General features: G+C 40.7%; 1 protein-coding gene across 1 annotated transcript; it reads left to right on the forward strand.

Moving 5' to 3' along the window:
• The first annotated feature begins 20,374 nt into the window (after nucleotides 1-20,374).
• Nucleotides 20,375-75,143, forward strand: ATP10B (ATPase phospholipid transporting 10B (putative)). The gene is made up of 22 exons (XM_062587701.1): nucleotides 20,375-20,652; nucleotides 21,739-21,933; nucleotides 33,619-33,823; nucleotides 38,625-38,710; nucleotides 41,739-41,845; nucleotides 45,717-45,848; nucleotides 48,410-48,537; nucleotides 49,401-49,653; nucleotides 50,544-50,779; nucleotides 56,902-57,081; nucleotides 57,613-58,180; nucleotides 58,721-58,827; nucleotides 59,588-59,714; nucleotides 61,272-61,456; nucleotides 65,209-65,521; nucleotides 66,722-66,798; nucleotides 67,331-67,456; nucleotides 68,771-68,971; nucleotides 70,761-70,841; nucleotides 70,956-71,060; nucleotides 71,514-71,701; nucleotides 74,636-75,143. Exons 1-22 carry the CDS (start codon nucleotides 20,378-20,380, stop codon nucleotides 75,141-75,143), a joined length of 4,383 nt encoding a protein of 1,460 aa, XP_062443685.1. The 5' UTR covers nucleotides 20,375-20,377.
• The last annotated feature ends 69,036 nt before the right edge of the window (nucleotides 75,144-144,179 follow it).

Below are 144,179 nucleotides of genomic sequence, written 5' to 3' on the forward strand. Positions count from 1 at the left end.
ATAGTTTTGTGGCTATTAGATTCTGATTGACTGAATCCTTTAATTCAAAAAACTGTGCTGAATAATTCTACTATAAGTTATGCTACTTTGTATTAGAAATAATTTGAGTGTCCTATTTCTGATGTGCTAGCTAATTAAAGACATTCTGTCAAGGTTGACAGGCCTAAAATGTGTGTTGCGCTGATAATTAAAAATAAGGGCAACCTTCCCATAATAAGCCATAGTCATGTCACAGTCTGACTGTGAAAAAAATTGTCCTATAATCTATGCCTATCTGGAGCAGGGATTCTACAAAGCAGAGACAGAAAAGTGCTATTTTTTTTTCCTATCCTTTTCCTATTGCCTGTCCAATTTTAAGTGGCTCTAGTAGCAGAGCTTTTAAGAATGGAGCTTTTATGTATGTCCCCCCACCCCACCCCGATCAGCTGTATTTCACATGGGGGGTATTGTGTGTGACGGGCTTGCTTCTTGGAAGTAGAGGGATCAAGATGAAACTGAGGAAATTTATAAATGTGTTCATCAGTGTCATGTCTGGGCATTTGTAGTGCTACAGCAATAGTGGATGGTGCTGTTTCCTTGTGCTTTCCTAATCTTGGTGGATATTTACAGTTCCTGAATGTAAGTATTTAATTTAAAATGTTGAGTTAGTAGGCTCGTTTCCCTAGACAGCTTACAGAACTGGAGGAGATAGGCTCCTTGTATTATCTTAGATTCATTTTCTCAAATCAACCTTTGAATCTGATTTGAGTCTGAGGACTCTCACCTCTCCTCTTAGCTAAAGGAAGGTCAGCATCTGAATTCAGGTATTTTTGCTGTATCTCTCTAGATCTATTACAGTCATAGACAAAAATTGCTATCCTGTCAGATTTGCATGTCTCTGAATTTCTTGAAGTAAGAACTTCAATTCGGAACTGGTTCATCCCCTGAACCACGAAAATGAAGAAGGAGAATCCATGAATCTTGTATATTATAAATGAATTCAATTTTATCCTCATCTTGATTGAGATCTCTAGGATCTTGCAAGACAAATCCCTCCAACGTTTCATATGTTTCTCCTTGTGAATCTCAGTATTTTACTACTACTCTTCAACTTCTTAACATTGCTAAAAGATAAGGTGCTGAGAAACCAGCAGCAATCTCTTACGTTCAGTCTAATATGTCAGTAAGAAAAAGAGATCAGGACCCTGAGGAGGGTTTTATTTGCTGCAGTCTGCTATGTCATTCTTTTCAAAATGGTTTTTGAACAAACTGGATGAAAAGAGCATCCTAAAGTATAGAAAGTTTAGCACTAACTAGGTGAAGTGATCTGGATGGACTCTAAGGGCTTCTTTCCAATCAGAGTTGCTAACTTGGATAATATGCTTGTCTCCTGAAATGAATAGCAGAATGTGGAAAATCTGGTAGTAGCAGGAAAACAGAATGTGAATGTGTGCCCAGAGGATTTTAGATGGCTTGTTAAATGCAGAGATTGTAGCTTTGAGAGTGTCTTGTTGAGAAGATCTGATTCAGTTGGCACTTGTTTCCAGCTTCAGCAGCATGTCTGGAAACAGAAAGCTACTGTGAGCCAAAGCACAGATACAGGCTGATAAGAACAGAGAGGGGAAAGTACCCTGCCAGTCTGCTGGAGCTGTCAGAAATGCGTGAGGTTCCCCAGGGGCTGTATAAATAAAGGAGCTGTCTGGGTGGGAAGTTTGAAAGGAAGCCAGATGTCTGCAGCTGCTTCCAAGGGGTTGATATGCCAAATAACTTTTTAGATCTCTAATGTGTGAAAAAGGTTTTGCCCTTGACTTCAAAGTAACAGAGAGAGTTCATCATGCTGCCTGTTACTTTTTTGGCTTTATTTTCTGTCTTTTTTTCTTCACAGACAGCAGGGTTTGCTATAACCATCCAGCAAATAGCTCATCAGGTAGCTACTGCTTTTAATCTGTGATCTGCCTAGCAGTACTGCCATCGCAAGTCATGGGGATGCAGTGTTATTTAGATTGACGTCAAAGGTGGAGTGTAGAGAGTTGTATCTGGCTATGTTCCAAATGGGTAATTACATTCTGCCTACCTAAAATTCCCCTTATGGCTTCCTGAAATCCCTTGCTCAAAGCTGTTGCTATAATACCGCTGTCTGCTGTTAATTGGTAACTACCTCCCGCTCTACAGGCAATTGTGTTTCAGTGACAAATGAGGTGACCTGGTAATGTATGGTTGGTGTCCCAATCATAAATTGCAAATCCATATTTTTGGGGCATCTCTCACCCTGCTACTCTTTCCTCGATGATATATTTCTGCTAAGAGTACTTATAAAATATGCACCTCCAATTTATCTAGAAATACCCATTTTATCAAACTTCTTTTGTCGTATGCTTACTTTTTTTTTATTTTGGCAATAATTGTTTTTTCTATTTTCTTTTTTTTTAATCATTTTCTTCCTATGTGAAATGTGCAGGGCTCCATTTGTCTATGGTTAAACTGACTTGAAACAGTAAGAGCAGATTATTCAAGAGCTGAAGACCCCCTGCAGAAGGTTGCCTACTTCCAAAATCTGAACATAATGTTGAGCCATAGCATCTGATCAGAAATGAGAAAGTAGTACAGAAGTTAGGATCAGTCATCTGTGTGAGGAGGCTTGGTAGATCGGTATCAGTGCCTTCAGTATTGTAGGTGATTTTTTCAGCCTGGTGGCTGCATATCCACATAAGGTGTGAATCCCATTTCCAGGGCGATTAGAAAGCTGCCCCAATGAGCGATGCTCCCAACACTTAGCAGACAAAGCTCTGAAGTGGCCAGTACAGGTGCATGTGATGAAGGATGAAATTATATATGTTCTCCTATACATAGCTGTAATTAACGAGATACTTGAGTATGTTTGCGAGTTTCGCACTTTTTTAGGCTTGTTACCTTTTAGTAAATAAATTACTTTATTATTCCTCACGTAAGACGTATAAATGGAAGTGATTAAAAATGCTAAGCTGTGCATTAAAGAGCCTAGTTATGCTAGCATTGTTCTTGCCTAAAATTAAATTTAAACTCTGTGTGTTTAGATGCTGTTTTCTTCCTCTCTCTTGCAGCCTCCTCTAAAAGGAGAAAGAAAGTCTCTCAGTTTAGGAGAATGCATTACACAGTGACAAGGAAAAGAAAGAAGAGCAAAGGCTAGAGTTGTAAACTTGCTCTTTGGCTTTTGAAAACAACACCATAATGAGTCTCCTACTTAAAGATCTGTAGTAAGAAATGAATCTGTAATGTTCCTGTGAATAACGCCACGTTTCAGTAACCTGGATAATACCTTCATAGCCTCTATACTTTGCAGACTTGTGCAAAAACAAACAAGTAGCTTGAGCAAACAAGTGCTTGAGCACTGAAGCATCAAAAGCCTTATCTGGAGGAGGAGTCGCTCTCCGGGCTTGCTAGCCGTGCTGGCTGCTGGTGGTGATGTGGCAGTGCTTGCACAGCCGTCCTGCATCCAGAGGGGATGCTGCTGCAGGAGTCTGGCTGCTTGTTTTCATGCAAGTTATAGGGTTTCAGCATCTCTCAATTTGAAATTAGATGATTCAAATGTTTTTGTTGGGAAATGGGAGTGACAAAGAGACTGGCACACCTTCTGAATGGCACGTGCCTCATTTTGCATGCAGGGTGCATGGAAATGTGTTGCTTACAGCACAATCTCACAAAGCCGAGCTGTGTTGCTGTCTTCATTCACTCCTATGCTTGCTAAGAGGAGTCCTACCTCTGCTGGCCGTTTCTGGCCCCTTTGCGAAGCAGTTTGGCCCAACGGCGCTACTGACATCGCTTTGACGATGGCAAATAATGGGAGCCCTGGAAGGCACCAGGTTGGGAGAGGTGTGGAATCGCTGCTGCATCTTACACCTATTTTTGAAAAGCCACTTTGTCGTATTCAGCATAATCTGAAATCTGTTCTCAAATCATGAGCACTTGTCTCATGAAGTGGTTCAACTCTGTCGTACTGTGGTACACCCTCTTTCTCCTGAGACCAGCTGCAAAAGACAGTGCCTTCAGGTCTCTCAGTGGTTACCGACACACAGAGCAATTTGTGCCAGTCGTTTCGTGTCTGCAAAACACGCACGCAGCAGCCACCTGCAGCCTCCCATAGGCCTGAGGTCCAGCCTGCTGAGTGGTTTTCAGTGACTCTTCCAGCTCTGCAGTTAGGATTGTGGTGGAGCTCCTAAGTGATTTATTTCTTTTTAAATGACTGAAAGTGATGAAACAGTTGCCCTGAAGTCGGTTGGACTGTGTGTGAATAACTGCCAGTCTGGTCTTCTGCGGTTTGTGCAATAATTAGAGCACGTCGTTGCTTTTGTGTTGCTAGGCTCAAAGTACTTTTAAGAGATCGTAAATAGTATCATCATGCTATTGATCAGGGAAGTGATCCATCCAGGGAAGGGTTCACCTTACGCCGCCCAGTCAGTCGATAGCACAGTATTGAGGTCCGAGGCCTGGTCCGGTGCTCCAACACTCTTGTGGAGAACCTACACTCTAGTGCAGGTTTCACTGAGGTTTCATGTTATGTCTAGATGGTTTCTTTTTTTTCTTTTCTTTTTCTTTTTTCTTTTTTTTTTTTTTCCACTGCTTGTGCTACCTACCGCCTTCCTCCGGCCTGCTGGAGGTGTACTGGAGGTGTACTGGGGCAAGGAGGGAAGTGCTGGCGCTAAGCTTCCCGCAGCAATAGTCTGCCCTTGGAGAGGGTGTTTCTGCCAGCAAGCACCAACCCAGGGTACAGGGTTTCATATTTTGCAAAAACTAGAATAATGAGGCTAGCAGAACTGGCCAAAATGGTGCATCTTCCATTTTGACCAGCAGGTGAAGCTAAAGAGATTTATTGGGTGGAAACACTGCTGTCCTGTCATCGATAAAACTAGAGGTTTGGGGCAGTGCCGTGCAGTTATTTCTCCGTGTGAATTTACGAGGGCGTTCAGTGAGAGTCGTTTTTCTTCCCTTGGTTCCCTTTTCCTCCGAGTGAAGGATTGCTCGGCCGCTGGCAGCAGCAGCAGCAAACAGATCATAAACGCAACTGCCTCCAGGAGAACTATCCGTGGGTGCACGGAAGGGCTCTCACAGAGCAGGCTGGTGGGGAGGCTGTAAAATAAATACAGTGGTACTTACAGAGTTGTCTTCGCAGTGTGTACACCTAACTGCCTGGTCCAGGCAGAAGATTTTTGGTGGAGATATTTGTGAGCTTTTTCTTAGGTATTTCTTCTGCTGGTCTTCCATGCGCTGTGTCAGTCATCTGTACCCTTTATGCCTGTGCTTCTGTTGGCCTTTGCTGTGCCACATAGTGAATGAATTAAGTCTAGTCTGTGAGCAAGTAATAAATTTATAAAAGACTGCAATATTCCTAATTCTATCTCTACGCTTACATGCTGTAATAAAAGAAAAAGTGTTTTTTTTTCTGTTTCTTGACACCATATAGCTCAGAAAATGTTTTTCTTTTAGTTTATATAGTTCTGCAAGGGCCCCTTCTTGTTCCACTATGAAAAAAGGGAAGATTTTAATAATTTTGAGTTCAAAACCTAAGTCAGTAGAAAGTGATTTTTTTCCATTAAAATCCGTAGAATTTTTCCCTAAGGGGCAATAAAAGAAACATAAAAATCTATTTGCACTGAAACACTCTGATTTGTTTCTAATAAATGGCACTGATCTAATTAAACACTGTCACCTGCATAATTGGTGCAAAGTAATGTGTTAATCCTTAAAAAAAAAGGGGGGGGGGGGAGTGGCTTGCAAAGCTAAAACCTGTGAACACTGAAAGAAACAAATATATGAAATAAAGCCCTGAGACCATGTTCACTGCATGCTACTCACCTTTAAAATAACATACTTTTAGAAACACAGCCCTGAATTTGCCTAGCCCTATGATTTATGATAAATTAACCAGCTGATGTGGATTAATCCAGTAGAATTCTATATTAACACACATCAGTGCTTTGAATCTTTGTGTGGTAAAATGTTATTGGGGATGGAGTGAAGGCTGAGATGGTTGTTCCTGATTTTTTGTGCTTGCTCTGGTACCATGTAAGAGCCATTTTCCTGTTTGCAAAATAGGTGGTTTGTTTGCATCTCCAAATCTTTACAACAGCTACCCAGTTAATGATTGCAAAAAAGACAGAGGGCTTTAAAATAAGCGGTAATGTATTTCTTATCCTGCTGTTATACTGATCAGAGCCAGAATCCATTGTGTATGGCACTAGTTAACATTTGAAGCCTCTACCTGTTTGGTTAAAGCTGCCACTGGTTAACTGCACAGTTGTAAACTCATAGTTGTAATCCAGTAACAGGGTCCCAGAGGCGTCGTTCGAACAGGAATATCCAAAAGCACTTCCCAGTTGCTAGGTCGGGGCAAGTAGACTTGGATGTACATTGTGGTTTCCATTAGAAGTAAATCTAGTCAATGAGGTCTAAATGGAGCCAAGGCGTACTGACCCCCAAGGTCCAGAGAATTAAGGAACCAGATCTGCAGAGTCCTGTGACAAAGACCAGAGTGATTAAATGGGGTTGTGTGAGAACCTTGTGATATTTCTCCACTGAGAAATCACTAAAACGCATCTTGTTTTGTTAGGTTAGTGTCTGTGCTTTAATTCTTTGGGTAACCAGTATTGTACAGCACAAGCCGTGAGAGTTTTAAGAGAATTGTATCATGTTGCACCGCTGATATCAAGAGCTGCCATCACCACGTGGCAATGCTCTTCAGTTGTTGGCAGCAAGAGGAGAAGCCTTCTATTCAATGGCCTTCAAACTGGTTTTGTTCTTTTTGGATTATTGCAGAAATCTATAAAGTGGTGTGTCTCATAGATGATATACAAATGTATTTTACAAAATTAAGAAAAATACATATTAGTAGAAACCTCCACTTTATTTGGCTCAATATAAGGATAACTAGATAAGTGTTGATCAGTGTTAGTAGGAGATAAGGCTATGTAATCTCATGGTCCAAACAACTTTGAAATTTCAAACTCTGATACTTACTTTTAAAAACAGCATACTTTTCTCTTTCTAATGGAAAGGTGCTATAGGGTAGTATAGCACAGGTACATTGTAGACCATGCAGACTATTGCGTGATAGCAAGATTGAATAACTTCACCTATGCTTTTTGGCCAAGAGGAGCTGACTCCTGAAAATAATTTCTTTTATGGATTTCATGTGCTATTGTCACATGCCATCTCTTAAGGCACCACAATGCACTGATGAATGAAAAGACAGTATACTAACTTAACAAATAGATGTTTTACCAGAAAGGTTTGTCTTGTAACTGCCAAGGAAAACGATAAAATTGCTCTGCAGCAGCTTTTGTTTTATGCCAGTATTAAAGTATCTATAGACTGCAATGATGGTGGTGCCTTACAACCTTCACCCACTAAAGTGATGGTGCCAGTTAAGGTTATCACAAACAGCCATGTGAATGTTGTACCTTTATTCCAGGAAGTGTGACTCCTAGCAGTCTATGACCTTTATAACCTTTCTATATCTTGATATAATAAGAAGGGACAGGAGGATCAGCAGCTGTGATGCTGAAGTTGGAGAGGATATTTTTTAAATAGAAAAGAAGGAACACAATTTAAGGGTTTGAATCTGCCTCTGAATTTAGAGAAAAAGTATGCTCTTGGCTTCAGCAGAAGGTCATCTGGGACCTACATAAGATAACCCATAAATTAGCAAAATTCCGAGAATTTAGACCTGCTGCTTATGTGGGCTGATAGTATTGCCTGTTCAAAACAGAGCTGTTAAACAACTACAGTTTCTGTGATCCACTTCAGGATTACAGCTTAAAGTAACTTATCAAATAACTGAATAACTTGACTAAGTCAAGCACCATGTGTAACAGCAGGTTGTAATCACCTTCTTCATGAAGATACACATTTTAGGTGTTTTTAAAAGCGATGAAGTCAGCTTGAAATCATTGTAGTGAAACACAAGTTGACTGATGAAAACACAATCTTTGGGTTCAGTGGTAGAGAAGCTTTTGTCACACACTCCATGGAACCAATTGTAACCCTTCAAACTTTAATAGGAAGAGTTTATTGCAAGTCTCTCTGTGCCAGGGGTATGACCAAGAAGAGGGTGATAAGAGCTTTTTAACCTTTGATTCTAAAACAGATTCACAATCTCATGCAAATTCAGTGGGAACCGTTGCATGTAAAAAGTCATCCTAGCGCTGAAGTCATTTATCGAGCAGACTTGAACAGCACTTATACTTACTAACACCTTACATTATGCTTGATTTTCAATGCTGTCTGCTTTGGCTTGTAATGAAATGAATAGAGTACATTGAATAAGCAGCCTCAATTTGCATCAGAAATTGGCAACAGTCATGCTTTAAAGGCAAGGAGAAACATATTTGCTACTTTTTGTTTGAAAAAAAACCAACATGGATACCAGTTGTCGGAGTGGCTGTATGTTTCATATTCTGCTTTAAAAATTGTATGAATTTGTCAGTCTGAATTTTGCTCCAGTGTTTGTGATAGTATAAACTATCATTTATGCTAGTCATTATGCACCACTAACAAATAGCTCTCAGGATAGGTGAACAAAACAATTTTCCATGTGTTAGAATTTAGGTTCTAGAGCATGTCTTTGCCTATTTTAAAAACAAAACAATGAAAATGTATTTTTTGTAACTGAAGGTGTTTCTTCAGGCGGTTTTCACAGCCTGGTGCCTTTTATTCTGCTTTAAAGATGCAGAAATGGTTAATGTTACTTCTTGCCCACCACGACCATCACTTCATTCTGAAAAAAAAAAAAAAAAAAAAGAAAAAAAAAGAAAGAAAAAAGAAAAAAAAGAAAAGAAAAAGAGGAGCAGATGAGGGGACTTTCTTTTTTCATTAGTTAATTTTGTTCACTAGTTCATTTTGAGCAGTTCAGAATCAACCAATGTCCAACAGAGTTAAAATTTCCTCATCTTTATTGGTCAGGTAAACCACACAGACTATGGTAGCATGGTCTCAGATGTTGCAACCAGTAGCAAGGAGGATTTTTTAGGAGTAAAGCTCAGCTTTTGAATTCAATTTCTTAAATTCCTTTCAGTTACACTCTTTACACTGGCTGTTCTTACATCATGTATAGCCGGTTCTGCTTCTCATTTTTTTGGAATCAGTCAACTGGTTGCTCATTACCAGAATGATTTTGCATTTGTGCAATGTGCAAAGTGGTAAAAAAAAAAAAAAAAAAAAAAAAAAAATCAAGCCAATGTGTATGCATTTTTTTTAAAAAAAAGAAAAAAAGAAAAAGAAAAGAAAAGGTTCCCTACAAGTTTTCAGAACAGAAATAAGAATTTGAAGAAGAAGTTTACTGCTTATTCCTCTAGAACAGGTCTGATGTCAAATCTTGCTGGAAATGTAGAACCTGAACTCAGACCAGGAGAGAGAGTTTGTCACCTATGTCTATGCTCCAGAGAGATTTTGTAGGTGCTTTCAAATCTCCGCTTGTGCTACCTCACCACAGTACGTTTGATGCTCTGTAAATAGATTCTGTCTCTGAAGCGACTGTGTTCACTTTCTTTTTTTGTCTTGCATACATATTTTGCTGAGGGAATAAGATGTCAAACTTCCCAAGATTAATGCTTAATCACCGTTCCCTTGCAAAAGGTCTGGCTTGAGTCACAGTGGAAAGATACCCTCCCTTCACCACTGTGTAATGCCCTGGGAGCCATTGCTTCTGGATTTCTTACCTTAAAGAAGAGCCAGAAGAGCATAACTAATTTGAGGCACCCGCAAAAATGCACAAACAATGTGAGTGCAGCAGTGTTCACTCCTTTCCTCTTTCCTCCCTCATTTTCTTCCCAGCACTGCCATCCAAGCTGGCTGCCTGTCAGAAGTGACTCATTTTCTTTGGGACAAGGTGGCATTTCCCAAGAGTGATGTTTATCGTAGTGACCAGGCAGGAGGAGCAAAGAGAAAGATCACAGAGGAAATGAAATGTAGATGGAATATGATGATTAGACAGCTTTTTAGCAAAACCAGCCTTGACTTGACATATTGTAAATTTTGGTCTTTTTTATTATCACAGGGCTGAAGGGAAATACCCCATAAATACATTAACTTTTGTAAAATACTTTCTGAGGGTCTTATAAAATGTATTCAGCTGTATTATCCTATTCTATCTATTTTTAATTAAATGCAAAAATGTTCATTTCAGTTACCTTAGTCTCGGGGACAATGAAAGAGGATAGGAGGAAAAATGAAATTAGAGTTGAAGGGAATCTTACCGCTGTATTAAAAAAAAAAAAAAAAAAAAAAAAAAAAAAAAAAAGGAGGAGGAGGAAGAATTAAGGATTCCAAACAGCATCTCAGAAGTACTGAGTTATGCCTGTTGTGCTCAGTTTCTTATAGGGAAAATTCCTAGTCTTGTTCAAGGTGAATCAGGAAACTGTGGCTGAGCAGGAAGGTTAGTTTCCTGTATTTGCTCTCGGTTGATGTGGTCCTCTCTCATTTCTCCAGACTCCCCCAAGTGATTATGTGGCGCACTACTGCCAGGATTACCTCTCCAGACTACGTGCATTTTCATGTCACTGTTGCAGAGAGGCCTGAAGAGCATCGCTCTTGACTGAACCAGAACAACCTGTGTGCACACTGGGTTCCCCAGCCCAGGTGTTTCCTGGACTTTATTTCAACAATACAGTGTGATGAGATCCTGATTAAGCTTTCCCTTGATCTTTGAGTGACATGGAGCTGTGCCCTACTGAATTGGCAGTTGTTTTAGCCTCTCTGTTTTTTCTTCCTGTTTTATATAAATAAGTAACTATTCTCTTCAGGGCACTTTGATATTCAGATTTGGAGAACTGAAATTAGAATCAGCACATTTCAACAAAAACATAGTTGTATAAAAGGTTTTTACATATAAAAGATCTTCTGGTCAATTTCCAATTTATTTTCAATTTTTTCGGCTTTCTTTTGGACTTTTACAGCATTGCTGAGTTCCCACATGAACATCTGCAACATAATTTTGATCATAAGTGCTTTATAATCATACATACTATAAATATGAGATTGTCTTTTAAAGGCCACTTCACTTTGATTTTGAATATTAACAGGAACAAACAAAAAAATTATTATTCAGACAATTGCTCTAATTTCAGTGCCCTCATTTCTGGGCTAAAATGTAACTAAATTCTGCCATTGCCAGAGTTTGAGATACCATAGTCTTCTAATTAATTAGTATGCAGGCCCACTCAAGCAGCTAGAGAGAGAGACTTATATTTAAAGGAAACACATATTAGTCTTTTTTGTAACAGTAAACTCGGAAGATTTCTGAATAGCCGGATAAAAATCCGGGAGAGAATTCACCAAATCAGTGGCAACATGGATGCTGCTCAGTTGGTGCATTCAGAAAAACAAGCAGCAGCTGCTTGAAAAGCCCCTGTGCAGGCGCAGGGATGCTAGGCTGGATGTGTAAATTTGCAGCTTACCAAGTAAGCAGTTTCCAGTTAAATGGGCTTCCAGTACAGGGGGTCTGTAACATGCCTTGCCTTGCCTCCCTGAGCTGAGGTATGGATGTCTGTGGTGACTCATTCACATTTTTAAGGGCACATTTGTCCTTTGCACAAGGAATGTCTTGTCCTAAGTCATGAAAACCGTAGCTCTGGCTACCCTTTCAATTTGATACCTCCAAGTGAGACATTATGTTTAAGGACTTTGTAAAAGCTCTGTCCACTATCTCTTCCTAGCATCTCCTCAGTTGAAGGTGGGAGGAGACCAAACATAGTTTCAGCGCTGGAATGTGATTATGGTGCAGAAGCTATCAGGGCCAACACTCATGAAAAGTGCATGAGTCCACGGGTAGCAGGAGTAGATCACTATAGTATCTGGGCATGCTTGCAGCAATGATCCTCATTGCAAAGTTAGACAGATAATTTCCATCTAAATCCTCATTTAGATGAGCGTGTGATACGGGAGACCAGAGCAAACTCCTTATTCACAGAATGAAGCTAAACAGAACATTCAGCATTACTGTTTTCAAGTTAGCAACTTCCTTCTCAAATAACAACCACCTGATAATCATCCCTGTCTTCATGACCTGTATGTCAGCTCATGATGAGAGCACATCTGTTTTGAAACCGGTCTTAATAACACAGCCGCAGCCCTATAGAAGATTGTGCTGTCTTAACGTGCCTCCACACAGCTCAAGCTAAAGGGAAGTTCTGCACCATGCAATAAAATCTCGTCTGTCCTAAGGAAAAAGTCTTATAATTAACCTATTATTGCAAGATTTTTGATTTTCTTCCCCAAGGAAAGAGAAACTAGTTGAGACATGAAAAATGTGTCAGTCTAATAGAATAGTTAGGCCCTACAGTCTAATGACGCATTAGGTTTATGAAAAGCTCTTTTCTGTTTATCCTAAACTCAGACTCAAAAACATTATATAATTGTTAATCCATATCTCTTGTTAGTTGAATGACAGCCGTCTGCAGCGGCTAGCATTTTTTTCGAATGAAGCACTTCTTTAGGACTCTTTTTTCATTTTTAGTGACTTTGTTTGTACCGCAAGCATCATTTCAGTAATATAAAATGTAACAGCATAATTTTAGGCTGCGTTCTGTATCTATCTAATCAATGTAATTGCTTTTCTCATTCTTCCCAATTCTCTTTCCATTTTTCATTAGCCTTAAACATAAAATATTTTTTCTAAATTGATGTAACTGAGCAGAAATTTCTATACAAAATTGCAAAAAATTGAAGAACTCCCTAGCAGGTAATTGCAAGACAGATAAAGAACTTTGTGGCTGAGATTTCTGTAATACTCAGCTCATTTCAAGATGTTTACCTCCCCAACTAAACCTTCCTCACAATGACTCTTTTAAATGGATGCCACATCTTCCCTATAGATGATATAGGAAAAAATCTGCTGCTTTCAATTAGGAAATGCAATGAAAGGTTTTAAAATAATGGCATTTAAAATTTGAGAAGACTTGTGCTAGTGTGCCTCCTTGCCTTACAGGCAATGTAAAAGTGAAAATATCAGGTGAAAACTTGGAGGGACGTTTTCTTAGCTATAGTTCTTAATAAGACCCACGTCTTTGTGTAAGTGTCGCACCTGCATTTTTTCACAGTACTGTCTTTTTAGGTATAAACTCCACCCTGTCTGAAATGTTGCCTGGAAGTCAATTTTCCAGAAGTGCCCAAACAATTTTTGAAAATGAGGGACAGACTTTGTCTTGCTGTGACAGCTCTGAAAGTTGCTTCTTTGTATTGCCTATGAGGAGGAGCTGTGTGTGTGTTTGTTTGTTTTTAATGTGAACCTATCATCTCCGTTAATGAGGAGCACATGATGTGTGCTTCTGCAGAAGCTTCCTGCACAGGTACAGCAAAGGCAGGACTCCTCTCTGCAGCCCCAGGAGACCTGTCACTGAGCCTGCTGCTTGAGAGGGGCGAGGCACCCTTGGAGGAGAACCTGTGCAGAAAAAGTTGTTTTCTTACTGCTGGCTTTCTGATGAGTTTTCTCTTAAAGACAGTGATACCTTTTTAAATACATGGACTCTTCAGGCAAGAGATGGCTTTTTAGAGAAGGATGTAAAGTAGGTGTCACAACTAATCTCTGTTCCTAGGTAAGAACATTGGCACTGATCTCTAATGCACTCTGTTTCTGTCATATAAAAGGAAGTTTTTTCCACAGTGGTTGGAGGAGGTTGAGCAATTACCAGCCAGCTGCTAGTTATATTGGCTGTCTATGAAGAATCAAGAGGGGCTCTTTCCATTTTCAGCAAAAGGGTGCGGGAGGAAAACATTTACCCATCAGTAGGCTGGAGCATCCCTTTTCCACTAAAGGGAAATACTTCCCACATATTTTTGTTGGTTTGCAGTTGCAGTATTTACAAATAGAAGATAGACCTGAAACATCTGGGGATGCATTTGCCAAATTCTACCAACTACATGCTGGATTTTTAAGTGCCATCTCCCTTTTGGTTCCTTCTTCGTATAGGAGATGTCTCTTAGTAGGAAAGCTCATGTTTTTGTAAAATAATGCCCATATGTTCCTGTTATAGTACGAGATATGTAAAATAATATAAAAATAAGCGTTGGTCTGCCTAAGAAGGCTTGACACAGATAAAAATATAATAAATAGTTCATCTCCGACAAACTGAACCATTACATATGTTGAGCACCACACTCAAACAGGGCTCAGCAGCATTTCTTCCACCTTTGCCTACTAATGCACCTTCCAGCTCTTCGTTCCTCCTGACAAGAGGAATAGATAATTATTTTGTTTCTCTCTAGCTTTGAAATATGTTCAATTCCCTTGAATGCTTTTATATTATAGATACAGTGAAAGCTTACTGCAGTGTAAGCCAAACCTGAGCACACATTGGCTTTGCAGATGTTCAGGGCAGACTCCTAGTGCTAATCTTAACCGTGGCGACAGTTCTCTTCACTGATGAAATACAATAAGAAAATAAATGAGCCTTCCAAAACAGTAGATTTAAGAATGGTAGCCTTAGGCTTTATGAGGTATAATTAACAGCTGCTTATTGCAGTAAGCACATTACTATTGTTTTTATACCATATGTAAAATCTCCTTTTTTTGTGACAGAATAGTCAATAGCATTTCACAGATAGTATCTTTTTTAGAGCAGCATTACAAAACCATTTGGCAAAAAAATTTTGTCTTTTCCAAGAATAGCATAGAGCACTCTTTTGAAAGTAATAAAGTTGGATATTTTAATCTGTGTGCAAATGACAAGGAAAAAATTGTTTAATGACATTGTCCCTTTGATTTGCCTGATGATAAATGTTAACAAATTGCACCCCCAATCTCCGTAGAAAGAGTACTATGTCAGTCCTCCTTTTGTTGCAAAGAAATTCTGATTTTCAACATCTTCCTGATGACAGTGTGAATGATACCATTTTAATTTATAGTCTATTGTTCGCTTCACTCTTTCATCAAATATCAGGGATCTTGAAAACTTTCTTGAACATATATTTTTCCATAATTTTAAGAATTTAAAAGATTTTCACAGCTTTGGTATTACTTTACATGTTTCAGGAATTTTGATGCAGGCTTGTGAAATAGTGTGACCACTGTGTCTACTCTCCTGTGCTAACACCAGCTACACAATTCTCAGCTCACATCCTAATGTAACTTGATGTCTGGTTGACACATTTCTGTGTAGTTAAGTTATCTTTGTTATAAATAGATCCTACCTGAATCACTTATATGATACTTTCTGTCTTGTTTTTTCCAAATGCAGAAGCTCAGGAAATGAGATGGCTAGACATGTTTCAGTTTTTTGCATATCTCTTGAGATCATAAGATCCCCAGTGGAAAGTCAGAGAAAAGTGACAAAACTTTGGACAGTAGGAAAGACTGCCATTCTTAAAGGGAAGAATAATATAGTTAATGATTCATTATAACTTGATGTAATGAGTATATGTCTATGGTTGTAGGAACCTCAAGGGGCATCTCCTGAAGGAGGGAGGGGGCTTGTCCTAGGTTAGATTGCTGGTATTCTCCTGCAACACCTTGTGGGAGATACTGGTGACAAATACGTGTCTGATCGGGTGAGAGCTACCCATAGGTACAGGCATAAATAGCAGAAGGGACAGAAAGAGGGAAAATAGTGTCTTGTAACTGAGGGTTTTTCCAACTGTTGAATTGGACTCCAAGGGAATGAGGGTAGTACTATTCGTTGACTACAACTTCAGAAAAGACTGGACAATGAGGCATTAAGAGCTTACCTGTCCACTTTACACCATTACCCCGAAGGTAAATCATAATGGCTATTCCTCGGTATGTGTTACTTGAATAATTTCTCCAGATTCCCTCCCACTTACTAGGGTTTGAGGACGTGGAGAGGTTCCTTTTGTGCCCTTCTCTCAAAGTCAGAGCTGAGCTGGAGCACAGCCACGTGCCTTTGCCTGCGATGCTCACGAGGGTGACGCCTTGGTTAGCCAGAGGGTAACTGCGCGTTAACGCAAAGTGCTGCAGCCATAGCGGGTGCTTCTCTGCCGATTCTGACCTCGCAGGCTGAAAGTCGCAAAATCCTGGCTGGAAATAAAGCCGGCCACTGGAACTCATTAATCCCTATTAAAGACAAGTGTTTCTGAAGTGGCCAACAAAGGAGAGCTTAGGTGAAACAGCAATCGCTCTCATGTGCCAGCACTGGAATTAATACTTGTAATCTTTATGCTGAAGTAGAATAGCTGGCAAATGTCAAACATAATAGCATCCAAAATGTCTGCATCACCCTGATCCTTCTCTTTCTGGATATGCATTATGGTACTGAGCTTCACTAGCCAGATGGAAGAAAAACAGTCAATTTAGTAAATATATGTTGGAAAAGTCCATGCTTCAATGGATTTTCGGTGATATCTCTCTGAATAGACATACATCACATGGGTGGGCCAGATACATATTCCAGAACTGCAGAGAAAGGATAAAACTCTTCAAGAAAGGGCTGGGACAGAGACCTTAGATGTATTACCAGAAGAATGCAGGGTTTTTTATGGATTTCCTACCACACAGAAAGTAACTGGCATAAAACAACAAAGTGCTTGTAACACACTTGGAAGATTCTTGTTATCAGTTGGCTGAAGTAAGAAAACTGTGGTTTTACAGAAGAACACATCTCTGAGTTCTTTCTTCTTTCCTGTTTGGTCATCTGCTAACATTGACAAGTTCAGGCTCCTTTTTATCCTTAGTGATCTGAAATAATAAGCATTATGTTTGGTTCTGTTAGTTTTTTCACTGCCCTCACTGTAATTCCTGTGTCAGGAAAGCCATTAGCTTGTTGCTTTCATTATGCATCCAGCTACATAATTTTTCCCAGTATAACCGTTGCTTGCTTTTGCACGGTTTACATTATGAAGTCTGTATGTTTCCTCTGACACATTTAATTGTATGTTGGCACCAGTCGACCTCTCTCTTCATGGATGCAGCACTAGTTTTGACCATTGCCTTGCAAAGAAACCACTGAAGAGAAGGTTGATTTCCAAACTGAATAGAACTAGGTCATTCTTTCATTGATTTATATACTAAGGAACAGTTAAAGATGAGGTGGGGACAAGACCCTATCTTGAATGTCAAGCAACTTCCCTAACTATGATTTGTGAAGCTGTAGAAAGAGTTTCTCATGGAAGTTGTGGAAGGCATGCTATTTTTTATGATAAAGCTGTTTTAATTAATCTTTTTTCTTTTATTTATAGAAAAATGCCTGAATTTATTGCTTCTTTTTTTATTTGTGATTTCAAAGCAATTTTATCCTGTTTTGGTGTATCACAGGTACAGAAATAATTTGGGGCTCTGACAGGCTATAAGGTTATATGTGACTCATACATCCAGCACTTAGTATATATATTTGTTGTTAGAGACACGAGTAGTGCCGTGAGTCTTTGAACCGCCAAAGACCACAACTCTTCCATCCACTGATCAGATATTAATTTATGATGTAGCTGAAATCAAGTGGACAGCTTATTACTCCGAACAGAGGGCAGATGTGTCTAGCCTTTAAATAGCAACCACAAGATGCATCGTTTCACTACAGCATTCCCACTGAGCGATCAGTATGCTTCGTAGTAACTACTAGGGATTTAATCATTGTATCTTCATTGTAAAATATTTCAAGACTACAGATTAAAATGTATAACGTAAGAAAGTCCTAGCTTTAAGGTAGCTAAGACTGGACATCACTTTGACTTCAGTCAAAGCACTCATTTATCTGGGCATGGGCAGAGTAGTCAGTATGGATTACATGAGGTCCTATCTACAGATTAAACAACAAGTTTCTTCATTTCTGAACAAAGACATTTACAGCTTTCGGCTGTATGCACATGTGTCTCTTAACGTATCGCCTTCAAATGATTCATCTTGCCTTTCTGTTGTAAACAAGCACCAAGTGCTCTAAAATCCAGACATGAGGAAGACTGTTACAAAGTTTGCTCTACTTTGTGTGCTCAGTCACGTTAATAGTTTAAATCTGGTGTCTTATGAACAAAAGGTTCCCAAGATCAAAGTCCTCTTTAAAAAAACAAAACAAACCCACTTTTATAAACACAGCTTATTCCCTGATATATTTTTGATCCTGGGTACTCAAGGATCAACCATAGTTCTGCCATTGTTCAGCACTAGGCCTGCTCGTTCCTCAACCCTCGGTCATCGTGTCCCCCAGCCTTAACGTATTTTTACAGCAGAACTTCAAGACAAAAAAAAAAAAAAAATGCTATTATCCCTCTCTTAAAAATGAAAAGAATGGAAAGATAAAGATGAATGAAATCTAAATATCAAAGGCATGTGGTCACCCAGGTAATTTTTGTCAGAGCACAGAACTAATGCATTTTTTTTTCAATTACCTGACCTGAAGCAATAGACCGTTGCCTCCCTCCCAATATTTGGCCTTTCCTGAAGTCCCAGCCAGCACTCCATGCTTTTCTTTGTTGCCTGTGCACCTTTTTCCTCCTAGCTCTTCACATGCATAGAGCAAAATTCACAAAATGCCATTACACGCTGTTAAGAGACAGCTGCTTATTGGTGTCTTGTCCTGGTACACTGGGGTTGTAGCCCAGGCTTTGTCTGGGACTGGGACAATCTTCCTCCTCCCACCGGTGCAAGATTCTCACGAGTGGCCAAGAGCAGCGCAGCAAAGGAGATCCAGGTGCTTGGGGTTTGAGTCGTCACACCTTCCTCCCACCGTTCTCCCTCAGCCTTTATGTCAGTGGCAGCTGCTTTACCTTGCGATAAAGCTAGTTTTTCCATAGCTATTGAAAACACAGTGAAGTTATCTGAAAGGAGGGAATAAACACAGAAATTCCAGTCTGTGGAGCACAATACAAGTAACTGCAGGTTCTGTTAAAAGCTCTTTTTGCTTGCTTGTTCTCATTTTTTCTCTTTCCTTTCATTTTTCTATCAGTTTGTAGCACTGAAGTCTCTATCAGGGTAGTAACCGCTCAGGGTAACATGGCAGTCTGGATTCCCTAGGCCTTGGGATTTTAGGTTTGTATTAACCTAGATAGCATCTCCAGGTTTTTGAGAGGTGTAAATTAGTCGCTCTTACCATCGTAGAGGGTCACCAGGCACTGCTTAGCAACCTGAACTCCAAACAGCAGTTTTTGAGCAGTTAGTAAGTGATAGTGCATAAACATGCTTTGCAGTTTGCTGATGAAACGACATACTTCAGATGTGTCATGAAATTCAGGACAGCATAATCTTCCCCTCCTATGACCTAATAACACCCATCTTCTTAATCTGATTATGATTTTTTTTCTAAAGAAAATCACAAATTGCATACATTAAAGGAAAGGCTGAAAAGCAGAGAGAAACAAAGGACCCACCTGTAATAAATGTATAAGCCAATTTAAAGTTTTAATGTGTTTCAGCTGTGTTTATTTAGACTTGTACAAATGTGTGGATATTTTAGTCTGCTTCAAACATGATTTTAAATGAAGCTTAAACCAGTTCTTAAGTGAGTTAATCTAAGTGACCATAGTCCAAGCTTAAATGAAATTTCTTTCTCCATATTTCCCACAGTCTAGGTAAGCTCGTTTGGTTCAGGTATTTGATTTAGTTGAACTTCGAAGTTACGCAAAGCCAGAGCCCTTGTTTGCTGTTTTGTTTTTCACTTTATACTGCCTCACCTGTATATGGGAGCTTCCAGACCCCATACCTGACCACCAGTCCTGCTGGGGAGCTGAGATTTTAGCACGTTTAGATTCAGCACAGCAGTATATACACCTGCACTTCGGAGCCTCAGCGTTGTGGATTTGGGATTGCAATTGCAGTTGCAAATGTGTGAACAACTCAGAAGACAAGTGTCCTATGATAATAGGATTAGTATTAGTAGATTGAATTCCTTTATCTCTCCAAGCAATAAAACAGCCATTGTTTTACTGCTAGCTGACATTTTTCATTTAAATCACATTTCTATGGAGACTTTGAAAAACTGTTATGTGAATGTAAATGAGATTAAGCTGATGTTGCAGTTCTTTATTATCTGAACCATTAAGATTCAACACCTGAGCCAGTCTCTTTGTAAATAATTGTGAATAGAAAAAGTATTGTAAGAAAGAGACATTTGAAGAAAAATGCCTGAATAGATTTGGTGGCAGTTTATGACTGAGAAAAATGATAAAAACCATTGTTCACATCTGTTATAAATTGGTTTTTATCTACATTAGTTTGCAGTTACAACACAGAGAACAGGGAGAATTTTTTTTCCCCCACAGAGACAGAAATAGATTTTTCCATATTGAAGATTTTGTTGTACCTCTTATTTTATGCTATTCTGTAGAAAGTGCTGAGCTTAAAGACTGAACCTGTAATGTACTGAACAGCAGTATTGTTTGCTGCTTTAAACCTAACCTGGCAAGGTACAAAGTGAATTTTCTACCAGCGTGGAATTGGTTTTCAGTTCTTGTCGTGCATTTTTCTTTCAGCCTGACATCCCTGCTGAAAATGGCTTTGTCTGTGGACTCGGCTTTGTATCGCTGGCAGCGTCTGGGAGCTCCACATCCCTCCCAGGCGCTCTCAGAATCGACACCACTACTGTTTTCTGTCAAAGACAGGCTGAAATTCATCTTAAACAAATGGAGGATTGTGTTTCCCAACAACGGGAGGCAGCAGAAAGACTGGGACCAAGCTGCTAGATTTTATTCTGGAAATAGGATACAGACGACAAAATACACCTGGCTCACTTTTTTGCCCCAAAATCTCTTTGAGCAGTTTCACAGGTAAAAACTCATTCAATGATACATGTTATTTAAGAACTCTCTCTGAAGAACGGTATTTGAGGGTGATGGAGAAGGGCTGCTTTTGTGGTTACTGTATTACTAAAACTTCGTTGGTTGTTTATCTATACTCAAATATTAGATGATTCACACTGAAATGGAGGGTTAAAGTAAATAAATAGTGTGCTAAGCACTGTTGTGTATAATTTGCTCTTTTGATCTTGAGGCCAACTTCTCTGAGTGCTGGAGCAGTCTTCTATGTAAAAATTTTGAATAATTTATTTAAGAATTCCTGTTTCTGAGTTGAATAAACTTCTAATATTTAAGAACGTGAGACATTTTCTTTATATGTGTTGAGACACCCATGCAATTTTGTAGATTTCAGAAGCTTACAGATAATTTTAGTATGTTTTTAGGGGGGGTAATTGACTTTGTTCACCATCTTATAAACAGTATACATACATATGTATACAGAATTGTATATAAAAGATGGATAGTGCTAGGTCGGGTCTCTTTCCAAGGCCTGTTGTGAGATGAGGTATCTGAGCATAATGAATCATGTCAATAAATGCCTAGGGAAACAGCATTAGGGTAAAGATAAATGAAAGCTGTCTATCCATCTCCAGCTTTGAAATTTGTTTAGTATATTAGATTTATACTTCTATAATTTCTTCATCCTTTTTTCTGTACACTTGGTAAACTCATGAAGGCCTTCATAGATTCCTGCTGGGGACAATTTTATAATTCTGAGCATGTGTTTTTTGTACCCATTCTGGTACACTGATGTGGTTTTTGAGAATTTTGCTTGATTTTGTGCTTATTTTAAGGACTGAGGGAGTGGGGGATCATTAAAGAAGCTGATAAATGTATTTGTAATGGATATTTGTATGGAGAACTTAAGGCAGCTATAAAATAATGAAAACGTATCTCTCAGGCTTACTGTAAAGTAACTAATCCCATCTGGGAAAGGAAGAGGAGGTAGAGATGTGGAAAGATCAATGTTCCTGTGAGACTAAATGGGGGATGTTCATCAAGAAAAAGACATGTTTTAAATTCTGACTACATTTAATTTCTTTTATGCCCTTTCAGACTGGCTAATCTTTATTTCCTCTTCTTGGTGGTTCTAAACTGGTTCCCACAAGTGGAAGTTTTCCACCGGGAGATTACTATGCTGCCTTTGATTGCGGTGCTGCTTGCCATCACAGTGAAAGATGCTATTGAAGACTACAGAAAATATCAATTTGATAAGACTATAAACTCCACCAAAACCAGGGTATATGACAAGTAAGTAGACTAAACTGATGATTTTTTTCTTGTGTTTGATATGGTGGAAATTGCTCATCTGATTTCACAATAATTCCCTTGCTGCTTCTCAGTAAGTTTAGGAAAACTCTTATAAAGAGGGGTAGTTTTTTGCCTTCAGAGTGTTTGTTTCATTTATGTCACTCACTTAGTCATCCTAATATCACTCAAGTTTTGTCTCAGGCTGTAGCAGCGTGTGCTTATATACAGCTTCTCATTCCAAGTTTCTAAACCGGTTTGCCAGCGCACAAAACATCTTGTCCAAGTAGCTGAAGGATCTGGAGGAAAAGTGACGCAGAGCACCTGAAATGTAGCCAAGTGTGGAACAGACGTCTGGGCTGTTAAGTTTGAACCATGTTTTACGAAATTTTTCCACTAAAACTATTAATACAAAAACTAATATTGAACTATATTCAAGGTGAAGCATAACCAGGAACTGAAAAAAATTCAGTAGGATTTCCAGTAAGTACAAGTGATCAATACATCACAGTTTCACTTTGAAGATGGTACAACACCCATGTGCTGGAAGCTGCGATGTTTGCTCAGTACTGACTCAGAAGGAAGAAATATTTCCATATGTAATTCTTGTTGCAACATTTAGATTTCATCAGAGTTTCTTGTCCAAGTAATAACTTGACCTAACACTAGTTAGCTTGTCACTACATAACATAATCGGGATTTTGCTTTGGAAGGAACTAAAATACTGGTGTCTGTTCTCTTTCTCATTCCTTTTTAAGCCCAGGTCTATAGAGGAAAAATTACTATGTTTCATATGCATTCGGGTAGTTCTCTTGGAAGTTAACTGTCCTACATGCTGCGTATTTACGTGCAGAAGCATGAGAGCCAATGAGGAAAAGGAAATGTGCAGTGGGAAGAAATTACTGGGTGAGAGAGGGATGCTTCGGATGTCCAGGGCTGGAGGACTATGCGTGTGTATAATCCTTGCTGCTACTAACCCATAGGCTTGCTTGGGTTGTATGAGGTTTTTTTTTTTTTTTTTTTTTTTTTTTTTTGGTCTGTTTGTTATTTTGAACACTCTGCGTGAAGGGCATGTGACAACCAGCAGTAGATAAAGGAGGTGAAGGGAGAAGTGCTGGCTCTGCGGAGGTTTATAGCAACCTGTTGTTGACTTCGGAGGCGCAGTGCTCTGCCCATTACCTTTGAACTTCCTGACAGCTCCCACGCCAAGCAAGGCAGAAAAGCTTCAAGTGAACGGTGAAACCTGCACGCGTTCTTCGGTTCGTCCCAGTTCTACATTAAAACCAAGACCTGGGCAGGTACGCCGAGCCAGGGAAACGCCAGGATGGGGCCTCCAGGCATATCCTAACAGGAATAACAACCCTTTCAGGATGCTTTTGTAGCTGTGACGTGCTTCCCAGCAGGCTCTAGGACGCGGCACGAGGCCAAACGGGATACTACCTGTCTTCAGGCAGGTGGAGGCTGTAGTCGAGCGAGGCGGTCCTGGACTCCGGACAGCCTGCCTCTTCTCCTCCCTGCTTTGAAGTTCATCTGGATTAGTGAACTGTTCTCACCTTGTTGTTATTAAATTTGAAGCAACATTCTGATAGGAGAGCAAGATGTCATGGAAGAGTGTTCGAGGCTGCTTCTCTGTGAAGATGTGGACAAAACTTTTTTTCAGAAGAACGTGCTGCCAATGTGCCTCTTCTGACACTGAAATCCAAAATGAAGAGATGGAGAGGAGAGGAAAAGTAAAGAAAAGAAAGAATAAAAATGAAAGCAAACGAGTGATCATTTCTAATTTGCCCTTTGGAAGAAAGAAGTGGAAGGAAAATCCAAACAGACACTATGATTGCAATGAAATTAAAACTACAAAATACACCCTCTTGACTTTCCTCCCTAAAAATATCTCTGAACAGTTTCACCGTTTTGCCAATATTTATTTTGTGGCCATTGCACTGCTGAATTTTGTGCCAGTGGTTAATGCTTTCCAACCAGAAGTTTCTGTGATCCCAATTTGTGTTATAATGGCCATTACAGCCATTAAAGATGCTTGGGAGGACTTTCGACGGTACAAATTGGACAAAGAAATCAATAATATGGGCTGTTATGTTTACAGCAGGTGAGTTTTGTACAACTTTTATTAAGAAAAAAATTTGGCTTGGGATCCTTCATCAGTGGTGATGCTTTTTCTTTAAAAACATTTAATATATTGTCCTAGTGGAAAATCATAGTGATTAGACAAGTCTGGGAAAATCATGATGGTTAGGTAAACCTAGTATTTGTTTTGACACAGGGAAGGATAGTCCTCTGTGGTTTAAGCCTCATGTTCCAACTGGGAGGGAAAGTTAAAGTTGCATGGTATTGCAGTGGCTGTCTCTTAGCTGTGGAGGACAGTGGAAGCCATGTGCTCAAATAACTACTGAGTATCTGGATTTTTAAGGAAATTGCAAGAGGTCTTAATTTTATCGATATAAGGTAACACAAAACAAGATCAGGAATGGGACCTATTTGTATCAATACAGCCCTTTACACTTCCTGAATTTTATATGGCTTCAGTTGTGTTTTCAATTATATGTAAAATAAAACTGAGTAAAAACATAGTTTAAAACCATAAGATAGTAATATATGCCTCTGATCATCTCTGAGTGAATCAACTATGAGTGGCTGTGCTGAGCTCTTCAAAATATTTCATGCCATCTTGCTTTTAGGATTTTAAGGAGTTTAAAAATTATATTTTATTAGTATGAGACCAGTCCTCTCAGCAGAAGATGACTTCTTCCTGTTAAAATACCACATTTGAGAGCTAGAAGAGCAGAATTCCATTTCCCTGAAAGTTGCTTCTCATCCCTTACGTTAATTGACAGTGTTTTATACAATGTACGTTGTCACACGTAAGATCTTGCAGAACTCCGGCTTTTCTCACACAGTGCTGCCATTGCTGTTTGTTTCTTTTGTGTGTGTTTCTGTTTTTATTTTATATCCTGCTGATTAAACAGGGAAACAGTGCATTTGCTTGGGCTACTTGATTTAAAAAGTAGGTGTTTTATAAGTTTCTAAACATTATTCAGCTAAGAGTTCTCTGTCGATAATTTCTAGCTCTTTGGGTTGGTTACAGAATTGCTTCTTTTGCCTATCTTTGAGGCTGCAGTTTAGCTGGATTTTTTATTCTTTTCAATGTTGCATTAATCCATGAGGCAATGAGACTTACGTATTTTTTATTGCCAGTCTGAAAGGGAATAGTAGGTGATGCAGTAGATACTAGTGAATAGATCTGCATGGGGAATCTTATTTATTTCCCCTTTAGATAAAACAATAATGGTAATTTATATATAAAAGACATTTACTATGAGAATGCAAGAAGTGGGAAAAATCAATAAAGCTTGTTTTTGTATGAGAGAAAAATGTTTGTCATGGAATTGCAATGTATATACAGATCTTATACAGATCTAGGTTAGAGACGTAGCCATGAATACTTTATCATGCCGAAACTTGACATGGGGCCATCTTAAAATTGGTTATCCCATAAATAGGACTTTGATGAACTGTGAATAAATCTTGTCTAGAATCTTGTCTTTCACCAAAGTTTTATGGCCCAAAAAGGTGATGTAAGGGCAAGGAAAATGAGGAGGGCTTCAGACTACAGCATTCATCCTGCCTGGAAAAATGGTGGGTAATTACAACTGCCATCAAATCTGTAGTTACAGCTTATTATATCATGAATAATTTTAATCAGGCTTCTATAGCACTTTCAGAAGCTGGTATTTCTTGTTCTTCTTGCTAGCTGCAAAGACATGGAAGAGTGTAGTGTCTTAATTTTCTTTCTTATGAATCATCTGCTGTAGGTAATCTTGTAACATAGGTGAAAGTCTTTTTCTAGACACTGTGAGTCTTATTAATTTTGTGGCAGCAGAGAATTCTTTTTAATGGAGCAACTGATCTATCATAAGATGAACAATTAATTAATTTTGAAGAGTGTATTTTCTTTTTTTCAATATTCATATTTCAATAACAAGAACTCTGGTTCCCTGTTCCACGAGAAACACAAAGGCGAAGTTCTCTTTTCCAAATGCTGAATATTTTCCAAAACATTCTTGAAGACTGGGGGAAATGCAGTAGCTTGCCCTCCTTGTTCAGAGCAAGGGACATAGAGTTTAAATTGGCTGTCCTGTAAACACATTTCTTCTAATTTTATTTTCACAGAGGTCAGCTGCAATTGTAATCTAGTCTGGTAGCCAAATGAAGAAAAAGACGCTTCAAGTAGCATGTTTAAAGAATGTTTAATTGAAAAAGGGGGAGACTATTAATTGTCATTAAACTGTTCTGGGGATGCTGTTATGTTATGTTATGTTATTATAAATGGTTATCGTAGAATCATAGAATCAGTAAGGCTGGAAGGGACCTCTGGAGATCATCTAGTCCGACCTCCCCACTCAGCATGAGTGTGTTAAACAGGGTTGCATCCAGGTGGGCCTTGAATATCTCCAAACAAATCATACAACAGGAAAAAAAGAGAACTAAAAATTCAAATGCATATGGGAATGTTTAATTGCCCCCTTTCTCCTGGTATTCTTTAAAATATACGTTGTCTAATTCTAAATTTTCCAGGCAATGGGGCTTCCACTACCTTCAAAATGTGATTGTGAAAGCACCTCGTATGATATTCTGCTTTCATTAGTGCTCCTTAATTACATTCAGATTCCTCAAGTTGTCTGGTTTCATATAAGCCTAATTTATTACTTTTCATACATATTATTTAATTATAGTATTTGAATATCTGTGACTGTTATCACATTCATTTTGCTACACCTAGCCCCTTTTAGTCAAGTTCTGTATCACTCTTCGTCTTCCTTATTGGTCCATCCCCCCAAACCTACTTTGGTTATTTTTCTCTGAACTCTCTCCAATTTATTGTTAACTTACTAACAACAGCTACCAGCGCTGAATATAGTATACAGGTCAGCTGTGGGACTGTAGGTGAATGTCAGCTCAACAGCAACTAAAAGCTCTTATTTAATTACCCTGAAGTTCTATAGTGGTTGAGAAAATGCTCAGTATATAATTAACCTATTGCTTGGATCTGGCAAATATCTCAAAAACATTCCAGAATCCAGCTTTAATGATCTACAAACACTCCACAGCATCCAGGCAAGATTTTATATTGATTTATTAGTTACATTGATTTCACACCTTTGGAAGATTTAACTTAAACTTTTCTGCGTGTTTCAGTATACACTTAGATGCGAATACAGGGACTACGCTGTTTAAGATGACACTTGACTGAATCTGCATATGTTAGGCAATCACACCCATAAAAACACTAAAGTGTCTGAGCTGTTCATGTTGCTTAATTTTAAGCACCTAAACCCAGATATCTGAGAGAGTGATTCAGAAAAGAAGTCTATTTTATGTGCTTTGAATCATCCTATGGAGTTACCTGTTAACTAGGTAAGCCACAGGCCTCCTAAATGAGGTGGCCTGACTACACTGTTGGTGAAGCTCTTCTGTGATGCTTTTAGACCCTGTGACTTTCATGTAGGTCCTACAAGCATCGATATACTCTTCCTCTGCAGGTCCACTGACAACATCAGTGGCACAAAAGGTCAGGATGGTCTTTGTTGTGATTATTTTCTCTGCTTAGTATAAGGTTTGAGTTAGTCTCCTGCTTAAAAAAAAGAATACAGTCTCAAGCCAGCTTGAAGTCTCATCTCATGCCCCAGGCAAAATGGCAGTTGATTTTCTTAGACATAGCAACATCTTCTGTATCTATATCTCTGAGTGATGTATGAACTTTTGTAACTGAGGCTCAGGATGTCCTGGTTTCCTACCCCAGCTCCATGTAGTATCCTACGTGGCTGCAGATGCATTTTTATTTAAGCCATAAAACATGAACTTTGATCATTTGAGCATGAATTACTTCATGTAAAAGTTAGTTATATAAGTAAGCTTTACAATGACTGCAGGATAATAATGTGCTGCAGTATTATTGAAACTCGCTATCCATCAGCAAAGATACCATGACACCTCTTTGCTTAATGTCAAATATGAGTATATCATTCTCTCTGTGGAACCATCACCGGCAGTTGGCATTCGCTGGTCTGTTGCCAGAATAGCTTTGATGTACACTTTAGGTACTCTGGAGTTTTTGTACCTAAAAAATCAATGGAAACCTCAGTAAATAATGGATGTTACTGAAGGCAGAAACAGTGCCTTCTGTTTGTGCTAACTGGAAGCATTCTTCAAACTTCTAGCAAGCTCAGAAATGGCCTCAACCAAGAGTACACCAAGGTTTGTTATATGTTGCCATGCAAATACTTGAAACCAGTGATGCCAGAATTGTGAAGAAATAATTAAAACATGAATTCATCTTATGGTGAGCATACTGACTGTGTGGTGAAGAAATATTCAACATGCTGAGCTGACTCAGTGCAGAAAACAAATGTCAAGTTCTTGGCACTCAGCTGGTCCAGGCTGCAGCACTGGAAGGTCAAGGAGGCAAGTTCGCAGTTCTCCTTGTCAGTCAGTGTTCCTCGCTACAGTGAAGATCCTTGCCCTCTTTAGAAGAAAACCTGCAATGACGTTATTAATGCTGCCACCTGTTTTTGTGTTGCCTTATCAACACCTTCCTCAAGATCTATTGCCTGCCAAGGCATTTAAAGCTGCTTCACAGAAGCAGCATGCAGTGGCTTAGCAAACAGCAGCAGAAGCTAATGACTAAGGACAAAAGGCAAATTAAGGAGAAGCTATGTTTCCAACTTAGAGAACTGCAGAGTAGTGACAATGTGGCATTGAGTCCCATACTAACTGGGACTCAAGTGACTGACTACATATATATATATGACAGTGGGACTAATTGAAATAGCATATTTAAATTCTGTAGAGAAGCAGGCTCTCAACATGGTACATGGTCATGTGAGGAGATGAGCATAGCAAAAAGCTGCTTTAAGCTGTGCCTCCCCAAAACTTGGTACATTAATAGGAGCCCTTGGAAACTAATGCTAAGGATCAGCAGTCACTAAATAAGTGATCTTGGCATTATCTGTTCAGTCCATCTAGTGCAAGGCAGAATCTTAGCAATAGCATTTTGCTCTAGGCAGTATTTGAAAGAAAATTCAGATTTTTCCTAAATAATTTGATGCATAACTTAAAAAATGAAGCTCTTAAAGTCTAAGCATGCATGTGCTCAAAATGTTCTTGACTTCTACTTCATTTTATTTCTTCATTTATTTCAGTTCATTATAAAATCAAGGGAGATGGGGATAAAAATGCAAGTTAAAAAAGTCCAGAACACATGGACATAATATATTTCTAAAGTTTTGGTACTTATTTTAAGTCTATACAAGCTTGGTTTTTTTGGTCTATACAAACTTGATTGAATGTAGAATCCTTTTATCATTGAGAGAATATCTTCTATGGTAGGATGCTACAGGCATTTTTAGCACACACAAATTTAGGATTCTTTGTTAGCATTAAGGAACTTGCAGTGCCAAAATCGTATGATTAAAGATGTATTTTGTTAGAGTTGAGAAAAATTTCACTCCAATTTCCTTTGAAAGATGCTTATTGCTGTTTCATTGTGTTATTCAGATCCTGAGAGGATGTTTGCAGCTATGGGAAATGGATATAGCTGCTAACTAATGAGAGCTTGTTATGAGACAGACCTCTGCTAAATAAAGTCATTCATTGATCCTGCTGGCCTCATGTCCATGTCAAAAATCAATCTTCCTGTCTACATAAAGTGACAATAGCCTGGCAGTGATGTGTGATCACTAGTGATGAGCTGACATGGAGAAGGCAGTATCTTCTCCCCTTCAGAAATATCTCCTGCTCAGCAATATTATGGGCCACCTTGTGCTGTGCTCTGATATGGATGCATTTCAGAGTCTGTTTCATCCCTATCCAGGCCCTTCCTCAAGTGCTAAATCCACTTGTTTCCAGTTTTTCCAGTTTTACAGAAGTAGCTCCTAACCTTGAGGTCATGGCCATAAAGTGGTCTTTTGGAAGCAGTTTTCCATATAAAAGCTGGAGTAATCATTAACAGTATGAAAATATCCAGTATTTCCATTTGCAAAATAGTGTGTAAATAGTAGTGAGATTCTACTTGTTGACTGCATAGTACGGAGAATCTCACAGCAATAATATTCTTGATAGGGTAAGTGATGCCTGAGGGAGCCATTTTCAAATATAATATTGTATTGAGCTTGCATCTAATAACAAAAATTTGAGTTTATCTATATATATATATGACAATTTTTTTTAAGTGGCTGATGTTCTAATAATCCAGTGGCAACTTAGAGAGCTAAAGGAGTAGCAAACAGCAGCTTTACTTAAACCAGCAAAGGATCTTGAGATGGAGACTTTAGTTATTCAAGGAAATAAGAGTCACTAAACTAATTGGTTGGTTTGATAGTTGTGAGTGGTAAAAGTTTTTGAAGATTGTCCTCAAAGACAGTCTAGGAGTCATAAGCATACGTGTGAAAGGTGGCTTTTTTTTCTTTCATTTTATCTCCTTGAGGGAGCGTAATTACAGATCTTTTTTCTCCCACTCACCATCTTTCTTGACCTGTATTTTTTTAACTCATTTTTATTGAATTCAAGAACATGCAATTACATTGTTGACACAACGTAAATAATTTATTTTTGTTCCTCCCCAATCTTCAACCACAGCTGGCGTTTTTTAATGATCCTTTCTTCCCAGAAATGTCTTCAGAAAGTCTCTTTACTTCAGACCATCTGATCCAATATTATTAGTCTAATATTCACCTCTGGCAGACTTTCTGAGTGCTCAAGGCTAACTGTCTCCATTTGTCTACCCTGTCTCTGATGAGCGGTATCTTGCTACCCATTATCCCAAGAGAGGAAACGAGTACTTTCTAGGCATGAATTAGGCACCAGATCAACGTGGGATAGAAGACGTGTCTGTGGCTCTGCTTGTGGCTAGTTGCTGTTAATAAATTGTCTGGTAAAGCAGAGAGGACACTGAGAAACTTTTACCTTGGGTCACATCCTTGCTGTACCACAGCCTTGACACTGCGTGCTGTAAGAATCAGATTTCCAGCTCCCTGCCTACTGAAATCACCACATCTTGTTCATTTTATGGCATAAAAGTGTTTGCCTTTTTTATATGTTTCTCGTCAGACCATCTTAGATTTATGAAGTGCTTCTGTTTGTTTAGCAACAGGCGGTTGCGCTATGAACTTTAATCAATGGATAGAAGATGGGCAGTGTTCCCAGTTACGGGAATTGCTAAAAGGAAACTGCTTCGTTGGAACGACCTTGGGAGGCAGCCGGGCCCGCGGTGCGGTGGGGAGCAGCAGGTTGCTTGTGAAGTGCTTTACTTCCTTTTATCCATGACTTGAGCACTAAAAAAAAGTTGTAGAAAGCCTTTGTACTGTAGGAGACTGTTAATCTCTGTTCTTTCAGGAAACAGAGCACTCCTCTACACAGAAATCGTGTTTCTCTCCCAGCTTTGGTGTTCTGCAGCAGAGTCGGCGTTACTCCATCAACCCCCGCGCGGGTCTGGGGCACTGGGCGTTCCTGAATGCTCATCCTAGTCCTCAGGAAGGCTTTTCCTGTGGTCTGAAAGAGGTCACTTGGCTCTTCTGACCCATCTTCTCCTCTGTAATTAGTAAATGGGCAGTGCCTGAAGCTGTGTGCGTAATGTACGTTTCACAGGAGATTATTGAAAAATCTATCACAAAGCTGAGAAAAGATTATTTCTGTGAACCTAGTTTCTCTAGGCTAGTCTGGAAGTTGGCCAGCTGGGCAAGGCCTTTCTACAGCATTTTGTGAGCAGATAAAATCAAAGGGGTGTTTAACGAACATGAGAATTGTGCAAGAGTTGACGCAGAGAGGTAGGACTGCACTGAAGAAGCCCTAGCAAACAGCAGACGCAAACTGTACATAGCATCCAAATGTCTGTGCAAGACAGCTCATCTGCTTGTTCTAAATTGCTTCTGTCCTCCTGTTTTTGTGTTTTAAACAGACAGATTCAGAAGTCCTACAAGGAAGCTATTTGATACAAAAGATTTCCCAATCACTTAGTGTTTTTGTTACATATTATAATCAGTATCCACTTTGCAGAGCAATTAATACTAAACGTATAGCTGAATAAATGCCTTTCAAATAGAAACTGGTCTGAAATATTTTTAAAAAATGAATGACAACATCAAATTAACTTATAACAGTCTTCTGTTCTTCAGTTGGGTCTTTTATGTCTGCTGTTGAGCAAAAGAAACAAGGGCAGGCGTATAAGTAGAGACAGACAAAAGGAGAAAGAAGAATGTAAGAATTAGAAAGTAATGTAAGAATGAAAAATTGTTTTCACAATACCATTATTTAGCACTATGTAAGCACTTTTAACATTGATTAAAGAAATTTATATAATTGGATTTTTTTTAAAAAATAAATAGTGGCTACTACTGGGAAATGCAGAGAATTTAAATAACCTTTAGAACCGTAACCTTTGCAGGAAACTTTTATTTCATGTTGGTTTGTAGATAAGGACGCTAGCCATCTGCAGAGGGTTGCCTGACAGCACTCAGGGCTGGTTCTCCTTTAGGGCAGATGGGGAAAGGAGGTTAGCAGGAAGCAGCCTTTGGCCTGGCTGTGAAGCAATGTGTGGACGTGTGCCTTTGAAGCATAGCAGAACACCTAATCTACTGTATTCCTGCACCACGTCTCATGATATAAACACCTAATTAATTGAAAGACAGTATTCTTCAGGCAGTAAATGAGGACAATTGAACTCTAAAGCAAAAATGAGACTCAGGATCATCACAAGAAGCCCTTTTGCTGTGAGTCTGTTAAAGTATTGTGAGCATTTTTTCCTGTTGCAGATCAAGCCAATTATTTATGTTAAAAGAATGATTTCTTCTCAAAGGTTTAGAAGAACTGGGCCACTGTTGCCTGTGTAGTTTTCCCTTTGACTAATTTTAAAATGTATTGTGCAGTTCTTCTGCTGGCTCGGGTGATTAAGAGTTATTAATGGATCAATTGCTGAAAAGATAATGTCAAAAAAATGTTACTGTAGCCTGAACCATGGAGCAACAGTTTATTGGTGAAGCCGTAGTTTCTTTTCTTTAAGCCCCAAACCTCCTTTCCTTTGTTTTTCGTTTTTTTATGTTTAGAAGCTATGTGGTTTTCATCTCAAGTTTTCCATTAAACTTAGGTTCTAGTTGTGTTATTGTTGTTTAATTTTACAGAGTAACTTCTTTGCTGTTCTTCCTGTTTAAGTCATTTGTATGGGCTAAGCTTGAGACTTGTAATTACCTTTCAAAGGTTACTATGGGAGAGCTGAAGCAAGTCTAGCTGAGATATCAGTTTGCCTCTTTTGGGATTTGTGTGTTGCTGTTGGCAAGTACCTGAGAAACAGGCACTCAGTCTAAAGCAACAAAGTACTTTTGGTGAAATATTTGAATTTCTGGAATAAGATACTTTAAAATGCTTCCCTCTGTGAGTCTGAGCACCTTTCTACTCTTGCTGTGGCCGCTGTTAGAATCAGATAACTTTTGACATAGTAACACGTAGAGATTTTATTCTGAATGTGAGATAGGGCGAAGTGATACTATGAAATGGTCCAAATCACTGATTTCTAGCTGTTGTGCTGTGTCCTTTAAGAAAGCACATCAATGTGCTACCATTCCCTGTTTTTGTTCTGTGAAGACTATTGTGCGACTGTTTACCCAAGCCATGTTTTTAATGCCACAGGGAAGATCATGCCTACGTTGAGAAGTGCTGGAAAGATGTTCAGGTAGGGGACTTTGTGCAGCTGCAGTGCAACGAGACCATCCCGGCCGACATCCTCTTGCTGTATTCCTCTGACCAGAATGGGATCTGCCACTTGGAAACTGCCAACCTCGACGGGGAGACCAACCTCAAGCAACGACGGGTTGTGACAGGCTTCTCTGGCCAGGTGGGTCTGCCGAGAGCCCGGCCCGTGCGCATAACACTTGGTCTGAGCCCCTTTCCATGCCGGCTCCTGGGTGAAATGCAACACGTGGGGCTTCTGATGGGCTACTTGCTCCGATGCAGTTACTGAAACACGTTTGGCTGCTGGTGCTAATACCCTGTACCCAAAGCAGCAGTTTGTCCCAGAAGACTTTTTGTTATGCTGCGACAGGCATGGAGGTAAAAATCTCAGACAGAACTAGTTTGCCTTCCTTTGGCGAAGAGTGCTTAAAGCGTAACACACCCTGTCTGAGACTGACCCAGCCCTTCCCTACGCACGGGCTGTCCGTCACAGTGCGCGGCGCAGCCGGACGCAAGGCCGTCAGAGAGGAGCCAATTACTTACCCTTGGAAATTGGAATACTGTTCATGGCACCCCTTTCGAAATGGGTGTCAGGCTGCTTTAGGGATTTTGCTTCCCTGTTGCACCTGATGCACAGTGGCACGTTTGGTAGGCAGGTACATACGTGACAGTTTGATACGGAGTTGTTCTAAGGCACAGTAACCTGAAACAGTGAAGACCTTTTCTAGGAGTGCAATGAGTAATTGAATAGGAAATTAGGATAAATTAGCATATGAAAAGTTAACTAAAAATTGAAGGTGCAATAGGTTTGATGTATGTTTGAATGTTGGCAGAGATTTGATTTAAGTGCTTAAAAGCAACATTTTTTTTCTGTACATCATATAATTTCTTTTCTACGAACAATTAACTGGAATATTCTCTTGAATCATCTTTGATAAATCTGAAGTTAACAAGAAAATATGACTTACGGTTGCATTCTCTACATTTTTGAAGATTTTTTTTCAACCACACTGGGACAGTTTTTCAGATAACACAGAAGTTTAAGCAGCTGTAACATGTGAAAATGAATATTTTGTTCCATCGGAATTGCTGCAGCAGACAGGAAATATAAAGACTTTGCAGATAATTCTAGGAATTACATGCATTTATTTAGCCATTACTGGCATTAGACCAATCTTTTGGTTTTGTTCAGGGTGGGGAGAAACAGGTGTTAGCAAGAAGCAACCAGATTCCTTAAACAAAAGTAGGCCATTTCCATGGTAAATTGTGGCCAGGTGCTATAATCCAGTTTTACTTAGTCTTTCTTCAAATGGAAATCACCTTGCAGGCATACTTTAATGGGCTTTCCCAGGTTGTGGATGCTGTACTATAAAGCACGCCTTCTTCAGTGCTTTCTTACTATGGTTAGGGAGGATCTTTTTCCTGAGAAAACCCCCCAAATTTATTATGCAGAGATTTAGCAAAAAACATTATACTGCCTACTTAAATAGAAAAAATAAAAAATGCTGCATTTATGTGATGTGGCCATACTTCACACATTAGGCTTTGTATTATACTTTTTATTTTTTAAAAAAAGTAAAGTGCCCTAGTATTACGCCAAATGCAGACTTTTGCTTTGCTTGTTTTATAATACAAGTCTTCCTTTAAGTCAGAAAACCACTGTATAGTGCTTATACTTATAAAATCTTGTGTTTCATAAACCCAGTGGAATGCAAGTCTGCCTGTGGTAATACCCAATATTCAGGAAGGTCAGAGCTTAAACAGTCAACTACATCACCCTGCTATTTCAAAGTAGTAGAGTAAACAAAATGTTGACTGAAATAAACAGTCACTGTATGCTCAATATCATGTACAAGTTTTAGTGTACATGTCTGCAACTTCTTCCTTATTCTTTGTTCTTTGTATAGTCCTGTGATTTATGTGCTGCATAAAACTTACTCTGATTTAATAGTATTTATAAAATTATGAAACTTTAAGGAGGGAGGAAATATATATGAATGAGTTTCATTCTTTATTTCATGATATACTTAGGAATATTGCAGTTCTAACTGTAAAAGACTGAGAGGAAGGAAACTTTCTTTCCTCCTTTTAAACCATTTTCTGACCTGAATTTTCAAATGTAAAATTCTTGTAATCAAAAGAAAAATATTTTTTGAGAGAAGAATCATCTTTCTCCACCTCCTTTCTAGCTTGGAATCTATTAGTTGTTGCATGAGTAATAAGCCACCCTCCAGGTTCCTTTGATATATTGCTGTTTTCCTATTGTATACATATTTCCAGCACACCAAATATGCACTCATTTTCCTATTGATTTTACTGAGCTGAACAAAATTCAACAGAGATTAACAATATTTCTTAAAAGTGATTCTTAAAATATTCAACCTCAGGGGTAGAAGGTAAATAAAGTGCCTTTATATACATCAAGCTTTTGTTTTTCCTCCAATATTTATTTTTATATCAGACTCTCTACTCTCTTGTACTTAGATCATTTTTATACATAAAATATATATGAATATATATCTTGCATAGAAAAAAAAACAGAACAGAAAAAGTAAATTAAGAATTAGAGCCTAGTAAAGAAAAAATTCATATTTTAAACTGGGAATGTGAGGAGTTCCTCTTGCAGTATGATAAAATTGTTATAAATTCTAATGAAGGATTCCTAAGATTTGCAGTTTCTGAAGGAGTCTAATCTCTGAAAGACTCTCTTGCTTTACAGTAAGATAGGGAGCCCCAGTAGCAGACCTAGTTTCCAGCTCTGAACTTTCCTAATGGGAGGAGTTCAGATTCAAGTGGGTTTCAGATCTTTAAGTGTTTTATTACAAAGCAATATTGATAATATTGATTATCTCTTTCATGTTTCTCACTTTTTTTTTTTTGCCATTTCTTAATCTAAATTTAAGATCTTACCTGTCCTTTCAATTAGAAAAAGAAAAAATGTTATTGCAGTCAAGTACCTTTGGTGCAATCCTGTTTCTGTATGAAGACTGTGCCAAGCCTATGTCCTTGAACACGTGAGGAATCAAATGAAAGTGTTTATTGTTGTTCAGCTCCAAGCACTTTCAACTGAACACTTTGCCTAAAAAGCTGTCCTGCTTTGACTCTTCCAGTGCTTTTAACTGTTTCCAGCTCCTTCCTATTTTTGATTCTGTTGTGTATTTTTTTGCTTTTAGTCTTGCTTTTAGTCGTATTTGAATGTGATGCACACATTCAAATTCCCAGGCTCTCATTTTTATGGTCATATTCTCCCAGACAGTAAAGCGCCTTTCCCCACACATTTCAAAATCCTGAATAATCTTGCATTTGAACTTGCTTTGGTTGAAGTCTGTTGTTATTTTATAAAGAAGCCTGTTTGCTATATCCACCTTAAATGAAAGCAGATGCTTTCATTAATTGGCATCAGTGATGTCTTGTCCAATACCCAGCATTTTCTTCAAATAATTTGACTAGTTGTTAAACTAGCAGAGGAAAATCTCAAATCTGGTACAGCATAATACTATCCTTCTTGGAATATGATTCATTGGATTTTAGTAGAAGGTGAGGAGAAAAATAATGCTCTAGGAATTTATATTTTCTCTAATCTGGTTCATGTCATATTGGCACATTTCAGAAAATGCCTTCTCTTGAAAATGTATTTCAGTGATAAAGGATTATATGCAATACCTCTTTTCCCTGACATGTCATAGGATCATATAATAATTCCAGTTGGAAGAGGCCTCAGTAGACTCTAGTCCAACCTCCTGCTCAAAGTAGGGTCAGCACTAAAGCAGATCAGGTTACTCAGGGCTTTAGCCAGTTGAATCTTGAAAACATCCATGGATGGGGACTACATGACCTCTCTGGGCAACCTGTTCCACTGCATGATGTATTCCAACATCAAGTAAAGACAGGTGAGAGAGGCTGAAGCTGAAGATCCTCCAGCATCAGAATATTGATTTTTCTGAGAATATGCTTGTGTTTGTTCCTCTTCATTAATAGGCTGTGGAGTAGTGCAGTTGGCATATAGCATGTTTGTCATTTTACTAATTGTAAATTACTACAGAGAACACCTCTTCAATTACAAGTTCATGCAGGTTCATCAACAGATTCCTAAATGACATCTCTTGGAAAGAGGAAGGTTCTAGTATTAAAAATACAGAAAGGTGACAAAGTGTCAGAAAGTGAACTTGCCTTAAGAAAAGAGGTCATGAAGAGATCCCTAAAGAGAACAAGGGGACTTTCTTAGTAGAAATGTGTTTTCATTTAAAGATCTCAAGATGTTTTATTCAGTTGATATAGAATGGAATACAAAGTATGCCCTACTGTGCAAAAATCAGTGTGTTGGTACCTGATTTCTGATTAATTACTAATGTCTTGGTCAGAGTCAGATGATAAGTTAATAGAAGCTGCAAATACAAGAATTCAGATTGCTCACCACATATCTCTAACTTAGGCAGGAGTGTAACTGTGTGACAGTTGTGGAAGACACTGTAATAATAAGCAAAAGACAGTACTCGTCTACACAGGCCACACTTGCACATTTCTGAGCAGCAGCTTAGCAGCTGTTAGTATCTGCACGTGGTGTCTGTTTTACTGGAAAGGGGTAGAAATAGACACTTAAAATTATTTATAATGAAATGAATTTTTGTTTACCACATAAGAAAAAGGCTAGAATTGTAAAACAGAGGAAGTAAATACTTTGCAGGAAAGCTGTGAAGCTGACCTCCACATCTATTTTCTGAGGAATATTTGGGTTTTGGTGGTGAGGTAGATTTGCTAAGCCCCACCCCCCCACCTTTTCTTTCCCTTTTCCCCCCCCCTTTTTTTTAAGAAACCTCTGATACTGTGTTAACGTTTACAGGAGTAAAGCTTATCTGTTGCTACTGTCATGGAATGTCTATAACTGTATTTAGGTGCTCTTAGTGGTATTCATTTCAAGTATTTGTTGGATTTGACATTCATTCTCAGTGTGTTTCCTCTCGTAGAATACTCCGTTTGAACCAGAACTTTTCGAAAACATCATCATCTGTGAAATGCCTAACAATGATCTCAACAAATTCAAAGGGTACATGTAAGTGCATTTTCTGTCTGAGCTTTAATATTTCACTTGGTGGGGGCTGGACGGAAGCAATTTATTTCATAGGAATTGGTGGATGTTGCTACTATTCTGGACTCAGAAGTCAGTATAAGCTGTAAACTTGAATCTGTGTTTCCAGCCAAAGCAGGACCAAGACTTGACTTTGAATTTGCAGTTGTTTCATATAAATTGTCCTTACAAGACTTCAGCTGTTTTCAGAATTCAGACATTCAGTCCATTTACATTTGACCTATGGGTTAGGCTAGGGTAGATTTTAGATATAAGTCTTCCTAATGCTTAAAGGTGTTCAGCTGCATGGCTCTGGTTTTTTCATATTTATGGCCAGAGGGAAAAGATATTCAGGATCTAGCTGAGAAACCTGATTTTCTTCATACAGCTGGGAAAAGCAAGCAAGTGAGCAAGAAAAATCTGACTTGATCAAAGCATTAAACTAGTATAAAAATGTAAGCCTCACTATGTATGCGAGGAAAAAACTACATCATGTATTACCTATGTTCTTTCTTTTGTTAAATAATTCTGAGATAGGCACAATGCTTAAGTCTATACTAGCAAATTCAGTAGATCTAAACCCATTTCCTGGCCATAGAGTCAAATTGTGTGGCAGAGCTCATGTACTAGCATTCTGTTTCCCTCGGCTGCTTTTGAGGGGCCTCCTCAGCATGGTCCATGCTGTTTGGTTCGTGCTGATGCTCACACCATTTCAGGGCATTGCTTGGAGTACTCGCTGCCCCAGAACAAAAGCATGCCCAGATTATACCAACAATTCAGTTCAACAGTTCTTGTGCTAGCATCCAGGTCCAAGCCCTGGTTCTGTTTAGTTTACTAATAGCTAAACTAGTAGTTAATGCCTCTGGAGGAATGGAATAAGAGCTTTGCACCTGGAATAGCTGGAAATAGCCAGATTCTCTAACATGAGGAAAACAGCAGGTTGTATGCTATTAGCACTGACTATTTCTAATCTCATCTTGAGAATTTATGCCATGCAAGGATGGTGCCTCTAATAGCAGTGCCATTTCCCCTCTAATGTAATATCTTAACAGGGAAAAACAGGTCAAGTTCATATTGATCACTGGCTGCGGTTTACTGTCTTGGAGGACCATTGGGTATAATCTAAATCGAAGCAATCCTTCAACTTATCCTGCTATAGTGACACAGAGCACTGAGATTGTGGATATGCAGGCTATATGTCACAAGCAAACACACAAATACCACATCCTTAGGATCCAGAATTGGCTTCAAAATCTTCAAATCTCTGCTAAAACTCTATAACAGAAATTTCTTCTGGATATACCTATTATCTCACCTGCTTGATGGAGTATAGAATTAATCGTCTATTATTCCTAGTTCAGGGATAGATAAAAGAATTTTCCAGTAAAAACTTTTCACAATTAGCTGAGGTTTTTGCCTTCAGTCTGCTGCTGTTCAAACCATTTTGTAAACTCAAATTACTCGATTCAAACAAAAAGTGAAATCTCAACAAAGAAAGGTGTAACCAGCTCACACTGGCTATTAAAAGAGGTACATACCTCTACAATGTCATCAGATTACTTTTTTCTCCAGGAATCTGTAATAAATCATTGAACCTCTAATGCCTTGATATAAGACTGTAGTAGTGCTGAAGAACTCTCTGCTAAAATGGCAACAAAGAACTTAGTTGTGTCCATCAGCACACCTGACCACAATGACTTCTGACCAAGCAGACACTGCAAGGCTTCTACTAAATTGTTTCCCCAAGGCTGAATCTAGAGTCCTACAAAAAGAGGTTTCTGGGATTATTTTTACATGTTAACAAGATATTTTCATTAATATTTTTTAAGTAGCACAACACATATAGGATACTTAAATCTCATTCACCAAAATCTGGGCTTTGCATACACAAAACACTTATAACCCACCTGGTGTTCAAATGCCAGTGAAGGCAACCGAGCTTCTGTAATTAGTAGCTGCTTTTAAAACCATACACCCTCCCTCTAACACATTGCAATGACCTGCTCCTGATTTAACACTGCAAGTCAGAGCTGCCTTGCAACATTTTTCTCTAGAGTCTTTGAGCAAAGCCATTATTCTATCAATGGTAGCTATTTGAGGCCTAAACCTATTAATTCAAGTTTGAGATTATATATTCAAATGTCACTGCACACAAACATAGGACATGGGACTGTAAATAGGCCTGAGCCAGCAGCTAATCATGCCCCACATTTGAGTAATGCTGCAGTTCACTAGTAAACATGAGGGGGAATAGCCGGTAGAAAGTAGCCAAAGTGAACCAAAGTGAAAAGTCTCAGCTTTGATAAAGATCTCAGTAGGAGTGTATAATAAAGACTATGAGTCTTTTTACGACTCATATGCTGTAAGTAGCTGTATGCTTTCATTTTCAGGGGCAAGTAACAAATTGCCTACCTGGTGGAGTGCTGACTGTATAATTTCCATTGAGTTTTCATTAGTCCATTTTGCTAGCAGAAGGATCTGTTGTATGACTGCACATCTTCAGCTGGGATAAAAAAAGTGTTCAGTGTAGTGTGGGAGTGAAGAAACTCTCAGCCTAGAGACTCATGAAGATTTCAGTTCACAAAGATAAGAACCCCTTTGGCGGCCAACAGAGATCCAGAGATCAGCTTGCACAGAAGGCTGGTATATTCATCTGACCTTTAACAACTGGTAAAGCTTGCTGAGCTTTCTAGAAGAATTTCAGCTTACTTAAGTCATACAATGTATATTGGCTTAATTTATTAGATACTAAACCAGATAAGGTACCAAGTCAAAGCCAAAACCTCTTCGTATTGACATCTCAATACATGCACCATGAAAGTGGGCTTTCAAAGAGATACCAATACTTCTATATGTCTTCTGAGTGGAATCTTTACTAACGATAAGTAGCACAAAATATAAGTGAAATAAGACACTCACAGTGCCTTGATTTCAACTTACATGCGCACACACATGTTTAATACTATATGAGAACAGAAAAGGACATTGCTTCATTTTACTTCATTTCTTCTAGGGAACAGCCGAATCATGAACAGATTGGTTTTAGCATTGAAAGCCTTTTGCTTCGTGGATGTACAATCAGAAACACTGAGGTTGCAATAGGAATTGTTGTATATGCAGGTAAGGTGTACTCTATATCTAGCTAAGCACATAATTTCTCTTTAAATAACCTTAAGTAAGTATGTGTAGTCTAAAACTGCACCATAATTCAATAGTTTGTTTTAAAAACTGGTAGTGCATAGAAAAAATTAATAGCTTGATAAAGTCAATGCATTAGTCATCTCTCTCCAAAGCCAAAATGGCAAGTGATGGTATCCTTGTGTATGTCAAATGTCTTGCTACACTTAGGCAAAGTATCCAGACATGTCAAAACCAATAAGACGAGTTTGTGCTCCCTCTCAGGTCAGAGACTGTGATTATAAAAGCTAATTTCACCTGCCATAAGACCTGCTGCCCTAATGGGGAGTACTGCCAGGTTCTCAGAGCAGAAACTGATCCAGCTTAATATCCAGCCAGCAAAAAAAATGGCTAATTTTTATCACAAAGCCAAAAAGTGCTAGTGCCAGCACAAGGGGAGCACTGAGAACAAGCAGCCGGAGGTGACAGAAGAGGCAGGACTGAATCTTTCAGCAGCAGCAACACAAGTTTGTGCTGATCTAGTGTGTCGATGAAACCACAGATTTCATGCAGCAAAAGAGATGAACCAAGCAAGACAGCCTCAGTGCCCAGATCAAGTGCAGCAGCACTAGATTGGCAGTTGGAAAGCTCACTGCGTTCTCAGGATGTTTGACCTTTGGAGTTACCAGTGCTTTTAATCTGTGACCACAGCTTATTGTTAGCTTTGACCCTCTTTATTTGTAGATGCCAGACTATTGTTGGCCCTATTTTTGCTCCAGAAAAGGTGGATCAGCTACCCTCTTTTTCCCTCTTTATCTGTAGATTTAATAAAATTCAATTTAAATAGGAAAAAATAATTCAATTCTTGGTTATTTTTGATCTTTTTGGTAGAGTCATGTCACCTATTGCAGGTTCTAACTATCAGCATGGGCATTCAAAGCTAGGCTACTTAAGAAAAATTAAAGTCGCCATGTTTGCAAGGGTCACTTTCTTTAGATTACTTTAATAATCCTCAGTCTGGATTATTTTACATGACAGTTGGTAAAATGGCCATTCTATCTACTCACTAAGTTGTCCCTAAATGGCTATAGCTCACATAGGTTTCCAGTGTGGCATTCATTCATGGGCCTTTCATTACCTGCTTTTCTGAACATTGCATGCCGTGATGGTGCTTACCAGACAGCGGCAACTGTTTCTGGGGGGGGGGAACTAGAGGTATTCCCAACCTACCGCCCCATCTTTGGAAGTAGCTACTGTATAAAAATCTGTGGGAACCATTCTCCGTAGAATTGGAGTAATTTGTCTTCCCTTCTCATTAGGATTCCAGTTTCAATTCTCTTTAGACAAGTCATTTCCCAGTATGTTCCTCTGACCACCAGCACAGATCCTAATTTGGATCCCTGCTAATGTTACTTAAGATGTTAGTCGTGAAGGCTGCAGTTTTAGAGTCATTCTGAAGCTGCATTGTCCGTGATCAGAGTATGTCTTCATTATGATTTTTCCACTGGCATCTAATTGTTAATGTCAACATAAAAGTTTATTCTTTTCTTCTTCTAAAATCAGATTCACCTGAGCCAGTGCTAACTTCATTTCTAGGGTTCCTTGACATTGATTTTTCTCTGGCTTTAATCATGATCTGTGACCTTTTCTGAACAGCCAAGATCAGTCACATTATGAAATGGCACATTTTCCATTTTTATAACTCTGTTACTCCTCAAACTTACTTTCTAACAGAATCCTTTGTGAAGCACAGAGACATCACTTACCGTGATTGTTTAGCCTGTGCAGTTCCCATTGACTCAAATATGGTTTTACCTTTTTCATGGCTACTCAAATGGTTCTACACAAACCAATAGTGCTAATGCACAGAAACCTTGTTATGGAGCAACAGCCTGTACTTTGCTCATATTGATGGGAGTAGTGGCAAGAAATATATGCCTTTCAGATAATAAAATACCAGAAGAAAAATGAGTTTTCAGTGAGCCTATCAGCATCCAGAAAGGGAGACAAGCTACCAGTGGAGTGGTAGGTGAGGTGCTGTGTTACACTGCATGTGAAGCTGCAAAGATCCAAGGAGAAAAGTTAGTTTATTTCTCTTATTTCTGATAGTCTATCTGTTGCAAGCTGATACATGTATCAGAGCAGTGTGGAAAACCCCACACTTTTTTGATGGTCAGCTGAAGTGGAAAAAGATGATAGAGCTGAAATTTGTGTGTGTGGGGGGGAATCCCATTCTCTTGCTGACATAAATCCACCAACATTTCCCTCGTCGAGAGAAGGGAGGAGAGGTTTTTTTGTTTGTTTATTTTCAACATAACACAGTCCATTCAGCCTGAAATAAAAGAAAAGTGTGGAACAAGACTCCCACAGCTGCTGGAAGAACAGAAGAGCGGGCAGCAGTACTCTTCTCTCCTCCACAGCTCAGTGGTTAGAGCATTTGTTCACCATAGGGAAGACAGTTTGTGTTCACAGCTCTGCTGTTACGGAAGTGAACCACACATCTCCTGCCTCACAAGTCGCACCCCGAATACCTGGCAGTGTGAAACAAGTGTGTACGTACCTGAGCTGGAAAGGGGCATTTGTGGTATAAGCTGGTCCTGCTGACATAACTCCAGGTTGTGCAAATAATTATATATTCATTGGAACAGGAAGCCAAGAGTCCCAGCTCTTGGGTGAGTGTCCTGAACATAAGGCTGGAGAGTAATTTTCTCTCTTGCTCTCTGCCTCAATTAATAACCTTTGATATAAAATTGGAATGAATCCAGTAAGACTGATTGTATTACAGCCTAGTAATAGAAGACTTTGGTTCCAATCCCTTCCCTAGAGAAAGCCAAAAGATAGATTGGAAAATAGTCTCTCTCCATACACATCATGCACCTACAAACAAAAAATAAATACAAATCTGCAGAGTTTATTTTCAGGGAAAGTCACTGTAGAAATAAACATAAAGGATACCATTTAATACAGCAATAGATGGTATTCAGATATCACAATTGTGGGGACACAGTTTTGCTAATGTTGATAGACTAGAAAGAGCACTTTTTGCTTGTAGGCTTCTTACAGCATTCCTCTTTTTCCATTTCAAATATACCAGCTCAATTCTAATTCAATGTGTTATAGATTTGAGTTATTTTATTTCTTGTCCTGTTTTGTTAGCACTTTATATCCACATAGTGAAAAACTAAATGTTATTAGTATCTTTCACTACTGGATCTGACATGTTGGGTTTTATTTAAGTTAATACATAAAATGTGCGTAGCAGTTTCTAACTAGCTGATGAAAATATTTAAATGTAAGTTTCAGGAATCAGTACAGAAGCTAATCAAGTTGTTTGCAAATGCATAAATATAATATTGTTGTTTTTCTTCCTTTTTATCTCAGGGAGATTTAGCTTTTATGTAGAAGCACATACGTGCTAATAACTCTCAAGAGATCTGAATGTTGATACAAGTCTTGCAATCCTGCTGAATCTGTTGTCTTTGGAGGAGTAAAATATGTGTGACAGCTAAAACCTGTAATGTGATTGGAGGTCTTTTGTAACCCTCTAGACTTGATCTCAAGTTTTACTCCCTTCTAATAAGGGAAGTGAGACTAATGTGATGTGTAATTTCACTAAAAGTGCATGTTAAACTTAGCTTAAACTTTGGAATATCTATGGATATTTGTACATAAACGTATACATTTTATTGATATATATGCACATATATACTTTCATGTGCTGCTACTCAATCCAACTGAGAAGATGGGCGATGAAATCGTTTAATGAAACTAATGTTAGTCATGTGCATCCTGCTCCCTTTTCATGAGAGAAATACTTTAAAGAAAACCTAGAAAATACTGCATAAGCATGACTACATCCCTTTGTGTTTTAAAGGTCATGAAACTAAGGCTATGCTAAATAACAATGGTCCTCGTTACAAGCGCAGCAAGATAGAGCGACGGATGAATATGGATATTTTTTTCTGTGTGGGACTTCTGTTTGCAATGTGTCTTGTCGGAGCAGTAGGTATGAACCCTCTTCTGTTTTGATGGTTTTTTGTTTTTTTTTTTAAAAAAAGGAAAAAAAAGAAACGGTCTTCTAATCAAATCTAGAGCTGACATGCCCCATGCTTTTGGGCTCTTTCCAATAGCCAAGTTAAAATGGTAAATCTGAGCAATCCACAGGGAAGGAAAGTCAGCTATGGCTATGAATATTTCAGGTAAGACCTATCTGAAGTATGGTAAAATATGTAAAATAGAGTGAGGGGAAGTAATTAGGTTAGTGCATTATAGGAATTAGTACTTATCAACAGAGATGTACTGCCTTAGTGGGTGTCCACTCCTCGTGTATAACAACGAAAGTAAAGTGATGAACCCGCATTTCAGTAAAGTGCTCCTCTAATGAGTTAGCCTGGCTGATGTTAGCCGGAGGTACCCAATCGACAACCCATGGGATATATGGATATGTGTCTGTAAAGGATAATTTGTCCTGTTCAGAGCCTCTCCACAGCTATCTTCTTTTCCAAAGGCCCATTTACAGCAGCCTGAGAGATGGATTAACTGTTTAGGTAGGAGCAGTCTGCACTTTTCTGGGTGGGTCTTGCAGTGCCTCCCTTGTCATGTGAGTATCCTTGAATTCAGTAACTGGGTGGGCTGGGACTATCCAAGGATACCTTACGCTATTGCTAATTTTAAATTGTCACCTTCATGCTTCTGATGTAAGCACACACTTGCTTTCCAGTACCAGCAGTGATCTCTTCCAGGCAGGTCAGAATTAATAGGTCCCCCTAACTCCAGGGAAAGGGCCGAAGTTTAAGCCCGGTGAGTTTTGAATGGATCGCTATAAAGAGATATCAGAGTGTTTTGTGTTCAGAGCTCCTTTTCTTCTCTTTAATTGACTTCATCTCAGCCATAACTTGCTTAGTGCTACTGCTCTGGTTTAGTTTTGTATATACAAAGTCTAATCTGTGTGGCCCTGTCAAGTTTTCCTGAACCTGCCTGGAGGCATGTGATGTGATACACAAACAAGTCATCAGTGTAATATCAGTAGAAGTAAAAGTAATCCAGAAAGATGAACAATAGAATCAACTTAATCACTTTTTTAATTTTGCTGCTTCGTGTTGCAGTGGGCTTTTTTGGCACAGAAACGGGATTTCAGTTTGACAACAGATCTGTGTGCTAGGGAGAGAAAGAGACTTTATTTTCATTGTTCATTGGCTGCTGTCACGTAGATTTAGAAAGTCGTCTTTGTCACACTGATATGCAAGGGCTCTTGAGTAATAAAGCCCTTTAAGGTTTGAAGCAGTTCCTGAAAAAAAAATCAGCATTTAAAAACAAATTTATCTGCTCAGGTAAACAAAAAAAAAAGGAAAAATATAAAATGTTCATATCCTAAGTGAAATATTTAAAGTAGTAGTAAGTCCATTAGCTTTCATCTGTTCAAAATGTCCCATAGCTCTAACATTTGTACTTCACAAACTTGTTTGAATGTAGGATTCTACAAATTTGTGAAGCTGTAGATTTTTAAATCTAGGAAGAAATATTACCAGTGAATCAATTATCAGTATTTTCCTTGTATACAGTGAAAAAGCGGGCTATGAAGTGAGCAGTGGAGAGTAGTTATCCTTGTTCAGACTTGACAGAGGTCCCTGGCAATGAGAAAGTATTCCTGAAATAATTTGAATTCATTTGGCAGCATTTAAGTAGGCAGATGCTGCAAAACAACTGCTTGTTTAATTGGTACTAATAGAAGTTTTATCAGGACTGGGTATGCAAAGTGGACTAATAGAGGTTTTTGGTGGGTAGAAGGCATCTGGAACGGTAATGTGGTGTGGGGAAACTGAATCATTTTTCCCTAGTTCTATGTGAAGTTTCTAGTGCTGCAAATTCAGTAACATCCTTGAGCAAAGTTTGTTTCAGTAAAAATCATATGAAAGATAGTAAAGTAATTGTGATGGGATATTGGTAAGTAAACCTCTGAACAAGAGATTTTGCTTTAGCAGTGCAGTGAAACATACATATTTTTAAAATACAGGGGAAGAAGCAACAGCAGTTTTGGGTCTGACTTAATTGAAGGGAAATAGAGGGACTGTAACAAGAGCTGCCAAGACTAATTATAGGGAATACGTCAACTGTAACAAAGGGAGGAAATCGAGAGTTGTCAGGAAGATGAGACTGGTTTAAGTTTGGCTTTATAAAGTCTAAAAGCCTACTCTCCCTTAGATAGAGGAATTTGAGCCTTTAGCATTGAGGACCCCTCCAGAGAGATGGGGTGCAGAGTGAAAAGAGATCTGTGCAAAGCGAAGAGCCCTGGGAGGACAGCTGCTGAAGGAGATGTGGATAAAGGGATTACTAAAAAACATTCATAAGTACTTATTTATTATTAGTACGCCTATCATGTATATGTGCTGCAGAGTTCTGCAGATATTTTACATTCCCCAACAGATATATAGCATTGTTTGGGGGCTATTGCTTTGGAAATCTTCTTGTCTTTTAAATATCATAGCAGTCTATATCTGCAAATTTCGGATACCTTGTCCAGTCACCTTCCTGCTCAGTTTGTTTTGATATTTTGTGTCATTCATATAGGGCATGGCATTTGGAGTGGAACCTTCTCGGAGCATCCACCTTATGATGTCCCAGATGTGAATGGCAATTATTTGTCTCCAGTTGTTGCTGGTTTCTACATGTTCTTGACTATGATAATCCTGTTGCAGGTAAGAGACAAAAAAATCTCTGTTAATTTTAAGGAAGACATTATTTAAAACTGCATATGTTTGCTAATAAGCAATTAATATCAACTAATAATTGTATGATACCTTCTTAATCTTATTTTAACATATTGTTAGGAGAGTTTCAAAACATCCAAGTATGAGGGTCCTTTTTTTTTTTTTTTTAACTGAAGATTTTTCTTTATTACTGTTGAGCACCACTAGGAAACAGATAGGAAAGATATGTATTATATCATCAAATAGCTCCAGAATTTCTAACATACACACTAAGGAGGATGTTTACAGTCAAATGTCAGCTTTTTATTCCTACCTGCATCTCTCATTCCAAAAATAGGACTGTCACTTAGTATCTCAGGAAAACAGTGAAACAAAAATTATTGTCATTTTTGCTAATGGGGAATAATAACTAGGTATGGTTGTGCTGATTTGGGAAGGAAGCTAAATTACGAGGAGGAGGAGGTTGCAGGAAGTTTTGCATGCACAGGAATTGGTTGTGCAGCTTTTTTACTTAAGAGTTGCAATGTGCGCTGGTCCATCCTTTTCAGGATGCATCTCAGGTTAGAAAATGTGCTTTGTAAGAGCATCCTCTGAAAGATCCAAGATTTTTGCATTTAGAGCTTCAGGCTTCTTGTCTTATATTTGTCATTTATTGAATCTGTTTATCCATTGCTGTTGTATCCGGACTTCTTTAATTTCTGAACTGCTGTTTTTCAGTCCTACAGTATGTCTCTAGAGAGAATTGTTTATCTGCTTTTTCTGGAAAGTGTTAGTACGTCTGTGACAGGACTTTGCTGAGAGAAAGCAGTAAGACTTGTCTTACCCCTCAATAAGAATTTAATCTTTTTCAGGTTTTAATCCCCATTTCTCTCTATGTGTCCATTGAGTTAGTCAAGCTGGGCCAAGTTTTTTTAATTCACAATGACATTGACCTGTATGACGAGGAAGCAGATTTGCCCATACAGTGTCGAGCCTTAAATATTACTGAAGATCTCGGACAAATCCAGTATATCTTCTCAGACAAAACTGGGACACTAACAGAAAACAAAATGGTATTCCGACGCTGTACTGTCAATGGAAATGAGTTTTCACATCAGGAAAATGGTGAGACACACATTTTTATGCTCACTTTTCTCTCTAAACAACTAAATATTATTAATTTAAATATTAATGTTTAAAACTACTGAGCCTTTTTCTGGTTGACAATATAGAGCTTTGATGTCTCCATTTTGTGAGGAACTCCTGTTACGGAGATTCACCAAAGTGAAGGAGTTTTCAGTGATTCTGAAGCCAGGTGTGAAGGTCTTCCTGTTCCCACTGCAGACATCTCAGGCCTTGTGCTGCACTGAAACCCATTTGAGACTGCAAAGGCAACATTCTGTCTTTCATTTCTGCAGGTAGTTACTGCCAGCCGACCTTTTACAGACTCACAAACTGAGATTAGTTAGTAATTAAACTCAATGGGTCCAAAAGTAATAACCATATCTGTGTGATATGAACGATTACAATTATACATTTTCTAGAGTAGACTCTAGCTGTAGTCCTTATTCGGGCCTCTTTGAATCTGTGGTTTTGACTCAGGCCCGGTGCTCCTTGTTACTTTCTCTACATAGCGCTAAGATTTTATTTAGCTGGCAAGCTGCTGCCAAATAGATGTTTGTGCTCTGTGACTGAAAACATTAACAACGTTGTGAATTAGCATATTTCACTCTCTTATTCCAGTCAACTGCAAAGTGCAGCTAAAGAGACTGAGCATTATGAGAAGTCCATAAAAGTGATTGATTGTTTTGAAAATGTATTTTTTTCTTACAATCATAAACATTTCAGAGTGAGAGTTGTCAGAAACTGAAATTGATAGTGAAGTTTTTCTGATGTTTTATGAATTGTTTTCACTTTACATTAGTTTCTTTTTTCTTTTCTTTTTTTTTTTTTAACTAACCAAGGAGTTCCTCACGAACAAAATGATAGGTAAGGTTTCATTTTCTCTTTTACAGCCAGACGTCTGGAAACCCACAAGGAGCTGGATTTAGATGATGAGGACTTTGCAAAACTTCAGCACTTCACTCTTCCTGTAATTAATATTGGGCAACCAGCTACTTATAAACAGAGAACCGTAAGACCTTTAAGGAGGTGCCAGAGTGCTAGGGCTCATTTTCAAGGCCATGTAAGGCAGAAGTCACTCGGTCGTCGTGACAGCAACCAATCTCAAGTGGCATTCAGCAGTACCCTCGTGAGTATGAGCAAACAGAGCCAATGCATTTTAAGCAGTTTTCCTGTGTATTGCATTTCATGACTGGGAGCCAGCAAGCATGTGGGAGAAGACAAGCCATGAAGCAGGCTTGAAGGAGAAGTAGCTGAGTTGGAAAGAAGAAGTTCTAGCCTCAGTGGAGCTAAGAGAGGGACGTGGGATATGGCATTGGGGTCCTCACATAGAGCCTTCAGGCTGCAGCTAACGAGAGGGGTGGTGAGGGTTTGGGAGTGGGGGTCCTTGTATCAAAGCAGAAACGTGGGGCACATGGGAGTTTTCTTGGAGGCTGCTTTGACAGGAGGAGGACACTGGAATTTGTGGTTCAAGGATTAAGGTTTGGATTCACAACAGCAAGAGGTGCTTGGCATGAAGGGGAATGAAGTTTTTGTAATGTTGTGATGCACTGGAACTGCTGGGCAATGAGTGGTTGGTCTGGGAACAAGAGAGAGGAGCTGGGGAGGGGAGCAGGATGTGAGACTGGGGCCTGGCTCTGCAGAAGTGGGATGTATGGGTCCTCCTAGGAGCTGATGGTGGGCGAGAGGGTGTGGGGTGGAGGTTACCAGAATTGCAACATATCATCTCAGCTAAGCAGAGTTTAGCCACCCCCATGCGCTGCATGGAAAATGCATGAGCTGCACTCTCCAGAGCAAGTCTGGGAGTTTGTTAGTGTGTCAAAAGCTATGTTGCATTTCATACAAGGCAAAACTGCAGCACTTTTTACATAGGTAATAGGAATGAAGCTAAAAGGGCATATCAGAATAAGTTCTCAAACCACAGGGTTTACAGGGGTGTAAAGTGCTAAATAACCTTGTCCCCGTTCTGTAATTCTGTAGCCTCTGCCTCATTTAAAGTACTGACTTTGAAGTAAATGCTGTCTTCATTGCACTTCTAATAAAATCTTAGGCTCAATGGAATTTTAGGCATAAATCTTCCCCAAATCTCGCACAACCTAATTAAATTTTCAAGTAGAAAAAAACAGATTGGCTTTTTAACAAACATTTCAGATAGGCTTTTTACTGACTCTAGAAGGTTGAATGTTTTCAAAATCAGAATTCCAATTAAAATTAAATGCCAATAAAAACCTTCCAAATATTTATTTTAACAAATTCTGGTAAATAAAGAGCTCTCATAACTTTTTCTGCAGTGAATGAATTCTTTGCCAGAGATATTTTCCCAACTATCTTTTTTTTTCTACCAGATCTTTAAGATTTCTAATACTTCTAGAAATCATCTGCTATGACATTTTTTTCCACAGTAAAAGCAGTATCTGGGGCGCTGATATCAAACACTTGCTTTGCAGTGGAAGATTAAGCTGCTGTCATGGAAATAACCTGTGCTAGCTGCAATAGGTGTCACTTTATCTAAATGAATCATTTAATGTCTTTGACAAATATGAAGATCCAGTAGAAATCTAAATGTCTAGATATTGCCCAAAGTCCATCCTGTATGGTGATATCTTTCAAAAGATGCATAGCAGTGACCTCCTTACACCAGCCAATCCAATTCCCTGGTAGTCAAATGCGGATAATGAGACTTTCTATGTCTCTATTTCTGTATATCTGCTCTGGATAAGAATTTCCTGCTCTTTGGAACTTGTACGTCTTGTCTGACGTGTTTGTACATTGCTAACAACATCTATAGCATCCTGAGTGCTCCAGTATTGTGGGCTTGAATGTATTTCCACAGTATTTTAGCAGTCACAGTTGCTTAAGAAAAAAACATCTTTGAACAATATGTAAATGAAAATACAAAGGTTTTTACTTAATTTGATTATTTTGAGCCTTGCAGAGTCTTTCTGGGTGAATGGCTCTGTTTAAAAAATATATATTCAGGTGTTCTCAGTGGCAGTGAACAGTTGTCAAGCACAATTCTCACCACGAAATTGTGAGACTGAGCTTCTTCAGATTGACACAATGTAAGAGGGGGAAAAAACCGTTTTGTGTAATAACAACATAATGTCTAAAGGCCAGTAGCTGGGACTGTATAGTTTCTTGTTGTTAGGGGTTTTTTTTCATAATAAATGTCAAGTTTCCAAGAGTTGATTTGCCAGCCACATGAAAACTGCTCATGAAAGCTGGTAGCCTCAGGTAATAGGAAAATTGAAGAGCTTTGCACTGCTGAGAAGACACAGTGATTTTGGGTAAGGGTTAGCACAGCATCTGCCATGAGCACCTGCAAGTCAGAACAGTTGCCAAGAAGAGCATTTTAAACCAAGTGAGCTGTTAACATAATAGTATCCTACAAAATACGAAGGGTTTAATTGGGAAGTAACTGTGCCAAACAAAAGAGAATCATTTACAAATGTCAAATTTATATGTGAACAATTCTTAAAGTAAAATTATCTATGCAGTTATCAAAAAAATTACTTATTCTAAATCAGCATTACATGAATGGGTGATAAGCAGGTTGCATATATTATTTTAAGTGCATTTGTACAGTGGTAATTGATTGTGCCTTCAAATCAGCATGTTTGAGGCTTCATCCCCGTATCCTGAGCAGTTCTGCAATTAGGAAGCTATGCAGCTCAAAAAGTATTTCAGCTTGCCTGTTTGTGAGCATGTGCTCTCTGCTTGACAAGTTTTGATGTTTTGCTGAAATCTGAGATGCTCTCATCAATTAATGTGTTCAACTCAGTGTGTCTCTGAGATAGACGTGAGAATGATGGGTATTTCATGGCATTTGATAAAGTTAATTAAACTGCAGCCTACAGATCCTAAAGGAATAAATAAATAGCATTGTTTGTCTTTTCTGGAGTAAAAACAACATAGGTGTGATGCAGAGCTTAACTCCAAGGACTCACTGTCTATTTTCGCTCTTTCTGATGCTTTTGTCCACAGTCCTCATGACTCATGTGGAACCACATTCCATGTAGTTCATGCAGCTCGTAAGACACGATGAATCCTGTGTCCAGCATTTTGGTTGCAAAATCTGTTCAAAAGTCTGTTCAGTGAGAGGGAGCTTGTCTAGGTCTTTGACAACAAAATAGTGAATTTCTGACTTACTGGCAAGAGTTGTATCTCTTGCTTTTTCTAGATCAGAAAGGTAGAGATCTATCTATTAGCAGTTACCCTTGGAAGATTAGAGATTGATATGGACAGACCTCAAATTCAAGCTATTCCCAAAACTTGAGTTTGGGAATTGCTGTCATGTCTACAGTGTTTATTACTGATACTGTGAAAATATGTAATGTCCGTGTATGGCTTATGCTTTATGGGGATAGGAAAAGGAAGAAGAAAGGTGTAGTCTTTATTTCAGAAATTTCCCAGTGAGTCTGAGAGTGAGAAATGCAGTGACTTATTTATTAACTTTATCATTTTATGAGAAGTCTGGCAGGAAAAGGTCAAGTTCATATCTCAAGTATCTAATGCAATTGGAAGAACAGACACAGCAGTTCCTACACACCTCCAGTGAAAACAGAAACTGTTTTTTGTTCTGTCTGTCTAGCCCTTTGGACAGACAGCCTTCAGCCCAACAGGACACTGTTTCATTTAAAGCCTAGAAGGTAGAACTGGCCACCTTACTGGTTTCTTTGGGTATCTCAAAGGAGAGATTGCCAGGTTTTTCTTAATTTGGTTTCCTGTGGCTACTGTAGATTCTCAGAGGGAAAAATACAATAATATACTATTAAACCAACAGTGCTAGGTTTGACAGAAAGATTTGACTGAACTTTGGAAAAGTATCATAGAATCAGTAAGGTTGGAAGGAACCTCTGGAGATCATTTGGTGCAACACCCTTGCTCAAGTAGAAGTAATATAAAACAATAAGAAAATTTGGAACAAGAAAGAACATTTTCACTTATTCCATCTATGCTTAGATGCTATTATAAATTAAGATCTTGAGAGCACATTTCCTTCTAGATTTAATAATTCCAGTAAACAGCAGCCTACATTAGAAATATTTCATGAAGATTTCAATTCTGTTATAGCATTAGGCTTGAGTGCCATTAAGTAGAAGAAAAGCTATCAAATGAATTAATTACTCTTAAAAACTGAATGTCACTAGCTGTTTTTAAAGCATGTTAGAATTTTTGCTAGCATACTAACATTGGTAGGGCAATAAATTTAATTGAGAATAATTGTTAATGGTGTTTTGTTTTGTTTTCTTTTCCTTGTTCTTTATATTTGCTCAGCCTGTTCAATGAATAGATTTGCTCATCTGAACTGTTGTGTCTCCTGAAGCTCCTTAACACTGAAGCAAAATAGGGAAATTCTGGTCAGCTCTGTTTTCACTGGATGTAAAAAAGCAAAGGAGAAAGAAAAACTTCTCTGACAAGTTTCTTTTCGTGTGTTATCTTGTTTTTAAAATCTGTCTTGAGGCCATGGTTGACCTGTCAGTGTCTCTGTCTGACAGTTTTTCAAGAGGAAAATTTGGAGTTCAGAAAGTTTCAGCTGAAGCAGACTGCTCATTACTGAGTTGTCATTTTTAGTATGAACTTTTGGAGGCAGATATGAAGATATATAGATACAAAAAAAAAGGCAAAATGAGGTTGAATAGGAGGGGCTTAAATCCATGTGCAATAATTTGTGATTCCTGAGCTTTATGCTAATTGTGGCAATGCATGAGGAAATGGTATGGATAGCTGGGCAAACACAACAAGTTTCTAGTAATTACTGTTTCAATTGAATATGATTCCCAACATAACTGTTTTGAGTTGTGTCTGAGCATATATGTTGTTCATTGGAAGTGTTCAGTTAAGATATTTGCAATTGCTATATCTAGCAGGTTCAATGTAGGTGGCGGATACACAGTTACCCACTGTGTGATGAAGTGCTATTTTATGAAGTACTGTGAATATTATAGGTATTGTAAAGAATGACTGTTTAACTTTGAGGTTTTCAGCCTCTGATACCTTTTAAGGACCTCAGAAGATAACTAAAAACAAATCATAATTATCCTCAATATGTATCAGTTTGCTAGGAAGGGGACTGCTCCTATACTGAAAACTTTACACTAGATGCAACTCAAAAAAGCTAGCATCCATTGAGGCAGAGCAATCAGAACAGCAGAGAAGGTTGGTGCATAATCTTGTTCCATCTTTGGTTTTCAATTGAACTCTGAGCTGCAAAATGAGCAATAGATTTATTTTCAATTATTAGGATGATTTAAGAACCACTACTCATTTTAGCAAGCAGGAGTAACAATGCAGCAAATTCAGATTAGCACAACATAGCTGTGAAGATGGTTGATTGATTGCTGTTGCATATTGGAGGAGCTTTGGAAAACCATGCCAGATTGAAAGAGAATAGGGTAATAACTGAGATGAACTAGAAAGGAGCTAAATCACTTTGCCAGTTCCTTAAAGAAAGCATCCAAAAGTGCTGGATCACAAGAAGGTTTTATTTTAAATTTGGAAGCTCTTGTTAAATATGATCCTGAATTAAGTCCAAATCAGACTCTGCTAACATGTAATTTCCATTAAGAGTAGTACTCCCATAGCCCTACGTCAGATTAAATTGTAAATAAATGACATTGTTAAGTAGCTTGGCTTGCAAATTTAGGATTGATTAGAAAGAGTGTGGTAGTAGAATTACAGTATCATTTCAGGAACAAATGGAGTGTGTGTGTGTGTGTATATATACATATATATATATATGTGTATATATTGTAAAGCTGTAGAAGAACAATTTGAGATGGCTTCTTTTTGGGGGTCCAAAGCAAAATTATTTTAGAAGTGGAAAGTGATACTACTGTAACCAAAAGTCATGCGCAAAATATAATCTCACAATCTCATCTAACAATCAGCTCCCCCACTGAAATGGGGGATTCCAAATTCACCTCCATTTGGAATGCCCTTTAATGCAGTAGTCAGCAGTTCCAAAGTTTGAGGATATAGTGTAGATTATTCTGATTCTAGTAGCTCAAAAGAAATAAAAGTGTGAAACAGCCTTCCATTTTAAGATGCATTTGCTTTTAACAGTCTAGTTATGTAGCCATCAGAACTGCATCTTTGTCTTGTAGATGTTAGGTACAGAAGGCATTTACCTTACATAAAATAAAGGTATAAATTCAACGAGAGGCAACAGGAAACTGTGAAGGGGATTGATCTTCAGTGGGGGCAGTCATAAATGGGAGTAATCCACATTAAGTGTTTTTTTTCTTCCAGGAAAAGGATGTGGCTCCTGATAGCAGGCTGTTGAGGAGAGTGAGAGAAGCTGCACTCCAGACTGAAAATCTGTCTCCATTTACAGACACGAAGACTGCCACATCCCTTACTGACTTCTTCCTTGCCCTTGCTATCTGTAACACAGTTGTGGTCTCCACAGCTACAGAGCCAAGGCAAAGGGTAATCTAACTTTAAGCTTCTGAGGAAAATTAATTTTGCTTGATCTATTTAACAACATAGAAAGCAGTGTTCAGTGAAACCTGAGATGGTGAGAAATGCCTTGTTTCGGAGTTTTCCTCTAGTTCTTGTACCTTTTGCATAATGTCTGCTGTTTCACTGCCTGTATATATCCCTGCCTAACATGACTGTTTATGTTTGGTGAATAGTTATAGTCACCACAGTCTCTGCCGTTTTCCTTTTAAATCTCAGATTATATTTACTGTAAGAAATCCTTTGAGTACCAGGTTTTCTCTGACCTCTCAGGTCATTAACAGAATTATAGGGGTCTTCATTCTATCTCTACTTCTGTGGCAGAGACCCATATCACCATCAAATGTGGATGCCAACTCACCTGTGACTCCTCTACTGAAGTCCCCTACCCTGGTTAAATATATAAAGAAATTACATCATATTTCTTTTTATTATTGTCATTTAGATTCAAAGAAAGTTGAAGTTTTGGAAAGCATCCTGTGTGATTTCTCATATCTCTAGGTTACAGTCCCACCACAAATAAAACCTTCAGGAATCACCCTGGAGAGGATTCATCAGATATTCCAGCGGCTAAAATTAGCAAGCCTCAGTCAATCTTTTGCATCATCTCAGTCCAGTTCAGACCTTGGAGTTAGCTTTAGTGCGAAGAACACAGAAGAGCACCTGGCCACTCTGGATTGCTGCGACAACGATGACGACTGCTATGGAGATCATGGGAAGAGCAGCACGGATATTGGCAGTGCTTCCTTGGATGAGGTTTTTAAATCCGTTTCTCACAGCTCTTTGCCATCGGAATTTTGTTATGAGGCTGAGAGCCCAGATGAGGCGGCTCTTGTCTATGCTGCCCAGGCGTATAGTTTTACCTTGGTGTCCCGGACTCCAGAGCAGGTGACCGTGCGGTTGCCACAAGGCACCCTCCTGACTTTTGACATTCTCTGCACCTTGGGGTTTGACTCGGTGAGGAAAAGGATGTCGGTAGTGGTGAGACACCCTCTAACCAAGGAGATCATCGTCTACACAAAAGGAGCTGACTCTGTTATAATGGACTTACTGGAAGACCCTGACAAAGGTAACTAGTCAGTGAGCCATTCCTGTTATGCCCCCTATAAATAGGCACAAGGAGTTTACAGTATTCTTTTCCACATGAAATATTATATCTAGCTGTTAGAATTATAAAAAAGAATAAGCTATCTATAGTGGTATCCTTGCAGATCAAGAGCTGGTGTTTATTTAACCTGAGTAGTGCTTGGAATATGGAATGGGCTAATTAAGATTTACTGGCAGCCCTAACCCATGTGAATTGTATATTTTGCAATAATACTGTCATAAGGGCCTGACCATTGTATTTCAGTTTGTCAGCGAGGGTGCTATAACATTAAAACAAACAAACATATGAAAAACAAACAAAAACCCCAAGTAATGTCATATTAAAGGAAACAAGGAACTTTACTTCAGGCTTATGGATTACATGGGCCGATACTTACGGGCTGTGAAAGCAACTGCTATTACATTAGCATCCAGTCTTCTCTAATGCCCACTCCTTTTTAATCTTAGGTCATTAGGTCTGAAATGATCTGTGCTTAAAAGACTTTTTGCTTGTATTTCACAGCTGACTTTAATGCACAGAAAAGAATGAGAAGAATAAAAGATAAAACACAGAAGCACCTGGACTACTATGCCCGTGATGGCCTAAGAACGCTGTGCATAGCTAAGAAGGTAAGAGGACATTGCCTAATTTTGTCTACAGCTCTGCTGTGTATGTGCCAACAGGTTTATTACAAAAATATAATGGTTATGTGGTCTTACTGCTTCAGAGGGCAAGCCAGTTTGAGCCCATTTTTCTGTCTGTTTCCTCTCTTTGATTATTCTGTAGACTTTTTTAACATCATCTTCCTCAGTATCTTACCAGGATGAGTGTGTAATGGATTCTTGGTCAGCCTCAAAGCATTAATTTCTGCTTCTCTTATGATAACTCTAGCTGACCTTATGTAAAGTGATTCCAGGCAAGGAAAAAAACATCCATAGGGGAGAGAAACTTTTTTCTGTTTTGTTTGGCATTCAGCTTTCAAAAACATTACCCTCAGCCCAAGATAGTACATTTTAGCTTGATATTTTAATACAGAAGTTGTCTCTGTGCAACAAATATATCATATTCAAGCTCTGGAGAAATGTAGTGCAACCTTCAGAAACTGCGTGTTCCAGTTCAGAGTCCCAGCTAAGCACTGTGTGATTGATAGTTTCTCTTGGCCACATTTTTAAGTCTTAGCTATAGTCCACTCAGACAAAGAGGAAGGCAAGGTTATTTTTCTTGTTGCTTCTAGTTCTCACAGTCTTCTGTTAGAAAAGTCTGTGTTATTTTAAAGACAATACAGTACTTTACCAACCTGGATGGTTAGGTCTCTGCCATCCAAGCTTTTGGCATCTTTCTCTTCCTACTTGAATTTAAAGTGTGCTCTGCTTCAATTCCATTCTGCAGGTCTTGAATGAAGATGACTTTCAAAAATGGGCCAATTTTCGTCGTGAAGCAGAAGCTGCAATTGACAACCAAGATGAGCTGTTAATGGAGACAGCACAGCACCTGGAGACCAAACTCACCTTGCTAGGTAGCTAAAAATAAGAATTGTCATTGCGTGAAGTATCACTTGCTCTCCTGTGATATTCTTGGCAATCAGACAACAGCTTACACTAATTTATATCAGAAAGTCTTCCTCTGAGGTTTGGAAGTCTCAGGGCTAGGATACGCAACCCAATTAGAGTGTCTAAACAAGTTCATATGTGTTTTGAGCAGCAGTAACTTTGAAAAAGTGTACTGAAACTTTCCTGTGCCGTGAGTTAAGAACATGTATATTGGCTCTTACTGTGGCTCAGATAACATGTGGCAGATAACACAGTGTCCATAATTCAATCGCATCTGTGCCCCTAGATAAACCTATAAAACACTATATTTTGACTTCAATTTTGAGCACAATCTCCAAGGAAATTCCTATAATTGTAAAATTATATGAGAAAAACAATAACTAAAATTGCTGTCCACATGTATGCATTCTTGCTGCTGAATTTCTGCTGTCATTCATTCAATCATGTTTGCTTTCTTCATTTTGTAAAAGTGTGATATTTTGTGTTAAAAATTACCTCCTTGTGTATTTGTGCGCTACCCATGACCATAGTATCTACAAACATTATTCTGTTAAATTAGGGGGCCCTTCATTGCTTTCTTTTCTATTTTGTTTCCAAATGTTTTGTTATTTAAGATTTTGATTTTCAAGGTTGCCTAATTTTCATTTTTGTGTGTACAGTCTGTGCCCATAATTTGCTATCCTGAATTTCTGTGATTGCAGGCTATTAGCTTTATGGCATCTTATAATCTCTGCAGTGATTTAAAAAATTATAGTAATAACAGTAAATGCCATAAGCAGAATCACAGAAGAGGCAATGTAGCTCTTGTCAAAATCTGTCACCCATGCCACCTCTGAAGGCTGTGTATGCTTGCATACTGCATTTCACAAAAAGTGTTCTTTTAGCTTCAGTCAGTGCCTACCTTTAACATATCACAGTTACAGCATCTTCAAACTGACCTCTAGTGGAAGAGATAAGAAGAGGAATATTGTGACATTCAGATGGTGGTTTCCTTCAGGATGAGTGTAGGCATCTGCTTTTAAGTTTGCACATTTTTAAAACAGAAAACTTACTGTACCTTTTCTTCTCCCTTTGATGAATGAAGCATCTGACTTGGCAATAGGACGGCATTCCTTTAAATAGTCAAGGTTCATCTCTTCTGGTTGCTATGATGGGGCTTGATGCAGTACATTAAAAATGCATATGGTGTAATTCCTCTGCCAGTACGTTGTCATTTCGGATTATTAGGAAGAAATGAAATGCATCGTTCTAGTAAAATGAAGAGTCAGAAATCGTTGATAGCTGACGTGTTCAGATTTTAACCAAAATGTAGATTTCGTGCCTCTGTTTAGTTCCTGGAAAATACCTTGGCTTAGCTCTTGATAAGTGCAGGATCATGCTTTGAAAACAGAGATCTCTCTCTTTATTTTTTTTTTTTTTTTTTTTTGTTTGTTTTTTTAAAAAAAGAGAGAGATAAGGGGGGGGGGATCAATGTGATTACCAAATAGAAGAAACCTAGTTCACTTCTTCTACCATTTGCCTAGGAGCAACAGGGATTGAAGATCGGCTGCAAGATGGAGTGCCTGACACTATTGCAGCTCTTCGAGAAGCTGGGATACAAATCTGGGTGTTGACAGGAGACAAACAGGAAACAGCAGTTAACATTGCATATTCTTGTAAACTTCTGAACCAAGGGGACACGGTCTTTACCATTAACACTGAAAATAAGGTGAGTACAGAGAAATACATAGAATTCTGTATCTTTCATTTTTTCATGGCTTACAACTTGGCACTGTTTTGCTTTATGCTGAATTCAACACAAGAAAACACAACTAATCAAAAACCCACATGGCAGCTTTAGGAGAAGGCCATAAACTTTTGAGAGTGCAGGTAACAGGATGCATTGGAACCCATGACTGCTTTGCAGTGAATGAGATTTATTAGATTAAAATAGAATTAATTTTCTAAATAAAAATGATCTTTAAAATAATTACCTGAATAGTGTGATTTAGAAAGAAGGATAATATTCAGTTTAAGTGCCTGGTTCCTTAGTTATATTGATATTTGGCTCCTTGCAATGGAAATTTGAGTTACTGTGATGTGTTAGCTCTGGGTGATATCTGTAAGATGTTTGGAAAATAGTATATGTGTCAGTCTGGAAAAAATATGCAGTTGTACATTTTATTATATTCAGAAATGTATTGTTGCACCTTTCGTAATAGTGTTAGGCTTAATCAGAAATGTACTAGAGAACAATTTACTCCAGCATCATTTTGTGTAAGCAGTGTTTTGCCTTCTCAGAATCCTAAAAATAGTTCTTGTGGGCCTGTTAAAAATGCAATCATTTTCTTGACACTCCATACTGGTACCCACAGTGTTGATGCACACAGATACTCCCTGCGTTTCCATGGACAGTAAGGTGATCGGGCAGCGGATAAAGAAAGCATTCTCCAAAAGGAGGATAAGCACTTAAAGGGCATCTCTGTCAGCTCCTGTGACTCAGACAAATACAAAATAGAGCGAGCAATCTGTGGCTATTTCTGAAACCTGCAGAACAGAAGACAGAAAGAGAGCCCAAACTTCTGAAGCGAGTAAATGTCATTAAAGATGGTGGAGGTAAAAAGCTCTAGAAAAGGTACTATTGCTTTTGCAGACTGGGAGACAACAGGAAGAGGGTACCAGGAAACCATGCCTTCCTTTCTGAAAGCAGGATGACAACCACATGTGTCACCTTGCCTTGTGCTCCTCCCAGCACCCTGATGGGGACATTTTTCATTTGCTAAAGAGAAGTTAGGCCAGGCTGCATACATGGTCCAAAAGCAGGACAGAGGACGCCAGCTGCTCTGCCCTTGTTTTGTGCTTTGCTGCTAGTGCCCTTGTATTGCCCGCACAAGCACGTGTCCTCTGGGGCAAGATGTGTCCTCCTTCTGCGGTGCCTGGGAAACCCTGCTCCGCTGTGCCGTGCTCTGCTGGTCTTTCCCTTTTGTCCAAGATACGTTTGTTGGCCCTTACTCAGAGGGGATGGAAGTTACCATGAGAAGAGACTTTTGTTAGGTAGATGTGAAGGTGAGGGGGATGGTAGGCACCATGCTAAGTTCAAGTGGATTGGAGAAATGGGCAGCCTGGTCTGCACAGCCATTCCTTTTGGAAGGAGAAAGCTTTCTCTTTGCCTCCCACCCACCCCTGAAGGTGGGTTAGTGATACATTCTTGCCTTTCTCTATAAAGCTGCAGTGAGGATTGATTAAAAACATTAAATACTGAGTATTTTTATTTTGATAGGCAATTGTACAGAGCGGTTCGATGGCCTACTTTCTAGCTGCTTTTGTCTGCAGTTGGTAACTCTCCAAATAGGAATAAAATTCTATACAAACGTCTCTCTCTTTTAATGTCATGGAAATAGGGAAACATGCAAAGATGATATGGAATTTGGCACGGAATACTTTCTTTACTTCAATGTGTAATTTCATTTTATACGCATATCTGCTTTAAGGGGAGGCAGAATTAATATATTTAGGATAGAAATTAGAAGATGGTTTCTGTCAGAGGAGTGACGCTGCAGATAGGCCCACCCCAGCTCTGGGGAAGCACAGGCCCATGCACCAGTCCGTTTCACCCTATTGCAGTCAGTCTGGACTCGTATACAAAATGTGCATATGCACATGCACGTATGAAATGTGTGGTTCACTGAGCTTTGGGTTTACTCCACGTTAATGTTTACCTCCTGCCCTTTCAAATCAAAGTCTGAGACATTTTTGCTAGTAAAGCTATAGCAGTAATAACAAATCTGTAATTACTGAAGATATCCCAGTTGTCAGTATGGCTGCGTGCAGCTGCGTGGCTGCAACAGTGAGACGGCTCACATCGCATATATGTACATATATATATATGTGTGTGTGTGTGCGTGGATGTATATATTAATAATGTCACCTCTCAGCATTAACAGTCTTGACCTTTAGCTCCTTAAAGATAAATGTGCGTATTTGGGCAGTAAAGGGAATTATTTTAGGACCCCAGGATGCACTGTTTTCCACACCAACTCCACTTCTTGCATGTTCCTGCAAGAAATGAAATTAACTTCATTCTACTCTGATTTTGCTAAAACTCTGGTTTTCAAGCAGCTGAAATCTTTCACTATCTTTATCTATTTTTTTGCTGCCTAATTCCATTTTCAGCATTGTATCATCCCAATCTTTTTCCTCCATCCCAGAAATTTTTACTCAACTTCTTCCAATGCTGAGAAAGAAGTGCAAGCCAACAAGAGATGGTGACTGTCAAGGGCAACAGTTAATGAACTACAATAGCTGGCTTTAGTGGGAAGGAATTTTATTTCCTTCCCTGAACACAGCAGCTTATCAAAACAGTAGAAATCAGGTATCTTCCAGTAAAAAGCAACACAAGTAGGTAGTTTGGGGGCATTAATTTTGAAATGCAAATCAAGAAAAAATCTAGAATTTTTGGTCTGTTCATAAGAAGATAGTGCTCCTTGGATATTTTTTAGAATTTTAGTGTGCAAGCTAGATGCAGGTTTCTATTAGATGTCAGAGGTACATTTGATTCCAGAACCTCCCACTTAAGTGTAATTTAAATCTTGCAAACATCCTACACATGTACCTTATGCAACATAAAGTGAAAACAACATTTTAGAACTGAATCATCACTCAGCAAAGCTGACAGGAAAGGTGGAAAAGGGAGTGATTAGCTCCTCAGGTATTCAATGCCATGCCACAGAAAGAGGACTGTTAGTACAGCCAGGCAGCAAAATAACTTTTAGATGATTCTGGGTTGTGCCTCATAGTGGTGTGCACAATTAGGAGATCCATATGGGAGAGGTAGAAGTACCCCCCTTAAATCTATTTCTGTTTGGTACTAAGTCAGTCAGGATTGTGTGCCTCTGAAAAAAGACTTTGGTCCAAAATGAGGCAAATTTGCTGAGGAAGAAAGACTTAGTTGTGTCTGAGGAACAGCGCTGGGCAATATGATGCTTTTTTCTGTCCCTAACACAAGTGACTCAGACCTGATTTATGACGTAGAAAAGGCCAAACTGTCAAAGTCACTGGGTAGTTTTGAAAATCTGAACCTTTTTTTTCTCTATCATAGTTTATTTCTGTGGGGAAAAAAACACTGGAATCTCTCACATAATTCACAGTAGAATTAGCTTGGAAAATCTCCTTTAGAAGGACATAATCAGTATTTTTTCTCTCTGAATTCTCAGCCCCACCAATGCAAATATGTGCTTTGCTTTTAAAATAATTTCTTATTGTAGTTAAATAGCTGATAAGATGCACAGTGTTTTCAGCAAAGGATTTGATGATGTCATTGAAGTAATGTCCAATCTGAAAAATTAGTGTGTTTCTCAGTTGGTTTTCCCTGATAGACTTAAAGATACTGGCATGATTATACATACATACATTTGGTAAGGTACTCCGCTTTAAAGAGACATGCAGATAGCTATTTCTAGAACCTCTTCTGTTTTCTCACAGGAAACTTGTGAGTCACTCTTGAATTTAACCTTGGAAGAAGTGAGGAAGAGTTATGATGTTGAAAAACCACGGAGAAAGTTCTTGGGCATTATCCCAACGTCTTTATCAACCTCTGAGGCCCCGTCTCCTGAATTTGGACTGGTGATCGATGGAAGAACGCTGAACATCATCTTCCAGGGGGGCCTGGAAAAGACGTTTCTGGCCCTGACGAAGCACTGCCGCTCAGTCCTGTGCTGCCGCTCCACCCCTCTCCAAAAGAGCATGGTGGTGAAGCTAGTCCGGAGGCAGCTCAAAGTGATGACCCTGTCAATAGGTACCTCGCTCTTAAAGTCTCTTACAGGAGAAAGAAGGAAGCAGGTTCTTTCATTAAGAATTGTGAAAATGTGTGGAATATGTTGCGTATGCTATGATTTATGTCTCCTTTCAGCTAGATACAGTGGGAAAACAGCATTGAATATTCTTTCTCTATCAGTAACCACAGAAAAGTCCTCCTCCAGCTTTCAGTGAGCAAATCTGGCTCCATTTAAAAAAGATGAAGATGCTCCAAAGTCAAAATCTCCCAGAGTCCCTGTCATGCGCGCCCGTACAAATGCACGTGCATCTTCCCTTCAGAATGCCCTAGCGGTGGGGGAAGGAAAGCAGTCAATAGTAGTTATTGCTTCGTGTTTTTATGAAGCCCTTCTCCTATTAGACTTTCCCAACCAGTGAAAACACTGTTATCCCCAGAGTAGCATTAAGCACTGACTCCTTTGCTTTTTACTTGCAAATAATGTGAAGTGCTTTGAGTTCCCTGCTGCAGTGATCCCATGAAAATCCTTGCAGAATCGATATTTTACAACTTGAAACTAAAGAAATAGACCAAAAAAAAACCACATCAGAAAAGGAAGAGTCTTTATTTCAAAATTTCTTGCTTTGCTTCAAAGTTCGAAATATAAACCTTCGGTATTCCACTTTATTTATTCTGCTTTACAGTCTAACCTGATTCAGTTTGCACATTGCAGGATACCATGGCTGTTCTTTCAGCCATGAACGTTTGAAATTTGGTTATGTATTTTAACATACTGCTAAAAAAATCAAATGAGCAGAAAAACTCCTGAAAATGGATTGCTACATTGTCAATTCCATTATAATTTATGATATAATTTGGAGAATTCATGGAAGTGTGGTGCTGCAAAGTGGGGTGCTGAACACATGGAATTCACCAAGCAAAAGCCTATAATATGGAGCAATTACAGATGGTGTTGGGGTGTCTGTGCCACTACTGCACCAAGTTGGTCTTAGCAGAAGTGGAACCAAGTCACCTAAGAAGGAGGATCTTCCCACCAAGATCAGATCCTAGAGCTCTTGACTACTTGACTCCCAGTATCAGCTACCCTAATTAGGATGCATGATACTACAGAATAATCTATGTTTAACAGTACAGCTGGGATTTTTTAATTGTTTTACTATAGGCATGTAGCGTTAAGCATCTTTTCTCACTCCTTTATTGTTCCCTCCTGTATTCCCATTCTAGGTGATGGGGCAAATGATGTAAGTATGATTCAAGCAGCTGATGTTGGAATTGGAATATCTGGCCAAGAAGGCATGCAGGTATCCCTTTACTTATTTCCTTTCCTCTACTGTCAAATGGTTTCTTGACGCTTCATAAGTTTTATAGCAGCCCTATACTGAGTGTCATCTTAAAAATGCAAGTTGGCATCATTGCTGTCATAAATTAATATACAGTCCATAATTACAGGTGTAGCAAGAAAAGAGTGTTTTGAGCCAACAATTAGCATGCATGGGCAAATACGTGTTTGTTCATAAGCATGGAAAATTAACAGATGTCTGGCCAGTGATAGGTTAACATCTGGTTTCTAAATCATCTCTGCTATAGCATTTCCAGGTTCTGTTGATTCTTATTCAGTGTTTTCTGCCCCAGATTTTTTCACGCATATCCCCTTTCCTTATTTTCCTAAATTCTAGATTAGGGCTCTGGGGAGATAGAAATTTCCAATCATTTTCTCAAGTCTTTTTCCTACTACCTGCAATAGTAGGAAATAGTTTCAATGTCCATGTTCAGATATCATCACATTTAATGGAAAAATAGATTATGAAATAATCTCCATTCTTTTTACTGAAGGCTGTGATGGCTAGTGACTTTGCAATATCCCGATTTAAGCATCTCAAAAAACTACTTCTCGTCCATGGACATTGGTGTTATGCTCGACTGGCAAAGATGGTGATTTACTTTTTCTACAAGAATGTGGTAAGATAATAAAGTGTCTGGAAGTCTTCATTCTAGAAAGGGTTAAGTCCAGGATTGGGGTTTTTTTAGGCTGTGTCATCTTACTTTTTATTAAATTGCAATTCCTGTTTATTCACTTTGCAGGATTACAGTATGCGCCTCCATGCTTAGTAATGTGCTGCATAAAGCATTGAGTAAAATATGGGATCTAAATATCTTTTGAAATAGCGTTATTCCAGAGGGAAAAGGGACTCAAGGTTTAGTAACTTTTATATGGTAGTTCAAGAAACTTTTCTAGTAATACCCAAGAGCCTCAAAATAAAATTTACATAAGGAACAGCAGATTATTAGTGCTGGAATAAAGATGGTTCTGCACTGAGAAACAGTTGCCTATGAAACCTCTGAATTTTTGCATTTAATTTGATAGGAGCCACTTGCAAGCAATGATGCAGTCATATCTGGCATTTTTATTAAAAGTTTAATGTATATGCAAATGAGCTGTGCATTGAAGAATAATGTAAAGTGGATAAACCTGATAATAATACAGTTTCTGCAAGCCTGTGCAAACAAGTCGATTAGACATGAAATACTCTAAGCATGAAAAACTATTTACTTAAAATTCAAAGTGCCTATATTTTAATTTTTTAAATAATTTTGAATAAGGATTATGTCTTATCGGTGTTAAAATTTATAATGGAAATGGAAATGGAAACTTTTTTTTTTTTTTTCCTGACTGGGCATCCTTTCAAAGTTCAAAGGATATTTATTTGCAGTATGAAATAGCTCTCCAGATTGGAATTCTGCTGTTCTGTTATCTCCCTGGTACCATTAGAGAGCAGGAGGCCTTTGATTCCACTTTGACAACTGACTTGTAGAAGGATTTAAAAATCTGGTGCTTAGAGCTGTGAACAATTTGTTTAATTATTCTCTGATATTTTCTTAAAGAAACCTAACTAGTGTTAAAAAGCTGTATCACACTGAGTTGGTGTGAAATACTTTAGATGTACTGCTTTTAGAAATAAAGTGCAGAGGTATCTACTGAGAGTACCTGTAATTAAAATGATATCTTCTTGGGAGACAGCATTGAAAACCTGCACAGACCCCATAGAGGGAATGATGAGGGGCATAGATGATCCATGTGTTGCCAACCAAGAGGTCCACACCAGCTTTAAAAGTGGGGGAAATGTGACAGAGAGGACATACTGGAGAGGTGCAGCTTTGTGGAGCTCGCAGCCTGGAGGGAGGTGAAATCGTGTCAGCGGGAAGGATGCGTTTCTGCATGCACGAGGTTCAGCCTGTACCATGACACTGGGTTCGTATTTGCTTCTCCCACAGAGCTACGTCAACCTGCTCTTCTGGTACCAGTTCTTCTGTGGGTTCTCTGGTGCCACCATGATAGATTACTGGCAGATGATCTTTTTCAATCTCTTCTTCACCTCGATGCCCCCTATTCTCTTTGGAATCCTCGACAGAGACGTTTCTGCAGAAACACTCTTAGGTTTGCCTGAATTATACAAGAATGGGCAAAATTCAGAGGTATGTCTTGATTGCTGAATGAAATAACTGCTTGACGAGCCAAAGGACCACAACCTTTTTTTGGTTTTGTGGAGAGGGAAGGAAGAGAACAGCTTCAGATTCACCTAGAACCAAATTATCCATTTGTGGTTTCCCATTTGCTGATGTCCACTGAGAGAAGATATAATTGTAGCTATCAGAAGGATTAGTAGGGGATACATGAGTGGAGTTGCTTTGTGGGAGCAAGGCTGAGTGCTTGTTCGTGGCTGGAAGACGTAAATGGGAAGGTTTATTCTGCAGTCAAGCATATGGCACAATCCAGTTTGGTACCAGCAGGCTGAGTTATAGCAAATGAAGTGATGTACTAGTGAGTCAGTCCTGTGAACTGAAACCCTGGGGTCTGGAAAGTTTTCATTTTAAGGACATTCGGTGTTGCTAAAGAAGGATGGTGGAGCAGATAGATACATAGTTAAACGTACACCAAGTATATACATTAAAAAAAAATCTGAATGAGGGCATAAGGAGAAATAAATGAAAGAGGATGAGAAATATAGCACCTGAGGGTAAGAGAGTTTAGCTGGTCCCTCATTAAGCTCTGCTGAGATTTAATGTTTTGAACAGTCTCAGCCTACTGTGGAGTACTAGAGGAAAAGCTTTTTAAAAAGATTGCAGCAGAAAGGGACAAGGAAACTTAAACCATTAGATTAATGAACAACGGGCCATTTTTTTTTCTCTCATTCAAAAATAGACATTTTAATACACAAAGGATTTTGTCAGCTTGGTGTCTAGGCTGTTCTGGATATGAACTGTTTTGTTTATTTACTTTACTTTGAACATCAGAATTGCTAACTCTCAAGAAATATACATAAGAGATTATATAAAGAATTTTCCTCAATCTACCTGTTAAGTTTAGAGAACCAGTCTAATCTCTGTATGTGTGTGAGGATCACAGGTATATAGACATGTATATCTGGTTTCCGTATAATCACACTTTGGCAAACTTCTAAAGGCTTATTCCCAAATTACGTTAAGATTTTTAATAGGAAACGATGAAAATATTAGCAGGCAAATTTTGATCTGTCCTTTGTTTCAGACCACAGATTTCACAGTATTTAAGAATTCTTCTCTCTCACTCTCTTTTTCCACAATAGCTACTTTCCGAATCATGGACTGTGATTCTTTCCTGATGTTTTAAAAATCCAGTTGTAGGAACGCAGACTTTGAGCATTCTCTGCAGGGCTTTCCGTTCCCTTTCTTAGCAGCTGCTGGACCTCATGTATGTGTGAAATACATGTTCTTTATCATTTTGAAGAGATAGTTGTTGTTGCTTTGACATTTTGACTACATTGAAACCGCAGAGGCCCATCGTTTTGTCACTCCCATGATGCTTCGTACTCCATCGCAACTGTGTCTCCATAGGTCTCAAGATAAGTTTAAATATGACATGTGGCCATACTATAAAGGCACGAAGTAGACACTTTGATGGAAGAAGCTGTAGAATAAAATATTTAGTCCAATTCTGTAGCTCCGGGAAAGCGATGGAGCAGAGATTCATGACATCTGACTTTGCAACCCTTAGTTGACTGGCTAATCTTCCTAAGGTTTCTCTGTAGTCAACACAGAGAGCATACCTATTCAGGGATAAGCCTTTGCTTTGAATCAGCCTCTGAAGAGGCATTTGATTATGAACAGAGACCAGTTAGCTATAATCAGCAGTCTGAGTGGTAGAAATACAAAAAGCAAGTACCTCTGTAGTAGGAAGAGAAATGTGCATCCTATCATAATGACTGTTATCCACAAACTCCTACAGATATACAAGCTGTCAACTTTTATTGTTACAATGTTGGATGCCTTCTATCAAAGCCTTGTTTGCTTCTTTATCCCCTATTTGGTAAGTACATGAAGCATTTATAATTTTGTTCTCATTCTCTTTAAAAAATTGAAAAAACAAGGATTGACTTCTGAATCGTCAAGGTTTCTCTCCATCTCTCTTCCTATTTTCTAGACATACGAGGGTTCTGACATAGATGTGTTTACCTTTGGGACCCCCATCAATACCATCTCCCTCCTCACCATTCTCTTGCACCAGGCTCTAGAAATGAAAACATGGGTATGTGTTTGACTTATGCTATACATGTGATTCTCTTTTCTGAACACAGCACACTGTGCAGACATGGCATTGTCTTTTGGAGTCATTTAGTTTAATTCTGGGTCACAAAATTAAGTAGTGTATGCACCAAGATAATGCAATGTGGCAAAACTGATTATTAAACGCAGCATAATAGCTACTCTGGCAGGGCGGCAGCATTGCTCCTACTGGACATGACAATACATAATTTTTACATACTTTAGTATATGCATAGGAAACGGTTTGACATATTTTTTTTTAAGAACTATATCCACTCCCATTGTTCTGTCATTTAATTTCTAGGTGTTTCTCCTGCTGCAGTTTTTAGTAACATGGGTCTGTGTGATATGTTCTTTCTAATTATTCCTTATGTCCTTAAAACCAGAGTCAAGATCTAGCATATATTGCTGTTATGTTGTGTACTTCTGCTTACAGACGGTGTTTCACTGGGCCACGATGATGGGGAGCGTGCTGCTCTACTTCATCTTCTCAGTGGTCTACAACGCTGTCTGCGTGGTCTGCAACCCTCCTGCCACTCCCTACTGGATCATGGAGAAGCAGCTTGCAGACCCTACCTTCTATTTACTGTGCCTCATTACCCCAGTCATCGCGCTCTTACCGAGGTTTGAATAGTATACTGGTTTCCTCTCAATTTTCATTTTGTGGATTTGTAGGCATCTGAGTGAAATAACAGTAGTGATGTCTCTAGATGTGAAGTATGTCCAGCACACGGACAGTGATAGGTCTGAAAGTCAGAAATCTGGGTTCATGAACTACGAATTTATTCACTTATATAAACACGGACAGCTCACTATACACCTATTGCTTTTGTTTTCTCATCAGGAAAATCTTTCTTTCTGGGGTGCTGCAAAATTTATCGGTGGATTTACAAATCCACTGCATAAATTTTCACTAGGATGAGTGAAGCATTGCTGAGTAGATCAAGACTAGAGAGTAAAGCTTTAAGATATTCCTATGTGCACTGAGAGCTGCAAAATGAATTGTTTCTTTAGTACATTATTAAGCAAAATTTAAGAATATGTCTCTATATCAAATAATTTTCTACATTCAGAATCTTAGTTTTACTTAGTTTTACTCTGTGCCACAAATTGGGTATGATAAAGATAGCTTTGGAGAGTGAGTCTGAAAAATATTTTGCGAGGGATAGTAATTATTCTAATATATTTATGAGAAAATGTGGTTTGAAAAACTTGATTTTGTTCCAATGTATATGTTAACCTTACTGCCTTTAGTTTTTTATACTTTAATCATTCTTTAAGTAGATAGGCTTTTTGTAAGTTGTACCACTTATTTTTTTTCATTTCTGCTTGGACAATGAAAGAGATAGGCTTATTAAACTCTCTTGCTAGTCTGCTGCTCATAATAATTGTCAGCATAGTACTATTGCAAGAGCCAGGAAAATATTTTTTAATATCTGATTTTGTAAATACTTTAAAGCATTGAAGTTTTGGCCTTAACTTTGTCTAAAAAAAATGGACCTTTTGAGACTAGATGATATTTTTCTTTGAGTCATTATTTCCCTATCTGAGTTCAGATTCTCTTGTGATTTTATGTTGCAATATATGAACTTCAGGTCAGGATAAGCAACACATGGTTCATTGAGGTCTCATGCCTTTCAGGCATAGCATCCTTTTGCGGTGTGTTCTGTTCTTGTGTGATTTTCATCCTCCTATCTGCCCACATTTGCAGTGTTATGTTTGACCCTGAGCTTTCTACTGAGAGCTATATCAAACACGTGGTTAAGAATTCATATATCCATCCTGGGAATTTAGCCAGATTGAGCTCATTGCTGCCTCAGCAGTATACTGAACTCAAAGATTTCTATCTTGGTAATTTCAGGGTTGGAGAGTTGCTGTTCCTTCTTGTAGGTATCCCAGATTATTTCCTGTAGAACCCCTGATTCACAGAAAATCCAGCCCCCAGTTTCTGAATAGCTGTGTCAGCATATCTCAACAGTGCTGAAATCACCCTTTGTTAAATATATTCCTATACTTACGATTAAGTTTCCGTTGGTGGTTCTTACTGCATTGTTTGCTCCTTGTCTCCCTCAGAAACCTGTTGGAGTTTATAGCCTTGAGATTCTGAATTTTTCCCAAGAGATTTTGTTAAAATACTTGCTCAGATCTTCCTTTTAGAGCTGCTTTCTGTGCTAGCTGCCTTGCCTGAGATGCTGCACGTGCCCCGAGGGGGCTTGCCTGTGCCCTGCTGTGGGTGCAGACTTTTCCTAGAGCACTCCCTGGCAGCACTTTGCAGTGCATCCCCTGGGCATTTGTGTCTGAAAAGTGCCTCTGAACTGTTTTGGGAAACCCTGCACACCTTTAGTTATTAAAATCCTCAGGTCTGAGAAACAGGGAGTTGAATTTCATGTTCATTCATTGGCAAGGGGAAAGCACTGTGCCTCTTGGAGGATTTCAGTGTAATGGCCAGATGCATTCCCCTCTCTGTGGCCTGCCCAAAAGCCCTACAGCAGATGCCCATCAGGTAAATGACTTGCACATCCTGGAGGAAAGCAGCAAGGGCAGGAGCAAGCAGAGCAACAGACAGGGTAGAAGGCACAATTCTCCTTCCCCTTTCTGTTCTCCTGCCTGTTCCACCTGCAACACACCCAGAAGACACAGAGAGCAACTTGAGAGAAAAGACAGATCCACACCAGATCGTCAGAGATGGACCTGTGCTTTTGCTAGTTGTGTTCCAAGTTGCCCACCCAGGGCTAGTTGCTGGAGAGCTTTGGGACCTAAAATTTTGTGTGGTCGCCCAGCCTGAGCTTGGGCAGAGCGAGTGTGTACTTGTCCACACTCACTTGTACAAACAGGCCATAAAAGCCCTTTCTGCAGTTAGCCTAGCTTGTTGGAGTTCTCAATCTTGTTATATATATTTAAGTACGTCTTTATATAGCAGCAGAAGGTAGAGAGGGCACCTTTATTAATGCAGTTTCGAAAGATTTCCCATATTTGTTTTGAAATGTGTAGATAAAATCCTGTCAGAAATCATGCTTCAAATGAGGCTCTGGTTTTCAGACTGGAGCTGACATGACTTGGAGAGAGGGTGGGTGTTCTCTCACTACACACTCACAGGTGTATGTATTTATATAAATTCTCTGTCCTGAGAGGGCAGGTGAGATGCAAATTATTTTACTACTTCCTTAGCAAATCCACAAGCTGAGTTTTTTAATTTTCCAGTTTTATGTCATCTACCAAACTAATGTCCCTTCTTTAGCTTCTTTTAAGGGGGTAAGTAAGTATAAGCTTAACCTCCACAAATATTGCATTTCTGCAATATTTGAGCTTCTGTGTACTTTTCTTGCACTGTTTAGCAAACAGTGCCATTATCATAAATTATTTAGTATTTGTATACATGTAGTTGACTCTATATCGTTCAAGATAAGTGCATAGTTGCATGCTGTATTAAGAACCATGAATCAACTTACCAGATCTCTTCAGAGCAAAGGAAAATGAGCAATTGTGTTTGTGTTGTCTGATGCAGATTACAGGTGTAACCCACTGCTAAGACAATGTGCTCTCTTTCTCTTTCATCAGGTGCCTTATTTTTGCCCTGCGAGGAACCTTTGGAGCATCTCTGATTCTGAAAGCTCAGCAACTAGATAAGCTTCCTAAAGAGCAACAAGATCTTGAAATCCAAAAGTGGAGGTCACGAAAACAAACTACTTCTGATGCGCCTATAACATCACCAGCACCTAATGATGACCTTGACCGAACCATCAACCACTTATGTGTATCACCATTTTTACATCCAGCAGCAGCAGCTGTGTCTCATGGGGACACAGATAGCCAGGGACTTTCCAGTTCTGAAATGAATCCTCTCAGGAAATGGACACCTGAAGAAGGCAATTATTTCTTTAATAGATGGGCAGAGGAAGAATCTCCCACTACAGACTGCTCAGCAGGACCTTTCTCTGGCCGTTACCCCCTTGTTCCCAATAGGGTAGCATCTCCTGGGCATGACCCTAGCAAACTAACTAGAGATAATGCTAAAAAAATTAATCATGGAAGTCATCGGCGATCTGTGAGTGCAGTGACACTCTGAAGAGATACTCAGAAATGGGATTAATTTCATTCATGGGACCTGGTATCTCAGCTGTGCAAGCCGCGTGGAGAAACATACCTTAGGGAAAACAGAATTTCTGTTTATACTTAACCAAGATGCTCGATACAAAAGAACAGAGAGAAATTTGGATTTACAAACCTGCTGGAGTGTTGCAATATCATCTCCAATATGCAACTTCTCCTAAGCATATATATTGTTTGGGCTAGTCACTAGGTGACCTCTTGTTTCAGTAGTGTCATGTTACACAAGCATCACGGTTGCTTAGAAATGTACAGTTGTGCACTAAGTTATTTTATTTCATCAAGGAATATTTTTCTGTCACGGTAATAGTGAATAATTCCATTAGTGGTGTTTCAATGCTATTACATAAGTAATATAAAAATAATAGTAAGGGAACCCGTTCTACATTAAGCCAAGTCTTGGAGTAACACATCCTACTCTAACTTTTAATATCAAAGTCTTAAAGGACCTGGACAACTTTAAAATTACAGTTATATCAAAAAGTTGTTGCCTCCTGATGCTAAAAGTAGCTCCAGAATAACAGCAAATGAAAGAGACTAAAAAATATTCCTTCGTAATATATAGACTTTGCACCTGTACCTGTATCAAGCATAGAGTAGGTTTTTCCTCCATAGCAAGTTCTGTATTTTTATGTAGGTTTGACTGATACTGTTAAGAAAAGGAGAAAACAGTTTATGAAATAGAAGAACAGAAATACGAAACTACAAAAACTGGCAAGATAACTCAAGGATTAGTGGAGTCCACTTTTTCATGTCTACATAGATAATACAATTAGTCCAATTCCAATTCAAGTATCAATATTCTAGAATTCTGAATTCTCCCTGCTTTTCATTTGAAAATACAGTCTCTTCCTTCCCTTTCCCTATATTACTGTAGCATTTTGCTGCATTCAGTCAAGTGTAAATCATGCTCTTTCCCACACTTGGTTTCATTCAGTAGTTGATGGAGATCTCAAAGATGGAGATTTTCAAAAGTAATATATGAGGGTCACTGATCAGTGCACTAATCATTGCAGTAAGTATGTGGTGTAAAATGACCAAAACATGTTATGTGTATTACTTATTATTATGTGTAACAAGTTATGTGTATTACTTCTATTGATCCTTTTCAGTATCTCAGTGCAACAAGATGTAGGAAAAAGCATAGAATATCACTATCATGACTACCTATTGCAGTGCAATGAACGGTGAATGTTATATTTCTTATAGAAATGTTGACTAGTAAGACCTTTACCCAAATTTTTCTTCACAATGTAGGGTAAAGTGCTAACCATGCTTTAAACTTAAGCCATTTGGACTTTTGTGGATCTATCACTGCCTCTGATTTAAGTATGTTTTTAGCCTTTTATATATGTATTATAATAATTATTTTAGCTAACTATTTGCCACTTATCACGATGTATGAAATCTCTTAAGTACTCTATTTAGCAAATACTAATTTACCTTCCATGTGTTAGAATAATTACCATAACTAGAGTCTTAAAGATGTTACCTTAAATCAGCTCAGTCAAGACCAAGTAATATATCTACCATTCAGATTTCTCATAGCCAGAATGAGAGCACATATATAATTGTAATTGATAAAGTGTTCATTATCAGCTGTAAGGCAATTTAAAAAGAGATTTTTTGCATCATGTACAAATTAGGAAAGGGAATTAGGCAAAGCTGAGATAATTCTTAATGGGGTATGAGATTGCTCAAATGTTTGCTCATTGGCTGGGAATGAACCTTGGGTGCCAATACTTAAGATCAAGTCTTTATGACTCACAGACATGTTTTTACACGAAAGAGTTCATTTCCTTTGAACTTAAAGAAGATGCCAATTTCTTATATATTTTATGAGAAAATGTGCAATGTTTTCAAAGTAATAAAGTGTAATGCAGTTATGACTTGGTGTGTTGTTGAGGGTGAGATTTACCACAAAAACAGAGGCAGCGATGAGTCATTTTCCTATTGTCAGTCATGGAGTGGAAAACCCACATTTTCAGAATCCATTCTATATCTACTAGGCCATGCTATATGAGTGTCTATCATAAAAATTAGATGACAAATATATCTGAATGACAAAAATATCTGAATGTGAAAACAGATTGAGCAAATATGGAAAAGCACTATGGAGAGGAAGATTATATTTAAGCAAATCTAAAAGATCTACAGAGGTTCCTGAATTCGGAACCAAGAATTCATTTCATGTTTTCTTGCAACTTCTGCAAAACTATTCTACCATGCATTTTACTCAGCCAACTGAGTTTACGTTCTGAAATAGCGTATGGCTGAAGGGAGTTGCTCTGAAGAAGAAGCAGTGGTAGTAGAAGGAAGAAAGGAAAGCTTGCTTATGATCCACAGCAGCCCCTAGAAGCTCCAGAATCATTAGTTCAGTGCTATGTCAGGTGATAAACAAAGTGGAAGGTAGTGTGCCTCTAAGTAACTATTTTTGGTTATAGTCTAGAAGTTACTTCAGTCAAAACAATGAATGAAGTAAAATTTCCACGGCTGCCTTAAATACTTCTGCAATGGGACCTCCAATCTGTTAATCTTGTTGTGTGGTAAATGGTAACAAAAAGATCCAATAAATCCCTTCACCTGGGGAATCTGTTACACAGCCTTCAGTCCCAGAAAAGCCAAAAGAGGAAAACATCCCTGTTCCCTGAGGAAGGAAGAAAGCTGAAGCAACAGGCAAGCCCCGGCCTCAGCATCCCAGCTGGCGCCCCCAGGGGTATGAAGCTTTCTCCTGATACACCTCCTCCTGGGTGAGAACACTACCAGCCCTCTTCTGAAGTGGATACTGCCATAATTTAGGGCACACATTCATTGCTAAATGGTGTGATCTATTTTTATGTTCCTGGGTAAATAGTGATCATTAACTACCTTGAGTTAAAAAGATATTGAACAGGCACTTCACTTTGACCACGCGGGAAATTAGCTGAGGCTATCGATTCCTTTGGGAAGCAGAATGTAGAGATAAAAAACACAGCTTTTTGCAGTGAATGCATGCCTACAGTAAGAAATCAAGACCTCCAATGTATTTATTTGTGAAGGAGAAGGAGTATTTACTAAATAGGTTGTTTAGGTCTAACTAGATTTTCTAGATGACTTATTTTTATTCCAAGACACATTTAAAATAACACTCATGTCAAGATATATGTTCCATTCATTCTAACGTGAATGTTTCAGAACAGAATAGCGGTCTCTCTTTTTAATGTATGGTGATACTCAACATTTCTTAGACTATAAAACACTAAAATTAATGAATTTCTGTGAAATTACTTCATGCTTTTTCTTTTGGTGTTATCCTAATAGTAATACTGCAAAAGCAGTGGTGCTTTGAGATAGACAGAGCTGTACCTATGTGACAACCTGAAGGTGATGTCTCTTGGACATGTGAACAGGAGCTGATTTATCGTGTCTGTCTGCTAAGTACCAGATGTGATCCCAGGTAGTTTGCAGTGGTCAGTGAAAAGCCATCTGTTGTGCTCTCAGCAGAGGAAAGGTTGTGTGTTTTTGTTTTGGGGAATTTTTTGTTTGTTTGTTTGTTTTTAATGCAAGGAGCAGGAGATGCACACAAATCTCAAACACTGTGTATGTCTGTCTTAGCACAGCAAGTTGGAGATGTGACCTTTCATCTGTTTGATATCAGCTATAACTATTCAGTGTTAAGTCCAGAATGAATCAGATGGGATAAAGGGTGGGAGATCCACTTTTTTCTCATATATCTCAGAAATATAAAAATGACTTTTCAATTAGGTAGAGATGGGTGAGCACCATCCTGCTGCACAGAAGACATTTTGCCCAAGGACAGGTTGCATATATTTTGCCACTTCATTGGCTGGTGCTGCAGTGCTTAATTCATTTGTTTGATTACAATTTGAGGTAGTGCGCAAGCACCGAGCTATTTGTTTCAGGGGTAAGGTGACTGTGGGCAGGATATGGCATGATTAGGTACTTGTGAGCAGCACTGATGAATAAAAACATAAATGTAGAGACAAGAGGCTCTTCAAGATAATGATCACAGAGGGTGGGATTTAGAGAGCTGACCAAATAACACTGAAGATCTATAAAGTACTTTTGACATTGCTGGTGATTGGAACTTGCTGCAATTACCAAAGCATGAGACAACTGTGAATAGGACTTGCTGCCTGGCTCTTACAAAGTAGCACCTGATTATTTCCAGCTACGTCAACAAGACTGAGACTGCATACAGAGCCTGAATCATTATTCTTCCAAAAATATCAGAGGGGCAATAGCCTGTTGTCTCTAGGCATGGAAGGTAATGGTTATTTATCTTTATTTTATTTATCTTTCCCAGTGCAGCTACTGAGCTGTACTTCCACCTTCAGGCACACTTTGCAGCTTGCCATGTTAGTGTCCACGGAACCTGTGTGATTATTATTTTTTTGCACCACACAAGTTGGCAGAGCTCTATAAATGATCATTGCTATAACTAAAATGTCAAGGTGAAATTTCGGCTCCACAAAATTGAGCTTTGCCCTTAACTTCACAGAGACCAAGCTGTTAGCTCCTTTTCTGTTGCTGCCATCAGTTCAACCTCACAAAGCTGAATCATAATCTCTATTGGATTCAGGTGCAGCAGTTTAACGTGCCATTGCTCCTGGCCCTAGGTGTTGTTGCTCTGCCACCATTTATTGCCCCATGGTGAGGGCTGGAATAGGAACCACAGTCAATCCAACTGCTTCAGATAAATCTGGCAGGAAACTTGAACGAGAGCTCTTGGATGGATGTTTAGCTGGTCAGATCTTGTTCTCAATTTTGTCTGCAGTCCCTGCAGGAGTTTGAAGCTGGCCAGAAAGCAAAACTGGGCTCTTAAACCTTAATACATCAGCTTAATAACTAACATGCTTATAGTTTCAAGGGATTTTGCAAGGGATCAGCAAATATGTCAGTCTTCATGGAGCATAAATTTTTGCACTAGGTTGTGCATCTGAAGAAACTCAAATGGAAAGCACATATACCAGAACACACACACAAAAATATTTAAAGTGAGAAGCCAGTACATTAGAAGATAGGTAGAAAAACAGCTAGTGCCTTTGTTGGTGTGCTGGTATTCCTCCTTATTGTACTGGCATCACTGTTTAGCCTCAAACAAGTTAGCGGCTCCTGTACATATGTTGCTTTAATTCAAAAAAGCACAAATGTAAATCTGTAGGTTGCAGTCAGGTCACTAGAATTTGACTAAAATCAACAGGATTCAGCTGAAACCTCTTTAGAGCCCATCTTGTTCTGTTAATACTTTAAGAAATTTTACCAGGAGGGACAAACGTCTGTGTGTGCTCATTCTGTGTGGTTGCTCTTTCACAACGTTAGGTAACTTGCAGCAGTGATGTCATGATCTAAATCAACATTTGAAGAGGACAACAGATTCTTCATTCATTTCTTGTGTACCTGGGACAGAGCAGGAGGAGGTGGACAAATAAGTACCATGAACATGATTGCACCATAATGACTGTGGAGAAGCACCAACATGCCCAGAGCCTTCTAGAGATTTCCAAATGAAATCCTTAATCTACTCTCAGGCCTAGTTCAGAGGTCACTCACATCTTGAAATGTCCATCTATTGTGTTTTCTCAGTAAAATAATCATTAACAAAGAGTGCATCCATTTATGTTCTGGGTTAAGTGTGGAGGTCTCTGAAGAATGACCCCATACTTGTAGTAGGCTAAAATGGTTTTGGTTTTAATCTAATGTTGAAGGGAGGTATTGCTGGAAAAGTTCAAATATGACCTCTCAAAGATTTTGAACATACATGAATGATAGAAATCTGTTCTTCAGCCTAGCCTGTTCTCCTTTTCATAATCTGCAATTTTACAGTAAGCAGTGAATATAGTCCAAAGACATCAAAGAGCCAGAATTGTGCCTGAAGCTGTTAGTTCTAAGATGAAAAAGCCCAAAAGCTTAAATTTACAGCCCAAAGGAATCTAACTCTCCAGAACCTTTAAATAAAGGAGCTCAAGCACAAACTAAATAATGTTTAAAATCCTATTACTGATTTGGAAAGTAACTCATTTAAGAGGATTATTCTAGCACCATGTGTGCATCTGCCTTGCATTCATTTAAAATTTAGACTGATTTGCAGTTTCTTGAAATTATTCCACTTTAATGGTCACTTCTGACATTTTGTTACATTTCTGCGAAACCACAGGGGAAGGCATCTCAAGACAGAACCTGATCTATCTCTTTGCACAATAAATTATAGACAATCAGCCATTTTTCTATTCGAATGTTAAAAAAAAAACCTTGCAAGAAGTGAGATAAAAACTACAATGGGTCTTGCTTGCTTGAAGAGAACCTACTCACTGGACCTTTGAAGGTTCATCTGCCATTAGTCATCAAAATAGACCTACTCTTTACTTCTGCTATATAAAAATATATTACAGAGTAATGATAGCGAGCCAGAGTAACCTCATATGCCATGATAAATGACAAGACTTCCAAGGTATTCAAAGCATTATCAGAATCCATTTCATACCTCATCTGTTATTATAAGCATAAAATGTGCAAATGTTCCCCACTGCTGTAAATGTCAGTATGCTGGGGGCAAATGCTTTGATTTTCTATCAGCAAATAGTGTTAAATTATATAGTGTTTAATCATGTGTAGTGAAAACGATGAACTTTAAGAATTAATTTCTTTCAGATGACTCCATCTGCAGTTCTCCTGGAAATGGGCAACATCACTGATAAAATCCCAAAGACAACTTTCACAGCCTGGAGGTTTCATGCTGTTTCAAGGATAGAGCACTAAAATACAAAAACATTTGGACATCAGAATTATTTTGGTTGAAGGAATCAGCTGTTTTAGCATTGATTTTGAAAGTTAATTTTGAAAATAAGAACCTTTATATAAAATATTTCTGATGTCTTTAAGGGCACTGGAGTGATTTGCGTTTATAGAAGAAACCACATTGCCCAGACTGATACAGCCTCAGAACTGTAATTGCTAAATAAAGCTGTTACATTTACCAGGCCAGATTGTAAGTGGTTGTAAAGTAGGAGTAACTGTAGGTATGTGGCTTGACATCAGGCAAGAATCGCACCGTCAGTCTCCACCTGTTTTCTCCAAAAGAAAAAGTGCAGGTGAAGGTGTAGAGGTCACACATGGAGGAGCCTCCTCCAAGGAGTAAGAGAATGTGAATCTTCAAATACAAGACATAAGGAAGATACTATGGCTAGTATCTTAGCAACAGATGAAACTAAAAGACAAACTGTACAGAGAAATCAGTTAGCCAAGTCTCATCTTTCTTAAAGAGAGATGGTTTCCCTGGTTTGTATTTATTTCGTATTTCTGATGCTGGATTTTTTGTCATAGCATTTGAAATTACAGGATGTTTTGTTATTGTAGTCACCATTTTTGGTTTCTGCTGATGGTAGCTGCATTTTTAATTTTGGATCAGTAAACATTATTAGAGCTATTTTATTAACACACGCTAGACTTGAACCACAAGTTGGAAAAGACAGTAGAGTTGTCTTGTGAAATCAGGGTTTAGGCTACTCCTGGTAAAAGAGGACTGTGCTGGATGAAGTCTTCCGAAATGGAGAACAAAACTTCTGCAACATTCAGTGGCATGGAAATACAGTGCCCTGTATGCACCAAGTGGGAAAATTTCTGTTTTTCACATTCTTTCCTAATTAAATTGGCTTCATACTTTCACTACATTCTATCTAAATTTTCTAAATCTCTGTTTAATGTCTGGTATACAGAAAATGATATTTTTTATCTAAATCAATGAAAATGGAAAATTTATTTCATCATTTATTTCATTCCATTTATTCAGCCATTTCAGCCTTTTGCAATATTTATATCATGAAGCAAAATTAAAAGGCATTTGGTAAGTTTTCAAAATACCATGTCATGCTTTTGGTACAAACAGATGCAGACATTTTGAAGCAAAACTGGGTTTACTGAGTTAGTCGAATACTAAGATAATATATTAATGTATATGTCAGTACATCAAAGCTTCAGTCTTAATTTGCTGCTGTTTATAATACTTGCAGAGCCTATTGCTTGTTATTATTCCTGTCACCACTAACACTCGTGACAGTGACCACAAACACCAAAAGTTTGGAAAGCTGTTTTCTTGGAAGTATGTTCTTTGACACACACCATTTGTTACATATAATATTGTTTTATTCTCATACTGGAAAGCTACAGGCACCTACAGAAAAACAGGAACTAGGCTAATGTGCAATTAGTTAGATTTGATTAAAAAAAAAAAATCTTCCTCCCTCCTCCACTTATGCCATCCACGCCACGTATTCACTAATTACACCCCCCCAAACTTATTATGTCCTTTTAACTTATTATACCTCCCTCCCCACTTAATACGGCCTCTCATATGTTATTACCCCCCTCGGCACTTATCACACCCCCACAACTAATTAGTCCCCTGCCACATATCACGCCCTTCCCCCTCCACGTAATCTATTACTCACACTGGCGCTTACCATGCGCCCTCCATGCCTACCTTCTCCTCGGACTAGTTACTGCTCCTTCCAACCTATCACAGCATCACTGTGGTGATGGTTCCAACCTCAGCCAGGTTGGAAGGGACCTCTGGAGATCACCTAGTCCAACCATCCCGCTCCAGCAGGGTCACCTAAGAGCACATTGCACAGGATCGCATCCAGGCAGGTTTTCATTATCTCCAGAGAAGAAGACACACAACCGCTCTGGGCAACCTTTGCCAGTACTCTGTCATCCTCATGGTATAGAAGTTTTTCCTGATGTTCAGACAGAAGTTCCTGTGTTTCAGTTTGTGCCCGTTGTCTCTGTTTTGCCATTTCTTTCTTTTTTTTTCTTTTATCTATTTTCTTTGGTGAATAATGAAAATCTTTTCAAGGGTTCATAAGGGATAGCAAATTATTCAGAATCCCCTAATTGCTTTCATTCAAGAAATTCTATTTATTGAGCTCTAATCAATTGCCTGTCAGCATAGAAATGATTCTTCCAGCTCACAAAACACAAAACATAGAATTTATTATAAAAAATAGTAATATTAGCTTGTGTATAGCTTGTTCCCTGTGAGAAATGGTAATAGTCCAAATCTGCCAAACAAGTAAATATTGGGAAAGAGGAAAATGAACAATTCCCCTGCATTTCTGAACAACAAACCATACGTAAGTAGCTTTAAATAGATTCCAGTAAATCTGTGGCTTCAGATATTGAAGCTGTCTGCCTGTCGTCAACAGTAAGGTTTACAGGTCTTGTTATTTGCTGAACACCCTCTCCAGGCCTTTCAGGGCCTTTTATTTTGATACCTGACCTGGAGGTGACTCAAGGGCATTTTTTAATTAGTATCTTGAGGTTAAAAGACACCTGCTACTGAGTGGGGGCTTCCCGAACCAACCTCAAGGGATGCGCGGCCATTAGAGCAGAGTTCCCTACGTGAGGATGATGCAGGTGCCGATGGCAAAATGGATAATGGGCTCCTAAAATAGAAAGAAACCAGGCTTTGGGAGAAGTATCGTTTTCCTACAGCTGTCTAACTAGCCAACTACTAGTTTGTGTAACAGTTTCTCCCTGCCTGGAGGGGTAAGAGGTAGCAAGCGGTCCCATCCTGGGCCTCAGGAGGCCAGGTGGAAAGCAAAATGCCCCAGGCTTTCTCTCCACCAAGGAGGGCACACGTAATCCGAAGGTGTGCTGCCTGCTGTGCTCTGTGATGGTATTAAATAGCACTCTTAAATAAGAACAAAATATACAAATATCCTAAAACAAGAGGAGGTTGGCTTCTGCTGGGCTTGCCGGACGGGAGCGCGGTCCCCAAGGTCCGGCCTTGGGCAGCCTTCCCGGGCTCTCGCGTGTGCTTGGGTTTTGCCATCTTAGGAAAATAAACATGCTACTTTGGGGTGCCTCAGTTGTAGCTGCTGCTCAGCAATCCTAAAAAGCCAAAAATGCCTCTGAGGATGTGTGGAGCAGTCTCTCTACATTTCCATTCTCAGTCTTTTAAGTGGAAGTAGTAATTGTTTGCCCTACCTTGCACAAATATGAGAATAAGGATACTTACAGCTGTGAGTCGCTTGGATGCTAGCAGAAGTGGGAGAATCGTAAGAGGGCAGGACAGGCTGATGCCAAAAGTAGCGAGAGCCTAGATGGGCTTTATCAGTAGAAAGCCCCACTACTTTACAGTAGTTCATGAGAACTAACGTGATTATTTCTGAAAATCTGAAAATTTGTTCAGGAAATTTGTTCAGGAAATCTGAACAGATTCACAAAGTGCATGTTTTAAACAAACATTAATTTCAGCAGTTAACATCTCAAAAAAAAATTTTGGAATTAGCTTCCTGTGCAAGTACAAATATTTATCATGAATGTTTCACGTCCTGCCAGTGTAGCAGCTGACATCCATGACATTCAAATTCTTTCGAGTCTTGCCAGTCAGTATTAATGAGACATCAAATACTCAGATGGCACCTGTCCATTAAAGTAAATTGACTAGTTTATTGTCTGAAACGATGATGAGCCAAGCTTTGAACAACTTCTTGGAGAAGATCTCTTGATTATAGCCTTTGAGTTATTGGAGGGAGGTGGCTGACAGCTGTCCTTTCGGGTTTGGAAAGGATCAAATTAGACTGACTGCTAATGGATGATGCCACTCCAAGGAAAAGCTTGTGCTACAAGCTCGCAGATGATGCTTTGATCCATCTCTTGAACTGTAAGGCAAAGACAGGCAGGAGAAATCAGTAGGAGAGAGGAGTGTCCTGTTAATACCTGTAGACCTGTTAATAGTAGAGAGCTAGCTGCTCAGTATTATCTGGGATGTTTTTAATGGAGAAGACAAAAATCTGAATTTTAAATAATCCTCTGGAGTCTCCACTGGAGGTAGCAGGCAAGCCAAGGAGGGATCTATTCAAATTCGTGTGCCGAGTTGGCACTCTTGGAGATCCTTCCTTTCTCTGGGAAACTTTGAAGTGTCCCACTTTTCAGGTAAATAGCGAGCAATGTGGAGTGAGAACTCTCAGCCCTGTGGTACAAGGTAAAAAAAGGTCTTTTTTTTTTAGGATCAGTTATAAAGATTGATGCCCATTAATTGATGGTTTGACTTTTTAAAAAATGAGAAATATTACCCATATTCCCCATCCTTCCTAACAGTATCTGGGTTGTGCTTTTTCTTTTTTCTTTTTTCTTTTTTTTTTTCTTTTTCTTTTTCTTTTTTTTTTTTTTTTTTTGAAGAGTGACTCCTGCAGGTTTTTGCTGCACATATTGCACATTGCATACATTCACAAACACAAATTTACCAGCTTACCTACACCAGGAGCAAAGCCAAGCATTCCAGAAAAAGAATTTTCATCAGGGCAGCCAGATGGACAGGAGCAGCATTAAAAGCTTTCATCTTGGCCAGAAGCTAAGTACTAAAATGTATATAATGAATGGACAAGGGGAACAAAATAGCTACATTAGGAAGTCTGATATCTCAAAATAAATGTAGTTTAGGCTGTTCCAGGAAAACAAAATAGTTTCTCTGAACTTGCACTCAGCAGTGAATTTCTTGGTGTGCACTGGAAAGCCTGACTTCCCAAGTCAGTACATTGTAGAAGAGGGAGGAAGGAGGTAGAAAGTTTAAAGATAACTTTCCAGTGGTCATAAAAAAGGGATCCTTGTGGGCTAGTGTAGGTGTGACTCAGAGGCTACCAAGTTTCACACTTTGCTGTAAAATTTTACAGATGTCTCTTTCTGGGTCACCGTTTCTTGCACAGATGCAGCCCAACTTTATATAAGTTTTGTGAAATGAGGTCTCTCCTCATTAATTTTTCAGTTGCAATCCTCATCCGTTTCTTTTTCTTTGCCTTCCGATTCTTCTGCTTGGATGTTTTCCTTCTGCTGCTTATTTCTGAAGGAGGTATCTAGACAGGAAAAGCGAGAGCAGAACCAAGCCAGGCTAATTATCAGCTGCTTTAAGCTATTGTTTACCCTGCACAGGAACATATCTCGAATCGATGCCCGTTTGGATCATGAAAGCGTTGCTAGACCAAAGCCTTGACAGCCTGCCTAGGTCCCCTTTCACGGTCACCATTTCACTGCAAACAAGCCCCACTAAGAAGGGACGCTTCCCAGCGCCCGAGGTTTCTGCCCGCAGGGAGATCGTTAGAAACACATTTCTCACCGATTCCATGGAAGCAGAAACACCTTGTGAACGCTTTGAGGCAATGTAGCAGGTCTCAAACAGCAAGGGAAGAAATCAGGAAATACTCCTTCGTGCATCACATTTTATTTTTTTTAAGAAAAACAGAAAAATACAAATTATATGAAGAAATTAGAGGATGTTCACTGATCTCTTCCTCCTCCCTGTAATAAAACTACCTCTTACAGTAAGAGGTAAAATAGGTAATTACCTCCAGCTGCTGGGAAGGAACCAGGAAAAAAGGAAAAAAGGAAAAAAAACAAAAATCAAGGCCACATGCTGTCAAAGCTATCCTGTGCTCACGGGCACATACAGGCTCACTCATGTTTCTGTTCTGTCTGTAGGACCTTGGCTAAAGCCAAAACTAGTTAAAAAAAATCCTAGTTTACTTTTCCCTTTGTGAAGCACTTTGATCTGTTACAGTTTTTCTCTTATTGCCATTAAATGATATCAATAAATATTGCCCTGTATGTAAGGTGAGTTTAAAACCAGATAAAGAGCATTTTTTCCTACCTTTGTGATCCATAAAATGGGCATGGATTTCCATATAAATAACAATTTTTTTCAATCATCTCACTTCTTCCCTAATTTGCCAAACCACAAGCTCATAAATCAATACCCTCACTGACACTGCCGAGACTACTGCAACGGCTTGTACGTATACACAGGCACTCCTGAATATTCATGTCTAACATTCAAAAGTATTGTCATCCTAGAGAATGCTTTGATTTCATTAATATTGTTTTCTTACTGTGTCCAGAAAAGAGGAAAAATGTATACGGAAGTTTGCATGACCTTGTCTGTAAGGAAAGCGTAAAGGAATAGGCTTTGCTTAGACCAGACAGGGAAAGCTGCAGTCACAGTCTTCCCAAACGGGAAGGAGGGTTGCGAAGACAACTCACCCTTTAGAGTCAGGTGTATCCTGTGTCCAGTGCTGGCAGGAAGACAAGGAATTAGCTAAGTGTTCAGTAAATGCAATTCAGGTTAGATATTGGGGAAACAGTCTTTCTGGAACAGGCTATGAATATTGTTGCTTATGCAAACATTTGAATTTGCTCTGATTTCCATGACAGCAACATAGAAAGATTTGTACTGACTCTACCAACTATGAACTAAATCATAACTGCTGAAAGCTATAATTTGAGCTTATGTTTACAGTTAAAAACATACCTATATTGATTTGCCAAAAAAAAAAAAAAAAAAAAAAAAGGCACAATTACTTTGTAGCAACAGGAAAGCGGGATGTTTGATTAAACTCACTGCATCAACGTTACGGGCTCTCATTTGTTCGTCGCAGACTGAGGTATGACAGTGTCACCTAGCAACTTTTGATGGGCAATCAGACGTGCTGGTGCTGAACTGTATAGGGAAGACTATAAATAAATTAATTTACAAATTAATACTTTTTGTGAGTATCAAAAATGATGTGATCATTTGACATTAAGAGGAGTTTAACACTGTATAGGAGGAAAGGAACCAAAAAGTAATTCTCACCTTATATCAGTTATGTGCCAGGAGGATTTAAAATGAGCAATTGTGAAATATTGTAATGCCTTGGAGGCAGAAGTGTACATTTCCAATATCCCTGCTTTGGAATATATACATGTGTACATAAATATGCATTATGCATACATTTATGCATATACTTATTGTGCAATAATAAATATATATTGTTTTAGATTACCTCCATATTTTTCTAGGTACTTAAGTTATCAGGAAAGAACGGTTCGTCTGCTAAATTTTACATACCTACCAGTATATAAAATTCCTTATTCTTCAGTAAGTTCATACCTGCCATTGCTTTGCCAGCCCGTTTGTAGGATGAGATATGGAGTTACGCGCTGGTCTGTACCCCCGCTGGCCTGTGACGGTACCGTCTGCGCCTGAGACCTGTGTGATATGTTACCAGTCAGCCAGTGCAGAACAGCTAAAATATATATGTTTCTAGTCAGGTTGTTTCACCACTAAGTTTCTATCTAGATAGGCAGGAGCTGGATTCTGCTTTTCTTTCATTCTTTTCCATCCATCTTTCAACGCTGAAACTCCATCAATTCTTCTGCAAACGCTAACCACGGTCTGTCATTCCAGCTGTTGTTAAAGGCAGAGGGATTTATCTTCCCACAAACAGTTGTGTTTCTCTGGTAATGAAATCTAGTAACTTCCTGTTGAAATACTGCCACCAGGGGCACCTAGGTGTAGCAGATAATTCTCTGGATTTGGAATTATTTATTCAGCTGTTAACTGATACGATGTTCTGCAAAATTTACTCTGGTTTTTGGCTGACGGCTCAGCTGTGGTTATCATCATGTCAACTAGATAGTTGATCTATAACTTAAACTTCTGAAAGGTCAAAATTAGGAAAAGCTGAATTAGGCCTAATGGTTTACAAGGAGGAGGCTTGAGTATTCCAAGTCGCAGAGGCAGGATCTAGGCTCTCCACTGCATTGCTGAAAAGGTACAACATGATTTGCAGTGGATGGTCTATATTGAATTTGAACTATTAAAAGCTTCATGAAAGACAAAAATTTTAGTAACTAGACAGGGAACTTCCCTAAGAATTATCAGATGCACAATGCACCTGTGCATCTGCTAAAAGTAAGGGAAATAGAAGTTGTAGCAATTTTAAGAGAAGAGAAGAGTGGGTATATATTACATATCATTGCCCAGCTATATTTGTAATATTTTGTCTTCAGCAACCTGGCCTCTGCGAGCCTGAATGTGTGTTCCCAGCCAAGCGCCTGGTGTTGTCTCTGCTCGTTCCCATTCCCACCATTAATTACCCTGCGGGTCACAGGCAGAAGCTCCACAGAGCGGGGGAGACAAGCAGTGCTAATGGGATCTGCCTGCAGGCTTGTCTGAGTAGGCTAAGCCAGAACAGATCCAAGAAGCCAAACAACGCGGTAAATCAAATCTAAGCCTGGAAAAGAGGCATCAGTTTGAGTGTTAAAGAAAGAAAAGGACTTTAATAACAGTTGGAGTAGGGAAAAAATACATTTTGCAGAGATTCAATAATGGCTCTACCCTGAAACCTCCCTTCTTCCCTCTCGGCCCCTGTGATCCTCGGGCTTAACCTGCTTTACAACCAAGAATCACGGCACGGCTCCGCGGAGGTCTGTGGCACCAGTGAGGCGTGAGCAGCATGGGCGCAGAGGATGATACCTTTGCCACCTGTCTTTTCTACAAGCATATCTCCAGTCTGATGTAGGAGGCAAACAGCTCTTGCGTACTCATTTCCTGGGACGGTGCTGCATTGATCAGTGCAGAGAAAGTCAGCCAGGCTCGGTAGCTCAATGGAAGCGTAAAGATCAAAAGCCAGACAAGCATCAGAGCTTTATTTCTGTTAGATGTTGGTCATTGGTCCTTGTAGATATCTTACCTGTACATCTAAGGGAGGGAGGAGGTGTCTGCTGACGATTTTGGCACCAATCAGCTTCTTTTCTGTACTTTGTTAAAAAAAAATAGGTCCAAACTATGTACTTCTTTCAGTGATGAAAGAAACTGGGAACCTGCACAAAGTTGCCAGCTGAGACACCCAGAAAGTCTGGCCATGAAGCATACGGAGAGATGTTCAACAGATAATGCGGTCAGACTTTCTTCTGCTTCTGGGAGAACTCTGGTTTCTTCAAACTCTGAGGCTGAACGGCCGAAAGCCTGGCTGGGACTGGGATTCAACCTTCCCCAGTCCAGGGTGCACGGGCAGCTCGTGGGTTGTCTCTGGCACCTGCTGGCCCAGGAGGAACAACCGTTTTGGAGAACATCAGGAGACGAGAGGTCTGCAAGATCAAAGCTATAGCTCCACTCTCCTTTTGAAAGAGGCAGCAGATATAATTCTCAATTTCATTCAAAGGAACGTAATCAAGAATACTGGTTATTTTCATTTATGTCTTTTAGTCCAATTTTTCTATCATCATGAGTGGTGAGCAGAGCGAGGACACCCAGTTCAGGAGCAGATATGGGTTGGCATGCTGTGCAGGTGTATATTAACCACTAAATGTCAGACCTGCTCGAGCAGGGTAATTATGTCAGTGTCTAGCTGGGCTCTAGCGCAGGGTAAAAGCATTGTTACTGCCATAGTAGATAAATATGATTTTTTTCCCCTTAGGATCATATGTTTGTGGAGCAAGCCAAGAGGTCTGACAACAATGTGTATACACTAATTAATGCTGTAAAGCTCCCATTGCAGTAAAACAAGAATTTTACTGGGTAATTTTTCTTATACATTGGCTACATGACAAACCTATATTACAACTGACAGTAATTAAAAACTATCTAATTTTGGCATTGCTGCAGTCAATCAGAACATTTCATATTCCTCAGGCTAGGGTGAAATCAAACTAGAGCATAATGATGCTTTCTCTCTCCCCTCTGTCCTCAGCTCCCTCCCAGATACAAGGTATTTTTAATGAGCAAGAATGAGCAACTCACGTTGTCCCAAAGCCACAGAGCAATGCAGACTGCAGTGCACAGAACTGAATGGCAAAGTCTTGCTGCCACAAAACAGAGCATTATAAAAGGTGCCCCCAAAATGACAGTCTCCCCCCCTCCCCCCTCCATAGCTATAGCTGGTCCCCTTGCATGTCAAGCGGGTTTTTTGGGGGTTGTTTTGTTATCTTTCAGTACTCCCTGTAGGTGGAAGCAGCCCGGGACTGAAGCGAGGGCTGCAGAACAAAAAGTATTTTGAGATGGAAAGCGGCGGCGGCCTCCCCTTGGAATTGTCAAGTGCGTAACATGGGATCCAGCAAAAGAAACAGTAAAAAGCGCAGTTCATTTGATTTTTCTGAAAAACTAATTAATCACTGAGGGAATCTAGCTGCATGGCATTTGATCTGGCTTTTAAGAGATTTGAGTTCTGCCTTCCAACCGTAATAGAAACTATCTTTCTCCTTTTTTTTTTAATAAGCTTTCCTCTTCTTACTTCACATCTACTTCACTAACACAATATCAAATACAATTTTCTACTTTTTTTCTAATCATAACATTTTGCACAATCATTGGAGAAAAGCGATTTTGAAACAAAGCTGTAACCCAAATTGGAGTTTGGATTTCTTAATCAGGGTGGAGTTTCTGTGTGGGAAACAAATGGCTTCATTTTTGAGGAAGAGGATTTGATTTGCTTTATAAATACTTAGCAACCTCTAGCTTGATGAGGTGATGACCTTCAGTTTAACATTTTCTCTAGTGGTTGTGTCCTATTGCCAGATATTTGTACTTCATCTTATTTATAGAAGAAAAGTGGCAAGTGTAAAGAGAAAAAATAGCTTTATTTAAATGATTGCCAATAGATAGAAAACAAGTAGGAATACACTGAAATGTATTCAGATGATTGCATAGTAATCTACCTTTCCATGATGTAATGTACTTCACCAAAACACTAGACCTGCAAGGGGAGTGGAGAGATGTTTGGAAGGCAAATCAACACCCAGCATTACTTTGTCTCAAAATGGTGTGTGTGCGGCAGCAACAGCAAAATCAGTTTCCATTATACATGGATTAAAAACTCTTTGTATTAATCCAATCAATGCAAATTATGTAATTTAGATGACTGGCAGCTGTAATGTACAAAGATATTCTGCCAGCTTAAGTAGAGTTGGGAATGCAGTCAGTTCTCAAAGCTGAAGACGTAGCTCCCAGCTAAGGTTAAAAGCACAGAGCAGAGAGACAAATCCCTGCCGGGTGTCTCCAGGCGAACAGGGGTAGCAAGGTTAACAGTTCTTTATCAAAGAAAGAGACCTGCTCTTGATATGTCTCCACTTCTACTTTCCTAATTTCAGGACTGTTGTGTAGGCATCTCATGGCTCAGACAAATCAATTACAGTCCTTGATAAATTTGGCTGCAATGATGGAAAAGGCGGCTTCCTTGAACCTAGCTAAATCCATCCCCCCCAAGATTAAAATATACGTGATTGAAAGATCTTGCCCACAAGGTTTTCCACAGCATGCCTGCCAACACGCTGGTATCACATTTCCATCTGACGTTATTCACACTCGGCTAGAGCTGCTGTCAGGTACCACGTTGGCAGTGGACAGTCAGCAGTTAAACACGCAAAAGAGAAGGAAGTTCCACAACTTCTTCTCAGCTGCCCTTGTTCCTACAGGCTCACCATTTCTGGGCAAAGTCACATATGTTGATTTAAGTCAATGAAGCTGATCGAAGTCATCCTTTGGCTTTGCCCTGCAGAGAGCTGGGTGCTCCTTCAGGCTATTTACAACTCATACAGAGCTACTTTTCTGCTTGGTCTCCGGAGAGTGTGAGTCACGGTCAGAGCGTGTCTGCTCACATACACACCAGTGCCACTGCTGCTGGTGGTTGAGCACCGCTCCAGCCCTCCTATTTTTCTGCCCTGGCTGGCCAGAGTACATGCCTTGGGGCATGGGGTTAAGCTACTTCTGGGAGTGTTGTGCCTCCCAGGAGAATGCCACTACAACCAAGACCTAAAAAATAGGATGGATGAGGAGGCGGAGAACTCTCTGAAGGATTTGCTACAGTGGGAAATAAAGGGAGCGGAGAGGGCTGGAGAGACAGAGTGTAACATGAAAGATGACTAAGGTGGGCTGCAGCATGCCAGTGAGCCTTAGGTGCTTAGTTCTTGCCATAGGACTCCCACGGTGCTCCGCATTAAGTAACTTCTGGGGATGAAAAGCTGAGGGAAAATATCACTTCATGCCAAAAGCAGTATTACTGCTACCCTTGCCATGCCTCGTAAAGTGCAGGCATGATGTCCATCTGCTGCACGCCTGAGGGCCGTGACCCCTGGCATCGGCTTTGGATTCTGCAGACGTCAGTAGGACCTTCCTCTAACACAAGTGTCCCAACAGTGTGTCCAGGCGCAGTTTCAGCTCATATTTAACAGAGGTAGTGTATGGCCAGTGAAGCCATCCATTAATCCACAGCCAAACACAGTTCAGCTGGGGTTCTGGAATGGGATCAGAACAACCCAACATGAGAAATTATACGGAATTACCCTACCAAAATATAGTTTAGTGTTTGAGTGTTGTTCAGTTATTTGGTTACACGCTGGGTCTTTTTGTATATCTGTTTATAATGTTGGGAAAGTACAAAACAGATATTAAATTATGTGACACAGATGTTGTCACTAGTTGTAATTTTTTTAAGTGAAGAGGAAAACAATCTGCCTAGCTTTTAATTAGGTTTATTCCAAGCAGAAACAAAAATAGAAATTTAGTTGTCTTTTAAGTAAATACCATCTGCAAAGTACTTCTACCCTACAACCCAGTGCAAAGCCTGTATCTGCAGCATGCTTTGCTACTATATTATTTTGTTTATGGTGAAAAGCCTATTGTTAAAGTCAGCATAAATCAGCTGTGCTAATACTTACATCACGGCATAACTCTACCGTGTGCCATGCCCTCTGCCTACTTCGTTTGACCTCTGAGACATGTTTCATGCTGTCGGAGCCATTAGCCTGCTGGTAGGGAGTGCACCAGCAAAGATTTGTCTCTATCAATCATCATCTGTGGGTTACCTGGTACTCTGGGATAGGTAGTTGTGTTGACACACAGATGTCCAAACAGGGAACTACATGCTGTCTTGCTGAATCAAATGCACTCAAGCTTTATCATTATTGCAGCAATAAACATTGCAAGAAGCAAGTCAAAAGCACCCACTGCCTCTTAAAGGCTCGTGTCCCTCAATATGCTGCAAAACCAAAGAGGTTCTTCCTTAAAAAAATAAATAAATAAAATAAAAAGTCCCAAGTGGTGGCAAAATCTCTAATACTGGCTTATTTGTTTTCCCATTCCAGGTCTTTCCAAACACAGAAGATACCAATTGAAATGCCTAACACCAGAGGAATCAGGTCACATTTGTCACTGTTTATTGCTGCACAATTTGCATGTGTGAGTGAGTTACTTCCAGCAGCATAGTTACAATGCACGTACAATAAAAGAGGCTTAGTTTCACGCTAGACCATCGCAAGAGTTATTTATGCCCTGGGACCAGCGGCTGGCAGGCAGGCATTAGCATTCAGAGGAGCGGGAGCTGGATCTAAGGCCCTGGATGCATCAGGTCTTCTAATTAACAGTAGCCTCTGAGGTGAGCCTGAGGACGAGGATTGAAAAGCAAAGCACAGGGCTCACGTGGAAGCGGTAATGGGCGCGTCAGGCTAAGAGGGTAGGACCCTGCCCTGGTACCGTGACCATTTAAGCCTCTCAGAAAAATCTAGTCCAGCAGATGTTGTTGCAGTACAACCCACAGCAGCTTTGCAAGCTCGGTTCCTGCGCCAACAAAATTCCCCCTCGCCCACCAGCTAATCAGAAAGATACTGACGTCTTTTACTCTTTGGTTTAATACTCTTTGGTCTGATGTTTGTTATACTCACCAATGCAAATCTGCTGCAAAGAAAGCCTCCTTACAATCTTTTTTTTCCCCTATATGTACATTCCTCCTTTGCAGTGGAACCGGAGCTAAAAAAAAATAATAATAAAATCTCCCACTGCTGTTTCTATGGGAAATTTTGCACGTAAACCTTTGTATCCACTGTTCCTTCCAGGCTGTTGTTAAAAATATATCCAGAGATGAAATGCAAAAGCTGTGCCTGAAGCCTCCTTCCCTTGGTGACAGACCTGTGGTTTCCATGTTCTTGCATGTGAAATCCAGACATCTTGGGGAAAGGCGGTGTGTGGGTGTCGTCAGCTCCTCTCCTTGCAGTTACAGTAGTGGTTCATTTCTAAAACATGCAGAACTGAAATCTAAAGAAAAAAAAAAACGTTTACTCCGTGTTTTGCTTTCTTTGCTTCTTAGTTCTTGCTCTTAGGGAACCAGAGTGGGGAATGGGGAGAAAATTACAAACTGAAGTGCTCATTGCGCTCTCACGCTGATTAAATCATTTTAATCTGTTTTAATCATCAGCCTCAATCTGCCTTTGAAATCTTGGGCATCTATCAAAGTTTATTGCACCTCTTCTACTGTAGGAACAACACATAAACATTACAGCAATGGCACTAAGCCATCACCTCTCCTTCTAGGTACCTGAAATCATGGCCAAAATCATGCTCTGGCAAGAGTTGCTGAGGAGAAAAATTTTTTCTGTTATTATTGGTTTTTTTGGGTCAACTGCCAGCAGCGCTGGGGCCAGGGCCACCCCACCACAACCTCGGGCTCCATCTGGCCACTCCACTCAGCCCCCGGTGCTTCTTCTGGAGCTCAACCCTCATAAATTCCTGGGAAACTAAATAATTAGCTTAAAGACACTTTTTTTTTTTCTTTTCCCTCAAGTAATCCTCTAGCATTCCAGGTAGCCTTGCTTTTCTCCTCTTATTAATTTGGTTCTGGTTAAATGAAAGCTGAGAAAATAATGGAAACTGTTGTAAGACCTGGAGAAGATTGGGTTACGTAACCTCTTTTTTTATTTATTTAGCGTGATATCAAAGTTGTTTCTTATCACTCCTCAGGTACATTGTGTTCAGGAATAAATTAAACTGTCTATTCAACAAGAGGAGCTGCTTTTTCTATTGCTAATTTTCTCTCTTTCTCAATTCTCACTCTATTATTAGGAGAAAAAAAATAACAAGCTTAGCTGAAGCCAGAGGAGCCCTTGCAGCTCTGCATTACCCCGCCATGTGATTAGCTTGCATAATCCAAGTGGTCCATCTATCGGTCCCCGACCGGCACGACAAGCAGCAAAGTCAAAAGTACAATGATGTTTTTCTTTACATAATTACTTGCTGATGTTGACAAATGGAATGACAGCTGTGCCCTTTTCAGGGCAAGATTTGTGCAGAAATCAAAGTCACGTAAATAATTTTGCAGGATTTTTTTTCCCTTCCCCTCTTTCTTTCCGTTCTGCAGCCAGCAGCCCCGACCCTCTTGCTGAGCTGGCAAGCGGGCAGCGCAGCTGCTTCACGGCTGCACAGGACCCTCCTCTTCCCCAAGAGCCAAATCCTGCTCCCCGCAGTTTGCTGCCATGTATCAAGTGGCTTGCACTGCAAAGTGGGTGGGTTTCTTTTCTTTTCTTTTTCGTGTTTTTTTTTTTTTTTTTTTTTTTTTTTTTTGGTAAATTGAGATGGGAGAAGATGTCACAGACCTCCTCCAGAGCTGAGGGGCCATGCCATAACCCCACGGCGTGCCTCCTGCCTATGCCTCTTGCCTCGGCCCAGGGCACTCGGTCCCGATGATAGTGAGTTTCCGATGAGAATGTTTTTGTGCCTGTATCACAAAAGAAAAGCAAAAGCAGGAAGAAAAATAAGGAATGGAGATGGGGTTTCTTTAAACATTCATGAGCTGTGGAGTGGATTTTCCAGAAATCACAGTGGGTGCTGCTGGTTTTGGGGGGATGGCAGTGCAAGGGGAAGGTAACTTACCCAAGCTTCTGGTTACTAGCTGTACTATGAAACTGGTATGAGATCTGCCTCCTCTGTAACCATTTTATTCAGCCATTTTATCCAGAGGGAAGCAAGTTCAGCAGACTTCCAGAATCACCTAGGCAGGCAAGATGCCAGGAAAAACTAAAGGTGCAGTTTTCTGGGTCATCCTGTTTCCTGACCACACAAGGATATGAGACGTGTGATGCAGAAGTGCTAGAATAGGTCCAAATAAATCAGGTCAGAACCCGATCCCACAAATAGATGAACGATTCTGGAAAGACATCAAGGTTCAGCTCTTATGCTAATACTTTAACAGTCTATGTTAATCTCAGCTGGACAGAAAAGTCTGTATTTATTAAAATTGCCAGCTTCCTATTTCATGTGTGTAAGGCCAAGAAACAAGTCCAGCGGGTGCATGGGTAACTGCACTAAGGGAAACTGCAACCTACATAAGGGAAAAAAGCTTTGTTGTCTTTAAAAAAAGGAAAAAAAATGGTGTGACATTAGGACTCTTGACTATGTCAAGAACATCTCCGCCCACCCTGTCCATGATTATGTTACGTGATGCCCTTACAGCTGTAACAGAGAGCAGTGCCACAAAGTCCTCCCTGACCCATCATCTCCCAGGCTTCAGTTCCAGCATTAAAGTGGAGCAGCAATTGCAAAACTTGCCTGGTCTAAAAGTGAAGGCTGGATGGAGCTGGATCACCCACACTCCTCTGCTGAAACAGTGAGGGAAGTGTATGTTTGTATGTATGCAAAATAAGTGTGACAGTATCTCCATACTAATACATTTCTTTTTTTAGGACAGTGCAGTTTCTTTCATTAGTTCACAACATTTTATTTTATTGCATGATTTTGTGGGGATTATTTGATAAACAGCCTGCAGACAAGCCCCTGGAAGGCTTTGCTGTCAGAGGGTTTTCTTTGTTTTTTTTTACTTTCCTTTTCCGCTGCATGCCCTGTCCTGCAGCTCCCTCTCTCAGGCATGCACCCCCCCAAGCTGGTACTTTGGCTCCTCCAGGTGTGCAGTCTACCAGCCTTTCCTCTTCTGGCCTTTCGAATAGCAGATAAATTCTGATACTTTTCACATGGATCTTTTTGCTAAGCATATTGCTGTATTTTACAAGGTAGACATATTATTCCCATGTCATAGGGGAAAAAAAAGGAAAATAGCACCAGGTGAGCAGAGGCAGCGGTACCGGACTCGGTGCGGCCCAGCGTGTGGCTTTCCCCAGGCTCCCAAGTGGCTTTCCAGCCTGGTGAGAAGTAGCCACACGAGGGCTGCTGCTTGCCCAAAGCATTTCTCAGCCTCTCACGGGGGCTCCTCAGTCACTCCTCACACTAATTTTGACTTCTGGTTTGTTTGGTTTTTGTTTCTTCATGGACCAGCATCCCCTTGAGACTAGTGTAGAAGGGAGTTGGTGTCTAACGGTGAGATCCTGTTTAAGAAGAGGGTATTTCAGGATAGATGGGGCCTGAGGCACAAGGCAAGTAGCAATGTGAAAGGCAGCCAGGCTCTAGAAAATAAAAGCAAATTACTGGGGAACAAGAGGGGAAACAGGATGAGCTAGTCATTTCTCAGCCCAAGATAACTGCTATCTGAAAATTTTACCCAGTGTCTAGCAATGAAATGTTAGGACAGATATAGATAGATACATTTTCTGAATGCATCTGTGGGTGTAAACACGTGCTTCAGTACATAAATGTAGCTAGAAATGGCACTAACAGATAGTGATTTTTTTTCATATTATTTTCAGTGTGAATTGCTTGTCCTGCTTCTTTGCTTCACACCTGCTGCCCTGAAAACAGCAGTTCTCAGGAAGATTTCAACAGCAGGTTTGTTAGTTATCACATTCATGTTTATATAAAAGCTATAAAGAACTGTTCAGTTCTTCTATTTAAATCAAAAATAAAATCAATCCCCCTTTTTTTTCAAATGACAACAAAACTGTGAACACAGGTAGGAGAATAATTGATGCATCCTAAGGAGCTGTCAGGTGTGAAAAATGCTGAAGGCTCAACAACCCTATTAGTGCTATGAGATGGTGCTAGACAAGAGATTTATGTAGGAGAAACAGCACAGCATAAGATGCATATGACAAAAATTAAGACAACAGAATCCTAGGCGAGTAGGTTTTTTAGTTCCTGAAGTCGTACTGCAGATCGTGATATAAAACCCAGCAGTTTTATATCCGGGACAGATTCATACGGAAGGAGATCCCCATCAACAACCAAGAACTCCTTGGGCATTCCCACAGGGCTTTCCAGTGAGTAATCGCAGGTGGCAATGAAAGGGAAGAGAGGACTTTACTCTGAACCTTTATGGTTCCTCGGCAAGCTCGGCAAGTTTAAGTTATTTCCCTACTTGAGCATCAGCTCTCCTGCCTACGACCGCATTTAAGTGCCCGCACCAAAATACAGATTTCTCAGAGGGCAGAAGGAAAACAGCAGAGGGGCTGGGAACATCCCTCGCCCCTCCTAGCAGTGGGAATGCTGCTCTGTGGCTGCCCAGGTCCATGTCCTGCTTCTTCACATCATCCCAAAGCCGGCTGGATCCCCAAAGCTGTGCTCCTTTGTGAATCTGAACACAAATAGTCTAAAAAAACGGGTCCTGTTCGCTTTCACGCACTTTTCACAGAATATAGGTGTTGACTCTGGCGCCCCAGGAGGACCTGGTTTCTGTGACTACCTCTTTCCCTCTCTACACCCCTCCGCACCGTCCCGTATCTTAAACTGCATCACATCCTGGACTGCTCAAGTTCAGGAAAAAGACACCCTTGTTTTCCATACAGTTGTGGATAAATCCACTGAAGTAACTGTCATGTTTGTCTGATAGATAAAGCATCGTGACAGAAAAATAGACTTATCTAAAACAGACTGGACTTTTTTTTTTCTTTTAACCAAAACTAAAAGCAACCCCCTGAAATGTATTAATTTCCCATCAGAACTGGGAATTTTCCAACATCCTACCATAATGCCTTTGCATTTTGCTGGCTTTTTTTTTTTTTTTTTTTTGGATGCTTAAAATGAAGAATTAGCTTTCAAAAAGTAGAATCTTCTTGATTAGAAAAACTTGCTGCAGCTGTAATGGAAAGATCAGAACAACTTCATTAGTCTTCATTAAATAAAATAAATGTTATTTCTATTCCCTTCACATGCAATCATATATTACAACTATTAATATTGCAGAGATGGTTCTTTTGTCCCAGAATTTAATGTATAAAGCTGCAAACCTCACTGCATGAAAAACAACTTACAATCACTAGAATGACGTGCAGTTCATCTTTTTAATGTTCATTAATTTTCTGTAAATAGAACACAGTCGCTTTGCATTGTTTGCACTAATGGAGAGCTCAGAGCAGTTTACCCTGTTACTATTTACCATTTATTTGGGTGATAATTTTAAAAAGCTTTTAAATTAAGATGATAAAGATGGTTAGGGAGAAAGATACAGGCTTTCAGAATTTTTCAAGTGTGATAGATGATCCCAGCGAAAAGATGGTTCTCAGTTAAGAGATGTGCCAGGGCTGGCTGCACATCTCAAGCAATTTTTCCAGCTGCTACCTAGTGCTAGGCATCTTGCCTACATCCACCCTGGAGGCTAATCTCACAAGTTTCTTCCTCTTTACTCATACTGGGGGCTTAGCCTATGCCTACCACTATCATTTGGCATGTCCACATGGGTGCCTCACACCATGCCCACACATGGAGGTAGCTGTGCCCCAATATGTGGGCTGCAAGGGCTGAACCACCACATTTCCCCTCTGCAGCTTGTGTTATCAGACAGTAACCTCCAGCATGGGGCGAAACCTTTCAACATCCTCAGCAAACTGGCTTAGCTGGCAGCCTGTCCCTTGTCTTCCTCCTTCAACAGCCCTGGGTCTTCACCAGACTGGTGCCATCACAAGCATGATGATAGTTTTGGAGAAAGTGAAGAAGATTGTAGCAGCATCAAGTAAGCAGATAGTTGAGGGCAATCTGAAAGCACTGACACAACAGGTCCAGGTTGTGCAAGAAGCTTCAATTCTGATATATCATAACTTCTGAGCATTTTGCAAGTGATGTTTAATGGTCCTTCTAATATATTTTCTGCCTCCAAGGTGGGATTTTTCTAGATTTAAAGATTACGAGATGATGAATACTTTTCAAGTGTGCTTTAGGCACATTTCCATTGCTCCTTGGAGTGGTTCCCGCTGCCACACAAGCCTTCACCCCTTGAACCAGCAGAAGACTGCGACCCCACGTCACTCGCAGGAGCAGGAGGCGGGATGCTCTGCCGGTGGATTTCCTTCATACCTGCTGAGGCCGGGGGCGGGGTGTCGGGGCATGGGGTGCTCAGAAATCTTGGGTTTTGTTCCAAGCTGTTAAAAAATGAGACAAATAGGTTAATTGTGAGCAGCACTCTTGAGCAAAGGCAGCCTGGAAAACATAAAGATTGCCTCTAGTAGTGATAGTCTATTATAAAGCTGGAGATGTGGTCAGCCATTCTGTCCCATTAGCAGTAATTTCAGCAGTTTTGCTTGCTGACCTGCTGCTAAAATCTTCTAGCCGAAGTCACCTACTATAGCCCCAAAATGCATTCATTACCACTATCAGCCTTTCAAACTTTGCTTACCAAGTTCTCCCGAGTAGGGGCACTGTTTGCATCCTGTGGCAGCCTGGGGGAACTTTTTGTCTGCAAAAAATTGTCAGCATAAGAACAACTGTGGCACAGGCCTCCTGGCCGTGTGAATGCTACTCCACGAATTACTCCTTACCTGAAGGTTTATATAAATTAAAAAAAAAAAAAAAATCAAGACTTCTATATTTTGGCATTTATGGGTAGATGTCCCAGTCATATCAACTCCGCTGTCTTCTAGACTTTCTTTGAAGAGAGAAGTTTGCTTTAAAAAGCAAAAGTAGAGAAGTCTCAGGTCTCCTCAGTTCACAGCAAGGAAAGTGAATGTTTTACCACAGACACAAGCAAACCCATATGAGTTAGATAACTTAGATCAGAAGTAGTCTCTGGGTTTTTCTTGTTTGGAGCTATGTATGACAGAAGATATGGGTCTGATGGAGAATGTATTAACTCTAGCTCACATCTAGTATTAGTAGAAGGGCTACTGTTGCTTGTCAGGGAGACTTACTTAGGGGTGGGTAGAAAAACCTGATCTGTTCTGGGAAGAAATTCAATTTCCTGCTACTAATCTATTTAGGGGCTCTGAGACAGGAGAGACTAGAATAGCATTTTTCATAAGCTATAAAGTGTAGAACCAAGTAAACACTTGTTAACTGTGAGAATTTTTCACTGTACTAATGTTAGACATCTAAATTTGTTTGCCCATGCCCCTAGTGTCCATAGGCTCCCTATCTCATGAATGGTTAAAGAGAAGTTCCTCCACAGCTTGATTCACAACAGAAGCTAGCTTGGATCCTCTGAATTACACAAAGCAGCAGCTTATCTGTATCTACTGACTATGGAGGGAACCTGAAAGCCTGGTCATCTAACTTAAACACAGGATTTGTAGGCCTGAAAAAAATGTGGCTGACATTGATAGCACCATTCTTCCCATAGACTAGGTCCTCCAAGGCAATTACAAGTCCACCACATTCACCAGAAAACAAGCAGCATATATTAGCGTGTCTTTGCTTCTAAATGATTCAGTTGCCTCCAATCAAGACACAGAACTGAGCAGCTTAACCTTGCTATTCATCTTCAAAATTACAACCTTCTCGCGCCCTGAGCGTGAGGGCACCAGCACTGCTTGGTGTTGATAGACACCATGCAGAAGAAAGTAGATTTAAGAAATTATTGTCCTCACCTTCTATTTCACATACGAATTTTTCCAAGCATTTCTTAAACTGTACTTGGAGTACATACTGCACAATTAACTAGGACACCTTATTCTTACAGGCCAGCCAAATCACTCATTTAAATTTACGTCAGTTATCCATCAGCACTCATCATCTTATTAGCATACTTATATTATTATTACAGCTTAGCCTTGCCTTAGCCTAGTTATTAACCAAAAAAAAAAAAAAAAAAAAATCCAGCAGACAACCTCAACAAGTTTCCTTTAACAAAATATCTTTTGTTTTCCTTTTTTCCAACTAACATATGCAAGACCAGTATAATTTTCTCTGGATAACAGGCCTATGCTTCCCTGCTTGTGTTTTTCAAAATTTAATAACAAATATTTTTAAAAAAATCCTAATCCAGTCAGCAGTGTGTTTTCTTGTCATTACCAAATGTTGTGAGTAGAGGCAAGCTTTTGCTAATCTGAAACAACTAACACCAAATGCCATGTTTTCAGCTGAGGAAAATGCTTTACACTTATGTTTAGCTTGCAGAAGGAAGGGCCGGTCTTTACACATATCTGAACAACATCTAGATGCCAAGACTCCTTCAAGGCATTAAATAACCACCGAGGCACTGCTATAAACCAACTGTAAATTTAATACACAGTAATTTTACAGACCAGCCTTAGACTGAGCTCAGAGTAAGTGCTGGTCAGAACTCAGTATCCAGACCTATAGCACGTGTTTCTAAATTCAGTTCCGTTCCGCATTTCAGCAGATTTAATAATGCATTTCTATCGGTAGAAAAAATGTAGAAGTTACTTCTCAACAGTAAGAAAGAATTGAGTATTATTTGGTACCAGTTGTAACCCGAGTGAGTGCATCATAAGCCACTTTTAGGCATGGGTTTTACTTACAATATTAGATTTGGGGAATGGCTTATGGCATATCTAGTGATTAAGGCTTTAAACTGTATGTTCAAGGGCTGTTCATAATGAAGTTCTTGAGAATTTTGCAATTAATAGAAGAACCGGGCCTTTCCTAATCTGTTTAAGTAGAAGATATTACGCACCATGACAAGCTCCACAGTGAAGCAGATATATCCCCTTGGAGCTCCGAACCAGCAAGGAGCAGCAGGACCCCGTCCTTGCCCGGGCTCCTTCACGGGTGCTGCGCAGGCTCCGGCGGACGCAGCGGATGAGAGCGGGTGAGCGAACATCTCTGCACAGATGGACAACTACTCTAATTTAAGTGTGATTTTTTTTACTTCAGCTGCCCACATTCTGCAGTCAGACAGTCCCCCAGAAGAATTATTTGCTTTATACAAAGAGCATTTGTCACTCCTTTGTGTCCCTCTAGAGCACCGATCTTGCACAGTCATGTCCTGCTCTCATTCTTTTCACGGACAACTTATAAATTCCTGAAAAATAAGGAATTTTAATGGGAGTGCTGATTCAGCCTAAACTTTGCTGTACCAGCATGGAGTGCATTGAAAGGATAAAATAAAAGAACTTTTTAAAAACTCCAGCTCTGTGTGTCTGATGATTTTCCCTAGGGAACAACCTGGCAAGTTATCTGACAATACCCATCCAGAGAAGCTTTCGGTTTGCTTGTGTGCTGTGCATGCCAATGAATTCAGCAATAAACAATCCACGCAGCAGAGCGGTGTATTATTTATGCATCGTCACAACCAGCTATATAGAAAATTGGCCCTAAATTAAAAAAACAGGTATCAATATTGTCTACTTGCTGGCTCCTGGGGAGAAGCCTGAGGAAAAAAGTCAAACTTTCAGTAGTAAGGGCTCTTTTCCTCCTATCGATATAAACAAACAGTCTGCTCCACTGGAGCAATGTTTATGTTAGCAAATACCCTGAGGTGTTTCACAGAAATCAATCTATGGAGAAAAAATGCGTAAGGTAATAAAAATTTGGCAACTCCCAAATTCAAGCCCAGTTCTTACGGCATGTTTGTGTTTGGGTGAGGAGAGAAATGAGGAGGCCAAATCTTTAATTTTTCAGAGTGAGTGTCTCATAAAAAGGTATCTTCTGAGCCCTGAATACCATGCCGCTTACTTACGATTCGGTTCAATCAAATTCAAGGACAGGAGAAACTGCAGAAGGCAAAGCAAGTAGAACTGGCTACAAGCTGCAGGAATACGTGTTCAGGGAAAACTTCTGCAGTTCTGCGGGAACTGGGAGAGGATCACTAGCACAAAACTCAGGTGCTTTGGCAGGTAGTTTTCCACCCTCCTTCTGTGGCTGCCTGCCCGAGTTGAAGTGCAGCTAGACCAGTGCACCTGAGCCTGAAAGCAAATGTATCCCTGGCTTTGCAACCTGGAAGAGCTTTGTGCCTTGCAGTGCCTGTGATATAACATATTAAATTACAATTTCACTATAAAACCAGGCAGAGGGAAAAAAGAGGTACTGAATAGAGCAAGGTATTGTCTCTGACCATGATCATTTGAATGGCTATTCTGCACATCTATGCCTCTGCTAGTGGTTTTATTAAAACCAAGTAAAGGAGTCACCTAGCCTTTACATGCAGGAAAAATCAGAGCTCTTGGTTCTCACCTTCTGAGCGTGTTCTCACCACATCCCTGCTCTAATTTTCACCTAAACCTCTCAGCATTCCCATGTTCTCCTTATTCATGATTGCTCCTTCTTTGTTGTCTCCCTTTCTTAGCATGCATTCATTACAGGAGACATTTTCTTCTTTGAGACAGAGTTTGATTCAGATCACTCTGTAGCTAGCTAAGGCAAATGTAAATCTTTGCACTTTTCTTTCCCTGCTCTTTAACTTTCGTCCCCTCCTCAAAAATTGTAACAAGAGCAAATCTCCACTTTACAGAAAGGTTGGGAAATTCCTTAATACTTGCAAGTAACCCTGCAATCACTCTCATCTGAAGACTGTAGAGTGCTCATGCCTCTCACAGTGTCAGGAATGGCCATGAAAATCCTATGCCTCAGTCCCTGAAGGTCAAATATCTCTGAAATTCAGAACCTTTAAACATTGATCTTCTCACTAGTGATGTCCGTGAAACTTTCTGAGCTGTTAGTTTCTATACTGTATAAAGCTTAGGCTAAGTAGTCCCTGGGGTCTGACGTGACTGGGCTTTGTGGCATGCTACGCAACTGGAGAAAAATCAGAAACGAGCAGAGTAATACGAAACAGAGCGCTAAAGAGACTAAGTCTGATCTGGTCCAGGTGTGACGATGCCACTGACGAGCTAGTTCAGATGAACAGTCAAGTTTTGCTTGATCATTCAATTCTTCTGACTCGGTAACTGTTGAGGGGCTTTCTGATCACACATGTCCTCAGGCGGTTTTTGGTTATGACACAAGGCAAGTACACTGCTGCTGCCAGATCTATCAGAAAAAAACAAACAAACAAAAACAAAAGAGGTAAGGAGAAATGAATAGAACTATCTTTTCAAACCTCAAACTTATTTTTTGTGCCAGTTATGAATGATGATTGAAATTGGCTTTTGTTCTATTGATTAGAAAAAAGAATGATGAGTGAAACTCATAGTGGAAAGGACGTGAGATTTTTGCAGAGGGGCTCAGTGATGCTTGATTCATATCACTGAGATTTAGAAGGCTACGCAAAGGATAGGGAGGGCTGTCTAGATCTCAGAGACAGACCATCAAAGCCATAAATGCACTACTGCTTTTTGAAAGTGAAAAAAAAAACAGGAATTTTGTAAAGATCCTCTTGGACTCCAGCTTTTTTGGCTAAAATACTGGTACTGTAAGTTTTAGTTTTCCCCTCCTAGCATCTGCCCCTCATTTGGTCATTGTTTTCATTGCAGCTTACGAAAAGCAAGAAGCTGGAAACTCACAGGTTGCAGTCCTGCCATTCATTGCTCTTTGAAACAACTACTCAGTAAAAAAGAGATTTTTGCTAGTCAGTATGATCTAGAACACACAGTCTCTACGGTTATACAGCCCCATTACCTAGCCAGATTTATCCCAAGGACTGACCTATTCCTGGCAGCCTATCATCAGTCAAGAGGTATCCAGTCTCCTGCCAGCTGCAGTTTTGAATTCAAATGTCCCACAGGCTGATATCTTTACTCTCCATTGGGCTAGTGCCTCTCATTTTTTGCATAGCTTATGTAGCAAGAAATCAAGTTTCCTTTGGCTAGTCATCTCCTCAACACCCTGTTAGACTCTCATAACCACAAATACAAGGACTTTGTCCAGCAAAACCCATGCTATAGTGCTGCAAATGAGTGCAAGCAATAGGAGACTTTTGCTTTTGCTGTTTGTGGATGGGCTGCAGCAGAACTGTGCCACAACTGCCTTTTCTTTTGATAAGTTTTGCAGCCAGCCAAGTTGTAGGAGGAATTTAATTTTCTGCAAGTGCATTATTTAGCCAGTCTTCTTACCCTTCCCTCTGCCCTCCGTTAAGTATGTGCTAAAGCCATTAGCACAGGGGTACAAAGAAGCAAAAGTGTTTCATAACAGGTTTCTCCAGCACTGGCTTCACAATCTGGCTACACAGTCCATTAGCTGTTCAAATCCTACTTTTCACTAAAATATAATAATAAAACCCACTTTACAGCATGGAGCACTTCTTGGAAGGAGAAAGACTAGCTAAATGGCTCTTGGCCCAGCTATTAGGCTGAAACCTATGATGTCCTGTGTGAGTTGAGAGAAGGCATTTGTGCGTGCAGGAGTCAGTTCTAGTGGTGACTCTTGAGTTCACCCTGGATAAGGAGGTTAGTATGTAGGTTTGCCACATGCAACTGCTTGTCAAGCTTTTAATACATTTTTCAAATGGCTACAGTGCCTCCACCACTGAAGAGCCCAAAGCAGTTCCCCATTTTTTTCTAAGGGTACAATGGTGATTATCATTTGTGAAGAGGCAATACCTCAGGCACTTCTGATCTCCACACCAAACCAGCTCCCTTCTAATGATTTCTAACTTTCCAGATGCTCAGGTTTTTTTTAAATTTCGTTGCTCAACATCAACAAAAGTATGTTGGCAAATGAATATCATAACTAGTCCAAATAATGCCTGAGAGTATGTTGATTTCTCATTCTCATGCATGTTAATAATAAAATAAAACCTAGGATGGCTTCTTCCTTCCTTTCCAGCATATTTAGAAAGTATTTCTCTTCCCATCACCTTGGCTGAGACGCAAAGTGGATGATATTCAATCAAGGCAATGAGAAACCAAAAGGAGGCTGTTTTTCCACTGTTGGCAGTCTGGCAATCACTGCAGCCCAGTGGTGCGAGCTTTCTTGTTCCTACATCTCTGGAGAAGTGACCAAGCCTTGGTGTCTCTGAGGAACTCTGCGGGCCTTTTCCCAACCCCACAGTGCTACACACACCCTTGATGAGCATGACCATTTAGCAGGTAGGCAGCACACAGCCGAAAATGAATCCCGGCAATCCCTAAAATCTTCAGGAGGCGCTGGGCAGGGGAGGCATCCCCGCAGGTCAGCCCACCGCTCCCTTCCCTTCCACCTTGGCTCACCTTCGTCCTTGCAGCCACTGTCAGTCTCCCTCAGCAGCCTGCTCTCTCTCACTCTAATACTTATTTGCAATATCTACCAGCTCCGGCTATTTAAGGCAATCAGAGATTTACATCAGGAGACTTTAAATATAGAAGTAATTTTGTGTAAACTCTTTTGCCTTTATCTCAGCTCCAAAAGGAGAAGGGAGGGGAAAGCCTTTCTTTTTTTAGACTTGGCAGGAAACAAGCAGTTAAGTAAGTGAATACTATGAAATGAAAATCTTAAAGTGATTACAAATATGAAAGGAGTGAATACCAAATTGAAACAGCCGTTTAATCAAGATAAAGCTTAGAAATGCAGCAATTGGCCTCCTTCCATGATCCTGTAGAGCTGTGCAAAGGAGGGAGCTTACTGTAGCGTTAACAGTCTCAGTTGCACTCCGCTCACTGCTGATACTCTGGTGTCTTCCACCCTTTGCAGCTTTTCACATGCAGAATGCCTTCATTTATGGGTCACCCTTGATGTAAAGTGCCTTTAATTATTCAAGAACTGAAATAAAGATGAAAAAGTAACTGCATTTTAATCGCTCTAATAATAGCAGGAAGCTGCACTCTGACTTAAGTACTGAAACGTGAAGAGTAAGACTGTTTGTTAAGATGCCTTTCTTTTAAACACAGCTTCTTATTTTGTCCTAGGCTTCCCCTTCCCTCTTGCAGCCAGAGGTTAATACATCAGGTTTATTAAACTCATGAAATGGCCTGGTCTTTTAGATAGTGAGAGCTACTAACTGGGGTGTTTTATCATAAGCAGTTTTAAGGTTGAGGATAATTTACCATTACCAGACTCCAGTTTGGTTCATGAACTCGGGATGTTTGCCTGCCCTAAAAATCTGCAGACTGGGCAGTCACAGCTCTCCCAGGACAGGCTGTGAGGGTTTCCCACGACCCTGCGGGACGGGGTAGTGATGACTTGCTATGGCAGGGGACATAACACTGTTTAGCACGCGTCTCCGGCTGCCTGACGTACTGCAAAGCACACGTGGCCTCTGCAAGCAGGAAACTTGCCTTGGCTTCCCTGTTAAGTGCAATCAACAATATTTTCACCCTTTCTGTATGATTAAAAAAAAAAAAGAGAGAGAGAGAGAATTTGGAAATGGGAGTGGAGAGCATTAAAAAAGATTTATTTTCTCCAAGCTGTACTTTATGCGTCCACGGCACTGAGGTGTAGGTGGGAACAAATCACCTCTGACAGCAGCAGCAGTGGGAAGTAACAAAATCGCGCTGTCTTTGTCAGAGGAGTTTCAAGACCTGAAGCAGGCTGACAGCACTTTGGAAATTGGTGCGATGCTCATTGCTCGATAGCCAGGTATCACGTCTGAGCGCCTGCTGTCACAGGGACGGCTGCCCCCTCCGCACCAGGAAAGTTTCTGCTTTTGTTGCCACCTCCCTCATCACAACAGGAGCTTTAAGATGTTTTTTCCTCACTCCAGCTATCTGCCACAAAACGGCGTGCTTCACCTCTTGCACACAATTCCCCCTGTTGCAAAACCACCCAGCGACGTCGGGTCAGAAAGCACGAGCCAGGGAAAGCAAAAGATGTCAGTGGAATATAGAGCGAGGTTATCGACTCGCCGCGCCAGGCACGGGGCTGGGGTCGATTCCAGATGTGAGCTGAACAATAACTAAAACCTAAATCACTAAAAACTAAATCACCCTTTAAAGTATTCGGAGGGATGTCCAAACGATTGCTTTCAGCAAATGATTTCAGGCAGTCATTAGAATCTTTTACAGAGAGAACAACACATAAATACCCAGGCAACGCTATTGTGAGCAGACAAAAGTTATCAAAAACATTTTTGGAAATCAATTTAATATACTAGGGGAAACAAACTTCAATCCTTTCTCCCTCCCTCTCTCTCTCTCTCTCCCCCTCTCTCCCTCTCGCTCTGCCTCCCTATTCTTCTTCTTTCTCTCAGTGCCTGTGGTGCTCAGTGTGAGTTCAGGTCTTCTGATGGTTATGCAGCTTTTCCATAAGGCCAAAGAGAAGCCTAGAGGCTATAAAAGCATGAAAGTATGCTGCCGGGGGGTCCCTTATTTTCTTAGGAAAAGGGGTACACACGCGGGGACCCGAGAATGGCATGTGGACACATTCACACGTGAGTCATCAGGAAAGAAAAAGAAGCCAACTTAAAAGCAGCTTCACCATCCACAACTTCAACCACTGGGCTGCAGCAAATTAGGGGCTGCAAAATTGTTCCAAGGAGCTAGGCAGATATTCAGACTGGCTGGTCCATAGGAAACTAGCAGTTATTTAAAGCTGTATGGAGCATGTCTACCCCAGCTCCTCTGCCAGCAATAGGGACTTACTCATTAGATCAGAAAGGACATGGTTTTGCAAGGCCTGTATTTTGGCAGGCTGCAAAGGCTATCGCTGTCAGGCTCTAAAGGCCAGGACTGAAGTGCTGCAGTCCCAGACAAGGCAAGTTAGGGAGACTTGTAGTCCTAAACCATGTTGAGACACTTTCTGCACGAGCTGAGCCCTCTGTTCAAAAAGAAAATGTAATATGCAGTACAAGAGGTTGCTGTGGGATGGATGAGATGAAGCTTATTGAAAAAAGATTTTGTCAAGTTAAAAACAAGAATAAAATAAATTTGATAGACATTCTTCAGCCTTGCATCATGGGCATGCTACCATAGTTAAGACTGAATTGCAATTTGCATTCAAAAATATGAAGAAATTACCCTGGTTCACATTCCCATGAATTAAATTCAACTCATAAATTAGCATATTTTGCATGAGAGACAATTTCCAGTTTCATGGGAAGCAGAATTTTTGTGTCTACAACTTTAAAAATAAGATCTGTGCTATGCTTTGCAGAGGAGATACTCTCAAATGTTCCCCTCTCGAAATTTCGCCTTTCTTCCCCCATGTCGTTAGGGGTTCCTGGTCAGGGAGAGCCCCCCAGTCCCATGTGCTTTCTCCTGCTCACACACAAACACCAGCACAGGTGGCTGCCCACACATACACGAACTTCATACAACCTTTTAACTTGTTTCTGAGGAAAGGAGTAGTTGTGCATCGGTGCAATTAGCTAAACACACAGGCTGTCGCACACAAAGCAGGTGACTACTGGCAGGTACTATATCATGAAGGTTTTCTGCCCGTAACACTATCGATCACTCGTTTAACTCCTCTAAGGAGCCAACACAGCATCTGTGATATCAGTCTAAAGGTGTTTCCAGCACAAAGTTTTCTCCCCATAGATAGTACTTTCCAGACCATCTCCAAATGACAAGTCACCTGCAGTAATTGTGGCTTATTTTCAGTGCCACACCACCACCTTGGAAAAGGGTATCAGCATCATGAGGCAAGACTGCAAAAATGGACTTAGTTTTGCAGAAAAAAAAAAAAGCTTTCTCGAAAGGTGTTTGTGGTTCCTGCTGCTTTTTCAAATACAAATAAAATAAATACCTTATTGCTACCGTTAAAAATTCAGCACCTATATTGTTCAAGCCATCAAATCTATTATGAACCTAGTGCTAGCATATTTTAAAGTAATGAACCAAGCACAGTATCTAACAACGAAGACACAGTATTGTTCCTGGCAAGTGCTATAGAAGGATGAAATTGTATTTGTGACAAGGGACATCGCTTAATTTAAATATCAGCTCTATTAAACAGAAAACTGTGAATACATCAGCCCCCTAATACCTTTTGATAGTGTGCTGAAGAAAATGTTTGCTATGGTCAGTAGGTAAAAACTGAGCAGAGTAATTCTGCTCATTGATACCGTAACAGGAAGCTCCAGAAGTCCCCTGCAGAGCAGGTGGGGTTGGTTTCATACCCGTGGCAGGGTCTCCCAACCCCGTGTCCGCTGCCTTCTGTGTAGCCCCTGTCACTTGTGCAAACGGTGGTCTATAACAGCACAGCCATGGCAGAAATGAAGTTAGCCCCAATGTCTTCACCTTGGGCTAAAGCTCCCTTGCAAAGCCTCTCGAGATGCTGCATATCATACCATTCCTCCCCACGCTCACCTCAAGCATCTCACCAGGACGGCATGGCTCTGCCTAGTGCCCCGCTGGGCTCTCCATTTCCAAGGCAGGAAGCCTACAAAAACTGGTTCCCATCTCAATGTCTACTCTACATCCAAGAGCACGGTCTAAGGCCAGGTTGCACCCAGCCTGTGGATGATCTCAGGAAAGGCACTGGGGGAAACACTTTGACAAATCCACCACCAACCTGTTGATGGGTTCGTTGGGTGAAGGGGAGCTTGGTCCCCCAATGCCCTGGGAGCAAACCCAGGGTCACTTCGGTCTCAGCCTGGGCTGCCTTTCGACTGGCATTAACTCTGCTACCCCTGTCCTGGTGTCCGGTCCCCAAAAGGACGGGTGCTTGCTCAGCTTCAGGTCAGGAGGTCTGAGGTCAGGAGATGCACGTGGGCTTCCAACAAGTCCCTTGGCCGAACGTATGCAAGGCTGGCTCCTTGCCTGTCGGCAGCGCGAGCGGAGGTGGTGGGCACCCTCCACACCACCCCTCATCCCCATTACAGCCCTTCTGGGTCATACCACAAACCAGTGGAGTTTCAACTCAGAAACACAGCTTGCTCCACCAAAGCATCTGCTGCCTTCTCGGAGATGGAGGTTTACTGGGTGTTTACAAGCAATTCAGGATACGCTAGATCCCTGCCCCCCCCCCCCCCCAGCTGCCCCCTGGGCATGATGGCAAGAAGTTAGAAATCTAATGTAAGGCAAAAAATGACTTTTTTTCCTCCTTCCTGTGCAAGGGGGGAGGGTGGAAGCGAGAAGAAGAGGTGAGAGGGTCGGACACGAATGTTGCCAGCAGTAATTACAGCAAAGCTCAGCGGCACACGCGGAGCGCTCCGGGGCGGCCGCACGGAGCAGCTTGTTTGAGGAGGAAAGCCAGACTTGGAGGCTGTCAAATCAGCTGGGAATATTGATGCGATTAACAATGATTTGATTTGGAAATCAATGCAAGGGAGATTGTTTGCTTTCTTTGTCCAATTTAGTCCATGAAATACTGGCTTTAATATGGGGAGAAATCCAAGGGCTTCAGGAAGGGGCTTTCTGAGGCGGGGTGGAGCGGGGGCTTTTGTTATTTATCAGACATCCGTCTGGATGCTGGATGGTAAAAACTTGAACATTCGATCAGATGTTTTATATGTGCCCATAATAATCCGAACAAAGGAGCAGCTGACAGCTCATGATCATTTAAAGATAGAGCAATTTTTATTTAGCAATCTTGTGACTGCATTTTCTGTATCTACGTGCAAAGCTTCCTAATGGTTATGTGAGTTTTGTTGCAATCTGGCAGCAAATGAAACACTATGAATTTACAGGAACCTCAACACAAATATTAGCTCTCTAAAAGAAATGTTAAGCCGCTCTCCTGGGCTGCCGAGCAAAGAGCCTGCATATGCACAGCTGTTAAGGGCTGCTGGGTGTAAGTTGTTGGTCTTACAGCCTAACCCTATCTGTCCTCAGAGGAGTCTGGTGCAGTCACAGATTATCCCTATTAGGAAGGCGAGAGACTTTTTTTAAAAAAACTTCAGGTACAGCAAATTGTCCGTCTGCTTTAGGGCTTCCAATACCGACTGGGAGTAGTGCAAGAAACCCTGCGTGAAATATTCGTGCCATGGGCTGGGAAGCATATTTTTCAGTAATTGATAAATGATCTCTCCTAATACTAATATCATGTTACAAAAATATGTGAAAAACTCAGTGATGAAACCCGTGACCCCGCCGGAGGGTCTGATTTGGCCACGTTAATTTGGCTGCATAGCCTCCTGCTCTGCAGAAACCAGCACAAGGCAGAGCAGCCAACGGCTCCTCGGAGCAAACGCAGCTTGGCTCAGTCTTGCCTGTGAGAAATTTATCCTCTTAGAGCAGTAACGTTGGCAGCTATGATGTAATTACTTTTTCGCTCGCTCATTGTGGAAAACTGAGGTCCCTCCCTGCCAACAGGTTGACACTTCTCTCCACTTAGTTGCCGTGGAGCTGCACAGCTCTCCCTGCCTTGGCTCAAGACCAGATGCCCAGCGTTCAGTCCCAGTTAGGAGCAAGGCAACGTTATGAAACGTGATAGCAAGGCAGCTCTGCCCTGAGAGCAGGGTCCCTCCAGGAGCCGTGGGCTGGTACAAGCTGGCGACTATTGCAGCGACGTGGGTTGCACAAGGAAAACGCTGCTTATGGCGAACAGAGACAGCTGCTGATTCTCTTCCCCTCACAAACTCCAAGGCAACAGCTCTCTAGATATAAATAGAGGCGTTGGAGGCTGTTTGCTCCACTGCTGGTGGCAGCGTTGTCTGTAACTCCTGCTGAGCAGACAGCTTAGAGCTGGCTCACTCAACAGGGCAGAAAGGAGTGGGGCTGTCTGCATGGCTTTTTGGAGGCACCTCTATCTTGGAAACCTTCTGCTGAGGCCACTCACATGTGTCCCTGGTTAGATTTTATCCTTCACACTAATCATCTTTAAGCACATGCTCTCCGTACCTAGCTGCTATCCTTAAAGATTTATCAACCCACTCAGAAAGCCCCACTTCTCTGGTTCAGCCTTTGAGCAGCTAGGACCCCTGGGCTTTCTTTCCCAACAGGCCAAGTGTGCAACATTGCACCAGCGATGACCTCCGCAGCTCGCCGGAGCCCTGACTCCCACGAGGAGGAGAGCCCCGCCGGCCGGAGATGCCTCGGCGCTGCAGCTCTGCTCCCTGCCGCCCAGCACACGCTTCTCCCTTGAAGCCAAATGGTGACGGGGCAAAGGCAGCGCCCGCGTATCAGCTTACGGAAGATGCTCCGCTGCTTAGAACAGATGGACGCGTTTTACGTACGAAAGCACTGAATGGAAACACCGAGCTCCTTGGCCACAGGGCGATACCAACATAATCCAAAGAAAAGCAGGAGAACAATCTCGCAGTGGAGGATCACCAAATTTCTGCTCCTGCGGCAGCAGCGAGGCTGAGCCCAGACTGCAGCAGTTACCAAGTGAGGACAGCCGTCTGGGTGGGGATGGCCTTAGCCTTCACCGGCTTTTCGCTCAGCTGCTGTCTGCAAGCGGAGCCTCCCCGCAGCACCCACTGTGGGCCGTGATTCAGTTCACCGCAGTCCCCTCCCCGAGTCATGACTGAAGAGTTTAAACAAATGCCTCTATCTTTCAAGACGGGATGCAAACCCCCACTGGCCACAACTGGTTATTCAGACAACAGGGACTTCAGTTCTCGCAGGTGAGACCAGCCTGAGCCCACTGGTGCATTTTTATTTTGGCAGCTCAGTGCATCCTTCAGCCTGGTCGTGGGGCTGTTCAGTGATGCTCTTTAGCTCCCAGTCACATACTCACAGTGTTTAGACACCCTTGTTTACCCCTCAACAAAGCTAAATGTGTTGGACAGTGGTCATAGCTTTCCTGACCCCCAAAACACAGGTGCCTACCACTAAAATTGGCAGCCATGCACCCTGTGTGCTCCCCGCACCTCCTCAGCTCCAGCTCAGCCAGGGAAAGCTTCTGCCAGAAGCAACCGCAAAGCGGCAGCCAGCAACGAAGCACAGTGTTAAGCTCACCAGCTACCCAGGCGTCCAGTTTTTCTGACGGGTCAGGCCTAGTTTCACTGATTTCCGACACTATCTGAAGTGAGCATCGCTGCTGTCCGTCGCACAATAGCCAGGCCACGTTCAACCTCGGGGAGTCTGCGAGATAAACGCTACGCAGGTGCTCAGCTTGCCTGCTAAGGTGTTTGCCCTGTTGTTCTTGCCAACAACAGCCCTGCTGAAGCAAGGCAAGCGATGCATTTCAATAAATCCGGAGAGCAGGCCAGCTTCCCAAGTAGTTCTGCGGTCAGCTCAATGAGAGCGAGCTGCATGCTGCTGCAAAGCAGGCCGTTTGGGGAAGGGGGGAGGAGGTGGAGGAAAGGTTTTGGAGGTTCAGATGGGCGATCTGCTGTGCAAACAGCCAGTCCCTGGAGTAAAGTCAGCTGCAGAGCTGCTTTGATTAAACAAGTCAAGGATCACCAAATTTCTGCTCCTGCGGCATCCAGAAAAGGCATAACAAATCCCCAGTGCTGGTCAGTGGAAGTGATAGTTTGGGATACTGTCTGTGCCCCTTGATCCAATGTCACCTGTAAATTCCCCACTAAAACTAATACTCCTAAAGCAAACCACTTTCCCCCTTCACACATTCTATCTATAGAATTAATTGGCAAACATTCACTCTCTGATTTTTTTCCCTTAAAAATGCTTTACAGATGTTGGGCATCATAGTTTTCAAGATGCTCACGTTCTAATATGCACCCCACTTCCGAAAGTCAGTCACAACCTTATTAAAAAAAAAAAAAAAAAAGTGCATCTACATGGATCCAAGTCCAGAATATACAGTCTTTTGCTTTCAGCGCCCAGGTTTGCCTGATCTAGCTGGCGCAGGCTGCTGTCATGGTGTTCTGCCCAGCCATAATTACCTCTGCTGCTGATTTACATTCGCACAGGCACTCACTAGTGACACTTCCCAGACTCTTTGCTGTTACATTTCTGCCCTCTAATGGGTAAAATGAGCTTCACAAGTTTTCTTGCTATTCTGAGGAAAGGTAGGAAAAGCTCCAAAATATTAAATGCATTTAGTATTAAATTCATTTAATCATTAAATTCATTTAATCATTAAATTCATTTAATCATTAAGTATTAAATGCATTTAGTGCTTTTCAGTCTACCTATGGATAGCCCTCCACTTCCACCCCCATATTTAGAAAAGGGCCAAACATGCTGGCAATATTTCATTCCTTCTGAAGCAGATGATTCAGATGGCAATAGACATATCTTAATAGGCTCTTATAAATATTTGTTGTGCTCAAATAAATATGCACATCCTCAATCTCTCTGACAATTTTGAGGAACTCACATTACAGAACCAGGCTTTAATCACAAAATTTCTTGAACCTTGAAAGGGGTTTTTATGAGCTGATTTTATTTAACTAGAAGTTGGGAGTTTTTCTTTTCTTTTTTTTTTTTTTCTTTTCTTGCCTGAGGATGCAAGCAGTAAGGTTAAAGGGAAAAGGAAAAGATCTCTGAAGGAAAGTAAAGCAAAGACAGTAGAAACATGGGGCCAGAACTTTCCATGTGTCCAGTCAGGATGAAGTAATGTAAAGACTAAAATAGTAATAGAGAGAAATTTCAAAGTTATCCATCCATCAGACTTAGCTGGAGAGCTCCTATGAAATTACGAAGAGCAACAGCTCCTAAAATTTCCAACCTATCCGATTAGAAAAAGACCAGACATGTTGGAAACACTGCACTCATCTGAAATGGGAAAGCCAGATGGTGATCAGAGATCACCTTTTAAAATCTTAAAAGGCTCCCATAAATATTTGTATGTTTATTTAAATGCAAGATACGCTGCCAGTGCTGGTCCGAGCAGCGGCGCAGAGCTGCCGGTGCAGCCGGCACAAGCCGTGCCGCCAGCCCCGAGCGACCCCGGCCAGCGCCGCGACGCTGCACCGCCTCTGAGCAGCTTCTGCAAATGGCTCTCGCAACGTTCGGAGTCGGGGGGAGGAAGCTCCTGTTTTTTCAGTGGGGAACTACAGAACAAAATAAGCTGCCTTGGTTCATTTCCCAGTTGCATTTTTCATTCTGTTATGGTTTTGCAGCTAAAAACACTGAACTGATAAAGAGAGTTAGACCCATCTACCACTTCCAGTCATAAAAAGAGACTGACAAAATTCCCATTAAAATAAATCTAAGCAAAGGTGAATCGCCACTTGCAGGTTAACTACTAAGACACAAATCCTACTGAAACAATTTTTCCCTGTTGTTAGCCTTCTAGATGCACTTGCTTTCTTCAGCTGGTAGAAGAAGCCAGGATGACTCTAAAGCTACCTAACAAATCTCAGTAACATAGCAAGGTGGGCTACAGCTGCTAACGCTCCTTCTTGACAGCCTCTGCCGACTGAAGCAATGTTTTTTCTTAAGCCAGAAAGATTTGATATTGTTGCCTCGCTACAACGACCTGAAGTAGCTGGTGTTAACGCTGTGTTAACGTGCAGCTTGGTGTTACCCGTGCCATGGTCGTGGCATACGGGCGGCCGAGCTGTGCTGCACGTTGCAAGCGCCAGTAAAAGCCGAAGAGCTTTAATCCTCGGGGTGGCCAAGCTGTTCTCAGTGCATGACCCAGCAGAGGAGAAGCCGCACAGGCCTGGACAGCCTGCCCTGCCGCCCGGTCCTGAGGCCCCAGTCGCGCTGCGCTGGTTTGTAGTGGTCCTGCACGCTCCCGCTCCGCTCGGTGCTGCAGGCTGCCTCTGTGTTGGGGCTCAGGGCCGCGCAGATCCGCAGCCGTGTGGTTGTGCTGCAACAGGGAATCTTTACAACACAAAACTGCTGAAGCCTGAACCCAGCTGCGAAGGGAGCCCTGCGTCTCCTTGGTGTCTCTAATGCTTTGCAGACCATCGTACAGTCTAGACTAGATGACTCCTTAAGCTCCCATGCAGCCTTAATTTCTCTGATCTCTCTAATTCCTTTAGGATGAGAAACTTCCCACCTCAATACAGATATCATACTTCCAGCCCATTTAGCAGCTTTTCCAAGCTCAGAGCTTCACAACCCCAAACAAAGTGTGGTTGATTTAGTACGGTCAATGGATTACAAAGTTTCACTGTTTTATTTTAATCTCTTTCACAATAGTACAATTCCCCTTCTAGAGCCCTGCCTTGCTAATAGGAATATATTCTTTTTTCATGTCCCTTTCCTGTCTCATTTGATCACAGAAATAGAAATGGCATGTGGATGAGACACTCGATGCTCGTCGTGGTACAGTGAGGCTGAGAACGGCAGTCTGAGAGGCAGAAAGGGAGGGCAAGGCGCTGTTTAACATTTAACGTGCCTCGCATGGTTTCTCTTAGATGTGCTGTGAGAAACAGGATCTATTCAAACCATTTTCTACAGAATAAAGAAACAACAATTCTCTTTGAATGCCTTGATAGTATCTCCTGAGCTGGCTTGTTATAATCTATTTTAAAGTACTTCTAAAAAAGAACAGTTTAACAGATAGGTCAGGAGTAATCCCATGTTATGGACACAAGGAGCCCGTTCGCAGTTAAACAAACTTGTGTTAGCTGAGGAATGTGCCTGTCCAAACCTCAGAAGTCTTCCCATGCAAACCAGTCCTGGTGAAGAAAAGCAAGAGAGACCAGTCACTCCTCTACTGCAGCTGAAGGCCAAGCACTTGTCTCTTACTAAGAGCAAACTTTCCCACCTGGCTCTGGGAGCTTGCTAGCAAAAAGGCCTTGCTGTTTCAGACACAATTAGATAAATTCCTGTTGACAAGCTTATGTCAAAATCATTGGTCAAGAAACAGTATAAATGAGACCTAATCCCACACTACGGAGGCACCAGTATAAGTCATCATGGCTTGGGGTGGTTTAGTGCAGCAGAGTGTACATCTCTGCTAGGCTTCCTTAATTTTATCCTCCTGGTTTTGAAGGAGCGTATGTGCAGAGAAAAGGAAGAGGAAAGAAAATGAAAGAAAATAGCAGACTTACAAATTTAACCCTTCCAAGGTGCCCCTAACACACAGAGCTCTCTGGGCAGTTACAAAATATTGTGGCCGTACCCAGGCAAGCTGTGAGCACGCGCTGAAAGCTTCTCCCCTTGAGAAGCTGCGTTGAAATACTACTGAGGGACTGGACAACCCAGCTGCAAGCACATCTGCCCGCTGCTCACAGAGCAACTGCATGGGCAAAGGACTAGAACTGCCCAGCTTATTCACTGTGTCAATGCAAAGTTTGCAATCTCTGTCAATCTGCCAGCCAGCCGGCTTGACCCAAACACAGCGGGTTTCCTGCCACTCCACCACGCCGTTATAAAAACGGACGTCTACCAGAGAGAAAGGGAGGTCGGGTCTGGACATTAGGAGGAGCAGACATTTGGGAAGTGCCCTAGCTCTTAGGCTCTCAGAGAGTTAAAGCACCCAGAGGAATCTTAAACAAAAGCCCCACAGAAAGCAAGCTCAAGCAGCAGCTCTCGCAACACAAACCCAGTTCCAAAATTAATGAGATTTTGATAACTTCCTTTAAAAATGGAATATTTCCATTTAAAAATGTACAAAGACTAAAATCTTCATAAATATCCTATTAAGAAACTTCCGTTGCTGTTTGAGAGTTTCAATTGAAACACAGTGCATGCAGGTTGCCATAGCTACAAGCAAATTTTTAAATAACTGTTTTTCATCAGAACAGCTGCAATATCACGCACAAATGAGGCTGAAGTGGGGAAGCTGGAAGGAGTCCGACCAACGCCAAGCTCCTAATCAAGCCACTGTGCAACCTTCACAAGCACAGCTTAGAAACATTTAGTGTACTTTCTGCTTTTTTAAGAAAATATTGCCTTTTGTTTTTTGGCAGCACCCCAGCAAATGCTGTCAGCGCTGTGTGAAATCTAAGTCAACAGAAAAGCTTTGTTTTCACACTGGGAAACATAACAATTTTCACTGCTAAGCCTCTACCACGATGCAAGCGCCCAAACACTCAAGGCTGCTCTCTGGCCTCAGGTCTCCCCTTGGGGGCTTTCTGTGGGAATCAGCTGACTGGCAGCAATGTGCCAAAAATTACCACAAGAGCCACAGATATCCACGTCCGGGAAAATCTCTTCTTAGTCTGAGCTTGCATAAGAAAACACAGAAAGGAGGAAATGTGAAAAACAAGTGACATCCCTCCCGTAACATCTCGCATGGGCTGGAGCGGTGGAGTCAACCCTGCGAGCAGCAGTGCAAGCAAAACAGCGGACGTCTTTGCACTGCGGGCATCTGTTCAGAAGGCGGCTAGACTAGAAAGCACCGACTGCCTCCTTTTTGCTTAAGCCTTTCAACCAGTCATATCAACTATGGCAAAATTCCTAGAAAACTTCAAATAGATTCATTCTGTGTCCTTAGCCAAGTATGTCCCTGCTTCCCAGTCTGTAAAATGAGAATAAATAAAAGTCATAGGACTTCCAGGAGATTTAACCCAAGCACAGTGGTAATAGAAACAGGGTAGGAACTCAGTAGAGACTGCAAATGCTTGGTTGGATGGCTTGCTTGATTTTTTTTTTTCTCTCTCTCTCTTCTCAACAACAGAGTGATGATTGGTATTAAATACCTTATTGCGAATCGGGATGAATCATTCCAGCGATGGTTATTCTTGTACAGATTGGTTCATTTTTCCCTGACCTGCTTCGAGGAGGTACTTCCCCGGGGTGGGTGTGCTGCCCATCTGTCTCTTTGGCAGCGAGGCACGAAGGCCTGCTGCGCTCTGCCCGCCTCCGCATCAGCGACAGGTACCAACCCATACGGCAGATACACTTGGCAGCTTATTTGCATATCGAGTACGACTATGCGAAGTATCCTTCGCATCTCAAAATGAAAGGGCCTTCTTTTCCAATGACTTTGTGTTCTTTCATTCCAAAAATCTGTAATTTTTCAACAAGTAGCAGAGTAAAATTTTGATGGTGAAAGAAAAAGAGAGCAAAATAAAGGTGAGGAAAGTGGTGAAAACCTGCAAAAAAATATGAAAAATTAAAGTCAAAAAAAATCCTATCTTTTCAGATTCTCCTAATAAATTACATTCTTTGGCCAATTCCAGGTATTATTCTTAAAAGCTGAAGCCATGTCATTCGTATCTTCAGCACAGAAGAGAAAAATGTGCCCAGGAGGTGGGCAGTGAGCATTCAGAAAATGGAAAATGAGGCTGATTCCCAATGTCCAGAGTGATGACCGAACAAATGTTTTTTCAGAATAATCTTAGATTGAGGTAAATTAAGAGGGTGCCTCTTTGTGCATGCAAAGATAGGCTAGCGCAGCAGAGCGAGGCAGGGAGGAGGCAGCCAGCGGGTTTCTCTCTCAGTACATGTGACTTGCCAAAGAGAGGGACCTTCCAGGATACGTGTAAGCAGCAACTTTTCTGATGTAGACTTTTTTCCCAAAAGAAAAAAGTAAAAAAAAAAAAAAATACAGAACATAAAAAAATCACAGCATACCCTATGGGTGGGTTGCCAGAAAGACAGAGTGAGTCACCAAAAACTTGTGACCTTAGTCAGCAGCATATTGCAACTCTGCAGCTTTTAGGCCCTGCTGTTTCTTTTCCAAGGCAGATGTGCAGGCTTGTCAAAGCCATGGTGGCTTCCATGTATACACACAAATACGCTCTAAAGTGCCGCTTCTCTCAGCTGGGCAGACATCAGGATTACTGAACCCGACAAACTCATCATTTTCCTGGAAGCAGAGAGGGACGCTAGCCAGAAGGATGAGCCGCAGCTGGCAACAGCTGTGCTGTCTTGGGCTACCAGGGGGTTGCAAACAGCTGGAGGAGCGCGAAGGGCACCGTCGCTTGCTTGGAAAGGCCTGAGGCCATGCGCGTGGGCTCTGCAGCCTGCAATAGCGCGTCTCATCGGCGCTCATGGGACACACGGGCACCACCGCGAGAAAAGGCGAAGCTTAAGGAGAAGGCAGCGTGGTGGGAGGCAGGAAGGGAGCAGCAGCTCGTGCCAGAGGGTGTTTCCTCACCTTACCTGCAGTGCAAAGCACGCAAGCGCCTGCGGACTGTGGTGTCCCGGCTGCCTCAGCAGCATCCGTGCTGCTTCAGCTGCTGCTAGCCAACTCTCTGCCTCTAACGGAGCACAATTCAAGTGCTGTTCTGAGGCAGGGAGAAAAGCCTCCCAGGGGTGAGTGACAAAAAGCAAGCCAATCCCCCAGGACAGAGGAACCACTCAGGAGAGGCGCGGAGGGAAGGCAGGGAGCAGGAGGCAGCAAGCTGTGGCTCTGACGGACCCAGGGACATCGTCTCAGAAGACACTGAAGGGTGTAGGTGTTTGTCCTCATTTATTTGTGGCATGGAGCAAACGGAAAGCCACAAGCAAAGAACAGCAAGCATGCAACAAACTCCAGGGCTGCTGCTCCACTTTAAGGGTCCAGACTCTCACACATCCCTCTGTTCATCTGTCTGCAAAATGCCACGCGGGTCTGGCCTGGCATCTTTGCACAGCCGTGCCAAGAGGACTCAGCCCATTGCTTTATTCAGAAAAAAAGTGCACAGACTAACTCTATGAACAAACATCAAAAGGTGGCATAGATCAGTTTGAAAATCACAATTTTACTCCAGAATGAAATAGAGGATTAAAGAGATCAGTTTCCTAAGTCAGGGGAAAAGGGAAGATGGTAAAATTCTTCAGAAGAGTTGTAGCCGTAAGAGTCACAGGCCTTAGCTTCTAGCATGTGTGTCCAAAGCTGGCAGAAATGGTAAGGACTCATATCCTTTGATATCTGTAATACGTACCACGCCTGACAAAATGTTGGAAAATGCATCGCTGAGGGACATTACCATCTGCTCTGCAATATGCCCTGTGGGACCGCAGCATGCTGAAGGCAGCACCTCCCTGCAGACCAAGTCCAGGGTGTCCAGCAGGCTGGCGCATCCTGACGACTGCTTTGGTTTCAGTGAAGCAGTCTAAAAGCGTATGCTGCAAGGCAGCATAATTAGACGGACAGAAGGTACATTGTTTGAAACCTCATGTTAAAAATATTTTTAATTCTGCTGCAAAGCCATAGGACTGTCAGTAGGATAAATATTTATACTCCAGATTGGGACTTAATCTCAGTTATGTGGTTTAAAGATAAGATTGCTACCAATAAACATAAGCAAAAAGATCCCAAGAATGTCTGAAAAGATGCTTTGTCACCCAGGGCAAGTAAGGCTGGAAAGTAAACACAGTGGCCTGCGACAAGGGCGGATCATGCTGAATGGTCACCTGGAGCGGGAAGGCTGCTTCTGCTGCCAAAGTAGTTCTGTGCCTGATCGTTTTAATCTGTGCTCCCTTATCCAGTAGCAATTATAGACCACAGAAAACACCTAGGTGCTTTTGGTAGAAACAGGCTTGGAAACAGGAACAACTCTTTGCCTGCCCATTTTTCATATGAATAAGATCAGGCGATGTCCCTGCTCAGGATGCAAACACCAACTACCTTTTTTTAATCACGTGTGGGCTAGCAGGACTCTTTTCCTACATCCAAGCCCAGTATTCATGGAGGGCTGGAGTTCAAGACAGAAGTTTCAAGACTTTCACATCTAGATGCAGGCAGTTCATGGCAGCTGGGAGGTTCAGAGCTGCCTAGACAGAGCTACTGCCATAACCCAAGCATGATATTTGGTAGTGATACCCCATTTACAGTACCCTAAAGGCGTGGTAAGCTGGCGTGTAATTTCGCAGTGAGTTAGCAGTGGTACACAGACAGTACTCTGCCATGGAAATCTCCCTCTCCTTTCCTACAAGCAAGCTCATAGCTATGAGCAAGTAATCACAGAGTAGCTACTGCTTTGTTTCCACTTCCTGGCTGATTTGACAATAACTTGTTCACTTCTCCATGTCCTATCTACTTAAGGTTAATTTGAGGTAGTACCAACAGTGTTAGTGTTCACTACTTGGTCAGCATAGCGTAGACTCTTGAGCAAAAATAGCATTACTTACACCACACTTTGAGGACTGCCCTTGAAGAGAGAGGACTACCATGACTCCCATATGAAAGACCATCTTGATTTCCTCAGTTGCCTTGTGTGGCTACCATCATGCAACAAGTCATCTTTGCTACTGCATCATTGCTTGGAGCTTGGGCTCTCAACTGAAGGAAGTTGACCCACTTTGTGCCTTCAGCTAGCTAATGTCCATGGTGCTGCCTCTGTTAGACATTCAGTGAAAACTGTTCCCTCTCTTCTTTTGCAGGTTTTACTAACACTGACCTCAAATTTCAGCTCTGAAATTTGAATCTGAATCTTCTGCCTGATACGGAAGATAGAGGAAATTAAACCTCAAAATGCACTTTTCCTTTGTGTGTTTCTCATTCTTAATGGATATAGATAATGGGTATTCCCACCGCATGAACTGGTGGAACTGGTAAACTCTTCCAAGTACAATCTTTAGACTGGTGATCATGAAACATTTTAGACAGTCACAAAGAATCTATTCAACCCCTAGAATACAAATTTGTATGAAAAGCACATCAATATGAAGGTACATCTGTATCCACAGGCAGCAGTGATTATATCTGATTACCTTTAGTGTAAATACTTTTCTTGGAATAAAAGACACATGACTATTTTAAGCTTTAGTTGAATGTGCTTCCCCCACACCTGTGGGATTCTCTCTGTCTTTTTATTTCAATATTCCTATGCTTTTAAGAGCATTGCACCATAATGATGAGATCAGTGTATAATCCACTTTACTGAACTAGAAAAAAGAATGTAATTTGGGAAGGTGTTGTTATTGCAGAAAAGAGGTGGGAAGTTCGCTGGCAAGGTTAACTCTTCATATGCTTAGAGAAGACCCCAAAATCTATTTTCCAGATGCCTGAAAGAAAAATGTGAATATGGTTCTTCCATTGAAATAACTGCCAAACCTTTCAGCAGTGCACACTCACTGCCTTTACTGCTTCCAGCAGAACCTCCCAAATTCAAACGCTCTGGAGTACATTACCCTCTTGAGCAAAGAAACTTTATCTTTACGCAAGATACTGCTGGCTGATGCTAATGCATAGATCTCAGTCATGCCTTAAATATTTTTCATGAAAAATGGGTCCCTGGTGCAAGACAAAACAAATAGCATGCACACCCAACAGAAGGTGTCAGGGCAGCGCAGAGGAGGTCATGGCCAAGCAGCAGCTGCCAAACTTGGCCTTCAGGCTGTGCAGCTCATCATAGCTGCACCACTTTGCAATATTTAGGGACCATAATTCAATCAACAATGTCTTTGGGACCTGTATATAACCTTGATAAAACAGAGGAAACAGCAGAGTGAATTAAACAGTGGATAGCAGCACAGAGCCTATCAGCTGTGGAAAGATTCAATCAGTATATAGCTATTTAACACAAGAGAAATTGGCTTTTGCAGTGAAACCTCCCTGCCAAAATGATTCATATCAGTTATTCTTTCTCTTTCTTATTTGCTGCTATCCCCATCCAGAAGAGTCAGCGAATGATCAAGTGCTTCTTTGATCTCCTGTGTATGTGAAGGCAGAAATATCCAAGCTGAAGAACTGAGCCCCATGGGTCTGACAGCGGATTCAATTACAACCCATGGAATTCAGTTCTCAAAGCTGAGAATACGCGATTTTCATTTTAAGGCTGTTCTGACGCCCGGTAGCATCTCGTACTCCTGCTCTCGCTCTCCGCTGCCTGGCGTTCTTCCAGGTGCTGTAAAATAAAAGCATGAAACCTTCACTGCAGCCAAAGTAACTCTATCCAGACTGTAGGTCAGAGGCAGACTAACAGCTTGAAAATATATATATTGAGAAATAGGCTATTTTACACTTTGTTTTGGTGCCAGAGGTGGCCACATACATAGACAGAAGGTGCTCTAACACATAGCAGAGTTCCTAGTAATAAAAATGAAACTTAGAGCAAAGAAGCATAACATCAGAATACGTTGTGCTTTTCTGGAAGCTTTTGTTTGAGAATTTCAAAGAGGCAGATAACACATTTCCCTCCTCTTTTTAAAGGAAAAGGCAGAGAGGTAAAGAATTTTCCAGAGATGCATAGCAATCTTTGTTAACAGAAATAATCTACCCAGAAGTTCAAGAGGAGGACATCCGGCACTCACCAGCCCTTCAGAGTCGTCGGAGCCTAGGTGGAAAAGAGCTGCACAGTTGCGCCCGTGACCCAGCTCGGTCCGAGGTGCCAGCCTAGTCCCAGAGCGGCAACCTCATCCAAGGACAGCAGTTTGGGACTAAAGATAAAATACTGTTCTCAAAAGCACTGACGAGCAAAGCTGGCATCTCAACACAAAACACCTCGTTATTTACAAACCTAGGAGAAGTCACTGGTTTCACTAAACTTCATGCCCCAAACCCTGCAGTTTTTGAGGAAAAATAGGTTGGATAATACACTGGATGAAATATTCGTCATTTCAAAATCTGTAAATTAGATGTTATGCCTGCATAGCACCAAGTACAACCACCGTGGTTCTAATTACCAGACAAATCACTTTGGATTTATTTGGAACATTTTAAGTATATTTTTTTATATATTCCAGTAGGATGGGGTAAAATCCCTTCAGGTTCAATTCAAAGAAACACTTGATTTGAAATAAAATATTTGGAGGTTAGGAGAGAAGGATTCAGATTATATCTTTTATACTACTTTTAAAAACTGATTTTAAGTAAATGCACTTAACAGAATAGTTCAGAAAGCATGAATTCTTTTGTTTTATTGCTGTTTATCTTAAATTATAGCAAACTACATGCTTGAAAAGTCTATCTTTGAAATAAGCATTGAAAAAAAATTGCTTAAAAATCAAGAGCTTTTAGCCCTGAGAAAATAATTTGATTCAGTGGCAAAAAATTTCCACCATCGCAAATTTGAAGTTTTTAGATTAAAAAAATGCCCAATTTATTCCAGCCAAAAAAAATTGCCCAGCAATTCCCTGGCAGGAAATCAAAGCACTGCTATTAAAGTTCACTAGTGAAGCCAACAACAGCGGCTTCACTGACATTCCATCTGCGAATGTCGTTTAACTGCCTATGCATACAACAAATGGCTGAAAAAGTTAAAATAAACGATTTGCAGAATCACCGGTGCCACTTCCTTGGCTGCAGTATCAACGCGCGCCGCTAACCAGGGCGCCGAGCGCAGAGCGCCCTGCTGCGCACCCACGTCTTTCTGCTGCGAGTGTTTTCTTACGCTTTTGAACCAGGCAACCAAACAACAGAAATTAAAAACACGCTTCTTCCACTATTCTTCTCACTGAGAAGGAAACCTCTGAGCAAACGTTTTTGCAAAGTCACTGTCTCGTGATACCCACAGACGGCTCCGTCCCTCTGATTTGATCTGTCTGCCAATTCTCTAAGACTTCTATCACAGGAAAGAACAAATTAACAAAAGAAACTTCTTGTTAAGGCTCGCAAATACTATGCAGCTTTATCTGCAACTTTGAGATAGGATAACATCATATTTTGCTTTTCTGATTTTTCTAGTTGATCACTGCAGTATTGTTTGCATTAAACATATATGCCAGAAGGAACCCAGTCTCTCTAAGGTAATAAAGTACCTGGTCTCAAGCATGGGGAAAAAATAATAAATAAATAAAATGATCATTAAAAAAGCATAATATGATGAAACAAAGAAATGGCGAAGAAGAATAAAGGGTTAAAGTGCCTGGGCCGTGGGACAGAGTCCACCCTACGTTAAGTGCGTGGCATTTCTATAGCATACCTGGCAGAGGTAGGTGCCATATGGGCACCAGCATGGTCAGCACACGGAGCAGGGGGACATCTGACTTTAGCACTCATTTACCTTGCACTAAGCAATAAGACCTAATAATAAGGAAAAATAAAAATAGTAATTCCCCCTCCTCTGATCACAGTAAATACACCTGAGCTAGCTCTAAGCTTGCTAATTGAGGTGCCACTGGGGCAGCGTGACCACGGCGGCCCCGGCCCGCGCCAGAAGGGCTCGTTTGCCCGTTCGGTGCTGCGATCGCCTCCCTGAAGCAGCTCCCGACGCAGGGCACGCACCCAGGGGAGCGGGGATGGAGGGGAGGCTCCCGGCACCCAGCTGCAGAAATACGAGCTTTTACGCCTGCTCTGCGCACAGACACGAGGAGGCTCCAGCTCATGCCAGGGCCTACGAGGTGGCATCCAAGCAATTAAGAGCCCTTCCTTGGAAAATGCAAATCCCAGCTCAGCTTCTGGAAACGCAGACCCATGGCACTGCGTCCCTGAGGCAGTGCGCAGCCCAGGCGCTGGCCAGGCGCTCGCCGGCCTCCCCGCCACCCCACCACAGCAGAAACCAGGTCTTCCACTTCCTGGGCGAGCGCTCGACAGCGGCTAGCTGTACTTCTGCCGCCGCCTTCTCTGCATTAAAAGAGAGCAGCAGCTGTTTCTGCACATTTCATGGAAGACAAATCCCCCCCCCCCCCCCCAAAAAAAAAAAAAAAAAAAAAAAATCAGGCAACACCACACACCCAGAGAGCACAACCTGCACTGAGTCCCTCAGGGACGGCGGGGAGGACATCCTGGGCCAGCTCCAGGCACGAGGGGTGCCCAGCTCCGCCAAGAGAGGGGCACTTCTGGGAGCGCGCCTGGCGCTACGGAGAAACTTAACAGCCCCAAGCAGGCACACCAACAAACATGCATTTTACAATTATCATCTCGGATGGAGGAGCCTCCGACGGCTGCTGCTTTGGGCAGCTACGCCCCGTCCCCAGCCCTGGGGCCGGACCTGTCCCAGAGGGCTCGCTGGGGCAGGCAGCACAGCTGGGCTTTCTGCAGGTGCAGCCGGAGCCTGCGGCAAAGGCCAAACCAGCAGAGATGGTCTGCTCTGCCCCCGTAACGCCGGTCGTTTTCAAGGTAAGTTGAACTTTTCGAACTAAGTAGAAGAAAAGGTCAAACTATCTCTCTGAATTTGCCTATTGAGTTTAATACTGTCTCAGCGCATCAGTTCTCTGATCTCAAAAATACATGACGTTAGTTACAGTCACATTATGTTTTGACCCGTTATCAGCTTCACGTGCACTATATATATTGTATAATTCCTTGTCTGTCCCCTTCCCTCTGAGAGCTCACTTAATCAAGAATTAAACCTATGCATTTGCAAACATGAAAAAAGTCCATAAAACAATATTGCTCTGCATTTGCAAGAGCAGTACGTGAATCTTTTCAACAGGTCATGAAACCATAAACCTACTTTTTGAAAAAACATTATTTTTTCACGTTCCAGCAGAGTTACTTAGTACCTCACCAACTTGGAGGTCTTATTACACCAGAAATAACTGTCCTTATAAGACAGATACTTAATAGGCAATTATATAAAGTTTTACTGCTATACCAAAAGGCAAATCTTTTTAGAGTGATTAAGTAATGTTAAGTGCCTGAAGACTATTCTTCCATAAGTTTCCTTTTGAATTAAATATGTTTTAACAGGAAATGAACATAATGATCCTAAAGCTATCAAGTTAATGGAATGTGTAAATTCTCTGCATCTTTCTTTCCATACCCTACTTTTATTCTCTATGTTGCCATTAGTACCTTTCTGTTTAAAAGAACATCTAGGTTTGTCTGAATATACAACGAAGAGTGAGATTTTAATGCTTCTTAACCAGCCAATGATCTACTGCGACTTCACGTGAAATCCAGATACTATTCTAACGAGCTCCTGGGTGGTAATTAATTAGCACTGATGGGGAACTCGAAATAAAATATGAATTTGGTCACATTTCATTAGGAACACAATGCATCTTCCTCACCCATAGTTAATCGAATACATTTTCCCCACAGCAAGTGGAAGAATACATATCGCACAGCTATAATGACATCTGGTTAGTGGAAGCAGGAGGGCAACATAGAAGATGAAGACATTTGAGAGATCCTGAGAGTAAAAAAGGGAAAACTAGCAGCCAGCCAGGACCTCCATGACACCAGAGGTAGCTGCATGCTTAAGCCTGCGAGGTAAAAAACCAGATCGTGGTGCCACACTGCATAGCAGGAGCACTGAGCACCCACTTGCCAAGGGCTGTAGGAAAGGGGTGGGGGTCCTGGGCTGAAAGCCTCCACAAGCAGACTGAGTATTTTCCTCGTCAAGCAGACCTCATTCTATGTGATGGCACTGCCCCATGGAGCTGCAGACAGCACCACCACGCAGGTCAGCACAGCTGCTGTAGTGCCCTTGTCCGTGAGGAACCTCTGCACAGGGCTGAATCCAGAGCTGCTGCCCATCAGCTATAACAACCCTGCCTAGCTCTTCCCACCACCACATTTTTCCCGCAGACCCATTTCCTGAACCTGCTGCTCATTGCTGATCTGGCCCAGCGGCTCCCACCGGCTCAGGGCTGCGCAACCCCCGGCACTCCCCAGCAGCGCTAATCACCTCCCCAGCCGACTGCCTTGGTGGAGGCGTACACAGTACTAGGTCCTAAGGAGCTGGCCTTTATTTGTCTCTGCTCCAGACTACACGACAGTGCACTGAAATCAAGCCCTTTCGACATGAACCACATCTCCTACCACCACATAGGCTGAGGGTGAAGCTGCTCAGATCATGAAGCATCTACAAGGGAGCGCTGATGCAGCTGCTTCTGGTGAACAAGGCAAACACTGCCTATATCTTAACTTACCCAAAATATTGCTCTTCTCTTTAAGTAAAGTCAATGTCCATGTTGCAGGTAAAGAGTGCTGACATGCAGAGATACTACTAATTTTTCCCTATTTTATAAAAATCACACTGACTACTGAAAACATCCAAGAGCAGCAGGGCTTCAGTGCAGGCCCAGAAGGAAAAGTACAGCAAAGCTCTGCTCTTGGCTAAGCTCTGCCAATACCCAGGAGTTCACACGAGACCTAGGCAGGCTGGTGCTAAGCACACCCCACTCCAAGAAGGTTATGCCCTGGGCTCCCACCACATCACTGAAGGGTATCAGCAACATCAGAGTAGGAGCAGCCCATAGGTGTTTCTTGTCCTGAACCCTCCAAGACGACAAATTTGTCAGGGCCGTAATACTGTCAGCTCAAGAACTACAGAGACACTTTCATCATCCCCCTACTCCGTCCCCTTCCTCTCCCCCCACCCCAAACAACTGCAACTGTTAATTTGTCTTTGAGAGAAAAAAAAATACATATTTCACGATGAATCAGTATTAGCCCACACACATATTTTGGGCTTGGCAGAAGCAACTGCATTTGTTCCCAATATGCTTTCTGAAACTCCCAGTTATTTCCTGGAGGAATTTTTAATTTCAAGGGGTAGCTCTATTTCTGCTGCTAGTGTCAGTCACAAATAGCAAGCACTCAATTTCCTCTCCTGCAGAATTATTCCACTCTGCTTATCTGGACGTTCAATTCTGTTGTCTCCATTTTAATCACATTTTCCAACATCACAGTACTTTGTGCAACAGACCGTTTTCCTTCACGAAAGATAAAAATGATTGCATATGCCATTTCATTTTTTGACTTAAAACTTACTGATGGTGTTTGCATGTTTTCACAAATTAAAAAATGATACATGACAAAATGCCTACCATGCATAAATTAGGAAAAAAGTATACTTACACCTAGACAGACATGAATGTACACTGCAGCTGGTTAAAACAGTAATCTGGAAAACTGTTCAATGAAAAACTTAATATATTTAGTCTTGCATTATTAAAACATTCTATCTCAGGAATAATAACAAAGACTCCTAATTGTGTTATTCTTAGTAATTGTTAGAATATAGTAAGCCACGGTATATCACAGCCCTGGAAACACAACTTCAGCGAGCTTTTTGTACTGAAATACAAAAGCAACTTTGGGTTCCAACTTTTTTTCTTTTTACGTATTCTCAGATGACAGGATGTAACAGCACAGAGGGACGTGAACAGTCTAGTGCACGTATTTTGCACATTGACACAGCTGCAGTAACAGCTGTGTTAACAGTGCCCAGATGTAAAAAACAGCAAGGATAGTTGGAAAGCTAATTTTCAAGGTGCTAATATGGGACTCTAGAAGTAATTACCATTAGAAGTAATGAAAACTGAGACATTCAAAGCCCTTGTGGCTCTGTGAGACTCCAGCTCTGTTTTGTGTTTTTTAATTTCAGCAATAAGTTTTGCCTCGAAACAAACAAGAAGTTTCACGTGAGCCGACCCCAGCTGCGAGGCTCCAGGGAAGGGCCTACCTCCGAGAGCGCGGGGCTCATCCCGGGTCCAGCACGCCTTCCTCCCTCGGTTGCTCGCGCTGCAAGGGCTGCCAGTGCCACCAGTGCCACCAGCGCTCTCCCCAGTACATGGAGAGGCAGGCAGCCCAGTGAGGTAACTGCTGCTCTGGACCCTATTCCTGACAAATGTAAAGGAACGGAGGGAGCCTGAAATGACTGGTTCATCCATATATATCAGACATGATCTAACGTACAAAAGCATAGAAAGAGCGGAAAAAGGGGGAGAGAGTAGATAGCTGTTTCTTGCTCCCCTCCAAATTCCATGTTTTTAGTAACTCAAAACAACTGGCAGTGTTTCGATTACTGAAATTACGCAGATACACTACTTGTCACTGTATAATTACTGCACTATATATCACTAACGTAAAATGACTGTGCTCTGTAAAAGTGATTAAAAACAAACTGGTAAATGTTGATTTTAAGTAGCCCTCCCATTATTAAAAAAAAAAAAATAAAAAAAAAAATAAAAAAAAAAAAAAAGATGTGATCCTAACCCAGCAAGCAGTTTATTTTGAAGAGCACATTACAATAAATAACTGTAATGTTAGTGAGCAGTTAGAGGCCAAAGAGACCTCTTTTTCTTCAAGCAGGTTTAATATCTAAATGCTTAAAATACAATTATTGTGTTTATATTAGATGCTGTAACCATACTATAGTTACTGAAAATAAAGTGGTTTATGTTTAGCAAACATGTATCCAACACACACATGTACGTGTTTTGTTTCAATATTAATTCACTGAAATCAACCCAGTATAATTTTAGAATAACAGAACAGCCCAAGTACTGTGGAAACTGGCCATAGTCAATTTAGATAAAGATAAATGACAGTTAATAAAACAGCATGAGAGTAATGAACTGTGACCCGGTTAAGGCACCCTGACCACTGCAAGCTGTTCAGAGCAGTATTTCTCAGCCTGTGGGCTGCAGACCACTGCTGCTCTGTCAAAACCCAGAAACTGCTCCATGACAATCTCATTTAAAAGATAAAAAGGCTCATGGACATGCCCACGCTGCTGGCAGAGGTGCACTAGAGCCGACAGAGCTGGGAGCCAGTTCCCGGATACTGCCAGTGACTGCCTGCAGGTATACACGGCTCCTTTTTGTGCACGTGAAATGGTCCAGGATTTTTTTTCCAAAAAGGATGGGTGATCCTTCCATTAAAAAAGGCCAAGAAGCACTGATACAGACAGTCTCCGGGGCCTGAAGTTGCCTTTCTCTAAGATACACTTGCCCGATACTAAGAACTTTAAAGCCAACTCTCCTTGAGTTCACCAGATCTGATTTTAAAGAAAAAAATTTTAGATATCATTTGGATTCAGCATGGCCAGATTTAGAATATCTAGCCAAGCAGGTTGAGTACTGCTGAGGAGCGCAACGAAAAGCAAGGACGTTCTCGGATGCACGCACAGACAGACTTTTAAGATGTGACCTCTAAAGTTGCCAGTGGGATTTGGCCATCCAGTATACACCAAAGGAGCAAAGACTCCAAATCCCACATTCAGCTTTGAGAGCATTTTTAGCAGCTCCACGTTCTTCCAACCTGTCTCTAGTGAATCTCCCCATTAAGGCTGTAGGTGGTCACCAATGTGTTTGAACCCCCACGTCCCAGGCACAGAGCCTGCTCCCACGGGCAGATCCAAAAAGCTGCAGAAAGGATGGAGAGCAGCTGAAGTCTCCTCAGGACATCAGGGAACGGGCTCAAGAACATTCCACAAACTCTTTTTAAGTAATGAAAAATGTCTTTTCTCCTTTCTTTTTCTCTCTTTTTTTTTTTTTTTTTTAACTTATGGGAAAAAGATAGTAATGGAGGTAAATACTTGACCAATAAAAACACATAAAAATATGCTTTTTAATTATCAAAATAATATACATTTTTATCCACAGTAAAGAAAAAATGAACATCAGCTTCATCAGCTCCTAGATGACTGTGAAAAATACATGATGCTGATAACAGTTTGACCAAAAGCCAAAGGAATTAGCAATTTTTTCATCCACTAGCCAAAAAGAACAAAATGAGGCAAAAGAAAAATGTCATTTGTCTCAGCCCAGAATGATTTTTTGATATATATTCTTAAGACAAAAAACATTCATTTAGGGTTCACCACAAGGTATTCTGTGGCCTAAAACAAAGTACTTCATTTCTTTTTTGCTGTTATTATTGCATGAGGACTATTAAAGTAAGTTGAAATAGTATATTCAAAGAAAAAAAGTAAAGTTTAATTCTGAAAATGTAAAAATGTTTTTACTTCACATTATTTACCTAATATGATTTCCTGTGCTCACCTCAGTTTTGTAAATAATTTAATGCATTCCGAACTGTAATTTTCAGCAACCAAACTATTCTTAAAAAAGAGTAACTGTCTGACTCTAGTCGGTGTAACAGAGGGAGGAACAGGAGCTCCCTTACCGTGCAGATCCAGGAGCCCGTCTCTGCACCTCTCCAGCCCAGCAGGGAACTTGTTGGAAATTCCATCAAGGAAACCTGTGAGATTTCCTCTGTCCCTTTTCTTGCATGCCATAAAATAAACTCTCGGATGCCTAGGCAAGCTCAGCACACGCAGAGGAACAAGCAGACAAACAATCTTCAGAAAAGAAAAAGAGCAAAGACTAGACCAAGTATACTGACCATACCAAGCACAGTCAGTTAAAGCCCTTGGCTGCAATCGAACATCGCACTTGCAAATCAGTGGCATTTAATGGAGAAAGAAAATAAAAAATACATTTATCAACTAACTCGGGTCATGTGCCTGTTTAAAAAGCAGATAAGTGGGTTAAGACACAGTTTTTAAATATAAAATTGAATATGCATAAAACACAATGCAAGAAAAACATTAATGCATGTCGGCAGTCCTTAGCTTATGAAATTACCATGGTACTCACAAAGTCATGACAGCACTGTAGTGACAACAGCAGCAAATTCATGTCTGCTGAACAGAAGCATTAGAAAATATGCAGCTTCCCTGACACAACCATATTTAAAAGTCATCTAAGTTTCTCATTGCTTTAGTATAAATTTAACTCCAGATGACTTAAAACACTTGATCTTGATTCTGCTGCTGTTTACAGAATGTAAATCCTCTGAAGCTGGCAGAATTATACTGCTTTAAAATTGGTGCAATTGAGGAAGAATTTGACTTTTTGATTCAGTCTTTAATGTGCAGTTTACCTTTCGTATGTACAATGCAAACTGGCTCTCAGGCAGAAGATAAGCATGTAATAAATCAGCTTACAATTTTTCAGCTCTTACTCACAGTAGAATCCCCAAAAGTCATTTTATTTTATCTTTTTCCCACTCTTCAGCTTTTTCTCTTTCATTTTCCTTCCTTCTCTTCAATCACCACAGGTTTGCATTTCTCATTTTCTATTTTACATCATTCCGCTTTGTGCTCTACAATGGAAAGACAGAAAGGCAGAAAGACAGACAGACAGACAGGCGAGATACAGCCAGTCCAAGGCAATAATCTCGGACACCCACATTCTGGAAGATCTGTTTCTCTCTCAAAAACATTTTAACTTTATAAAGGGAGGGAATCAAAACTCATTTGCATAAGGGTTCATTCCAGCTATTCAGCTCACATGTTTATAGCTCTGGAAAGTCCCTTTTTGATTCCCTAGTTGATAAAGCGCCAGGAAGGTAACAACAGCAGGGAGAGGTGAGGGCTGTTTTGCTGACCTTGTACGTGGGGTTTACATGAAGCGCTCCATTCTCCTTGTTCTGAGGACTCGACTGGGAGATTTGGGTGCTTTTTATCCTTCAGATTTCAAGGCTGAGACCATGCATTTAGAGCTAAAGCTCAACGTTAGAGAAACCCCCAATTTTGCACAGGAGGAAGCGCTGGTCAGGCGCTCAATACTTCAGCTTCCTGTCTGTACACTCCGCGGTCTAATCTGGGGAAATCCTGAAAACATTATCAGATGCCTGATAAGCTCTTTAGCTTTCAAGTACATAGTGATTCAGTTTCGGTCAAGATCTCATTTGAATATAGTTTTAAAATCTAAATAAAAGCAAGACCCTAACAGGGAAGGGATTAGACTTGCAGTCTAACATCACTGGTATCCAAAATAATTCGCTCAGCTTGCAGAACTGGTATAAACAAGTTATTCCTCCATACAAGCATCAAGATGCTCAGTGTGTGCAAGTGAAGCTCATTAACAAGATATGTAATTCCATCCTTTTTTAATTAAATGCTTCTCCTTATATTTCTGGACAAATAAATAATACAGAGGAAGCAGAATTGGAGGTAGCTTACTTCATCCTGTAACTGTTTATTATCAACTTGAGAGAGATTGTTTCTTAGAGAGAGAGATTGTTTGAAACTTGTGCCCAGTCATCTCACAAGCTTCACTCCTGAAGCCAGCAACTGTGGTAAGTCTTCCTATGTTTGATGTAGATGCTCATCCACTGGGCACTGGGCAGACACTTCCAAACCCATTTCACACCTCATTAGCAAAGAGCAACAGCACAAATCTGGAAGGGCCAGGATCTGTGGATCAAGACCTGGAAGATTAAATTCCAACCACCAGTTTGAATCCTCCACATTTCCTAATTCAGAATCATCGTAAATCAGGGCTCAGCCATGGGAAATCGCTCCCACTCCCCTGCCACTGGTCCCTTTATCTCAGTTATACCAGGAAACATTTCTAGGGTATATTCCAGGATTCCACTCATTCACATCCATGTTTTGAAAAACTCTGAAGAAAAACCACTCCACCTATATGTCTAAGAAGCAACTGGGAACATTTCCTGAACTACTGCAGGACTTCAAGTAGTAGTGTCTTGGACTTCTTTCAGCTCCCGGGTCACAAAACATGCCAAAGGCTTCTCATGAGATCTCTATTCTTTTCCACTGCACTCACCCTAAAGGCTAGCACAAAAACAAGCTCATGTATGGACCACTTTGAAGAAAATAGAAATACAAGAATAATATATCATTTTTAACAAGCCCATTCATCTAAGTCTGTGCAAAGACTCGGGTTGTCCATACCATTCCTCCAAGTATGTGCAAAGGCTCAGGTTGTCCATACTCAAAGCTTGTACTGCCTTTTGTTTCCATCTAAGGTCTGACTTACAGATCTTCACCTGAACTAATATACATACACAAGACATATTTCACAGAGTCAGAGCAGAGATTTCAGACAAAACCAATCATAATTTTAATGCACTTGTTAAATAACAGCAATTAATGATACTGGAAAGTGGATCCATAGACATTAAGTCCAGATCTGGAAAGAAATGCTCCAAAGTTTACAAAGCATCTGGAACTGGGATTTTTGTCTCTCAGCAGCATGATAGACCTGATGTTGGCTAGTAGAATACCAGGTTTAACTTGTCAGATGCTGCCCTGAAGTTTCTGGTATAGGGTTTCTGCTGGGTCATGTTTGGGCATAGAGAAGTACAGGTAAACCAACCGTGCTGGTGATGGCCTATCAATAAGGATGCCTAAATGAACTTGCTTGAGTGTGTGAGTGCACAAGGAGAGACTAGCAGCTGTATTTTAGGCTGGGATTTGCAGTGCTCAGTTCTGTAGCTTCCAAAATGCATTCTTGCCCCAGCCTCACATCTAAAACTCCTTTGCAAAAGATGCTGAACTAAATTTATCTGTCCCCTGTTGACCAGTATATTCCTGCTGGTTCTTTAAGTTTCCTGACTCCCCAAAGGCTGGTTTTATTCAGTCTGTTGGATAACCTGAAGCACAAAGCAGCTAAGCAGGAGCTGCAAGCCCACAGCGAGACCAGTTCAAAATCAGAATTCCTCCATCCTCAGCACATCCTTCCAGGCACCAGCTGAAACACAACCAGTACTGCCTAAACATTTACATAGGCTTTGAGATGATAAGACAAGTTCTCCAATTTGCTTTGTGAAGTAGAAGCAAAGACTAATGGGGGGGGGGGGGAAGGATTGTGCACACAGTGACTGAGAGGGAAAAAAAGGTTGTACATTGTACATGGGTCTCAATAGCTGACATCAGTCAGGATGGTTATCATCTCAGCATCTCATCTGGAAAGTTTTGACTAACAATTTACTTTGACAGGAAGTCTAGATCTTACCCTAATTCAGTGGCTGGAATTTCTTGAAGTAATATGCAATTATATTATTACAAAAAGAGATAACAACATAGCCCAGTGTGCAACACTATCAGAAATACAATGCACAGTCATGAAGTGCTTGCAAAGGCATCAAATCGCAGCCTCGGTGCCCCATCATGCTACCATCAGCTTTGCTACTTTATTGCTGCACAGTGTATTTTGTATAAATATAAAAGGCTGATTTTCTTTCACTGAAGAGAAAGGCCCCCTCAAGGGCAGGCAGATATCTCATGAGTAAAGCTACTTAATCAAAAGCTTTACAGTAGTATAAAACATCGCAGGAGTCAGAAATAAATCAGGTCCAGTACATAAAATATTTTTCAGAAAGAGTCTTTAGAAAACAGTAGGTATAGTCAATTGTTGTACAATTTCATAAATCTTCCATTCCTGCCTATACTATTTGTACAGACTATGAGATAATACTATGAGTTATGAATTCCAAGAGCTGAAGCTTGGTCCCATTGAAATCAGTGGCAAAATTCACACTCTTTTTGAAGCAACTGGAGTTTCTCCCTCAGTATTGTTAAAAGAAATCTTTTCCTCAGTTCCTCTCAAAACAAGCTGAGTTATATAGGAGTTTTTCCTGTGATACAGAACTTTATATAAGGTTTTTCTTTTTGTTTTTGTGCCTTTAACTTCTGTGTATCTAATAGTCAGATTTAAGATGAATTTATTCCTTTTGACTTAGAAATTTTGAGCTACTGATTTGCATCATTGCTTTAACATCCAGTACGATTGTCTGATTCAAAGGAGATTTGGTTGATAAAGAAACCTAGGAAATTCTTTATAAATTATGCACCTTTCATAGCTTTAGTAAATGTGCAAGGTGATCTACAGTCATATCACAAACCAGGTAAGAATTTACTAATCAAATCTTATTTTGCAATGAGACAGGTGTATAAATTAAGATATAATGCTCCCATCTCTTATACAAGCAGAGAAGAGCTACATCAGGCATGCTTGGGTAGCAAAGTAGAGCAGGTATGGTAGAAATAGCCTTATGCTTATTCTTTATAATCTCTGCAGCTTCCAGAAGCCACAGAGCACTGCGTATGGGCAGGGTTTGCAAACGAGAGGAACATGCCAAGACAGGAGAGGTGTAGCTACCCTCTACGACACATTTTTCTGAGCTGGGAAGTGTTCCCAGTAGGAAATGACTGCAGAGATTCATACAAAAGCAGCATTAACCTTCCCCCAGAGCTTGTTTATGCATACATGAGTGCATGTACATGCCCATATTTCTTATCCTAAACGAGACATTGTGCTCTGCAGTTGCACAGAGGGCTTGGGTGTTTCCAGAGTGGCCTGCAACCCTACAGATGTGCTTGTCTGTCCTTCCATGGGACATCTCTATCTGAGCTACTATCTTAAACCTGGCCAGAGTTATTCTGCTTGGGTTTACCATTCTCTTATTTTGCCCTGAGTAGCCTTAATGTCTGGAAAGAAAGACGAGAAGAACAAGCCATAACGCAGTCAGATCCAACACGAGCTATGCGCCCACAGATCTGCTACCATATCTCAGCTCTGGCCTGCAGCACTGCTGATGCTTCACTCCTGCCTGAAAGCTACTACGTAAGATAAACACTGAGCTTGCGTGCATGCTATGACAAACATCTCTAAAGAGATGAATGTAGTATTTCAATGGACACAGAAACCTACAGCTGTCCTATCAGCCAGCTGGAGTGAAACGAAACAGTGCAAAGTAATATCAAGCAGCACAGTACAGTCTCTGTAACAGCCTTCATACATGCCTTCGCTAGTTGCTTTACAGTCAGAAGTTAAAGAAAACAGGAAGGTTTCAATGAGTTATGAAGGCAGGAAGTGAGTCAGTAGAGCAGCCCGAAGCTGAAGAGGCAGCTAACAGCAACCCAGCAGCTGCAGAGAGCCAGCCAAAGGACGTGGACCTGGGCATCCAAGCTGGACTACGCACGCCTGAGACTGCAAAGTCAGTGGGGAAGAAACAGAGGGAAAAGTTTCTTTTCACTCACCACAGCCTAAAGGAGAGAGAATTTTCTGGAGAGAGGACAATGTCCTGTGAACCAACAGTTTTCTTCTCCCCACCTGAGCAATTGAACTTCTGGGCCTCTAGGTCATCCTTTCCTGGACAGTGAACATCAAAGCTTGCAGTACAGCTCTGTTCAGAAACAGGAACCCTCTGGAATAACTCACCAAAGACTGGGTTTTCATGTCCCCTCAGCCATCACTGAATCCCAACAGAGGCCTCCCACTTGCACAGGGACGAGTACCACGCTGCTGGAAACAGGAACACCACCACCTTCTCCTCAGGCACTTGCTCTGAGAACATTATCACCTCAGCTTCTACTGAATAAGGAGGTCAAGGAATATATCAGCAGAGTTTCAGCATCAACTGGACTCTACTGCTTGCGTAGAAACAGATGTTTTCAGAGAACTGACCTGGAGTAAACTTTAGAGCCGTAAGATGTCAGTGCTACCACAGTTCAGCAGTACTAAGGCAGGAGCTCTGAATACCTGCATTTTGGGGACAGGTAGGAAAGAGGCACAAGTCCTTTTCTAGATGTACTTCTTGCATATCTATGCAAATTACATTTAAAAATAGAGCCTAGGTTCTGAAGTCACACAGACTCTGTTAAATATCTGATGTAGAATTTTCAAAATGTTGCCTGTCACACAAAGCTGTTGCATTCCCTTTACCGTACCACTAAATGACACCTAGTCCATAAGTCTGGCAGTCACACAAGCACTGAGACCCTAAATTACTAATAAATTCCCACCAACTTTTGTAGACTTCTAAATAGGAAAAAAGAAAAAAAAAAGTAAAGAATTAGCTATTACCACAAGTAATGCATCAAATTCCCAATATCTTGGTCCCTTCTTCAAGCACACTGTTGCAGCAGTCAGGACGAAAAACTCTTGCTTTGCTGTATTAAGCAGAAAAACAGGATACTAGTTCTCACTTAAAAAAAATTCTGGAGAAGGACAGACAGAACAGGCTGCATCCTAATGTTAGCAAAGGCCCTTCCCCCTCTGCTTCTTCCTCCTGAGATGGCAGAATCACTGTAGCAGAAGGCTCAGTCTGAACATGGTCACGTACTCCCAGCTGGGGAACCAGGACACAACAGAATTAGAGCCTGAACTTCCTCAGGTGATGCGATTTCAGAACAAACAATTTCCAGAGCCTTACTGCTTTCAAGAGAAACAGAATAAGGCATGGAAAGATGGGCATGGAAGAAAAACAAGAAAAACACCTTGAAGGAAAATTTACTAACACTGGAAGTAATTGTAGACAACTCCTTATCTGAAAAGGCTGGGACAAGAGTAGATAGAAGGGGGGGGGGAAAGGAATCCAGCACCTGGTTGCAACTTGCAGCTTTTGAACATTTTCCAGTGGAATTATTATCCATTGAAAAATGCTGTGTTGCTGGAATCAAACACTTCCCGCAGGAATGTTTCCATTTTCATGTCTATTTCTTTATTTTGGAAGGACTGTGATATGCCAAAATGTTTCTAGAACCAATGAATATTCATTTTCAAAATTAAGTTTCACTGCCTCATCTCAAGTATTGCATCCAGTTCTGGGCTCCTCAGGACAAGAGAGACATGGAGCTATTGGAGAGAGTCCAGCGTAGGGCTATATAGATGATCAGAGGGCTGGAGCATCTGCCCTATGAGGAACAGCTGTGAGAGCTGGGCCTCTTCAGCATGGGGAAGAGAAGACTGAGGGGGGATCTTATCAATGTGTGTAAGTGTCTGAAGGGAGGGTGTCAAGGGGACGGGGCCAAACTCTTTTCAGTTGTCCCATGTGACAGAACAAGAAGAAATGGGCAAAAAAATGGACCACAGGAAGTTCCGTCTGAACATGAGGGGGAATTTCTTCCCTGTGAGAGTGACGGAGCACTGGCACAGGTTGCCCAGAGAGGCTGTGGAGTCTCCTTCTCTGGAGATCTTCAAGGCCTGCCTGGATGCAATTCTGTCTAACATGCTCTAGGTGACCATGCTGAGCAGGGAGGTTGGACTAGATGATCTCTAGAGATCCCTTCCAACCTTACTGACTCTATGATTCTAAATTTTATAGACTAAAATTTTACAAGTCAGTTTTGGAAGTAGAAATCTTGATTTTATGAGAATGGAACACACTAATTGATAATTTAAAATACATAAAAATAACATTTAAGCTCCTTCACAAAATCTAGGAGCTAAAATGTAGTAGGGCCCTACTCCAAGTAAAGGATCATGCAACAACCAAAACTGTTCTAGGGCCTGATATGGGTCCAGTCTGCCTACAGCAGTGTTTTGTGAAGGTTTGCACATTTTCAAGAAAAAAAGTGACAGAACGGGACAAAACAACACAGCTACTGTAGGGGCATATTTTTCGTTTTGAAAATGGACTAAAGGCCAAGAAACTGTCCTGTACTGCTTATTGCTTAGTATGTCTATGGCAATGGAAGTTGGTACCTACCCTGAAGTTAAACGGAACAGCAATACTCAACTCGCGACCAATTTCTCCTCCCAGAAGCTTCCACAAGCAGCTTGTAAG

This window comes from Rhea pennata, chromosome 14 (genome assembly GCF_028389875.1).
Source record: "Rhea pennata isolate bPtePen1 chromosome 14, bPtePen1.pri, whole genome shotgun sequence".
Lineage (NCBI taxonomy): Eukaryota > Metazoa > Chordata > Aves > Rheiformes > Rheidae > Rhea > Rhea pennata.

What these genes read in the sequence shown, in the direction of transcription:
- ATP10B (XM_062587701.1), top strand. Translation starts at nt 20,378, where the DNA reads ATGGCTTTGTCTGTGGACTCGGCTTTGTATCGCTGGCAGCGTCTGGGA. An exon ending in ACTGGAAGACCCTGACAAAG is followed by an intron (nt 58,181 to 58,720) that starts GTAACTAGTCAG and finishes TGTATTTCACAG; the next exon opens with CTGACTTTAATGCACAGAAA. An exon ending in ACTTTTTCTACAAGAATGTG is followed by an intron (nt 67,457 to 68,770) that starts GTAAGATAATAA and finishes CTTCTCCCACAG; the next exon opens with AGCTACGTCAACCTGCTCTT.